The sequence below is a fragment of the Anabas testudineus genome, chromosome 7 (assembly GCF_900324465.2).
Source record: "Anabas testudineus chromosome 7, fAnaTes1.2, whole genome shotgun sequence".
Lineage (NCBI taxonomy): Eukaryota > Metazoa > Chordata > Actinopteri > Anabantiformes > Anabantidae > Anabas > Anabas testudineus.
In genome coordinates, this window is record NC_046616.1 from 11280054 (window position 1) to 11401949 (window position 121896).

Here is a 121896-nt window from a genome sequence, read left to right on the forward strand (position 1 = left end):
GGGTCTGCTTTAACAATCTCAGCTTGTGGTTTATCTGCTTATCTGTGCATATGGGTGCCAGCGTCCTCAGTTCAACAACGCAGGCTTTTGTTTGAATGGTGGGAATCAAGGTCTGTCTAATCAGGAAATCCCTGTCCAGCATCAGTCGCTGATGTGTGCTTAGTGAATGATGCTTTTCCGGCAGGATTCTATTTAAATTTTATGAATAGTGAAAGCAAAATATGCAAAGCATGCACACTGATGCTATCTGCAGCTGCAATTAAGAAATGTTAATGTTAATGAACATAATAGACAGGTAATAGTGCTGCACGCCCAACATTCTTCAAGTCACTGCAGTGCCAGTCACTCCTCTACTCTGTGGGGAATACCTGAGCCTCACCTGATTTACTGACACAAAGGGTTAGTAGGATACACAAGACAGAGGAACACTGAAAGTATTGTTCATGCAACCATTTATCCAATTTAGGTGTATCAGTGTTGAAGTCTAAGCCGTTGAGTTTTTGAAACCCAGTATTTTTTAAGGTTTGCCCTGCCTCTGTTTTTATTTGAAATACTTGAGCTAAGTTTCATGTTTGACAAAACCAGCGCCTGAATCATCACACGGCACAGCAGTTAGGATGAATTAGATTCATATGTGGTGGACTAGCAGAGTGGGCTGTACCAAGTGCAGCATGTCCAGGAGTAAAATCCTAAAGCTTTAAAGAAATCCACACAGGAAAACAAGCATAACCATTTAGTGCCAGTGGTTTCCGGTAGTCATCTTCAAAGCCTTCAGGTCAGATTGGGACAAGCTATCAACTAATATATCAGGAATCATAAACCAGATGTGATCATTAAATATCTGTAATTGATCACATGTGATCACAATATTGAGTGGGGGTCAGGTCCTGATTTTGGAGGGAAACCAGATTCACTGACAGCTGGCAGATCATCTTCACAGAAATTCAAAGAGGAGGCAAATGGTAACTGGATCATTGACACCGTTTGGCCAGACAGGCACCAGGCAGGCATGACTCCGGGACTATCCTGTATTACAATATGATCCTGACCCTGGCCTCGCAAAATTCACAACCTCTGTTTAACCCTGCTGCTCAAGTGCTGAGAAATACCAGTAATTCCTTCCAGATGAAATGTAGAGTCAAAAATAACAAACGGCAGCCAGACATGTGCTCTCTGTCACACTGGTACAGTAAGAACACCTGGATAAGTCGAATAGTTACTTACCTGTTTCTGCGAATGAAACTCTTGCTGGAGAATCTGAAGTTATGTTGGGGGACACATGACATGCTGCTCCCCATGCTGCCGAGCTCTGTGGGGCTTTGCGCTGATCTGTAGACAAACCGTAGTCCTCCTACTGTGTTGTGAGTGTAATCCAAGGGCACAGTGTGCTCACTGATGAAGTCAGACTTGTACTGAGAGAGAGGAGGGCAGGCTGAGAGCTGTTTAGTCAGACCGGTGAGAGTGTGTCTGCGTAAAAGGGGTGGAGTCTGGGGCTTTGCCAAAGGCTGTATGTGTGTGTCTGTGTGTGTGTGTGTGTGTGTGTGTGTGTGTGTGTGTGTGTGTGTGTGCTGAATGTGCTGCAGTAGGACTCACACCTTGTATGAGAGTTGTCCCTGTCTGTTAAATCAATCCCCACAACAAAGACAGGGAGGTTCAAGAAGACGTGTGCCATTTCACACCTTCCAGGAGCCAAATGGGGCTTATTGTTGGGTCACCACTGCAATGAGCGGTCACCAAACACACTGCATGGTGTGTGTGAGTCAAAAGGAGCTTCCATTGACATGCCCAGGCATGTAACGTGTTTGTAGACTGAAGTAATCTATTTATTATTGCCCCACATCAGTACAATTTTAAAACTTAAAGATCTGGAAAGTTTTATATTACATGAAAATAAATTGTTTTGGTTGAAAACACACTTAAAAATAGGTAAAACATTAATGCCTTATGTAAACCGAGGAAGGGGAAAAATAGTTGTGTCTTGTTCTCCTTCAATGTCTTTATGAGATATTTACATTTAGTCTTTCATCAGGATGTGACCTGTCAGTGTGAAGGAAAAAGATGATGCCATTGTATTCTTCTCATGAAGTGAGACGGCTATGCAAATGTCTTTTTTTTTTGAGTGGTATGTTTTCCAACTAAAAAGTGAAGCCCAAACAAAGTGACATAACCATTGTCTTCCCTGGAATTGAAGCCAACATTGCGAAATGTGAAACAAATTCTCCACAATCAAATGATCATTTGTACTTTTCCATTTAGGCCTTTTCAAGTTTATAATAATATGTTTTAGGGTGCAGTATTTATGATGATGATTTATGATTCACTCTAATTTCCCAACGTCACTCTCCTTAAATAGACATAAACAAACTGGTGACATAGTCTTATCAATCAGACAGGGGAGTCAAACACTCATGATCATCTCGTGTTTGCTCATTAATTGGTCATTGTCTGTGGTGTGCTGCTGTGGTCTGCTCCTAAATTGAAATGTGTGCTTCTCTCTGTCAGTTAGTACCAACCTGTCCGACCGGATTGTTAAAACACCTGAGGCAGCAACTGTCATCAGCTTGTTAAAAACCAACTGCAGAGCTGATGTCATTCCAGCCTGCCAGATACAGTTGTTCATCACTGTAGTTTAAAACTCTGTTTGATGAGCCCCAGACCTCATGACAGGGTCAAGTAATCACATTAAATGAGGAATAGGCTATTGAGTGGACTGCATGTGGTGTTAACTGAATTTAAAACACCTTGGTAAGTGACAGGCGAGATAGAAAACAGACAAAAGAAAATGTGTATCACACCTGTAGATGAAGTAAGAAATGTGTTTTATCTTGCCTGGATTTCACAAAATTGAATGGTAAAGTTTCTACTGTTGACTTTATTGGCTCTGAGTGAGGTTTGCAGAATTGCTATTAGTAATAGTAATAAGCAACACATGAAACGCTTACCCTCCAACAAGTAGGGGCATGTTAGATCAAAGACAGGGCCACCAACAGCACACACTGTGACATATAAAATCTGTCCTATCTGTACACCATTTGGTTTATTTTAATAAGGATGTAAACAGAAATGTCTACAATCTTAGTTATTAAAGTCCTTGAGGAAAGGTTAGCGGAGATCATGTCATCTAGATGTGTGGCCATTTTGTCCCATGTTTAAAACAGGACATTTGTACACAGAATAATAACTGGACACTAAATAATATGTTTGGCCTCTAAATAAACAATAAAACATTGATGTAATATTTAGTCTGTTGTTACTTCACAATATTTTCATGAACTAATAAGTGACTCTTAATTAATCCTCCTTAATTTGTTGTGGGCAAGCAGCTTCATTTTGGGCACCAAGGTTTCAGTGTCTTGTCCAGAGGAATCAGAGGGGAACCAGGAACTGAACCACCAACCCTGAGGTTCGCAGACAACTGTTCCACCAACTGAGCCACTGTTGCACCTAAAGTACTTGGCAGCAGTGGGATTCAAACCAACATTGAAATCTAGGTAGAGATTATTGAACCATGTTCCTTAGGAAACATAGTGCGAAATGTTCTTTGGTAAAGCAAAATAAAACTTACTGGGAAGCAGCACTCATGCTTGACCAGTAAAAATGGATCATGCTCACACTTTCTGGTAATATCCACATTTTTAGTGGGAAAAAGTAAAGCATCTAATATCAATGACTCTGGGCTTAAAAGAATCGATGATGATTCACTCACCTCTATTTATGCTCCATAGGAAAAATTACTTAAATACTCTATGGTCTATGGTCATGGGTGAAAAATGACTGGATGAAATGTTTGTGTTACTTAAAGGAGCCAAACTGATTAATTAACTGTTTTTATTTTTAATTAACTGTTTTATTTTTAATTTCCCCTCATCATTCGTTATTCTAGGTAATAATGTGAGTACAATATTAACTTTCACCTCATGGCTGAACTTTAAAACATTTTCACTATGCGTGACCCTCTGAATCACTGTTGTTCTGCTTCGTATTGTATTTGAGTTGGATCAGTTAAAAGTAATTGATTATTATCCTGAGTAGCCCATCCATTTCCCTGTGATAGGTGTAACTCATACAGTGACGTAATCAGTTACTAGTACCTTTCTAGTCATGGAAATGGAGGAAGATAAACTTGATTATACATGCAGCCAGCACAGTGACTCACCCCTCTGTCTTAGTGTCCCTTAATATGAGGAAGAGAACCGAGAGGAAAAAACAACCAGGGATTTTTTACTGTGAGGTCAAACCATTACAGTTACATGTTTCACCTAAGGTCTATTATCCAGTCTCCAGTCTAAGATTATAGGGAAATCACAGGAGTAAGTGTTTCCTGGAAATTTCTTCATTGCTGAACACAGAAACTACAACATGACAGGTAATAAACCCAGAGACAGTAAATACTGTAAATATGAGATACTACTTAAAATCAGCCAGTTTAATATGTAAACGTCAGTTTTTATTGGCATTAATGTAACACTGATGTTCTTAAAATATAAAGAAACATCAAGTGTACTTGACTTCCCACACTGAAAATATATTGTAGCCTCATCAGTTTGAAGCCACGATCAGGATGTCAGTCAAAGGCCATGCTCGAGCCAGGCTATACTTTAAGTAACTTAAGTAAATGTGTGTCCACTTGTATCATCTATTCTGTAGTTTTTAGTGTGTTACAGTCTCACGTGTGCTTCAGGTTGTAACCAGGTTGCAAATGTTTTTCTTTAGTAAACAGATTTTTTAACTGTCATGAAAACAGGAAACCTGGCTTCTACAATGGGGATAGAGGATTAGGGAAATCAGATTTTCCCAGGTAGAGTTCACCCAGCGATATCTGATTTTTACAAGGATGCAATTTTATAACAAAAGGTTGCAGACAAGGAAAGCATCAATCAAGTCGTCCAACTAACTAACTAACTAACTAACTAACTAACCTAAAGTGGCCTGTAAAAGTCTAAGTAAGTCACTTTCCACTGCTCTACAAAATAACATACATTTTTTAAAAATCTTAAATTGAAAGTAGGTGCATGATTTAGGCGAGTTACTATCAAAGGGGGTCAATAATTGTGCTTTCTTTTTAAAGGGATGACACCTTTTTTACAGGTTTTCAGATTTGTTGATCTTGTGTAATTACTGAAGAAGCAATAGTTGATGTGCTTTAATTTTAGTACACAGCATTAACTCTGGGTCTATCTCTTAATGTGACTATGTGCAGTTCAGACTCTTGCCATGTTTAAAGTAACTAGTTTCGACCTGGTAAGATTACCGTCACAACTTCTGTGGAAAAGTGACCAGGGTGCTTATTTAAACATCAAGTCTGGTAGGGCTTGTACAGTAAAACTCACTCCTACACTGTTGTGTCACATTGCTCATGAAAGGGAAATACTAGGTCTTTTGCCAAAAGCAACACTATAACTACAAATACAACCTGTTCATTTTGTTTCACAGCATTGGTGGGACTCTCAGTTCCTAATAAAGTAGTTTCCAATTTAATTTAATCACTTTATTATCTGATGTCTTTCAGTTTGTCGTGTGTCTCCTTGAGCCCTTATCTGCTGAACTCGATATATGTAATTGTATTGATAAATTATACTTCACTTGAGATAAGGTTTAACAATGCATTTTATTTTAATAGACATACCACATGTTTCAAAGAAGAGACCTAAATGCTATTTTCATAAAGTCTTAACCTCCATGTGTGGTGGGTTGAACTTTGTCTCTCCCTGAGAAGTCACTCACTTGTGTTTATCCAGACTCAGTGGGTGAGAGCAGCGGTGTTAAAGTCACACCTCAGGCCGCTAAAATGGAGTCTGGAAATGAGGCCCCCAACATCAGGTGTCCAACGGAGAATGTGAAGTGGCAAAGTTCTCACACAGGATGACTATAAAGGACTCTTAATTGGACCCCAGTCCTCCTTTGAAGACAAGATCAGTCAAAGTCAGATTAAATATTTTAGTTTCTAAATTCACTAAAAATCCTGACTTTGTCAAAAATTGTACCACAGGTTTATGTGTTAATGTATTAATGTAAACTAGTGAAATGACAAAGAGATGACTAAGAATGACTAAGGAAATTAGAAAATATTTACACTGACACAGTGTGGAAATGTATCTGTAATTTTTACTTTTGTAAAGACCAGTTATATTTATTTTATATTAATTAATGTCAAGTATGTAATGTGTCAAGCACAGTAAGCGTTGTCACTTAGTGCTGTTTATAATGCACTTATTAATACTGTTTTATTCTAACAATCTGAGCAGTTTTCCTTTTTCAATGAGTCATGATGATTTTTTTTAGACATTTAATGAACCAGATTTTATAATTTAGCTTTTATAGAGCTACATATGATAGTTGGCATTAACTATCATATGTAGCTGTGCAACTGAATAAACAAAAATTAAACCTTATAAAAAGAGCCAAGAACAAAGCTGAATAATAAATTATAATATTTGTTAAACACTTTGAGGTGTGTGAAAACAAATATTAACCTTTACAATTTTCCACAAATTGATCAATAAAAGTAAGAAAACTTTTTTTTCTGCTCATTCATTTAGTCACTTCCTTCAGAGCCTGATAAGGGCTGTGCAGAGGCTGACACTGGGGGAAACAGGAGAGGCTCTAGTGGCAGGAATGCTAAAAAGACAGGGGGAAGCAAATGACCCCATAGATCAGCTGAAGCAGCTCTTCCAGACTGAGCACATTCATCCAGACAGGTTGTAAACTCATTAGCATCTTAATAGCAGCAGAGGTGAACCACAGCTATAGCAAGGAAGGGACACGTGAACACAGCAGTCCATGCACCAATTAAATCTTTACATACAACATTTACGTAACTCTCCACCCTAAATCTTACAAGAACAAGATGAGTACTGTCAGTGCCCTATAAAATTACCTTTAGCAGGCCACTGGTGTGAATGTCTCTAACCAAACAATCTTTCATGAAAGGTCTGGAGAAGCCCTGGAGAACGTTATGCTGCCTGGCACATCTTTTAGCATGACCGGTTTGGTGGTGGGTCAGTGATGATCCGGGGAGGCATATGAATGGAGGGATGTGCAGACCTCCACAACAGCATCCTGAGTGTCATTAGGTATTGGGGTGAAATCCTTGGTCCCACTGTCAGACCCTACACTGGTGCAGTGAGTCTTGTGTTTCTCCTGGTGATAACAGTGCCCGACCTCATGTGGTAAGGGGAAGCTGGCAGTTCCTGGAGGATAAAGGACTTGATACCATTGACTGACCCCCACACTCTCCTGACCTAAATCCATTAGAACACCTCTGGGACATATACTATTATTATTATATATAATATTATTATATATTTTGGTCCATCCAACACCGAGGTTGCACCTCAGACTGTCTGGGAGTGTCTCCGTCGCCTCATTAGGAGCATGTCCTGATGTTGTCAGACATGCATCCTATGCACGTGGGGGCTATACAAAGTACTGAGTATCATTTTGAGTTGCTGGAATGAAATTTCAGTAAAATGGACTAACATGCTGCATCATTTTTCCACTTTGTTTTCCAGGGCGTCTTTGAATTCAGCCCTCTGTAGGTTGATAATTTGAATTTCCATCAAACGATGTGGCAGTTGTGGTCAGCTTGAGTTAATTGTTATGACATAAAATAAGGACCAACAATATGACCAACAATATCAGTTCTCAAACCACATACGGTACTACACACTTCTGTATGTTTAGTATGTTCCACCAACATGTGGCTGCTTTATTACTGTATTAATAGCCATCATCCATACAGTATCGCTGTCAGAGGCTGGGTATATACCTACTAAAAAAATTTAAAAACCGGCCTATCATAACCATTGTTAATTCATGCTGCTCTCGTGTACTCAGGTGCCTGAGGGTGACATTTGTAGTCAAAAGACATGGAAAAGCACTTTAACACCAAGGATAGGTAGCTTTCTTTAAATGTATATATACATACTGTATATGTATATATGTATACATTCACATTTACTGTTCCTTCACACATTCATACTGTGGACACTGGTGCCTATTTGTATCATCACAGATGCTGGCTTTTGCACCTTTTGCTTATAAAGTGTTTGTAATGGAGACTTCCGCATCCATTCTTCCCAAAACATGGGCTGAAATTTTCCCTGAAGGCCAGAGAACTCAGCATTGATGTATACGCTCCTTCTTGCACTATAGTGTTTTAGTTTGCATTTCCTGATGTACTGGCAGATTATGTTAAGTGACAACGGATTTCCAAAGTACTCCAGAGCCTGTGTGATTGTATTTATCAGGGCAGCATGACATTTCTCATGCAATGCATTTATCTCCACTTTCTTTGACTATGTTGTTAGTTTTGTGTGTTTTTGAATTGTGTTTGTATGCGATAGTGGGAGTTCATAGTTTTGAGCATGTGCAGCAGAAGCCACAGGTGTGAATGCCATGTGACTGAGGTCAGGAAGGGTAAAGTGAGAGTGTTCAGCTGTCTGCTTAGATCACTTTGAAAGGGGAGTATGTTGGGAAGCAATGGTGTGCAGTGAGCCTAGCAACTAACACTGTTCGCAACACAAACTTTAGTTTACGTGTTTGTTTGTATGTGTTTTGATTGGACATTTAGATGCTTCTCAGATCCAAAGTGAGATACTTAGTATAGTGTGACACTTTTAGCATTTGCAGATGCAGGATTAAGCTGCAGAATGTTTTCACTTTTGTACCAACCAGTATATTTGCGTGTAGTCAAACTCATCAGCACAGTTACCACATCTGGAAACATCTTTATTTTATTTTTATTTTATTTTTACAGTGTATGGTATTGCTCCATTTCGCAATAGTGCAAAATTCAATATTTTAAATTTCCTCATAAATAAACATATCATAAATAAACAAGTATTACCACATCAAACACAAACTAAAAAAGCTACAGTTGGGTTGAAATTGCACAAATGAATTCAAGATAACTTGAGAAATCCTTCTATTTACAGTTTTATCAGCAGAATGGAGAGTTATGTGGTTGTGTACACGTCTCTTAAAGCCTGTGCCTGACTCAAATTGATGTTAGAGAATAACAACAGCTCCATGACATTGTCACAGCCCCTATTCTACTGGGTCCACTCTAACACATAAATGAAAAGTAAGGTAGCTTTAGATAAACAGAACTGGATCAACAAAATCCTTCAAAATAAGGAGAAAAAAAAAGGCAACTTCTCAGAAGTTTGGAATGGTTTCACTGCGCTGCACATGAACTGAACCCGGGTACTGAGTCTTAACCGAGTCAAAAAGATCAGAGTGATTCTTTTATGTTAGACCATTCAAGTTCAGTGGTGACGTTCACAAATGACTCACCACAGGCTCTATAGCCAATATATTTATGGTTAATTCTATATTTTTCTACTTTTGAATTCACTTCAACAGCAAGGTAATATAACAAGACACCACACTTGATATAATGTGGAAGGGAATATGACAGCACCAAGTGTAAGTCAACATTAGTCATTTGTGTCATTGTGTTAGTAAACTGAATGTAAACGAGTATGTGCCGTTTTAAAACTTCATTATAAACTGGCATGTGTCCAAATATTAAATCCATCTCTAAGTCTTTTTTAAAAATTCTGGAGTACAGTTAAAGGCAAAATATATTCTGTTCATTGCCTTGTCGACACAGACATAGCTAAAAGTATTGGTACACTTGCACCTTGCAGAAACAATTCTCATCTTCAGCCATTATGCTGTTTTTTTTTACTTTGTGCACCACACAGAGCATACACAAAAGTAAAAAAGGAGAAAGTGGTCGAAGAAATAATAAGTAATTACACAGCATGGTCAAGGTTAAATAAACGACTCAGGGTGCACAATAAAACACTGGGTTATGGGTCCCAATATTTCACTTGTTATTTCAATTAAAAAGTATCTCTTCTGTTAAATATGGAACAGAGCATAGTAGATGCCAATTATTAGTTTGAACTTATTTCAGGGACGGCTGTGTTGCTGTGGTGGAAGAATACCAATACCTTTAACCTGTTTGTACAGTAGGTTTGCAAGAAACTGAAGCCTTTTGCACAAATGTAGCAGGCATAACGTACAGTATCATGTGACATGCTTGTGGCAGTGAAGGAACATTAAGAAATGCAAATTAAATTCTGTCCTCTTAACCAGGAGAAACTCCAAATGCACACAGACTGAACAACTACCTCTTACAAACTGACATTCTCTTTGTCATTTCCATTGCCGATACACACATCACACACCTGAATAAATATATTAAAAACACTCTTAAATAAGATCTGCTCTCTTTCCTTCTCTTAACTGTTTAAAACAGTATATATTAGATTTTATACATTTTTATAAATACATATAGTTCAACATAGTTATTCTCTGTTTTTATATATATATATATAAAAAAAAGGATCCAAACTCATTTACAGTTCTGGGGGCCTAGCTTCTCTATGTTGTTGGTTTCCATGCTCTGTTGCAGTGTAGGGAGGGTTTATAGCATTGCCTGTTACTGCCACCTAGTGTGACATAGCAGCACTACAGCATTTTATCCCCGCCTGGAGTTGATGCCAACATGTAGACATGCATGGTATAACCAGTGAAAAGCTACATTGCAAAAGTAAAATCATTCAGTTTCTTTTCTATACATTATTGCAATAAAAGCCTGACATCAAACAAAAATCTTGCAGAGAGACAACATCCAACCAAAAACATTTACATTACACATGACGAAATTAAGTGTCCACCACATTTATGATGAGTGTGTCAAACACTGGAGTGGTGGGGAAAAAGTGGAGTTGAGGAAAGACTGGTTAATGTTTACACGTGTTGTCCAGGAATATCTTTGTGTTCTTCCAGGGAGTGGGAGCTGGTATGAAGGAGCTGTACAGTGGAGTTTCAGTCATTCAGATCAGACATAGTGTAGTCCACAATTAATGGCAAACCTGGTAAAGAGCTGCAATCTGACAAAAATAAATAAAAAACATCAGTGGATCTTTCATATAATATAAGTATAATATATTTAAGATCAGTAACTGTCTTCTATAATTATTAGTTACTAGTAGAACATGTTTTGCAATCACAGGGCACTGCACTGCACATTAAACCTAAATTTTAAAATGAAAGGTTAAACAATGGTTGATCAGTCTTTACCAAGGGTGCCAATAATTATTGATGGTACTATAAATGAACGAAACTCTTTCTCATGTCTCCCCTACATACTTTTACCTCTCCAGTTCAGTCCATTTCCACTTTCAGCTCTCACACTGAGCAGTTGCGTCTCTTCCCAGAACCAGTCCGAGCAGTAGCAGCAGAGGCTGAGGTCAGCCAAGTGGTGACCCCGTGTCAAAGGCTGGTGGAGGAAACCGAGAGGGTGGGCGAGGAGGGTGGTGGGAAGTTGAGTAAATCCAGCACTGCCACTCCTACACTGCTGCGTCGTGTGAACATGCATGAGGCTGCGACCCATTTGTTGCTTCGTGGGTTGTATTTCTCAATGGAGTTCAGACTAGAGCTGCCATCGTTACCTCCCACCGCATAGAGCCAGCCATCCATAGCCACCAGGTCATGAGTGCTCCTGGAAAGAGATTTAGGAAAATGCTTAATTCTCGATGTATGTACAGTCGTGTTTTCTTTGTGTTATGTTACAATTCATTTTTGTAGCTAATACCAGGAATTAATAATCATCTCTACACATTCAGTTTAATATAGCTAACTCTTTAATTATTGTGGCACAAGAAGTCAGCTAATTTACTCCACATTAGATGCAGTATGAGCTCTGCAATACAAAATATGCAACCCCACTGCATTATAAATGATTACACTATGTGACAGGCCTCAATCTGCTGACTGGTATGTTTGAACTCCCTTCTGTGACACACAGTCCCAGCAACACACTTAATTATTACGCATAGCAGTAGAGCACTAGTTTGCTGGCAGGGACACATTGCAAAAATGACAAAAGAGCTTTTTTCTGTCATACATAATGTTTTAGTCCAGAAAATGCTTTTAAATTTTTATATCAGCATAAACTGTAATACAACAGTGATTATTATACACTGATGGCTGGACTGTGTGAATAGAGCCTCTCAGCAACTGGTCAAGAAAAGCACTCAACCACACAGTTGATTAGCACATGGATTATTCATGGGGCTGCACAGTCAACTGTTGTCAGGTTTCTCTGCTCCCACAGGATACTGACTCAGACACAAGACAGTGTCATTCTGAGTGTGTCTGTGATAGACTCCTCCACCACTGTGACTAGAATAGCAGGGACTAGACATGCAGTATGCTAAGGCTAGTCAGGTAATACACAATAAAATCACTAAAATCTTACATTATCTTGCAATAACTATATTATTTTACTGTTTCTATAATTAAAAATCAAAGGGTTAGATAAACGACAGCTACACTACCAGTGTGATTTAAAAGTGATAATATGTGAACATCCACATTAAGGTTAATAGTTGTTAACTCTGTATTGCAAAAATAAATGGCTAAGTGCTTCTTACCTATTGTTACTAATTATTAGTGGACACTGGCTTGTGGTGACTTTTCACTATGTGGTTTAGACAGCATTAGCCACTTTTCAGTTATTTTGAACATAACTAGCAAATTTGTTGGTCTAATATAGTTGGAGGAGACAATGTCCAACTAAAGAAGAGACTGATTCAGTAGGAAATTGTGGTACTGATGAAACTGCTGGTAAGAGTAGGTAAGTAATCAAATGTCTTGTGAACTGTGACAGTGTCTTCGTGTATGCATGTCTAGGGGCCTGGGAAACAAGCAAATCTGCTGATATGTCTCTAAATCTCCCTCTGTGATGCCAATCTTTTCAATACAATGCTGTGAGAGTGTTTGTGCACGCCTGCTTTGATAATCTCCTGCAAGACAAGTTTTGTCTTCTAAGAAATAAGACCAGACCGATGTGGAAAATAGGTCATTTGATGTTTATGCTGTAAGAAGGTTTAAGCACTGAGGAAGACATCCAAATGCCCTAAATCCAAAGCCTTGCAGAGCAAAAAATGTTCACAAAGCAAAAGAACCACAGCATAGGCATTGCAGTGCTGCTTTTTACATTTTCAAAGGAAATTTTATCCATCACCTACATTAAGGCAAAATTGGAGTTTGGACCATCCACTATTCCTCACCAAGGTGCCATATGTTTGTTATTAGGGACAAAAAGAAACATGATAGCTGGGCAGGACTTAACAATAATGCTGACTGCATTTGAGGCTAATGCATTTCAGCCAGTCATGTGAGATGAACTTGTGCGCATTGAATAGAAGAACCGGGTCGTCCTGATGATTCAGTTATCTAAGGTGTGCCTAATTTAATTAAATGGATCTATCCCATCTCTCTCAAACATACAAGGTCACATAAATAGAATAGGCATGAGGCCAATCAGTAATGTTACTGTGACTTTGCAACAGGTAGTCTTTGATACAGGTTTGATTGATATACAGTATGTGAGCCCAGAACATTTTCTTAAATACTTTAATGCCTCTCTACGCTCATGTCTTATAATGTATAGTAAGCCGAACTACATGCAGCTGTTCTGATGGCTCTCATCCCAAAAATCTAAAATTCGAGGGAGAGAGGTTTTTCAGGCCAAATATGTATCTCTGCAGAGCTGATGTTTGTTGTGAGGTTTCCCTCTCTTGTTTAAACAGAGTTTTGGCAGTTACAAATTCTGTATCTACTAACTAACCTGCGTATGTTCATGGGGGCCACTCCCTCCCAGGTGTTGGCCTTGGGGTTGAACCGCTCCACAGAGTTCAAGCAGCTTGTGCCGTCATTGCCTCCTGCGACATACAGCATGCCGTCCAGCACGGCCACGCCGGCACTACTGCGCCGGCTCAGCATGTTGGCAATGGCCGTCCATGTGTTGCTCTGCTCATTAAATCAAGAGCTTTAATTAAATGTTTATAGCTTTATGTATAGTAAATGTTTCCGATAATACTATGGTAAACTTCTTAAAAAGAAATTACTAACTTGATTATAAATTCTACAGCATATAATTTACCTGGGGGTCATATTTTTCCACTGTTGCAAGATGTGAGGAGCTGTCATAACCTCCCACTGCATACAAGCTGCCATCTGGAGGGTAAAAGGGAGTAGAAACTCAGACTGTAAATATTAGCAGTCAAATACCAAAGTAGCAACTCCCTATTGCTCTCAGACAGTGAAACATAAACATGCATAAGAACAGAAGACTCGTGATATTATATTTTCTTTCAAGTTCCTACCCAGAGTTGCTACTCTGACATATCGCCTGCGGGTGCTCATGGCAGAAATTGAGGTCCATGTACTGGTCAGAGGGTCGTAACGCTCTGCACTAAAAGAGGAGAAAAATACCTATTTGTTTTGAATGCAATTAGATTGCAAGTCTTTCCTATTTTGATAAACTTCTCTGTGACACAACAAGTTGACAAAATAAAACAAAAAAGTCACATCAAGATACACCAATTACTAAATCAAAGCTTAAAAGTATCAAAATGTTCAGTATTCATCACCATCATGTCAGCTTGCACCTACCTATTGAGGCAGGAAGCTCCATCATAACCCCCAGCAGCATACAGTAGGCCATGCAGGACCGCTACACCTAAGCAGCTCCGCCGTGTTCCCATGGAAACCTCAGGCTGCCAGGAGTTAGTGATGGGGTCATAGGACTCGACAGTTGCAAGGTCTGATGTGCCATCATACCTGAGGAGATGTGGATTTGAATGAATCAGACAATAAGGGTTTTGAATAAAGAAGGAAATACATCAGCAATTTACCAGAAGGATGATGCATCATTCTACATGTCCTCATTACATCGCACAGTGCAAATCTTATGTAAATATAGAGGGTGGATTAGCTGGTTTTATGGTCAAAGGTTGTGTTATGTTTGTCATCACTCACCCTCCGACAGCATAGAGTCTGTTACCAATGGCTGCCACCCCCACTCGTGCCCGACGAGTGGACATGGATGCCACCATGTGCCAGCGGTCAGTCCTGGTGTCATACGCCTCGCAGTCTCCATGGATGGCAAACAGGCTGCCACCACCTGGGGACACACATAAAACACAAGATGGTGGAAAAAAAAGTTTAATGTCAAGCAGTTATACAAACAGTAAAATATATTCTAGGCCTAGTGGTTTTGACCAGCATGTGCCATCATTGACTGAATTCCCATCTTAGCTATGGTTAAGGAATGTCTTTGAGCTTTATATACAGCACTAATCATGTTGGAATTAATAACATTTTTGTCTTTTACACCAAAGAACAAACAGTGACCTAATTTATATATTAACACTGAAAAAAGGTCAAAGCTTTGCAAGGCAACAGCAACAAAACACCTATCATTGATGTCCTCTTAAAGAAAAAAGGAAGTGGCACTTAATGTTTCTTTACTAATTTTAGTCCAACAGTTTTAAATTAATATTTCACTTAACAGCAATGCACACATTAAAAACTGAAACGTTAAGCTATATAACAATACTACAAAACCCCTATACGATCAAATTTAAATTTAAATTTAATTATTTTTTTTACTCACAGTTGTATAGCTACTTTGTACAGTTCATGAGTGACTTGAGAAGCTAAATTTTAACTGATGTATGGCCTTTACAGGTACACTGACCGACAGCAAAGAGCACAGGGCTTGCGCCTTCACAGCGCCGTGGGCGCGTTCGGCTGTTGCTGAGAACCCCCCTCTGTTCAGGCATCAGGTGGTATTTCAGAGCCTCGATCAGCAGGTCCTTGCACTCTGAGTGATGACGCACAAGCAGCTCTGTATCCACGTTGCTCATCAGAAAGTCACGCCTCAGCAGTGGCAAACGTACACACTTCATCAGCTGACAGGGACAGAGGGATGTTGGCTGGTGAGTTGGGGTCAGTTTATTTAGTGCTAAGAAATCATGTCAGGTGAGGGCGAATGAGGATTACCCAGGGTACATGTTGCCTGCGTCCATCGATATCATGTTTCACCCAGCTCAACACGGCCCGGTACACTTCCTCTTCAGATGGCACGTTAAGATTATCACTGGAGATCAGATCCAGGACCTGAAAAGAAAGGATGAAGCAGATACATTGTATCTAATGGTTTCCCACCATCTAAAAATAAAAAGTGTCAGCTCCCCGACCAAACATTTCAACATGCAGGAAGTAATCTGCATTTGCCACAGGCGACATTATTTCCTGCATGTCATACCTGACTCATGAAACGAATCAAAAACAACAAGAATTTTAAATAAGTTACAAAAGTAACTTTAACTTTGTCCACTTATGCATGAATGCTCATGTGTTATATTGAGGTCTCTATGTGTGCAGATATGCAGCAATATATTTAAGTTGTCACTACACATGTGTGTGTGGCACAATGAGTGCTGCAGTCTAAGTGGCTGGCTGGAACTGTTCCCAGATCAACCCAACGCTGGCCAAGCTGGGTGGGGCTAGAGCAGCCAGCTGCTGTCTTGCCCGGTCAGATCAGGGCAACAGTTAGCAGTCTCCCAGGAACAGCCTCCATTAATCCACAGTCACACAACACAAAGAAATACGGTTACTGCTGCTGCTGCTGCTGCTGCTGCTGCCCCACCCTGCAGTCCATTTTTACCTCTACATGCACATACTGCATCACATTAACTCAAACAAAAGTGAGTGTGTGTATGTGTGGAGTAGATGTAAAAGAAAAGAGTGTATTTAAGTGCATAAAATATCCTTGTAACTTTGCAGCAGAAATTAGTGTCTGAATTAAAAATTATTTCTACTATGTCCAAATGTTAAAGATGCCGTTATGCACACAGTAATTAGGATGCACCCATTCTCTGTTAGTCACACATGTAATGCTACATCAGTGAAGCATCACTAAAGCAGGCTTGTCAGAATCCTGTCATGCCCTGCCACTTCCTTCACAGAGCAACGAAAGAAATACGGGGCATATTTCACAGCTCTGTGAGCTCAGAGTCCGTTAGAGCAGCCAGAACATAAATCCAGATCTGGTGCAGATTTATGACAGACACACAGCAGCTGCAGACAGATTGGGGTGGCCAGAGTGAAGAAAGAGATGAAGAAAAGAAAATAGTCTATTTTTAATCTGACTTTATGCCACTTAACTTCCACTGCTTTTAATGGACTGTGCCCAAACACACAGTCTCAGGCCTCTAGCAGCCACAGAAAAAAAGAGCGAGAGAGGTTTTACTCTCATGAAGCACATCGCTTTGGTGCTGTGGAGATTGTTCCTTAAAGAGGGAAGGACATAATGGGAAATTGCGGCTGGCAGCGGTTTGTTAGTTTCGTTCTTTCACACTTTAATCTATTGTCACCTGAAAAAAAAGTTTGAAAAGTGAGCAAAACAATAATAATTTGTTTAAACCTTTATCTGACGTACGAAAAGGCCTGCAGCATTTTTTGCAAACCATCTTCATTGTATTGTGTAAATAAAATGACATTAAGAATTTGATGTTTGCAAGAACAATAACAACATTTAACACCATTGTGAATAATTTTAATATTAGAACAAGTTAACTGGTAATAGGTGAGGGTGTCATGCTTGTATACAAAAAGGAACCTAACCCTAACCAAAGGCTCAGTCTTTGCAAGAAAATATGGCTCATCACTTTGTGCCAAACGTCAGAAAAAAATTATTTAAATAAACATAAAATAAATATTATGTTCACTGCACATCACATCACTGCATGTGCTTGACTGGCCTGCCTGTAGTCCAGATCATCATGCCCGCTGTAAACATAACATTTTTTTTCTTAATGTCAGACTACTAAATCATTTTCGGAGTAGGCTCCAGTGTTGTGTGTTGATTCTGGGTGATGGAAGTACGCTTTTGTTTAAATCTGCATCACAACCTGTGCCTTTTAGTTTCTTTAACTGCCTTTGTTTTTAAGAATGTGCTACATTCACACTCTCAGTCAACCCACAGTTGGATCTGTTGAGTGGCTGTGCTGAGTAGTTAGTGTTGTGTGCCTTGCTCAACAATAGTTCCAAAGCCTGGGAATCCAACTAGCAGATTTATGGCCACTGCTGCTCCACTTCATGGTTAATAATATATATAGCTAATCAAAATCTATCCTAAAGTTCCCCCATAACATTAAAAGCCCAAAATGTGGCCCACAACTAAAAAAGAAACGCTCCTTAAAAAATAAGCAACGCTGTCAGTGCTATAAACAGAATAGCAGCTGCGGAAGTGTCACTGCCTTTGCCTAATTACCACTTCCAGGACAGAAACCACTGTGTTGCCACTGCTGTGCCCGCTGATGAATAAGTGATAGTTTGGCAAACTTGATGTGCCAGAAAAAGAGTCAATGTTATCGGTGGGGTAAAAAAAAAAAACACAAGAGACATTGATTGATGCAGCCAGGTGAGTAAGATGAGTTTTCTAATGAATGTGAAAAAACACAACAGTATGATGATGGCCACCTCCTTCAGGGAGTCCATGTTGTGGGGGGAAACATGACTGACAGACAGCTGTGCTAATATTAGAGGAGAAATATGTAAATTGACATAAAGGAATCATGATATGTTTATCTTTAGCTATATTTCTAAAAACAAACAGTGGCTTAACCAAACTTATTTACTGACATATGGTATGCAGGGAGTTGTTCACCCATATCTGTATGTATCATAAATTCATAATGCATGACTTTTTGACGTACCCCCATAAATTACCACAAATGTCACAAAGTAAACTGAGGCTAGGCCAGAAAATGAACAATCAACAAGAAAATGCTTTGTCTTGTAGGTGGTGACTGATATTGTTTTTTTTTACTCACATTTTTTGTGATATGTGGATATAAGAGTTTATCAATAGTGCTACATAGTAAATACATGAAGCAATTTCCAGTTGGCAGATTGACCAACAACGAATATTTTGCACTGTGTATTTGCCACTGTTTTCTTTAAAAACACAAGTTGGCAGAAGACTCCACAGGAGACAGAGAAAACAACATGCCTACCTGTTTCAGTGGCAGCAGCATGAACTCTTCTGTCTTGGACACCTCAACAAAGTGCTGCAGGACATACTTGTGTGCTGACTTAAGCAGGTCACTGCATGAATGCGTGTCAGCAAAACCTCGGATGCCCAGGCAGTTGGAGGGGTCCAGCTGGCTGAGGAGGAACTTGCAGCAGGCATCCCGCACCCCATTGAGCTGCAGCAGACTAGCAGCTGGGAGCAACGTCTGGGAGGAGAGCAATTAGAGTTGGAAATAATGAGTGAGTCCATCGTTTTGTGCCTTCTGATGATTGGTATAAATTCAAAGTAGAATTGAACTACTTTTTCTTTATTCTTCTATCCTACCTGCACATTGCCTTCCCCAACCACAATCTCAGCTGTGTAGGCATACTGCACAAGCTGCTCCAAAGCTTGAGGGTCGATGTCATGAAGGGTCACATGGGTCTGCCGACTTTCTGACATCTCATCTGCATGATGGCAAAAAATGAGAGGTGTCACATTTTTCCTCCAAATTATAACCAGCAGCTGATATAGTTGCCTCCCTATTGGATCATGCCGACGCATGGCAACTCCTTCTGTATACAGTGCAGCTGCAAAATGTCAGTACTGCTCATTTGTTGCTGTCCAGTTCCAGCTGTTGAGCTTTTTGAAATTCCTTAATCTATGCACTCTTGCCCAACGTGAATGTTCCTGTAGAAAACAGTGTCAGGAGGTTACACATTAGCCGTCAAATGTTTAATCTCCTCTTGGTTAAAATAAACTGCAAACACTGTCTGCACGGAAGCTGTGTTTTACTGTTTGGATGTTCATGAAAGCCGAGCAGATTCTGTTTAAATTGGTTAATTAGTGACTGTTAGACAAGAGGAAGCCTAGCAGCCATGCAGCTGAGTCTTGAACCAGACAACTGTTTAGACAGACTGTACCAACACTAATGTTGAAAACTGGAGGAAGTCTGAAACAAACGCACCTCAACTGACCACCTGTACTCCAGGCAGGAAGAGGTGGAAGGAAGGGATGATGCTGAAAGGATGAGGTGGTATTCACTACACATAGACATACAAGTGGCTGCAAAATAATTTGGTTTGTTGTCAGGCACGCAACATAATGGGCATCGTGGATTTCAATAATCCAAATTAAAGTGAAGCTGAAACAAACAAATCTGAAACAAATGTAAAGAAATAAATCAGACAAGTTGGATTACATGATCTGAACTTACTGGTAAACATAGCGTGGAAGTAGGGGCTGCAGGATGCCAACACCACTTTATGTGCCTTGATTTCTTTGTTGGAGACATGGAGCACAATGTCACACAGCAGGCCACGCTGTCGCATCCTGTTCATGGACACGAAGGAGTCGTGGTAGTGTCGCTTTGAGTTGTGTGAGATGCTGTGGCCATCACGGTTGAGCAGTTGCATGCCCCCCTCCATCATAGTGCCTGATGTGGCAGTCGCTGGCTATTGCCTGAGCCACACTCGGGGCAACTGAAACACACAGAAAACAATTTTCAGGCCAGTTAGTAAGTCATTTGCCAATAAAAATGCCTTTTGTCGTGAGACATGTCTTCCAATTGTGTTATACAGACATGCAGGTGTTATGACAGGTGTCCTGAGCAATTAGTTTCCCTTCTGTTAGTGTTATAGTACCGCTCCTGACAGCTATGACAGCAAGTCTGCCACCATGACAGAAATCCCAGTTCAGCTACAAAGTAGTAGTTTGACCGGCCTGATTATCTGAAACTCTGCGTCAAGACTGATTAAATCTCATTATAACAATAGAGAAAGAGTCAAATGATGGTCTTTATTAAACTGTAATCAAACTAATGCAGACTTCCTACCTATTGGATTATCTTGGTTTGTCTAATTGCAAATATTCCTGACTAGTGAGTTTAATTGCACCCCCCTCCCCCTTCCCTAGCTGCAGCCTTGGGTGCGAAGGGTGGGAAGAGAGAAGGATGTAGCCTGAGTTAGCCTTTTCCTTTGTAGTCTCATCTGCCCTGCTTTCGGATGGAGAACCCACTTCAGAACGTTGTATAACCATCGTTACGCTGCATCTTAGAAGTTGTTGTCTGATGGATATTTAGGATGCACTGAGGCAACTGCTGTGTGAGGTTAACCCAGCAAGAAACTGGAAACATCTCAAGCATAAAACAGAAAAGAATACAGGACAGTGATGCCTATAGGAATATCAGGAAAGGCTGACTGTTTTTTAGAGTGTAAAGTACTCCAAACTGCTGTGATCGAGAGCTCCCACACAGTCAAGTTTAAAATACAGTGGGATGTGGGCAAATCTTGCCAATTTTGGATTCTTTATTCTCACCATTCCTGTTTGTAAGTATAAAGAGAGACAATAAGAAAAGGTTAACACAAACATAACAAATAAACAGCCACTACTTATCTTTCAATCAGTCTGAAGTTCAAGGAATATGACGTTCAAGACTAAAACAACATTTTATCAATTCTCATAAATGTAAGTGTCATGCATCTTCCCAGTCAAATAACAATTCACTGCATATCAGTGTATTCAAATAATGTTGTCATCTGTTCAAAGACACTATTTCAACTAAATGCTCCACACTATACCACTGAGGACCATCTCAAATGTCAGCACAGCTGCCTAGCGACAAGCTTTGGGTCTCATTTTCCAAAACACAATAGACCACAAAAACACACCAGCCATGTTCCTCTATGGGGGAACAATCTGTTCTGTGACCCAAGGGAATAACGCAGGACAATGCTGCCAATTAAGTCATAGATACATAGGATGTGGAGGCAGATGTGACAACACAACTGGAACAGTTAAAAACTAACAGAGTAAAGCACTTGTCCTGTTCATCCAGAGCTTAATAGCTCCATTCCTGTCTCTGGTCCAAAACCTCATTTTACAGCCACACAAAGCCCCTGGAGCTTTTTTTTAACAAACATCCACACATCTTGTTGGGCACAAATGATGCACTGTAACCTTTTAGAGACAAAAGCATATTGCTATTCATATGTCAGCCTTTTTATGTGACCTGAAGACACCCCAGCCCCCACTCCACCTAGCATGAATAACAGTAGCCATCAGCTGCAGCAGCAATAAAAAAGGATGAAGATGTAATTTCGTACCGGTTGTGTTGCGCGTTTCCTAGGACAACGTGTCTTCCTCTAAAAGACTGGAGATGAAACAGCAGCTGTCGCAGTCAGATTGCTTTTAAACTACTACCAATGTCCAGCTAAGTGTCCATATTCTAACTCAAGCATACGAAAGATGAAGAAAGCCTCTGTTTTGTGCCGTATGCGGTTGACGTCAATGCAAAAAAAAAAAAAAAAGAAATGCAAGAAAGCTGACATCGGTTTGTTAAGGTGGAGGTGGTCGTGCAGGAAGTAACACTAGCAATGCTGCTCAAGCTGTTCAAATTTGATGCCGAAGAAAGAAAGAGGCTCTGGTGAAAACACCTAAAGTCGCGTCTTACGTGTAAATGTCAACTGTTTACAATGGATTGAATAGATTTCCGTTTATTATTTAACGTGACGCAAGCGACCTTAAGCACCGCCTCCTGTCTGCTCAGAGTCCGGAAGTGTGCTCGATAGATTCGTCTAAGCTGGCCAGAAAGGCGGGGTTATTACTTTAAAGCGCCACGAATGGTTATGACCAGGGCTCCGGTCAACCCAGAACACCAAATCAAACACACACTGGCCCAATCATAAACACAGTATTCAGTAAGACATAGATTGTATATTTCCATTTTGTGAAACAAACAATTACAAACACATTTATCATTCTGCTTACAATTAAATAAAAGTCACTGGTGTTTAAGTCATAAGGCACGACCTCTACATGGGCTGGCTAGATTACCTAACGTTAGCTAAACCAGACAGAATTAAAACCACCACTTACCACCAACCGTCGTTGGTGTCGATATGTCAACAGTGATTTCTTCCTGTTTGTAACCTTGCCCAGCTTTCTGGTTGTATACACAGACAAACAACAAATAAAGCAGGAAAACCCCTCTTTTAGCTGCCTGCGTCCCGTGAATGCAGCTGAACATTTAATTTAAACCTCACGTGTAGAATCAAAACACCGCTTGTTCTTGTACACACGGCGCTGACGGTGAAATTTCGAGTTTGTCGTGCTCGCCGACTATTTAAATAGCCTCACTTCATTGTATTTACTATGAGTAACTGTGATGTTTTGACTCATTACTCTAAACTACGGGAAAATATCTCTTCATCGTTGGATTAACAAAACTACACACATTTAATTAAATGGATCAGCCCAGTTAGCTTAGCCCCGTACCACCCGAGAAACATAAAACCAACTCTTTCGCTTTGCAGCGGTGGATTATGGGTATCTACGTTTGTCACGTTTTGGATCCAGCATGGCAGGGAAACAGAAAAGGTTTGTGAACGTTTGCGTTATTTTTTGTTGTTTGTTCAGCGTTTTAACGAAATGTTCGTGTTGTTTATAGACGTTAAAGTGTTGTCAGTGCGGTCGGTGAACTTGTGGGGGTTGCTACTTGTTTTAGTTTGTTAACACGATGTGCTACTGCGTCTTAGCCACCCATGCTGTAAACGCTAGCTTAGTGTTGGGTTATGGTTCTTGTGACCAGTTTACCATCAACATGTACATTTTTTTCTCTGATTTATAGCCACTTTCTATATCAGTGTTAATTTGCTAATTTGCTGCTGGATAGCAAACAGACTACTGTACAGATAACCACCACCAAACGTTTCAGCTAACGCGTTTCTATATGTGGTCTCATCTACATGTTGGTCAGCTTATTTCATCTATTGAACTGGTGTCTTTCTTGCAGGAAACTAGAGGACCTCAGTGTAGACGAGTTTCTGCTGTCAGGGTTTGACTCTGGTGAAGGTGAATCAGAAGAAGAGACTCCCAAACAAAATGGCTTCAAGAAAAAGAAGAAAGTTACAAACTCTGCAGCATCCAACAAGTGAGTGAATTGGGATCATTTACTTCAACATATGTGTCATTTAATAATAATATCCAATCTCTCAAGGACAGACTAGCAACAGTTGGTTTGTTGTTTTTGCTCTATAGTGATGAAAAGACGAAAGGTAAGGCGTCTCAGCATAAGGAGCAGCTGTCCAGGTTAAAAAACAAAGATCCAGAGTTCTACAAGTTCCTGCAAGAGAACGACCAAACGCTCCTAAACTTTGACGACACGGACAGCTCTGAGGACGAAGATGAGAAAAAGTACCACAGATTGCCGTCCAAACTGGAGGTAGGCCAGCCGCTGGGGTTTGTGAGTGAGAAGTTCTTGAGTTCTCTTGTTCAACACTGATTCTAAATAGCGTCATGTTTGGCATGTAGGAAGCCAGTTCTGGTGAGGATGATGAAGATGACGAGGAAGATCAGAAAGGCTCAAAGAAATCCAAGAAGGCAGTAGAGGCTATCAAAGTTACAGATAAAATGATAGAAGACTGGAAAGCTGCTATAAAGAAGGAACCCACACCTCGTCTCTTTAGAGAAGTGACACAGGCCTTTAAAGCAGCTGTTGCTACAACCAAGGGTGAAGGAGGCAGCCAGTGTCGATACAAAGTGGCCGACAGTTCAGGTATGATTCCTCTTTATGTGTAGGTGCTGATACATTTATTCAAACTGTAAATCATGATTTTAAAGTCGTGTTATATGTAAAATTTTAAGTGTAGGAATGCTGTTTAAAATGTAATGTGTATTATTTATATTGATTAACTTCTGGTACTAATGGTGGGGGATGTTTTCCTGTCATCTCTCCAGTGTTCAACGCCTTGGTCTTGTTCTGTATCAGAGACATTTATGTGGCCCTTCAGAGGATGTTAAACCTAAAACCGGACAAAGACCAGAAAAAGTATGAAGTGGACATTATACCTAATGATCTTTGATTGTTAATGTAGGTGTAGAAAGATGATTTGCTCCTCACTGAATTTCATCTTCTTTTTTTAATTCTCAGGTTGGTACTCCCATCATCTAGTCAGAAGTGGCAGAAGAATCAAATAGACATCAAGATGTATCTAGGTGGAGTAGTCCAGGTTTGTTTTGCTGATTGTTGTTTACACAGTTAATTTCTGTGTGGTAGATGTACAGTATATAACACAGATGCATTTTGCTGTCTTTCTTTCCACCTGTAGCTGTTATCCTCTCTAACAGAGTCTACAGTCATCAGCGCTGTCCTGCGGCACGCTAACCAGCTCATACCTTATTACCTCTGTCTGCCCAAACAGTGTCGTCACCTGGTTAAGGTAACATAGGAAGATGCTTATTCACTCGTAAATATGAATTTAATCTAACGCTAACCTTCCTTTAACTCTATCTTAATCCTTTTAACATTTTTGAATTTAGCAACTACTGAAGCAGTGGAGCACAGGGGAGGAAACAAGTCGGGTTCTTGCCTTCCTGGCACTCAACAAAATCTGCAGACACAAGCAAGAAACATATCTTAACCCTATTCTCAAGGTGAGCTAAATGCAGTGTAACATACGTGGTGCAGAGCTCTATTTTAAAGAGATTAAAACAGGCATCATTTGCCTTTAAAACACGATGACACAAATATAGAGTCAGACTTATACTATTGAAACCACATTAAGCCTGCATGACCAGTGCAATGAGTTATAGTCTCCACAGCAAACTCAGTGTTTTTTCTGTCTCTACAGCAAATGTACATTTCCTATGTACAAAACTGCAAGTTTACGTCTCCCAATGCGCTGCCCATGATCAACTTCATGCAGCGAACTCTAACAGAGATGTACTCCCTGGACACACAAGTCACCTACCAGCATGCCTTCATCTACATCCGACAACTTGCAATCCACCTTAGAAACGCCATGACCATGAAGAAAAAGGTTGGTGTTTCAATATGTGTATGTAGAAGACGGGCTGCTTATGTGCTCCTTAAAGCGCTGAAGAAATCAACACATAGAAAGTACACTGAATACATTTATGTCCTTTATCACAGAAACATGGAGATAACTAGTGATTTTAAATGCATTTAGTCATCTAATATATTGATTCACAAAGCTAGTTTCTGGTATGTTTGTGTACAGGACTGACTAGTCTAAGGTGTTTTACTTATATCTAAGTAAATAAATAACTTAGTTTAGTCCTAATCATTTTCAGCCATCAGTTAGATGCTGACTCTGCTTGTGTGTGTTTGGTAGGAAACGTATCAGTCGGTTTATAACTGGCAGTATATCCACTGTCTGTACCTCTGGTGCCGGCTCCTCAGCACATTGCACCCCAGTGATGTCCTTCAGCCTCTCATCTATCCACTCTGCCAGGTCATAATTGGCACCATTAAGTGAGTATATTCATATGCATTGTGAAGTTTAGTTTCTTAGACAGTTTATAGTAACACTATCCCAAAAGACCTTTTTTTTTTTTTTCTTTTTAATTTTAAAATTTTGAGTGTTTAATGTGAACCATTGTGTTTTTTGTTAAACAGTCTTGGTTTGAAACCTGAGTTTTGTATTCAATATTCTTAATTAATATAATTTTACAGTATAAAATGTAAGTGTTTTGCATTTGAGACAGCTGTTAGTTACAATACATTTTTTTTAGGTTTTAAATGTTTGGCAACCTGCAACTAAATTTAGTTATTATTGATGAGTCTATGGGTCTTGATCCTTCAGTTCATTGTTTGGTTTTTAAAAGGTAAAAAAAGTAAAAATGCACAAATGTACCTAAAGCCCAGGGCCAATGTTCACATTTTGCTTGAAAAATACACCAACAACTTATGGATTACCAGATACATTTTCTGTCAGTCATAAAATTGATTAATGTACTGGTCTTTTCAGCTTTGAGCAACATGTCAGACCCCATCAAATTAGAAAATGGATCAGTTGTCATCTTACCTGATTACTCTGGTATTTTTATGATATATTTGCATTTCTTCTTTGCAGTGTTACTAGTAAAAAAGTGCAATAGTTTTAAATCTAATAATTAATAATTTTATTAGTTGAGCTGGATGTATTTCTTGGACTTATGAGGACTCAGTGCAACACAGATACTTCACAGTATAATAATAATGGTCTACTACGGTGACAGTATTGTTTAATAAAAAAGGGAAGTACAAAGTAAGGAACTAATAAGGGTAGTGGAAAGGGAACTGCAGTGGTAACAAAAACCTCATTATTTTTTTTTTTTACATATTTACCAGGGTGTTTTGATTCACTGATTTACATGTACTGGCATCTACATCAACTTTATCAATTATTTCTTGTAATTGTGGCAAAGACGCTCTAGATTGCTGTCAGACATTACATTTAAATAAATAAAATTAATTTCATATGCAATATAAAGCATTATTGGTTAATTCTGTGATCCTTCTATGTTACTGTACATTTTACCAACAGCAGGTGGAGACATTGACCACTGTTTCCTCTTTCTCAACAGATTGGTGCCCACACCGAGATATTACCCTCTCAGGATGCACTGTTGCAGAGCCCTCACCCTGCTGTCTAGCAGCACCAACACATTTGTACCTGTTCTGCCTTTCCTCCTGGAGGTAAGACTCTGTGTGGTCTCCAGTAACCACCTCGTGTATCAGGAGTCCACCTTTTAAGTTTCTAGATATCTAAACTGAAGTCTTTCACATCAAAATACTGCTCAAAGACATCAGACAGTTAAATTGTGAAGAATAAACAACAGTCAGTTGGTTGTCTTTGTCAAATGGAAACGGTGAAAAGGTAGATGTGATGAAATGTTCCGTCAGTGGTTGGCTGTGGAAAAAACATCAGTGGCATATGAAATGCAACTTGGTCTCAACGGCCACAACTGAAGGAGCCCAGGAAACACCTCGAAGGGTAAAGCTGTGTGTTCGAGACACCTTTGTTATCAGACCAATCACAGGTCACCAACTGACAACATTTTCTCTAGGTCAGGTGCTGAACACGTGATTGTGCGGTGTGTGTCTTTTGTGTGGAGAATGTGTTTTTGCACACTGTGGGGCGGTGTTGTGGTTTCCCGGAAGAGAGCAATGTGCTGGCGGCAGTGACTAGCTCGGCCCGCTGGGAGTGGTCACTACATGCCTCAGTGTGTGCGTGTGTGTTAAGTGTGTGCATGTGTGTAAGCATGCAGCAGTTTGACCAATGCGATAAAGGCACGGTTGTGGTTTGCACTCTGCTCCTAACATGCTGTGCAGACCACATCCTCTCTGTCTATGCCCCACTCCCCATCTCTTTTTTTTTTTTTTTTTTTTTTCCTGCACACACATTCAGACCCCCCGTCCCCCCCGTCCCCCTACACCTAACCCCCAACAGCAAGCTGTGTTTATTTGTGACGCATGATATTTCCTGTGTTTTTCTCCTTTACTGTTCCTCTTGTTAAAGGCAGGTTGAGGTACATTGCTACCGTTTTAATTAGAGCAGCAGAAGCAGCCCCTTCCTCCTGTGTGTATGCCTGTGTGTGTTCTTGCATCTCCGAGGGGGGTGTATGATTTGGAGCTTCCTGTTTCTGTAGCTGTGCGTGTGTGTGCGTACATGCATCAGGGTTGGCCCATGCTTTCCCACTTCCCCCTGGCTCCCCCGCAGACCGCCACCACATCCTATGTTTGTAGAGACAGCACCGGCCAGGAGCGTTGCTCTGCTTCGCACACTGAGCATATTAACGACCACACACACACTAATGCACAGAAATACACAGCAATACGGGGAGTCAGAAATAGCTTGATACACAAATGCAAGACAGAAATTCACTTGCGCACTGTGGGCAGATGTGAAAGCTAAAGCTTGTAGACAACAAGCCCACACGTTGGCTAGAATGTATTTTTCACAGGCTAAGATAGAAATGTGTCATCTCCAAACACTGCAGTTTGTAAAATGAAGAGTGCAGAATGATAATATTCAAAATTAAGGGGCTAATATCAGTATGTAGCTAATTACATATGTGACTCAACACATATGCTGCTCATGTGTTTTGTATTTGCTTTGGTTTCTAGATCCTCTATTATGCTCTCTGAAGACGAAGTGCATAGTGCTAATAAAGCAGATCATTTCTAAGCTGTTTGGCCTGGTTTCAACTCGCTTTATGCATTTTTCTTTCTAGATCTTCGAACAAGTGGACTTCAACAAGAAACCTGGACGAATGAGCAAGAAACCAATCAACTTTGCAGTCATCCTGAAGCTTAGCAAAGTTAACCTAATGGAGAAAGCCTACAAGGTACGTGATCACCACTAGTGGGGGAAGAGTTTAGGACCGTAGGATTTTCATGTTGTTCTCTGCCTTGCTGTGTTAGTCTGTATGCGTGCGTAAAGGGATTGAGGGCAGCACTAAACGCCCCTTGTCAGGGCTTTAAAACTTGCAGTGAGTCTACACACTCAGTGCCGCAGCCAGTAGGATTGTGGCACGGCCTTCTGGGATTATCCCTCACATCCTACTCACTGCTACAAGGTGATCATAAAACTTGTGCTGGTCTGTTCATGCTGCTTTGTGGTTTATTCCCTATTTTTATAGTATTTGTTATTACAACATGGAAGACATTGAAGAGTCTTGGCCTCTTCACTTATTCTTACTTTCAAGTTGCCCCTGTATACCCTGTGGCCATCAATAAGCAAAGGTTTTACAGGCCCTCCACTTTTCTGTCACAATTTGTCATCAATGTAGCTAGCTCTGTAGGAAGACATCCCCATTGTTAATGTCGTTTACAAAATGTGATTGTTTATTTAACTGGTGGAGACAAGTCTTCATTTATTTACAGAACAATGACAAATTTAACTTTTACACCTCTGGGTTCTGCTGCATTTTAGGACGGGTTAGTGGACCAGCTGTATGACCTGATACTGGAATACTTCCACACTCAGGCCAGCTCCATCGGCTTCCCAGAGCTCGCCCTGCCCACCATCATTCAGGTACCACCTTTCAACTGATCCTGGATCAACTGAAATTTACTTTATTACATATTCAATTTTGTGTACAAGACACACTCAAATGTTAAACAAACACATGTATATTATAGAGTTAGCCACACTGAACACTATTCCCAGAGTTTAAATTCTCTCTGAATAGATGTTCAGGTCTTGTCGAGCTGAAACTGCTCCTCTCAGGGGAAATGACCAGAAACCCTCCCCTGTTCTGCCTCAGTGTAAACTGAATGGGTGGACTGGATGATCCTTTATACTGGTTTCTTCTTTCTCTTACTCCCTCTCTGTGTCGCTGCAGCTGAAAGCGTTCCTGAAGGAATGCAAAGTGGCCAATTACTGCAAGCCGGTGCGCCAGCTGCTGGAGAAGGTACAGGAGAACAGCAGTCACATTACAGGACGGAGACAGAAGGCCGCCTTCGGAGTGGCCGATGCCACCGCAGTAGTGAGTATCTGTGTGTGTGCATGTGTGAGGAAGATGGAGAGAGGGAAACACTATCTTGTTCTAAATTTACAGGCTGCTGTGCCTGAGTCCTCATTTCACCTCTTCCATTTGTTTGTGTTTCTTGGCAGCTTTGCTCTTCTGTTTCCTAATAGTATTTTTGAAATCTTTAAAAACCTAAAATGTGTTAATAAATTCAAGCAGGCAACAGAGAAAATGCTGAAAACAGAAATCTGCTTCATTTTTGGAGTTGGTACCGTTCTTTGAGTTGACTTCTGCTGCCTGTATTGATTCCTCTGCATTCAGAATTTAATATCTCATAGGTCATAGTGCAGTATATTTATTTCAGTTAGCAATAAAATACCTCTTGGTAATGATGGGTGCTAATGACCTGTCATTACCAGTCAGATACAGATACATTTTATCATTTACTCTTTTGATGTAGCACATTATCAGTTTTATTACTTTTTGTTCTTATTAAGAGCAGCAGTTCATTACATTAAAACAAGTCATTTCATGACCCCGAGCATTATCAGTTCCCTGTGTTGCCACATGCATACGGATACATTTAAAGTACTCCAACCTACGTGGTGTGTTTCAGCATGCAGCAAACATTAGCTCTGTGAAGGTGCCAGATACTAATCACACACATCAAAAGTCTAGACTGTGTTTAAATATTACTTTTATCAGCTGATCAATCACTGTGCTGTTCGTCAGGTGAGCATCATTTGCTCATTTCAGTTTGGTCCAGCAATTAAAAACAATTAACACTTTATGTTTGAATCATTTCATTTGCAACGGGTTTAGTCCGAGTAAAGTTTAAGCATTGATTCAGTCAGTTTATGCATAGAGACTGAAAAACGTCCAGGTGTAAAATCCCTGTCCTTTTATCAGAAGTCAATTTATAATTTTTTATCTTTTCACTCCAGCCTCCAGTGGGGAAGCTTGGCTGCCTACCAGCCAGCAGGTATCTCTGTCCAAAGTTTCAGTCCATACGAAGTTAAATCAAAAGACTACCAGGGTCATCATTATGCCCCTCAAGATCTAATAAAAATATAAATATAGTGTCGTCATCTACATACTTTAGCCAGACTGACAATAGCAGACCTGTATGCAGAGTGTAGATACTAATACAAAGACGGAACCAAAAACATGACTCAAATTGCAAAATCACAATTTTATAATTTTGCATTCGTTGTCATCCTGCTCCAGTAAACGCATTACAAACATAAAATGTATCAGACGTTAATGGCGATATAACAAATATAAGACAGTCAGCAACACTCTGGTTAGAAACTTATTAGGCTCTCCATTAATCCCTCTTGCTTATACATAAATCAGACTTAATCGGCGTAGTGATTTGTGACATTGCCAACTTTTGGGGAGATAGTGGTGTAGTGAGTGGGCTGGCTGTTCTCAATAATTGATGATACTGAACAGCCAGAAACTTGGGAATGTCTGATAACCACAGTCAGTGTTTCTACTAAATTTTAAGAGTCGTTTCCATTACAATACAACATGACTAGTTTTTCTTTTTCTTCAAGAGAATGTGAACAAACCAAATCTGGGCCACTTTCATATATAGTCCTAGATACTGTTCATACTTGATCTCACATTGTGTGGCTGCTGTCATGGTTGGAGCAGAACTATTCTGGACTTTTAAACATCTCGCTTATTATCTGACGCCACCTTAATTGAAATATAAAAAATGATTTGAGCATTAAGTCCTGTAACCTGCTCAAGATTCTCAGTTATCCAGGTGAAGTTATCTGGAAGTTGAGTCATGGAAACTGGACTTCCTCATTTCATGTTCAATCCAAATAGCTTTTAATTCTGTAATGTGACGTTTTTTCAAAATGTATAAAAAGTATTGAAGTGCACCTTTGAAATCTTGAATCATTGGACCCAGATTTCATTTCCAACAGAGCGGTGATGCATCGTATTGACCGTGATATCATGGCAAGGAATCATCATGATATAAGTATTTTTTGACAGTTGATGACAACATAGGTTCATGATTGCATTTGCGTTTCCATATGAACATCTCACAAATAGGACAAGCACAGTCAAAGACTGGCACATCTTGTCCTACTATTCAACTTAAATTATTTTTTTTGGTATAGCGCCAAATCACAGCTGAAGTCATCTCAAGGCACTTTACAGTGTTTAAGATTTAAGACAAATATAACTATATACAGAATTATATAAAAACCCAACAACCCCACTTGAGCAAGCACTATTAAATTGTACTGTTGTCATATCTTCATTTATATGACAACTGTGAAAATATTGCTAAATATTCTACGTATTTGTAAGTCTATATCAGCCACCCCTAATTTCCCAAATATATTCTACATTTCAAAGAGAAAAAAAGAGATATAAATAAAGAGTAGTAGGACATAGTAAAAAGTTAGAAAATAGTTATCTTTAGTTTTTTAAACTGCTTCATTCTCATAAGATTTATTGACAGACAGTAAACAATAGTTTGACTCAGATTCACAAAGTTTAAATGTACTTAGTACTGGTAAATAATAATCTAGATACAGCAAAATGTCATCAGCAAACTCAATTTATGTTCTTTTCCTCTTACTTCCTCTCTTCTTTGTTTCTGTGTTAGATTTAATATGTAATAAAGCCTTTACCCTGTAGATTTATCCTCCCTAATGTGTTATCAACCAGAATAATATGACAAGACACAGGTGCATGGTCAGAACTCTTCCCCCAGGATTTAGATGAATCAAAATTGAAAGAAGAATCTCTACTGTTATGAAGTAAAAGTTTCCATGACTCTCACATCCAGTTTCAGTCTAATTTACTGAAAACAAGGCACTGATGATGGATGTTTTCTTCGGCCCATAAATGTAAGAATCTACGCAGTTTGTGGTTCTGCTGTGAGATTAAGAAAGTCATAACATATTTCTCTGGCTCCCCTTTGTTATTTTTATCATTCAGTTTAGTCATCTCCGCTTCACTCAACACTAACTCGTAGGTGGTGTCATATCTGAATTTTCTCAAGAAGCATCAGAAAGTGTTGGCTACAGGACAGAGATGAACTCGATACTTGTCTTTCTGGCTTTAGTGCAGTAGAGTAAGAGGCTGCAGACCTCCAGACCTCACTGATAAACCCTACAGGCAACGACTGAAGAGAAACTTCCCTGTATAAACTTTAAACCTGGTTAGGAATGACCCTGTGGTTATTGGAAGCTCTTAGGGTTTTTTAACCAGAGGTGCCGCTGCCTTAATGAGCAGCCATTAGTGCGTGAACCTCATTTTCTGTTTTGACTTGCTCTCTCGTTATCTACCTGTCCACGAACACACACACACACACACACACACACACACACTTTTATGTGGCTGTGCCACCACTAAGAGTCTTGACGTGTACTACTGATTAATATTTAAGAGCATTTAAGGGTGAAATTAAAGAGGATGGTCTTGTGTAATTTAGATGATGAGGAAATGTGTGTGCGTATACACACAGAAGTGTGTGTGTGTTTGTGTGTGCGTGTGTGTTAAAGTGCAACAGACAGACAGCACGGCACCACAGCAGCGCCAGCCCCTGTCGCCAAGGCTCTCTGCTCAGCGGAGGCTGTCGCCATGGCATCCACTCCCTGGCATCGCAGCAGCAGTAGAGGTGTCACCGCAGGCGAAGGAGAGGGGACAGCCCTGCTGCTGCTGTGGAAAAGGCCACGGCCCCCCTCCGGCCACCAGCCCCCTGCTGACATGTCACCCAAACTGAGAACTAACCTAATTAATGATGCCCTGCCTCCATCCAGGTCAAACTCTGGTGTCTCTCGTCTTTTTCTCTCCCGTGGAGCCTTTTTTCAGTTTTGTTTGTCTGGGGCTGAATTTAGAATTAGCTTTGTCATTTTCTTATCTTCTCTGTTTTTTGCACATACAGGTCACAATCCTAATAGCTGCACAGCAAATTGTGGTAAATGTGCTAAGCTAACGGGCACAGGAGGCAGCGGTCTGTACGCTCTATTGGATTTGTTGGTCAGATAATGTGATTGGGTCTAATCAATATCATCCACAAAGACCTTTAGGGGAAGGCTGGAGAAGACCTGCTTGTCTCCGCTTTCAGGCATCTTCATCTGTCTGTTTTCCACATCTTCTATCATCTCTGTCTCGTGTGTCCTTGTCTTTCTCCTGGTGAATTGATGTAAAGTTGCAGTGGAAACCCACTTATGTGAGATTGTTTCAGAGCCTGAATAAACCTGCTGAAAGGCTCTTTTAACACATACGGGGAAACTACTACTGGAGTTGTTCATGTAGATCAATCATTTTCAGCATAGATCTGCTTCTTATTTAAACACTCCTGTATCTACCATTACACATCACCATTCCTGTATCTATATTCGTTGACTAAGATTTTCATTACTGTGTCGTCTGTCAGGCAGCATGGGAGAAACGGGTCCAGGAGGAAGGGACGCCTCTCAGCAGGTACTACAACCAGTGGAAGAAGCTGAGGGAAAAGGAGATCCAGCTGGAGATCTCTGGCAAAGAGAGGGTAACTATCTAACCAAACTAAATATCTCATCCCACTGAAGTCATCTTGAGTCACTTCTAGTTTTTCTTTATACATGCAAGAAATCATCAGGCTTTATAGTGGAAAATGTGTGTGGCAGGAATATTTCATGATTGTCAGCATAATCAAAACAGGCTTGTGCTTTGACCCTGCTGTTTTGTGTGTTTTGTAAAGATGGAGGATCTGGACCTCCCTGAGATCAAACGTAAGAAGATTCAGGAGAAGAAGGCAGAGGACAAGAAGGAGTTCAAGGATCTGTTTCAGTCTGACAGCGAATCAGACGCTGATGTTGATGATGCGGGTTTTAAAATCAAAAGTAAGTCAACTTTCAAACATATTCTTCTGTCTCACATTGAAGCCAGACGGCAGAGGAGGCCGTAGGATCGTGTTTGTAACATAATGATGTACTTCCCACCGTGTCCTCTAGGGGGCTGTGTTTTGTTACAGCCTGATATCCTGCTCTGCTAAAGCAAAGTTAGGAGGTGATGGCAGTTAACTGAGATTTTTCTACTGCTATCTCTGTTTCTGGGACAGTCCCTGTCTTAAAGATTTGGCTTCATCAAGCAGATGTAACCAAATCTGCCTCAGCTGTGTAACTGTGAAACAGCTACTACAAGGCTGTGAGTTATTAAAACATCCACAGAGGCGATTTCTGAAGAACTGAAACTTAAATAATATATAAATAAAATCACACTCAAGAGAAAATCTTTGCTTATCGGATAGTTTGGTTCTCTCTTTGCTGAAAGGAGCCGTTGGCTCGTTGATCCTTTAACCCCTGTGTGTCTCGTCCTCTCTCGGGGTTGTCCACAGGTCACAGGCAGCTGCTAATTCGCTTTTACAGCTTTACACTCGGACACACTCAAAGCAGAAAGAAGGTCACAGAGGAAAGGAGTAGGCGGCAGGGGGATTTTTTTTTTTTATGCATCTGGACTTCATTGTAGGGAGAGTCCCCACAAACGGATGGGCAGCTGCCGGCAAGCGGTGGGCCTCCGCCTCTCACTCTATGTCCCCCCTCCCTCTCCCTCCCCTTCGTTCGTCTTTCCTCCTCCCCTCGTGAACACACGAACTGAAACCCCCTGACAGGAAGTACAGGCTTGGATCCCAGCAGGGGTTCCTAATTCAAACCAGCCCAGTGGAACAGCCAGCGGTGGCCGCTTCCACTCCTCCCTCTCTCACTCTAGCTCCCTCGCTCTCTGTTTCTAGCTCTGTGGGCTTCAACCAGCTGCCTCCACATGTCCTCACAACACGTGAACACACACATCTCCATGATAGCACACAAATGCACACCCACCACCTTGTCGTCCAGTCTTGAAGAGCCAAAAGCTTTTGGGCAGCTCACCAAAGCTCTTTGTGGTCTCACACTCTCCCGGAAAGAGTGGGGGAGCGTGAGTGGGGGGGTGATGATTTAGATTGGTAAGTGTGTGTGTGTGTGTATATGTGTGTGTGTGGTGCTGTCGGTGTGTGGGGGTAATAATTCTTCCAGGTCATGTGGGGCCAACCTCTAAAGTACTGCTGAAGTCTGTGCACCTACATGTGAGCAACAAAAAGTGGGAGAGTGAGAGTTTGTCATTTTTAAACTATACTACTAGAGAGGAAGGGAGGTACCTAATGTTTTAATAGAAGACCGTGTGTGTGTGTGTGTGTGTGTGTTCACGGTGTAGCACAGAGGAAGCAGCTCTGTTTTGCTTCTCTCTCCTCCACGCTCCGAGCCTCTCATCACACCTCAACTTCAAAGCCCGTGGACCCCAGTTGTCCACGAGTACATGCTGTACTCTGAGGATAGCACAACACAATTTCAGACAAACTCCCAACTTCTTTCCAGCACACAGAAACTTACACACACACACACACACACACTCTCTCTCTCCCATCATCATCGTAGCTGTGGAACCTGCCTGCTATCTCCATTTGCTATATTTAGGCTGTGAGCATAAGATGTCTGAAATTGCCGGTAGTAAACTGTCATGGGTGTTTGTGCAGCAGCAGCAGCGTCTGTAATCGACTCTCACTTCTATCTCAGGAGGAAATAGACATTTCCAGCTGCCTCTGATACCTGGCCCACATATAGGTGTCTCCAAAGATGCCGGCGATGCATCAACACGCAGTTAAAAATGTCTGAATAAAGTGACGCTAAACAAAATGCAGTGCAGTTGAATGTTTGTTACTGTCCTCCTTCAGGTAAAAGAGGCAGACGCGGGTCAGACGATGAAGAGGATGATGACGACCTTGAGGACCTGTCTGACATGAGCGACGACGAGGGCATGGACGATGAAGATTCAGGTGGGTCCAACTGTTGTGGAGACCAGGAAAGAAGCAGTGTTATTTTGAACACAAAGTGTGTTTAGGACATATCGAATAAAACAAAGTTGTTTTTTACTGGCCAAAATATTAACTATGAGATTACACATCAGCCTATTATGATAAAACTTGTTCAACTAAATAAACTGACAGTAAAACAGTAGATTAAAACTCAAAACACTCAAAATTGATTCACACAGTGCATCAAATACTGACACTGTGTCAAAGCTATACATCCATGATCAAAACCTTTGTCGTCTCATAGATACACGCAAGGTAACGTTTCACATCAGTGTGTAACTCACAGGGTTTGACCTCATCTTACTGGTTAGGAACCCCCCCCCCCCTCAAAAACTTTAGAAAGGAATATCTCTGCTGTTCTGTAAGTCTGTGTCACAGGAGGCTTTGGACAGACTTTCCCACACTGAGATATGTGGGACCAAAAAGAAATTTGGAAAAATCTTAGTGTAAAACGTAGTGTAAGTCATTTCTTTAAGCAAAGAAACCTGTAGATTCAGTTACTTCATTATTTGCCGTCATTTAAGTCGTGGATATTTATGATTATAGGTTCTGGATTTTAGGACAAAACCAAGCAAATCAGCTCCATTAAACTGCACTTTAGGAAATTATAATGGACATATTTGCATAATGTAGAATATTAATCAATATAAAAAATGGTTTCTTAAATCTCTTGTGATACTTTAACAGTGTTTGAGTATTTTTAATAATTATTTGGCTACAGTTCAGTCATAAGAGTCATTAAAGGTCAGGGGTTTTCTATATTTGTGTTTCTTTTTAAACATTCTATACGGAGGCTTGTCTGCTCACTCTTACGTCATAGGAATCCAAAACGTTTAGCTTAAACTTCTGTGTCTCCACTGTTGTTCAAAACTACTACAAACACATCAGAGTCACACCCCTGCACTAGGTCATGTGTCTTCATTTTAAAGATTGTGACGTCCAGTGATCGTCATGTTTTAAAGTCTCTGATGAAACACAGAGTCTACTGTGATTTCTGCTACTACTCTACTAGCTCCTCATGTTACACATCACTTTTATAGTTCTTTAACAAACTTGCACCGTCTGGTCGCACAAGAGGAGACTCGATGAATTTATAGTAGCACACTTGCTGGAGGCAGCAGCTGATAAACTCGAGCTCTATGGCACAGAAGAATAAGCTGGATTTGCAAACATCACAACAGTCAGATAGAATTCATTGTTTTCAGTCAGAATGGATGTTTTTTTTAAAAAACTATGGAAAACCGTCGGCCTTATCCTCCAGTTTAACCACTGATAGCTGCAGGGCTCCGTGCATTCTCTATCTGCTGAATAAGAAGTATTTCCTGTCTGTGTTCCAGATGAGGTTGAAGAAGGAGATGAAAAGACGTCCAAGGCTCCTCAGCCGCTGTCCTCCTCTGCTCTGATAAAGTTGGCAGAGGGAGATGAGGATGTGGTGGAGGACCTAGAGTTGTCTGACGATGACTGAGATTCATGGATTCGTACGCAGTTCCCAAAGAGACCTTTATGCTCTCCACCTTACAGATGATCTAAAATAATATTGTACTTGATGCTATTTTCTTCTGAGTGTTTTTTATCAATAATTGTACAGTACAAACATGTTTGCTGTAATTTTATTAAGCATTGAAACAGTAAAAAAGAAGACTGTGTCCAGGAATCCAACTTGTCTTTGCTTTTTCTTTTCTTTTTTGAATGCTAATTAATTGAAGCGTGTATATGCATGTTGATGCACAAGTGCACCTGAAATAAGTCATTTGTGTCCTCCGTACATGTGCACACCTGTAGGCACCCTCAGGCTTTGAGGACGGGCTATTTGGAGCCTCGCTGAGCCTGGCCGAGCCAGACTGGGCCAGCCAAGAGGAGGGGTACAGAGAGGCGGGTGTTGAGCCCTGAGGCAGCAGTGCTGCGCCAGGATGGCAGGGTGGCGTCTGATGCTGTGCCAAGACTCTCTGCCCAGGTGGTAGAGCAGCAACACAGGCTGGTCTGTTTCTGTGCCAACTCCTCACCCACCCCCCACCCAGACCACTGTCTTTTCTGTCTGTGTATTCACATGCTCAGGCACAGCTTTCCTGCTGAACTTATCCACTTTATTCTCGACCACTAAAGTAAAGGTAACACTGGCCTTTGTTGGGTGAACAATTATTGCATGCATGCATGCATTCACTGGCACAGAGCGCACAGGAGAGTGGGATTCAAACGCCACAAATGGAGATTTGATTTGAGAAACGTCTGTGTCGTCACGTTTCCTCTGTAGCTGTTTTCAGTGAACACAGAAGCTGCTCGTGTAGAGGCCCAGCCTAAAGCGAGGGGAAGTCCCAGCTGAGTGTGTATAGCGTACCGCTTCAGTGTAAACTCTTTGAAGGAGGAAGGTAAGCGTGAGTGGGGGCTGCTCCTGGTTCAAGTCCTATATGTGTGTGGGTGTATAAGGAGGGTCAGGTTTATCCCAAAAGGCAGGGAGGCCTTGGCCTGCGGCTGAACCTCACAGTCTTGACAGCTGCTGTTGACCTGAACTGTGCCCCCCATGGGTTACCTCCCCTCCTCACACACGCACACCTTCCTGCACGAACAGGAGGGTGAAAAAGGCATTTGGGTTAACTGACACGGGCACACAAATGAGAGAGAAGACAAAGCAGAGAATTTCTTTAGGATTTATTTCACCTGTGTGGTGAATATAAAAATAGGATGAAGACAAAACTTTTGAAGGGAAATCTAGAGACCATTTTTAATTCATTGCTTGCGTAGTTAAAAAAAAAAAATCCATAAATTCAAAACATTTGCATTAAGAGCTTTGTGCCTTTCTTTTCCCTGCAACCAAGAGAAAACCAAGTAAGTATCTTTGGAATCCATCTTAAGAGCTAATTATAATACATATCATAATCTGCTTTATCTACTACATCAAAAGTCCTATAAATATTTTTCCTCATTTATATGCTTAAGTAGCATTCAAGATTGGAGCGTCTTAATATTACACTTTTTTTTTTAATGGCAGAACAAAACAAAGTGAACCAAAGTACCACCAAAGTTCAGCAAGTCACATTTTTCAGTAAAGAAAAACTTATTCGTGCAACTACATTTAACAAAAAGTAAAAGTACCACATATGTAACCAGGATATTTTCATCTTAAGCATGATTCTGTACAATTTTGCATGTTTCCCCCATCTCCCACAGTAGTCAACACAAGTGTACAATGACATAAGCCATATTTCATATTTCAGTTCTATCTCAAATAGTCAGTCTTTCCCTTGTTGGACCAGTCATTCACTGGAACCATTAATGCAAAAAGAAGCAGACACGTTGTGAAACGTTTCCAATTCCACACATCCGGTCATCTTTGGTATCGGGACAGTGGAATGCATAGTTGCAGTGATAATAGGGAGCTGGTCAGATCTGGTGCTGCTGAGTAGGAGCTTGAACTACTGCCTCAAAAAAAAAGACAGCTCCACTCAGTTGTTTGGCTTCAGGAAACAGGCGAGTAGAAGGGAGAGAAAACAGGGGGAGGTGTCTCTTTTTAATTCCTGGGTTATGTGGTGAGAGCAGTCAGAGAGAGGGAGAGACAAGAGAATGCAAGCAAGTGAGCAGAGCTTCCTCCAGCCCAGGAAGGAAGGAAGAGTTTCCGCTAGCGTCTGACTGTCTGACTTGCAAGAATGTCGCATTTGTGGCAGAGCTTCACTCCTTTTTTTGGCAGGCTGTCTGTGACCAGCTGTCTCCTTTTCCTCCTCTTTCTCTGTTCCTCTGTCGCTTCACGTGTCTCCCTTCCAACCCATTTTCTTTGGATTCTGCACAGCTACAGCCACTGCAGAGGAACTCAGAAGCTGATTGGCTTGCCGGATACCGTCCAGTTGTCTGTTATTCCAGTCCAACATATCCCTGGATATTTCTACGTAAATGTCCCAAAGTGGCAGGAGTCGATCTCCCTGGTTCAGGCTGTCCCCTCCCTCACCCCCTGCCCCTCCACTCCTACGAAGGAGATTTGGCCTCATATCGTCCCACTACCGTGGAGCCGTTACCGTTTTCCTGCTTGGGTGAGGAGCAACCTGGGGTAGGACCGCTGTAGGGAGAGGAACTGCTGCTGGAAGCAGGTCTGTGAGGCAAGGAGAGAGAGAGGGGCAGTGGGGTGTCAGATGGTGTTGTCAGGGAGTCCCGATCTCGTTCGGGGGGGCGAAGAGCAGCAGAAGGCGGAAACGGGAATGCTAGCGGGAATCCAGTCATGTAGAAAAGCCTGCCAACGCGGCGTGCCACCTGGGGAGACGAGAGGAGACCATATGACTGTCAGTACAGGCTGTTGAGTATTGTGTAACGGACAATTGTTGGATACTGATTTTATAATCAGATAATGGAGAAGAGGAGAGGCTCTGGGGCAGGCTAGTTAAAGGGAAATCCACTATGCTACACTAGCAGTTTGTCTCGCGTCTACAGAAGCACACATTCAAACACACACACATTCTTTTGATCACACACAAACACACTCGCAGGTCTGTGGTGTTTGTACCTGTGAGCGGATCTTGAGCGCAGGCCCCAGCTTTAGTCCCATGGTGTTGAGCAGGTGCTCCTCAGTGAGCAGCGGTAATGTCTCTCCATCAATGGCCTGCTCCCGAAACACCTGGCAGAAACACAGCTGCTTCAGCCACAGGCCCGGCATACACGCAACACAAACAACACACTCGACACACAAAACTACACATTCACGCACACAGCTAACAAAACAGTGGCTCTATTGCAAATAGTTACGTACCTATTTTAACAGCATTTTATATATGTTAGACTTTAGATTTTTGGTGTCATATGTAAATTGCTATAGTTAGTGGTCACTAATCATTGCTCATGTTCATGTTCCTAGCTCACAGGTAAAACGAGAGGAACAAACTCCATCTGAAGCTAATAACAGGAAATTTTGTGCTAAAACTATTTTTAGAGGAGAACCTCGTGAGTTTGCTGACTCACACAGCTAATGCTCCAGCGTTAGATGAATCTGAAATTACTTTTTGCATTGGAACATGGACTGCATTTTGTTGTCTTCTTGCCACAGCCAGAGCGATTACACTCGTAATGTAACACAAAAGAATATACATTAAAAGAAATTCTGAAAAGTAACTAATTAAAAACATAGTTCTATTTTCTCAGATAAAGGCGTCGCACTGGATGTCTCATTTTGTAATGTCAATATGGCTATACACACAAACACGCATTCACACAAGTCGCAGGTGTAGACCTACATGCACCCAAGCCCCCCTTCATTCACACAAAGCCCACACATAAGGCTGCAGTTGTCAGCGTGACCATTCACGCATCCACACATATTCACAGTAAACCTGAATAAACTGTTTTCTGCTTCCTTCCAAGTAAAATTAAATAAAAATACTACAGTAGTGTTGCAGAATAAATGATTTCTTGGTCACTACTACAAGGTTTGTAGTCAGCCTGCCCCCGGCCTCCATCCACTCCTCTCTCTTTCCCGCTCTACGTCCTCACCTGTGTGTATTCAGCACATCCGGCCAGGCTGCTTATGAAGCCACACACATCCTCCACACTCCACTTGCTGATGTCCTCCACTGGGTTTGCTGTGGCAGAGTCCTCCCCATCCATGAAAAGACCTCCCATTGTGCCTGAAAAATCAGCAGTGAAGATGTGTCAATATAAACACTGGTCAAAAAAAAGCTGCTATTAAGACAGAGGTTCTTGAACCCAAAAACTGAAAGTTTAGAGAAAATCACAGTCATTTTAAACATATTCATCAATTTTAGGATAAGAAATAGGAAAAATAGAACAATTCATTGATCAATTGGATCAGTAATGTAGTAGAGGAGTAACATTTATAGCAGTTAATTGGAGTTTTAGCTCTCTATATATTATATTTTCTATATTTTAGCTTTACAAAAAAATGATCAAAATCTCATAATGGGAATTTATAAAGATACTTTATGGCTGTTTCTTTTTTCTTGTTTTTGCAGAAAGTATGAATGTTCTGATTGCAGCTCTGTTTTAACAGATCTGTGTGTGTGTGTGTGTGTGTGTGTGAACAAACAACCCCCTCCTCTCTGCCCATGTGGCTGTGCTGCTGGTGATCATAAAGGTCACACTAGGGTCAGAGGAAGGGCCCCTAACATAGATAGATCTCCTTACTGGAGACATGCACACAAAAATTGATGGTAATGGGTTTCACATGTTGTCTTTGTCGTGTGTATTTGTGTGTCTCTTTCTCAGTCTCTCACCTGCATGAAAGTAGGGGTTGGCATAGGGGAATCCAAAGGGCAGCGACTGGGCATGAAGAGCTGGAAGTGGTGGCATAAACCCAGGCGGCAGGTGGTACTTGACATCAGCCTTGCCTAGTCCAGGGGTGAAGAGGTGGCGACTGGGTGACTCTGTATCGGCCGAGCTACACGGGGCACTCAGCCTGCCCGAGCTCTCTCCGGTCTCCTTGGCACTGTCGCACACTCCCTTGCTGCCGGTCTCTTTACCCCTGTCTCTTTCCCTGTCCCTGGGCTTACTGTTTGATTTGACAGCAACGACCTCCTGCCTGTCTTCACACATCTCTGTCTCACTGTCTGAGTCCTTCATCTCCTCATGTTGTATCTCCCTATCTTCCTCCCTTCCTCTGTCTGCTCTTCCTCTTGTGCGATCTCCAGGACAGGGCTGTGTCTGTGGGGCCCTTCGGGGGGCCTTCCTGGATTCAGTATCTGGCCCAGCAGTGGAGGTCTGTGTTTGGGTGTCTTTGGGTGTGGAGGATACTCCTGGTTGTTGCTGCTGGTGATTGAGAGTTAAAAGGGGAGTGACAGCTCCATGGCGAAGCACCAGCATTGCATTTGAGCGGCGAGCCAGTTCCTCACGGAGCGGATGGCCCTCTGGGATGTCGTGGAGGCTCCGCAGGGCCGGGTGGTCAGAGGGCAGGCCAGGAGGTAGACCTCCCAGAGGGTCGGAGCCCAGAAGACGCTGCTGATGCTGTCGCTGGTGAAGACTTTCCAACTCCTTCTGTCTCAACAGCTCTGCCGACATCTCAAGTCTGTGGAGCAACGCACAGGATTTTTAATACACAGGCCAAATGTTATAGTACTAGTACAGTATTTAGAACACTGTTTGTGTGGCAACATTAAAAAAAGACAACTGTGTCCACAAGTTCTTTGAAACATTTCTAACCATAAAGCTCTTATATACAATAAAGCCACATTCCAAAAATGTATCATATATGTCATTATTACTGTTTTACATAATGCACCACACACACCTGGCTAGATTCTGCTTCCTCAACATCTCTTGTTGCCGAGCAAATATCTCAGCTTGAGCTGGCTGAAGAAAACCATAACCTGTGATGGAAACATAAAAAGGTGACAATTTTGTGAATATGAGAAACAGAGATGGCATAAAAGTGACTAAAAGTACCAAAAGTTACTTTGCAAGAAGAAATGTCTACATACAACACCTCCTACAAATATAAAAATAAAATATATAATTTAATACTCTAATTTGTACTGAACCATGGAGTGTTACCATATTGTTTGTGAAGTTTTTCTTTTTTTGAACCCATTTTTAATGTGCACTAGGATTTTATCTATCTTTTCAGCCTTAGCATCACTCATGACTCACCAGGGGCCTGGCAAAGGGCAGAGGGCATGCCTAGGAAAGGAGGCCGCAGGTGTGGTCCTAAGGCAATGTGAGGAGCAGTTGGAGGGGACAGTAGGGGTGGAGGATGGGACATCTCTCTGTGGACACAAAAAATAGGAAAAAAGACATTAATTTCAATTTGGGCTTTTCTGAATGAATTAAAATTACGAGAATTAAAGATGGATTCCATACGAAGTTTTAACAATTTGTTACTATTTTCTGTTCTGTTGCTTTGTGCATGTGTTCATGCTGCCACACCGATGTATGCAATGTATTTTTATCAGTAGCACTCCAAAGGCCCCCATGTCGCCCCAGTGCCTCATCAGTCTTGTCACGCCGCAGCAAGCGCCGCTGGCCACTGCTGTACCCTGGACTGCAGCCTTTTCCTTCTCTTGCTGCCTCACACATACACAGAAACACACACAACCCTAGACCCACACACATAATGAGGGCCGAATGCACAATGCCAGTGTGTCATGCTCCGACAGCTGGGGCGGCCCCTGCGTCTTGACCGGGGCCACGGGCTGAAGGACCTTCTAATTAACACTCATCCCTCCCCTCTCTCTCTCTCTTTTACGCCCTTCTCCCCATTTCCCTCCCTCTCTGCCTCTCGCTCTCTAGGCTGCATTGAAACTGGTGAAAAGATGGAGTGTCCTCCAACCTCTGCTTCTGAAAAGACCTCTCCATTATTGGCTTCGTCTTTTGTCCTTGTTGAGAGGGAAAGGTGCCTCTCACCTTTCCCCCCCTCTCTCCATCTCTTGTTCCTTCTTACCCATCTCTTTTCTCTTCTTTTTCTCCATCCCTATGACCTCTGAAAGTTTGGTTCACCATTTTTCTCCACCTTTTCATTTATCTTTATGTATTTTTCTCTACTCTCACTCCATCTTATCCTGTCTCTTAACTCCTTCCTTGTTGCTTCCTTGCCTCTTTGTATTTCTTGCTACTTCTTTTTTCACTGTAATCCTGTCTCTCATTCCATCCCTCTCAGTTCTGTGCACATCTTCATAGGTACGAGGACCTGGTTTGAAAAAGTTGACACAAGAGTGAGGCATATGCACTTTGACCCTTTGAAATTGTGTGAGGCTCTTTCCGCTTGGTTTCTCAAACTACAGCTGTTTCAGAGTCCTGTACCATGCTCTCTCGCTTCCCACGACACCACTCCTCTTGCCTATCCTTCCTTTCATTTCTCTCCTCTTGAGCTGCTGCTATCACACCAATCAGAGCTCAGCTGTGTGTGACTTCTGCAGCACAAAAGCATACATGAGAAACAAGCTGAGGAAAACAACAAAATCAAAACCAACACTGGGACGCATGCAACCGCAAATATTGTTTTGCAACCGTGTTCAAATTAGCTAGCGCCTGCATGTCTCCCGCCTCACTAAATGTTGAGGGAAAAGGAGACAGAGCAACTGCAAGAAGGGGAGGGCAAGCATACAAGAGCATAGAGACAAGATGGGGGGGCAGTACTGAGGCAGCGCTGCTTGTGTGTGTGGGGTGGGTGGGGGGTGAAAACCATTCATCGATTGCCTCCGCCGTTGAAATGTTAATGCTAATCGTATAACCGCTCTCTCCGGCGGTGCCTTGCACTCCAGTGGCAGTTCCAATTAATCTTGGGTGAGGGCTGTGGCGCGTGACCCCGGAGCCGCGAGCCGGGGCCCCGCTAGCCACTGCTTATGTAATTACACCGCCCAGTGTGTAATCACCTGGCCTAATCCCTTGAGGCTAGCAATTAGCCGTGCGACGCACAGTTCCACTAGGCTACGCTGAGACGCCTGAAAAAATCCCATCCACCCCCACCCTGGCTCCTGTATGCCAAACTCTCATCACTCCCCCCACCCCCCTTTCTGATATTCCCTCTCTTTCTTCCCTCCCTATCCACTGCCTACCCTTGCCTTGCGTTAGACCGCAGATGAATAACGGTCAATTAAAGCTGCATGACTGGGGCTGCCAGGCGTCTGCGCCACCATAATTAGGCCTAATCACGGGGAGTGAGAGAGAGACAGAGAGAGAAGCAGAGAAAAGAGTGTGCGTCTGACACTCCCTTCCTCCATCTCTCCTTCTCTTCCTCCTTTTATAGGAGGCAATTTTGAGGGAGGAGTGGCAGACATTAGTCGTTTTGCTCTGGGGCTGGTTGTGAGTGTGAGTGTGTATACATGATGTGTGTGTATCTGTGCATTTTGTTGGCAAACCACTAACATACTATAAAAAGACGGCACAAAAACACCTAGTTTTTGCATGACACTGAAAATAGACAGATTCACAAATGCAACATGGGCTCATAATCGTACCAAACTATATCACTGGATGCTCTCACTCTCTCTCTCTCTCTCACTCTCTCTCTCTCTCTCCCTCTCTTACTCTTTCTCACTGTGTGTTATTGCCGGCAGTGAGGCCAGGGGCTTCTCGGAATTCACTGGTGTGCAACGACCTGTCAGAGTGGCGACAGCAGTCCCGTCCCACAGAAGCCCAGGCAGTGTGTGTGTATGTGCCTCTGTAAGTGTGTGTGTATGCGAGAGGGAGACAGGGCTGCCCTTAATGACGGGAGCGTGGGGGGGATTAGGAGCGCCGCGCGGCCGCCTTCGGCTCCTTCTCCGCAGGAACACATTTACACAGGAAGCTCATTAAAATGGATGAGGCTCCCTCCGCGCCTCCCCTCCTTCCCCTTATCTCACACTCTCTCGATCTCCTCACTCCCTATTTTGGTTTATATCTCTCTGCTAGTCACCAAGTCCCCTCACCACCTCCTCCGTTCTTCTCTTTTTCTTCCCTCTCTTCACCATTTTAAACTCCCATGTTTCCACTGTCTTTCTCCCTTTCTCTTTTCCTGTTCTTCATTCCTCCTGTATTTGCCTTGCAGATGCTTGGTGAGCTTAGTGCCTTTTAAGGCCAGACAAATGGACCGCCAGGTTCTAAGCCCATCGAGCGGCCCTAATGATTTGTTTTTAACAATGGGCCCTAATGGGCCCCAGATAATCAATGATGAGGGGTCGATGGAAAGGTGAGCCATGGAGAGTTAGAAAGGGGGAGAGCTTCCGTCTCTAACTCACTTCTTCAGTCTTGGCTCATTTTGTTCTACTGTATCTCTGTTTTTTGCCGCTACTAACCAATTATCTTGTCTATTCACTTTGCACTCTTTCCACTCTTCTCAGTTTTAAAATTCTACATGTCTTATGGAGAGTGGATACTAATCCCGGGCTTTAGAGACATGTACACTACATGGCCAAAAATACATGCACTCTACGCCCTCGTGGCACTGTTGAACATCTCCTTCAAAACCCATTTTGGTACAACATCCTCTGCTCTTCTGAGAAGGCTTTCCACAGGATTTTGGAACCTGGTTGCAAGGATTTGCTCCCATTCAGCCGCAAGAGCATTACTGAGGTCCAACACTGATGTTTGGCAATGGAGCCTGGCATACAGTCTGACATTCAGTTTATCCCAAAGGTGTTGGATGAGGTTGGGGGTCTATCCAGGTCAGTCAGGTTTTTCCAGACCAAAATGGCAACTCCAACTCTTCATGTTAAAAAATTAAGGGACTTTCCCTCAACTGCCGGTATGAAGTTGAAAGCTATTGTCTTAAACAAAATATTTTCATTATTTTTCCCTTAATGGGAAATAAAGAGCCTAGCCCAAATTACAAAAAGCCACATACAAAATGTCCACATACTTTGGTCCACAAGTGAAACATACAGATGTTGCATCCTTTTTGCCTGTTTCCCCTCTCTTTTTACATTCTCTCATTTGGACATATTTCCCTTATTAACCTGTTTTCAGTTACTCAAAAAAATGTATTGACAGTGAAAGGGTTAAAGAGGAGACTGGGGAGGTAGAGATGGATGGAGCGATGGATGGAGGGAGGGGTGAGGCCTAGTTAACTCTCCCCAGTCCTGTGTGGCTAATTACACTGTGTGCTGTCGGAGAACAGCCACGGCTCACTGACTACACACACACTGCACCACTGGCCTCTGTCTCGCTCTCTTTCTCTCCCTCACACACACAAATTAGCAGACATATTCACACAAACAAACCCAAATTCAATCCACATAGATGAGCACACATGCACACTGCCAGCTTGAAAAATGGAACAAACAAACACACGCAAACAATAAGCCCCCCATCCTCACCGCAATAGACACTCTCTCACACACACACACAGTATACACCCCCACAGCCTCCCAGAGCTGCACCACACAGCGCCTGGCCGCTCTGCTTCCTGCTTATATCCCCATCCCTACCCCTCACCATTCCCTCTCCCCCCTATGTCTCACATATACACACTCTGAAACACGCAAATACACACCCTCCCTCCACCCCCCGCTGCTGCACCGCCGGCCCATTATCGATCCCCCGCCTCTCCCCGCGCCACATAAATAATCGACAAGCAATTACCCGCCCACTCCCGCTGCCCCTGGCTTTGTTTGGGAGGCGCAGGGGCCAGCGCTGGGGGGAGAAGAGGGAGGAAGAGCCGGGGATGCAGGCGTGCAGCTCCACAGTGGTAGCCAAGAGGTTATTGGATCCTCAGTTTAACCGTGTATGTGGAGATGCACATAATTCACACACAAACACAAAAAGGGAATCAGATTTTGCTGATTATTGTAGGAATGGGTGGAAGAATGCAAAAGAAAGAGCAGTGATGTAGTGATGCAAACTGGAAAGTGATATTATTTTTTGACAAACGTGAACATTTCCTCATAGTATTTGCTGCATTTACATGTTCCCATCAACTGAGGCCTCCTCTGCAGTAGATGTATGTGTGGTAGCTAGCTATGGCAAAGCTGACACTGAGGTATGGGTATCAAATGAGTGTATGTCTGCATCTGTTTCTTACCTGTCAGTGTAATGTGCATCCCGGTGCTGTGGCAGACCCTGTTTGCGTCTCTGGCTGGATGAAGAGGAGCTGCCTGCTGAGGGCAGGTGCGCTTCTAGGGTCGCTGGATTCCTCACTGCTGCAGCCAATGCCTCCTGGCGAGCACGCAGCATGTCTGAATACAGAGAAAAGGGACAAAACAGGGAAAACATAGTGGAGAACGTTGAGTGGATAGAGTTGACATGACAAACACGATGAAGGATTAAGCAATGAAGAAAAACAAGACAGAGGAGATGCAGGAGAGAGGGAGAATAGAGACAAATTTAACATCCTGCTCCTCATGTCTATGCTAACATATTAAAGAAACATTTTTAGTCTGAATATCTCAACAGAACAACGCGTTTCAATTTCGAAATAGTTGGTTTGTATTGTGTGTGTCAACATTAACCGTCTTTGAGACAGCTCATAAAATACCCAATAACTAATTTTTAAGCTCAGCTTATTCTATTCATTATTACTGACCATGACTGTCATGTATTTTCAAATTCCCATCTTCTAATTGTATACATGTGTACAGACACATGAGCCTGTAACACACACAGATATTTTGGCAGAGGTGTATGAAATTAGCAAATAGTGTTCAAATCCATCTATGACGCTTTCGAACTGAGCTCTCCAGTTTCCAGCAAATGTGAGTAAATAAAGAGGTGAAAACATAGAAATAAAAAGGCTAGAAGAATGGCATGAAAAATTATGGTGTGTGCGTTAATGTTTTCAAAACAAATAATGGTTAGTATGTTGTTGTTGTTTTTTTTGTATGAACGAGCAAAAAGCAACTTAACACATCAGGTGCAGACCAATTTTACCCCTCACCACCTCCTCCACTGCCATCATCACACCTTCTCCCTCCATCTCTGCCTGCCCTCTTCTTTCCACCTTCCGCCCTCTACCACTCGCCTCATTCCATCTCTTTCTAAGCTCATCCCCTCTCTCCCTCTCCCAGCAACCCTGGTTCTCTCTCACCCTCATAGGAGAAGAGGCCTCATCATTATCAGCCAGGCCAGGCCACACCAGGAGACATGGCTTCTAATGAGAGAAAAATCCATCCTGCTCTCGCTCCTCTCCCTCTTTGTCTCCTCCCTCTCTCTCCCTGCCTCAATCTATCCTCTCTCTCTGCTCTTATCCGCCTCCTCCCTCCTCTTCCTCCCCTCTTTTTTAATTAGACAGATCCCTCGGGAGCTAGGGGCCATTTCCGCCGCTGGTACGGGTGTGATGTGTGTTTGTGTGTATCTGTGTGATTTAGGTGCTTGCGGGTATGTGCCTGACTGTGTGTTTCTGTGTGTGCTGTGTGTAAATGTGTGTGCTGAAGCAGTTGAGCGGGCGCCGGGGTGGGGAGGATGAAGCGACAGATATTAATGCGGCCTAGCTCCGGTGTATCGATCTGTTTGCTGCGCCAGGCCACAGGGGACTTGGCTGGCGGCAGACAAGGGTGTGTGTGTATGTGTGTGTGTCTCTGTGTGGGTAAGGGCGGTGGAGAGATAAGGAGGGATCAGAGGGAACTGGAACCCCAAAGCAAGCACACAAACACACACAGTCTGTTGTGCACTTGTATACATGGTGCAGGGGTGACAGGTTGGAAGAGTTGACCTCTTTGAGTTTACTGTGGTCACAATCCCACCTCACCAATTATTTTGTATGACTGGTTCAGCAAAAGGGTCACTCCAGCGATTTATTGTTGCACTTCCATAAAGACTTCCCCAAGACAGATTTTATAAAGACTCGTCAAATTCAATGCAGCAGAGCCTGAGATATACCGACTATACTGAACCAAAATCTGACAAAAGGTAAAGACTGACTTTCAGTTTCAGACTTTAATTGAGTCAAGCTCCAGATCCACTTTGTAATGCAGTTACTTTGCATTACCAAATACTGAATGGTTTAGTCACAGAGAGCAGTGGTATGTCTGGAGGAGTAAAGGTGATGCATTCAACCCCAGGAAAACTGTACCAGCTGTTAAGCTTGGTGGTGGTAGCATCATCCTCTGAGGCTGTTTTGCTGCTAGAAGAAGATTACCTCAGCATTTTTCAGCCTAGCCTTAAACCATCATCAAATTAAGATATTTTAACCAAACCTACAAACCCGTAAAATGTGTAAATGGTAGTTATGACCCTGATTAGCTCCATGATACAAGCTGTATAATTGTAAATTTATGTTGATTTTTTTCAGTTTCTCCACTTTTTCCACTCTTTTTATTCTTTATGTTTGTTAAGTTTCACTCCGACTCTGGGTTCACACTGCTCTCTCTCTCCCCCTCTCTCTAATTCTCTTTCATGTGAATTGAGAGGAGCAAGGTCACCTGGGGCTCTCCCACTGTGTTTGTGTGTGTACTGAGTAGGTACTCAGATTCAGAATTTTATCCTCTAAAACTCTTCATTTTGCAGCTGCTGTAACACAAGGGGAGAGACCATCTGACTGCAAATTAGACTCCTAATTGAGGACACACAAACACACAGACTGACACACATCTCTTCCTTTGCTGAGTTATTTTGGGAGGTCCCAGTTTACCACTTGGACCCATCCAGCTTATCCCTCTTTTGTGCAATCCCATTTTTCTCCCTGCCATCATTCCTGGAGTTGGGCCTAAATCCCCTCGGTTAAGCTGGGTTTTCCTCGTCGTGAGAATGCAGACGAGCGCTGTGCTGATACAGCTTGGACGGCCTCATGATGGATTTGGTAGACTGGCAGGTCCACAAAAGCCGACATCCATCCACTGAAGTGCACCATACACCAGAAAATTAAGAATCTTTTCAGAAAGAGGTATTCAACCAGTATCATGGGTTTAGCCAGCAGTAAATTTGAGGCATGTTTGTTGCACTAAATGTATTTGACGGTCTGTACTTTAGGTAATCATGTGCTAGAGTTTTCTAGCATTTTGGGATGATGATAAAGAGATGATGTGGTTGTGCCGAGCTCCATGTTTCAAATCAGACTAAACTGCAGGAGACAAAACAGAACGCCCTTTCCATTCCACCCCTCTCTTTACTTTCATCTGGATGTCTACCCCCACCTCTTTTTCTTTTCTCTCCCTCTCCTTTCATCATATGAAGAGGGAAGGAAAGCCCTCCTGGCCATTTCTACAACCCTGCCATCCCTCCACCTCCAATTTCAGCCCCTCCTTTTCCAACTCTTCTTTTGCCCATCAGGTCCAGTGAGAGCCTCTCAACAACACCTTGCACCTACACATTCACACACATGCACATAGAGTTCCTCCTCACCCCCATCTATTTCACGCACACACACACTTTTATTTTCTGTGCCCTACACTTCAAACACATGAAAGGATGCTCTGTGGGGACCAAGGCTAAAGGGAGAGTTGGAAGAGGGGTAAGAAGAAGAAATAGGAGGGAGAGAGGAAGGGGTATAAAAGCAGTGCTTCAGAGTAAGATGTATAGGAAGGATGGTGGTGGTGGTGACCCAGGGGGAGAGAGGAGAGGGTCACATAGGCCCCATTGGAGCAGGTCAATGTCAAGGGTCTCTTGCTCAAGTGATTTGTATTAGGCTCTCAAAAGACCAAACAGCCATTCCTCATCATCCCTCCTCTTAAACTGTTTGTTCACAGTGTCAGTTACTTAGTAAGCTCTAACTGTTTACTAGAAAAAGGCAAGATGTGTAGAAGTAGTGTTATAAAATTTTATGCATAAACTTGTAAACAGAATTTGCCCAGTGTAACGGAAAAGAAATTCGCAACACCAAAGGCTTGGCTGTCGGGGACCGTCCAAGTCTGTGATGCTCATGGCTCATCACCTGCTTAGAGGACCAAGCATATGTTGTTATAATAAAATCTAACTACAACATTTTAAAAGGTAGTTGTAATTAAGTGTGTGACATGAGCATCACTGATAAAATGTAAACTTATATATGCATTTTTTTTTATTTCCTTTTCCAGGAGAAGTTTATTCACTCTTCCCTCGTCTCTGTACTTTCCTCATTTCCTTTGACCATTTCTCGCCTCAGATTATATTTTTACACCTATTGCAGGTGTCTCTTTACATCTGCCTCTGCTTCTTCTGCAAATAGAAAGCTTTTAAGTGCAGCTTGGAAGAAGAATCCATGTGTGAAGAATAAAAGATAGTGTGGAAACTATCAAACGATTTGGAATGAGGAAGTGAAGAAAGGGAGTAAGTATGTCTGTATTGCGCCAGAACGTCTGCATCATACCAGCATGGCTTCTGGGAAAGGAAGCCAGCAATCAGACTGCACCCTGGGCAATAAAATCCCCACAATACCCTGCATTTTGCTTTTAACTCCTCTAAGACACAAGGAAAAGGCAATTAAAGCATTTATAAGCTTCGCCCCCTAGATTTGCAGCAAGCAATTAAAAATCATTACTAATCAAATAAAAATAAGGGTAGCTCAAGCCACATTTCGGCCAGGGCATTGATTGGATTTATGCTACTGTGAAAGAGCTCATAAAGACTGGTACGACCTAATGTTACATTCTATACAAATGTGAGAAAATTGTTAAAATTTAATGGCAGGCGCATGGAAATGATTATAAAGCCAACTGATAAAATCCAAATGAGGCAACATTTCTCATTTTCTTTTTTTCCTATCAAACCACAATTGTATGGTTTTAGCTCTCAAGCTAAAACCATTAAATTCTATGTGCCTGTAGAAAAACTGGGACACACTGGTGATTTTGTGGGTGTAGGTAGATTTAGTGGGTTGGCAGGCAGCCAATGAGAGCTCCTGGATCAATCGTGGCATTGATGCATGTGAAGACTTTTGGGTGTTGTTAACAACAGAGAGCCCTACTGATCAGAAATCACCCAGAGTGACACTTTGAGACCAGGTGGGCAAGCACAGCAAATAGAAATGTCAGCCATCTCCATGGCTGGGGTTTTACAATGGCAGCACTGAGCCACACACCTTAACATGGTACTCCGAACACAGTGCTACACTCTGGGGTTACAAAGTAGCACTGAATTTCAGTGACTTGGTGACAGGTGATGGAAGAGGTCTTTTTTTTTAAGAAGCTGGTGAAGTGCTTCCAAAGGAAACTTCTAGTTTGAAGTAAATCTCAAGTTACTTCAAACTCACTCTAAGGTTCCTTACTCTTTACTTCAAAATAAGGAAAAATTAAAGAAAAAGTATTTTCTATTTCTTTCATGAGTCAGTTTTTCCTGGTAGTGTAGAAAATGCTAAGCAGAATTCAAAAATCAACTGTGCAGTCAGGTAGATACGGAGCAACAAGGCAAATCGGAGCATACTGCAGAAATGTGAAAACCAGCATAATCGCAGTAGGAATGATGATGTCCACACGCACATACACATTCAAATACAGAGCCTGCGGACTCACCATGGCCTGGTAGACCCATGCTGCTTGCCAGTTGGTAGAGGCGTTGCTGCTGCTCCTCAAACGATCCTTGCTCGCTGAGCGCTGACATCATGCGCCTGTAGTGCTCCTCAGGGCTCATGTGGCCGTGGCTGCCGCCTGCCTCCACCACTGGGCTCTGTGAGTTTTCTGAAGAGAAGGGTGAGAAACCTCACAGTCAGTGACTGTCAGTATTCAACTCATTAGAAGATAAATACCAAGTTAAGACAGTATGCCCTAATACTCTCTTAGGCTATAAATCTAATGTTGTACACCAAACTGTCTTTTTAACATATGAATAAATAAATCAACTTATGTATTCATCCAAGTCCACAGTCTCCCTGTCATGTCATGGTTGTGAGGAATTTGCCTCAAGCACATGCTCAAGTTTAAACCACTAGGGGCTTCAAATGGCAGCCAGAGGTCACAGATTTTCAACACCCAAATTTCATAGTTCAGGGAATCACTAAAATGTTCAATCTTGAGCAGTGGGAGTGTACAGTACATCAAGACCCACTGGCAATGAAAATGCAGTAAACCCAAAACAAATAATTAATTTCATACACCTTCCAAGATGCATATTGCTGATTACTTCTCTCTCTGACATACAGCCTTCAAATGTCAGCCGGAAGAAATGCTTGTACACAGATTATTAATTAATAAGAGAGCACTTCTTGAATGACAGACTGGAAGCCTCTTCAGATTAAACTATACACATACTCCAATGCATTCTTAATGGTGTGAGACTGACCCTAGCATGAACTCACTGTATCTTTGACAGAATGCACAGTAGCATTCACATACAGTGGCATAGGGTGAAAGGTTACGCTGTAAGTAGGGTTATTTTCAAATGCTATATTTTTCCCAATGCCTAATGCTGACTACAAAACGAAAAAGAAAAATCATCAGCTTCTATCAGTGTGTGTGTGGATACATGCATGCAGCACTGCTGTGCTGTGTTTAAGGTGTTGTGAAGACAATGTGGTCTATGAGGTCTATCGAGCTGTCAGTCCCCACACTTAATCTCTTTCTCTGACCTCCCTCCTCCCTCTATCTGTCAATGGTAACATGATCTAAGGTAAGGGTGGTGGGGGGGATCGGGGAGGTGGTTAGGGAGTTTGAAGAGGGAGAAAGAGATAAGGAGGAGGAGGGAGCAGGAGAGGAGAGCAGGGGTTATTTTTACCACCCTCCTTCTTATTGAAACCTGAGCCTGGCCCCGGGCAGGCGAACAGGAGTTGTGCTGAGGAGCGGAGGTGGTGTGACGGGGGGCACGCAAACATCTCTGTCTCCACCGCCAAGCTTCAACTAATCCACCAAGGTGTGTGTTTTTCTGTGCGCACAACTAGTCTATGCCTGTCTAAAGTTTTCTCACTCTCTAAACACAGCAGGGGGTGCCGACTTTGCAACTAAAAAAAAAAAAAAAAAAACAGACATCATTTACACAGCAGCATCCAATCACTCTAGCTCCATCCATACACTACCCTCTCAGTCTTGCTCTGAATCTATTTCTCCACCTGCCTTAGTCATTAATTGATAGTTTGTTGCCAAACCCGGGGGCAAGACGATGTAACATGCATAGATAACAAACTACACATAGGTGTAGATTCAGGATTTGGGTGTGGACAGAGCCCAAGGTTAAGACACAGGATTAGCAGTGTTCTGATATAGCTTAAATACACTTCTCTGGACAGCAGGCTGCACACACCAACACTTTGTTTCCCTTGTGCAAAAACACAGCAAACAAAGAGTATATATAAGGCCTCTGCAGGGGTCAAACATTGCCAAACATACTCTCTCTCTGAAAATCACAAGAACACAAAGTCAAAATAAAAATACACAAGCCCCATTTGCCTTAAAAGAAGCCAAACCTGAGTACACAAACTATGTGCAAATAGTTACACACAGACGCAAACAGCCATGTATCTTTCAGAAGCTGGAATTTGTCTAAGTAAGACAGTCATGGCCAGGAACGAGTGCTTCTCTAAACAGACAACAAGTAGGAGGCTCCAGGCAGGGCTGCTGTCGATCAAAGGTCACCCAGAGGGCAAAAGTCAACTCAGAGTTCACGCTGTGCTCTACACAATTCAATCTGACCTCCAAATGCTCTTACACAAACACGCTTCTGCATCTAATTTTATTTTACAAACCATTAGAAAACAAGATTTTATTAATGTGTGAGATAATTAGAGCTATTGTCATACGTGTGTGTGCTGTGGATGTTGTTTAGCTTGCATGTGGTCCTGAACTGTGTGTCTGCAGAGACAAGGCTAGGTGTGTAGTGAGCTGCCTTTGGTTTTTTCTGCTGTATAATGCATCAGTCAGTAAGTCTTCTTCAGGAGCTCAGAGAGACAGGCCCCATGGACATGCCGGCTCCATGCCGGGTGCCTGGTTACACACCACATGAGGGAGATATGAATAATACAGGTTAGTGACCTGATAGCAGTGTTACAGGCGGGCATCATTGACTTCCCAATGTGTGCACCTTGTCAAGACTCATTTATATGATTTTATATCAAATAAAGAGCTAATTAAAATGTAGCAATGAAGTGTGCATGCTATAAGTCAACCAATAAACTAAAGGGGATAACATCTGACATATTATTTAGATTCTATACTGTAAATGTTGCGTGTCTGTAAACCTGATATATCAGCCATCCATATCCTGTTCAACGGTCAGTTCACTCAAATCTGTTTTCATTGGTGCTACCTCTGCTAAAAATTTACATGAATAATTAAGACACTGCCTAGCGAGTGTTTTCTACATCTCACTATAACCAATATCCCAATTTCTACAAAAATCATTATTATTGGGGTGGTAGCAGAATTTTAAAGACAAAGCTCATCAGATAATACTAAAACCATCTTAGTGGCTCCATATCATTAGTGGTTGGAGAGAAAATACTATGCTTTGGTAATTTAGGTTTACTGACCTTTTACTCACTTCCTCTAACTCTATGAATGTCTATATCCAACTGTGAAGGCACAAGAGGGAGGAATGAGTTAATAGAGAGATGGCCTGGAAGTGTGTCTTCAATTATGTGAGAAAAGGAGTCTGTTTTTGCACGTGTATGGCAATGTGTTTCTGTGTGTGTGTGTGTGGTTGTGTGTCTGTGTTTGTGTTTATTCCCATCACTAACCCTAACATGCTGACCACCAGCAGCTAAATCAATACGCCTCATTTCTTCCTCTTCTTCACTCTGCAGCTTTGATCCTTCCTCATCCACTTAAACAATCAGCCATCCTGTCTTCTTTCATAGAATCTTCACTCATTTCCTTTCAGATAATGCAAGCCCAAACAACATGTGTAATGTCCCAGCATGCAAATGCACTGCCTGTCTTACCTTTGGGGGATACGCTACGGGACTTCTTGCTGTCAGAGGGGCAATCACTGATGTTGTTGGGTGAGAAACTTCTTTTCTTGCTTAGAAGATCATCTGTAAATACACACACACACACACACACAAAGACATCAACAGTAGTCAATAAATAAAGACCAAAGTAAAGGTTGCGATTTCTACTCTGCGTCTACCTGCATACATGCTGGCTGCTTTGGAAATAGAGTTAAAAGAGAGCGAGTGAAAAGGAGCCAAAAAGGAATAAAAGAGGATAGGTAGAGAAAGAGAGAGAAACGGAGTGATGCAAGTGATGAGCTTCTGGAGATGTGCCTGTTCTGTCAGAGATGAGGGGGGGCTGCACCTCCATGAATGACAGATCTGCCCAGCTCATTCACATGTGCGCATCTTTGTCTATTTGAGGGAGGGAGGATGGCTCTGTCTCTCTGTGCCTCCTCCAACATCTCTTTCCGCCAATCTGTCCGCAAGTGTTATCACTGTCCTTCCTCTCTCTCTTTCTCTCTATTCTCTTCTCTGTTTCCAGATGTTGCCACAAAAGTCTCTGAACTAACGGGAGCCTGCTCTCAGTCTACATTATGTCCATGTCATGTGTATATTTTTAGTGTTTGTACCTCCACGACAGCTACTTCCCTCTCTTATTTCTCCCTTCATAAATACACTTCTGATCTTTCTGTCTCCTTTGTCCATCTGTTGGCTTCTCTCTCTTTTCCTCTAGGTGTGTTTGAACCCTCCTCCCATCAGGACTTCTCTCTCCTCCCATTAACACTCTCCATGCCTCCTCATCCTCATCCTCTTTCTCCCTGTTCTCCCCTACCTTCTCCCCTGCCACCAAAGTGGAGCATCTAGTGTACAATTACAGCACCCCCTACTGCCTCCTCCTCTTCCTTTCCTTCCCTCTCATCCTGCTCTTCCTTCCCACCCTATCCTCCCACCTCCACCCCCCACTAACACACCTCAAATCAATACGGCCCTAATCAGAGAAGGAGGGGATGCAGAGCACATCGCACACAGCACCCACAGGAAGGGAAAAGTCGTTTGTCATTGCTCTCTCTCTCCCTCTGTCTTTCTTTCTCTCTCTATTTCTATCGCATGCACCGCTGCCTTTTCTCTAACTCAGTTTCTTCCTCATCACAGACAGCCAAGCCACAGCAGCAACTGCTTCCTTTCTTTCTCTTTTTTTTTCTTGCTTTCTCTCTCACTTCTCTGTGAGTATTTTTAGGGATGGGGGGACTGCTTTTTTCTCCCTCAAGGAGAATGGTTCCTTTTTCAACAAAGCAATTTTTCATCATTTGCACAGCATGTGTAAACAGTATGGAGAAACAATGAACAGAGGGTAAAAATAAAAAAAATGTGGTCATTTCCATCTTCAACAAAGTGGAATCTGACCTTTAATTCTTAACCTATTATCAAACATATGTGCTCTCTTGTCTATTACAAGACACAGATACACAGGGAGGGAAATGATTTAGATGGGAGGATTTTGTTGGTCTGCTCAAGGAGCCCTGGTGTTGATGAGAGGGCAAGTCAGCAAACAAGAAAGGGAGAGAGAGGGAGTGGGAGGAGGTTCACTAATGATCCACTGTTTGATGTTGCCTCTCAGGTCCTGAGGAGATCCACTCCCTGTACCACCCTAAAGAGACAGTGGGGAAAGGGGAACACTAATGGACAAGTGCACGCACACACACACACAAGCACACACATTTATAGTCTTTCACAATTTCTACTTTTTCTCTCATCTCCTTTATGATCACTCATTCTGTTTTTCTTCTCATTTTTAAATCATGCTCAGTACACTTCTTTCACCGGTCCTTTCAAAAAGCAAAACTAAAGGTCTCCATCTATCCTATTAGTGGAATATTAACAAAGCGAGAAAGAAACCCCATTAGCTAAACCCCATCTTCTACCAAACACACACACACACACACACACACACACATGCTTAAACCCACACCCAGAGCCACTCATGATCAAACGCACACACTTGAGTCGTCTCTTGAGCCGACCTAACTCAAGACACTGCGTCTCCCGAGCAAGTGCCTGAGGGCCAGAGATTTGAGGGTGGAAAGCTTTTAAAGCCAATTAAATGGGGCTTCTTAGAGCACCGGCGCTCCCTTTTAATGCCAAACCCTGAGCTCAACTAGCATCTATGCTAACCCTTTTACTCCTACTAACACTGATTACAGTCAAGTTTGCTAACCAGGCTTTTCCCTATCACCTGTTTGTTAATATTGCTGAGGAATTAGCAGTTATGGGACCAGAAGTTCATTTTTAGCTTAAGGCTGTTATTATAACTGCCAAAAGAGTGCAAGAATGAAGTGCAAACAGCATCAACAGCTATAATATTTCCTTTCTTTTGTCATATCTGGAAAACTCCGTCCACACTAACTTTTTTAAGTCGTCAAACTAAACACACCATATTCAAGCTCGGCTCCTTGTTGCTAGTTAACCTCTTCACTATGTGCCCTTCCTCCCAGAGAGAAAAGAGGGATAAGAACAGAGGAACAGACAGAGAAAAAGAAAACAGCAGGACCTAAACCACTTCTCCTTCATGTGATACCATCAGAGTGAACCATCAGGCAGAGGGAGCATTCCTCTTTCTCTCCGATTTCCTCTCTTCCACCTCTCTCCATCCCATGGAGTGTGGTGACAGCCCAGACAGCCAGACTCCTTAATTCCTCTCTTACTCTGTTAATCTGTCATCTTTATCAGGCTGGGGGGGGGGGGGAGATTGGGCGGAGAGAGGGGGGTAGTGACAGACGGGGACATGGGGTGGGCCGCCAGCCGCAGCCTCCCGATCAATCTCCACATTACAGCTGACAGAATGGTGCTAATAACTTATTGATCCCCCCTCCGTGCACCGGGGCCTCCGCCGGCCCTGAAAGCCCTGCCATTGATTGGCTTACGGGCCGATGCAGCTAGGAGAGAGAGAGGAGGATGGGGGTGGAATGAGGGTGGGTGATGGAGATGGGGAGAGGGGTGCTTCTGTTTAAGCTGAGGAAAGGATGCACCACTGCTAACACGTACAAATGTACACAGAGGGTAACACTGCTCCATAGTTTGTCTTGTTCTTTCTTCCTAGCAGGGAGGGACAAATTAAGAAAGATGACGAGAAAAACACAGTTAAAGAAGAAGTAAAGCCATGGGAAGAGTAGGTTGGAGGGTACAATATATGACTAAAATATTGCATATGTGAGCTTAAAGTGAAAATATGAGACATGTCCCAAGTCCCTTTTGCAATGCAGTATACTTATGTAACACTGAAAATAAAACCTGCATGCTGCTCATGCAAGCTTTTGTTTTTGTTGTTCTAAATGCTTCTGTTAGGTACAGCTGGGTGCACAGGTGGTGACAAGTTTCCATTAGTAGTAACAGTAGGATAGTCGATATTATGATACTTACTAGACAAAAAGAAAAAATACTTTTTACTTTATTTTAATGGTAATGGGATGAATATCTTATAAAACATAAAACAATTTAGTTGAAGTGTTTATAAAAAAATATTATAAGAAAATAAGTAGATAGAAACCTCTCAGAGCAGACAGGTATTTCTAGCCTGAACAAGATTTGCATCACACAAAGAAATCTTTAATTTCCAATAAGGAAATTCCGAATAACCAAACTTCTTTCTTTAATCATCTAGTGTCTTCTGCCATTCCTTAATGAAATCTTTTCTCGTCATATCTTTCAGTCTGTCAAGTCTGCGTTCAGCGGGCTACACTGGCTGTTGCTAGGCAACTGTTCATGCCAGAGTATGCACATTAATATTCCTATCAAAACAAGTAATTAAAGGCAATTAAAGTTTTAAAAGCATAATCAAATTTTAGTGAAATGGACACCAGTAATATGCTAGACAGCCTTAGAAATTGTCCTGAAATTCTATGTATACACTGTATAATCAAAGTGTACAAGTAACACAAAGTGTACACAGTAATACAAGTAACACAATTTTTATCAGATCACTAATGTCAGAGCTGAAAATGTAACAGTGCTGAGGGACATGTGATTCTATTTGAGTCTCGTATTTCATCAGAAATAAAAGACATAACTAGTTTAACCAATCAGTAAAAAAAATAAATTAAAACGTGAGGAGACAAAAAAGAGCTGGCAGTTGTTAATATTAAGTGACCTTTGTGAAATTAAATGCAAAAAAACAGCCAACACACAAAATCTCTAGTGGAAAAAAAAGCCACTAAAGCTGTCACATATAACACACGAGCAAGAACTTTCTGGGTTGAAACTTTTGTTTAGTTTCTTTTAATTGCCTTGAATGGCAGAAAATTTTTATTTTCTTTTTGTCATCTGTGAATTTCATCTATTGACAGACAAAGCGTAAGCATGTTTTTATACACTAAAACCCCAAGAACTCATTCTGACAATACAATTAAATCCCTTTTGAGCAGTGGGATGTTTTTTAAATATTTGCAATCTACATTTCCCTTTTTGCTTCAGTATAACAGAGCTAATATCAAAATCCTGAAGTGTTTACTTTTGTTTAGAATTTCCTTTCTATGCTAATCATGTAATAACTAGGTGGTAATACTTTTGAAGTAATCCTCACAATCAGTTTGAAAAACAAAATCTTACACAAACTCTCTGGGCTGCAGATTCACACGCAAGCAAACATCTAAAACCAGGCATTTAAAACCACACACGCAAAGGTGCACAAACACACACACACACACGAATGCGCTCAAGCCCCAAACCACTGCTACAACCCCCAACCACACACAGCGACAGGCTGTAACTGCCTCTGGGAGTCTGAGTGCAGAGAGCAGAGGAGAGAGAGATTGGCGGTCCAAAAACACCTTATCTGCCTGTTTGAGGCTCCAGTCTGACCGCAGAGCCACGGTTTACAGTCTCCACAGGCAGCCAGACTCTCAGCGTCGGCGCCCCTGCTCCCCCCACCCTTCTTCTCCACCTCTCACAGAGCCTCCGAATAGCCAGTGGCAGGAGAGTGAGAGAGCGAATGAGGGACGGAAGGAGGAATGAAGAAGACAGAAGGAGGGAGGCAGCCCTCCTGTCTGTCCCTCAGATTTAATTAACGGCCCACTCCGGCGCAGAGACGACCCAGCAAGCCTGCTCCCCTTTCCTCATGTCCCACACACACACACACTCACATACACACACAAACACATTTAGCTGTACGCCGCCATAGCTGCCGCCTGTCCTCCCCCGATACCAACACCACACTCATTCATCTCTCTTTCCTGTATTTCCAAATGTTTCTCTCATCTCTGCATCTCTGTGTCTCTCAGTTGCAAATTTTTCCTTTTTCTTAATTTCCTTCCTGTCTTACTCCCCGTCTCTCTAATTTTCTCCCTCCACAGTTCATTGGGAGATTCAACTGGCAGAACAGAGTAAACACAATACCATAGACAGCAAGCTACATTTACCATCTCATCCATCTCTGCTGTAAGTCAAATAATCCCCTGCTCTAAAACTTAATAGACATTACACCCACCTATGTATTTGGATGCAAATCTGAACTTGTATTGAGTTTGTGTGGGCACACATCTGTATAGCTACTTGTAATTTTTTGTGTAATTGTGTATTTGTGAATGTGTGTGCATCTAATTTCACTAGCAGACCGAATTAGAGCCAGTGGCTGATCGGATTGGACTTGTTTACAGACACGGAGTGAGCCGCTTAGGCAGCCTGTTAAATCTCCCTTTAACGCTCAAACGGACAGATTTTAGGGTCTTGGACCCCTCTGGCGTAGCCCACACTGTGTTCACCCCCCATCCCCCCAATCATCATCCCCCAAACACCACCATTCCCTCTTGTCTTCTTCCATTAAGACAACTACTTAGGGCTCTCATGTCTCCATTATGTTTAGCAGATGATTAGGCTGGTATTTGGGTGGAAATCTGTCCCAAACTACAGTCTAAGACACCGACTGGGGTGGCTGTTGAGCAGTCTAATCCCCTGCACCTTCCTCCCACCCTGCCTGATATCACAGGCACCGTATGGACAATTAATCTGGCAGACAGAGGAGATGTGCACACAGAGAGCGGGTATAGAGGTGTTGGTCTGGGATGATTGTGCCACTTACTGTGTTAATGGGATAAGAAGGGATAGGGTCGAATACCGGGCAATGGTGGGCAAAAGGTATGGTCTTCACTGATAAAAAGCAACAAATTCTTTATTTAGGGTTAAATGTATTTGTTTTAGACTGTGAGGATCAGTACCTAAGTTTCTTGTATGCCAAAGTCAGCACAGATATTACAAAAAACGTCTAGTGTGGAGTGCATTTACAAAGAAGCACTTTGTTTTAACCTGAAACAATACTGAAAGATACTGTAAATTCACAGTTTAATAAAATTATAACATGAAATGTCTGTCTTGGGTTGATTGTAAAGCTTTGCTAGTGTAGTCTTGTTTCTGTCAGTCTTACTTTGTTGGGATATAGTAAACTGCACAAATGTATTAAAAATGGGTAAAACTAGCCCAGTGTGGCATAAACGTCCTCTAAAGTAAGTTGATCGCTGAATGCTGATATGCACAGAGACTGTTTACCATATGTTAAACCATATGTCTTTGATGGCTGTAGAATATCCTCATATAGGCTACTTGACAAATAGTTGTGATTAAATGCTGTCTGTGTTCTGTCTGTAAGATGTAAGAAAGCTCTTAGCTTAGCGCACAAACACCATGGTTCCTCTGCTCACATGAAACTGGATTAATGGCAAACAAAGCTATTTATTCAGAGGTAATTTAAAACAGGGGGTTTAACAAAAATCCTGGAGTGCAGCAGAGAATGTGGGAAGACCATTAAGTAATCAACTTGAGAGCGACCTTCAGGAACGAGTAATAAGCTTATGGTAAATTCCCCCAATCACACAAATTAGAGTAAATTAAATGGGTAATGGAACATTTACATACGTTACAGGAGATGTAAAGGCAGATTTATTATCAGCGTTGGTGTAAAGAAGGAGCATAAGAAAGAAGAAAGAAAAGACAAAGAAAGAAGACATTGTATACTTTGCCACTACTGTAAACACAAAAATTGTCAAACTTTTGAGACGATCTCACACACATCTGACTGAGGGTCTTACCTGTGTGTCCAGTACTGGTGTTGCGGTCAGAGGCTGGCTGGCCCTCAGGCATGCCGTGCTGTCTGGTGTGGTGAAGGTTGGAGATGATTGTAGAAAGGTCACTGTCACGACTGTAACACACACACAGATGATAAACACATTTAAAACCTGTCCCAAACACAAAACACAAGCCAATGTGACAAAGCTACGATACCTAAATCCGTACTATTTCACACACTACTTACCAAATCCTCTATGAAGACAGACCTGCCCTCTCTGAAATGCATACCTCCACAAAGACTCAGCAGCTACAAGTGGCTGTCCTGTCAACTAGCTTTTAGCTCTGAGGTGTGTAATACACTCTGACAGACTACTGCATCCAGCACTTTTCAGTCTCATCCCTGCTCATCTTCCACCCTAAGATGTATTAACAACCATATTCGCAACTCGTAAGTAGTTTAGCTGCTTATAACTCGATTATGGCTTTTCTAAATTGCAGCCAATTACAGCTGTTTTTGAGGAACATGCTAATTAAATAATGTTAAAAGACAGATGATGAATATTTAAGATAAAACAACATATCAATCAAATCTTGAACGGGTTGTGGAATATAATATTTATAAAACAACATCATCTGCAGTACATGACACTAGCAATAAGAAAATAAAAACATTCAAATTTTCTTGTCTTGTCTGTCATATCTATACTTCAACAGGTGGTCCTTTAACACAGAGCTGCCCACAAGGGTCTCCCTGTCCTGCCCTTCAGCATCCCAAGGAGGAGCAGGAGGAGGGTTTAAAGATTATGCCTAGATCTGGATGTAGCTCCTCCGCCCTTCCAAATGCTCTACCAGCCGCCTTTCTAACCTCCCCACAACAGTGGACCAAGACAACTGTGTCATAGAGGTATTTCATTGGCAATCTGATTACCATCCTGATCGCATTAAATGCCATAATGATGGGAAATAGGTGCTTAGTGTTTGAGGGGAGCACAACAGCCATGCAGTACGAGTATAGTCACAGTGTAATGGCAAGCACATTGTGTGGTAAGAGAGACACAGGGTTGAATATTTTATAGTTTATGCTCTAAATATCATTAACTGTTAAATGACTATGACATGGAGTGTTCCAAAGCAAAGAAGAGTAAAGACCATGTACACCATCAGTTTGCCCAGAAAAACAAAAACATTAAACATGCAGTATTTAGACATGCCAGTTTGATGATATCAGCATCTACTTGTGTCAGCAGGAATTTTATTTATATGTTTAACTGGCAACTTTATTGAAAGCAGAATCATCCATGAAGGGGGTCTGGTATGACACGGCAAGCACAGTTTAGGGGACAGAAGCGGTGAATGGTTCTTAGCTGCCACCACTATGACGAGGCCACACTGTTTGTGGCTGCTGGATTTGGGTTTTTACAGTCCCATGATTACAGGCTCCTGCTGTAATGTCAGGCTGTCAGTCGCCAAGCTGTTTTCCACACGCTAACAGAAAAGATGAAGGGGAGCACAGGCCAGCCTAATGCTGGCCGTGCTGGCTTCACCAGTCACCTTTCAGTCACAGAGAACCAATGACTCAAACAACAGTTTCAGACAAAACAGTCACCACCAGTTGCTAAGCAAGTAGACGCTTGATTGGACTGTGACTGCAAACTTTTTAGACTAATGATAGACTTCTTTTTTAGAGTTTAACTTGCTAAAATTAGTAGCTATCTGAATCTGAGAGCCCAATAGTTTGCTTCAAACAGAAAATGAGATCCAGGAAAGGTTTTTGAATTGTGCCTGAAGTCATATAATAATGTATCTGCATCAACCAGTGACTCCAACAAACCACACATCAGACACACTGCAGTACACTTACTGTGAGAAACTGCTGCCAAATCCATCAATCACCTAGCTCGATTAGAACACCACACTCTGCCCATTATTTAAAGTGATCATAATAATGCCATCCTGAACTTCTCAGAGAGGTGATGGGGTTATTATCCCATGGCAATGCAGCCACTCTAAGCCACGAATGGCAAGGACATTGTTAGCGGGGTAATTAGTGCACTTTTCCTGATCTGTCCTGCCCCAGCTTGGGCTAATGAGGGCCTAGCCCTATCCTCACCCACCTCTGCCCTCCCTCAACCCCCTCCTCCTCCCCCTCTCTTTATGTTGGTGGAGGCAAGGTCATACTCAAGCTCTGGAAGATGGAGAGGGGGGTGGGGACGGTGTTTAAAACCCAGTCACCTGAGTCAGCGCTCCCTAAGGAGCTCCTAAGGCCAGGGTGATGTGGGAAGGACGGAGCCTACGAAAGGATGGAGGGGGGTTATATTGTAGCTGTTGAGCCTGACAGCTCAGAAGGACATGAGCCGCCTTCTTATCACCCAGGTGCATGCCGGAGACAATCATCTCATCCACAGCTCATCCCTAAACTGGTCAATACCACCCCTTCATCCCCGGCCACAGGACAGACATACTGACCCAGACATTGGGATAATATTTGTTAATACTTAAAGACTGTCATGGATACTACTAGTGTCCAGCATTACTGAGATGATATCACAATCTCTAATAAAATAATTAAATTCCTGCTAAGGATGGGTATCAATTGGAAATTTCTGAGTTGGTGCCTATACAATTCCCGAGTTCCTGTACTGATCATGTCAAGACTTTTTTTTACCATTAAATGTCAAAATATGCTAAATTTATCAGTGGCTCTGTGGTAAATTAAGATATTTACCGAAAGCGCAAGTATTGTCTAAAGAATATTTTACTGGGTGAAGAAATATTTGATAAATTAAGAAAACAAAAATGTTTTGATACTGAAACCTTCTCATACCTCCTGACAGATTTCAGGTGACAACTAGTCATAATTTATACAGCTTGTGTCTTTTTCCACTTAGTCCCCTACTACTTTATTACTACTAATAAGCTTCGAATCAATTTAAAAAACTACAGTAATTGAAAGGTTTACTAATTGTTCAATACAAAATTAAATGAAATTGATATTAATTGGCCAGTATTCCTGTAAAAGATTATGAATTTTTTATGCCAGATCATTTGCTTGAGCCATTTCTGTTGTGATGAAAAGGCTGTGCTCATTTTTAATTTTATAGTAAAGCCTATTACAATAGGCTTTAGCATTCAAAATTGTTCAAACAACATGAAAAGATTATTCTCCTGGCACAGCGAGTCAACTCAGTATAAATGCCCAGTAGTGGCCTGCTGTGGCATTGGCACGTGGAGCTGAGGTGGCAGGGCTGGAGGTCACAGTGTGAGCTGGCACAAGCTGGCAGCCCAGGCACCCTGACGCCATGTCTCACACCACCACTGGGAAAGTGCTGACAGACAGTCAGCAGGGATGTGAAGGTGGAGGCATGGAACAGGAGAGTGGGAGAGAGAGAGAGAAAGAGAGGGAAGAAAAGAGAGCGAGGTCGCTGTGTAACATCTGGTGCTTGCAGGCTTACTGTGTAGCTTACACAGCTCTGCTCTCAAGGCAACCTGAATACACATCACACTCCAATCTGCACAGGTGGCCCACAGCAACATTCAAATACTACCAGGCAATATGTAATATTCAACAACCCCATCATAGCAAGGTATGGACTTAGGCAAAATGCTAAGAAAAAGAGGGAATGGGTAAAGTTTGTCAGATATTGCCAAAGAAAAATATACAGTATGATGCAAGTATTTTTACCTATAGAATACAAAGCAGGAATATGAGTCTGTTCCATATACTGTAAATTTCTTATGTTTTATCTGATTCCTGTGAGTAACGGAAACGCAATTATCATCCTGCTCACAGCTGGATCGAAGGGCAACCCACAAATGGGAATCCTGCAAGCACAGGGGGTAATGAATAAATCTAGAAATAGATACATAAATAAGTAAGAGCAGCCTGGCTTCACTTGGGCTTCACTTCTCCTTGTTGTTCCTCTGCAGTACAGGCTGACATGAGGTCGATAAGGGAGCCAAGGGAGGAAAGAAAAGTACAATGAAAAAAAGAATATATGTTAAGTCCACCACCATGTTTCATTTAGATTCTCCTGCACTGAGTCTTGCACATGCTGCTGGATTTACTGATCATTTTTCCTCAGGCTTAAACTTTATGAGCTACTATCTTTAATTTCTCTGTTCTCTCTTTAATTCAGAAATAAATTCTTTATCAGTTACAGAGAATATTTAGACTGAAAAAGAAACTTATCTGTTATATTGAGTGTCTGATGTAATCCTTTTGAACTTTTAAACAGTACACCGTTGTAGTATAGATACAGCGTGAAAGGCCAAAGCTGTTATTATCTCCAGCTGATTTGAACAAACTGTACGACAGCACAAACTAGATAGAAAACATTGGTTTCTTTACATGTGAAAATGATGAATCTAATGCTACAAGTCAACGCCAAATCTCAGACTAAATAGCTGGAACACTGTTGACCATCTTGTCTTTTGAGAGGAAGTTAAAAGACTAAAAAAGACAAAATACTGTTCTTTGCGAAAACAATGAAGGTCTTGATGTTAGCCAACGCCCAATCAACTACTAAATTGCTGTGACTCTGTTGCCATGGTAAACGCATGTAAACAAGCCAAAAATTCTTGAAGCGGAAAGCTCCTCTAGAAAGCTATAAAACCTCGAAGCTCACTAATTAGTGCTTTAGGGGAGAGCCATTTCCAGTAATTTCACACTGTCCGTGACCCCTTACTGGCATACGGCAATGACACAGTTGTTCAATAAAGCTAGAGGACATAATGTCAAATGCAATAGACATACAGTAGCTAATTCAGCACGAGAATATTTCTCTATGGTTGGTGTATAGAAGTACAGCATCCCCATTAACAAACACTTCTCCGTGATAAGATGCTTTGAAACAGAGGGAGAGAAACTTAAAAAAACAAACAAAAAAAAAAAGCGTGCAAGTCCATGAATGTTGACTTTGCATCCAACTTTAATAAACATCTTTTATTAGCATCAACCCACAACAGGACATTATCACAGAATCACAACATTCAGTGGAGTAAAAAAAAAAAAAAATCACAAGCAGACACCAGTTCAAGACTAGAATGTGGCCTATAAAAAAATATACACACAACACCTGTACAATCTAATGCAATCCAATACAGCAGCTCTCCTGTGAATTCTACTTGAATTCTACTTCTACAAGGTTATAATTTCTCAGTTTCTGCTCAAACTGCCACAGAGGTGCTAATTCTACTATAGGTTTTATATTAGGGTCTTTCTAATGTTTTGGCCCCCTCATTTATGAAAACAGGTGGGTTCTAGCAGACTGCCTCTTTCTACTTAATCTACTTAGTCTGCAATAAATGTATTTGTATATGCAAGTAGTGAAGAATAAAATGGCCTGCATGGTTAAATCTGTCAGAGAAACAGTCTTTGTTTTGGTAAAGGCTAATAATGGGTATGGTGGATTTTTTTTCTCTCTACAGGGCACAGGCTGTAAGGCAAATGTCAGTGGGTGTAACTTAAAATCCACAGTGGTTGCTGGGTAATTACACAGAGTCTCAGTCAGCACTTTTCAATCAAAGCCTTGTTATCTACAGCCAACTAAAACAAACACTAAGGTGAGCTTTGTTTTGCCCTTCAATAAGACACTACAATCCCAAGTTACTGCCATCAAATATCTAGTCCATAAAATGAAATCCATGTATCAGTGTTAATTAATCAAAGTCTGATACATTATCTGCAGCACTATTATCAAGGTAACACCAAGACAAGCACAGATATATGAAGCACCAAGTAAACTAGTTGTCTGTAAAGCCGGAGACTTCAACACTAAACAATCTACTCTGAAATGTTACACAAAGTGGAATTCAACATTTTCAATTATGTGCTGAGTGGAGCATAAATTCTAAAGTACTTCTTCATGTAACACTGACAAAGGCTGCTTCAATGTGCCTATGCAGATTAAAGGGCAGTTACAGTAGGCAGGTTGGGTGTGACATGGTGCTGCCGCCAGCCCTGATGATGTGTGGATGAGACAGCACAGATACACTCATACATGTACACGGAGGCCCTGTATTTTTCACAGCCATTGGCCAAATCCAATTTGTCAAGACCCTTCTACGACTCACTTATGAAGCTGCGGTCAATGGAAATCACATTTCCGTGATTGGACATCCCATTATCCCGTTCGTCCAGACCCACAATGGGGAATAAAGCAGGGCTGAGATGGATGCCCAGGACAGACCGGAGCTGTGGCTCCAGCGAGTCCGTCGCCTTTCAAAGGGTAAAAGCCTGAAATATTAGTCATAAGTGTTCTTTAAATTCATTATCATCTTAACACGCCAGCGGCACAAGTGTCAGGGGGAGGGGAAGCCCTCTTAAATGAGGTTAGTGGATCCATTTAAAGCTTCACGGTTGCTGTGCTGTCCGCCATGTCACACGCAAGTCTCAAGACATGAAAAACATCCCCTCCGGTAATGAGGTTGCACAAGCTGCTTATAATGCAGCTGGGGACTTTCTGAGGTTAATCAATGAACAGCTTCTGCTTTATATCTTTCCACAGCCTGTCTGATTTCTGAATAAGACAAATCTGTGTATGTATATATCAAATATTCACAGACTGATGTAATGTTTGTTTCAGATTAAAAATCTCTTTATTTCTCTCAATTCACATGGTCCTCCGTGTACAAACTGTGAAGCAACAGATAAAGAATTAAATTTTCTGAATTTAGTTTAGTTTTGTTCTTAAGTAGAGAGCTTGTATGACTCAATGAATCAGTGTTCTGAGTCGATTTGATTTATCGTAATGAGGTGAACTTACTGTAACATTGAATATTTGTGTTTGCATGTATAAATATGTAAACAAGACTATTCACTTGAATCGAAACAGGCTTTTAGTGCATGTAGCTCATATTTATGGCAACTTCCGAGCACTCTTCTCCATCTATTATTGTGGAAAATGTCACTTTTAACAATTAGTAAGCCATTTACTGATTAATTTTATGAATAAAACAATAAAATTTCCTAAAATGTTGAAATTCTTGATACTTGTGATATTATTTTGTTTTATAATAATAGTTCTTAAATAATAACAGACAAGACGAGACAATATTGAAACAAAACATTTATGTTTATGTTTGCCTTTACTGTTGATGAAGGGATGAAAATACTGTATGTTCATTAGGTGAGAATCAAAAGACCATGTATATTTACTACTGCTGAAATGTTTTTAGCATTTGCTGCTACTTAAAGTGTGTTTTTCACTTATGTCATTCCAACATTCTTTCAAAGTGATAACTGAGAAGAAAGAACAGATGCAAAATGAAAGTGATTAGTTATAGAATAGTTAATTCATAATTTCAAAGGTTCTTAAACTGAAAAAGTGCAATAATGTTACATGAAGACATAGTGCATGTCTTCATCTCCATAAAACACACTAGGATCAAACTGTTCCCAAGCACAGCACAGGATGGTAAAAAGCAGACAGTGGTGACTCAGGTGACTCAGTCTTTCAAAATCAAGTCAAGACAGATACACTGAAACTTGGCAGCAGCAACAAAATGCAAAGCAACAAACCAATTAACACTTTCAGAGCTAAGCGCACATCCTTCCATTAGTCCTTCAAAAGCAAAAGCCATAAGTATTTTTGAAATACAGCTCTTTGTCTAATAGTCTCAAAATTAGCCTTTAGCAACTCTAAATTATCCTAAAAATCACTTTTGATGAAAATACTACAGTACATACACATTTGAGGTGTCATTAAAAAATGCATCTGCTTTTAGACAGAATATGAAGAGAAGCAAACAAGGAACAAACTAAAAAAAGTGAGTTATCACTGTTAATTATTTAACAAAAGTGACACGTTAGAGTTTAGCATGACATGTTGTTAATTTCACTTCCAAACTTAATGCATTTTTTTCAGGCACAATAAGGATACAACACATATATGTCATTCACACAAAAAGAAAATGTAAGTTAATAAAAGTATATATATTTATAAGAAGGACATGGAATCAAAATTCCACTGGTTTTACACAGTGGGAGCCTCACCTCTTTCTCATGATACTATAATGCAGCTCGTCCTCCTGCTTGATGTGGGCATTGTCCCCACTGGCCCGCTCGCTGCCTTCACTGTCGTCACTACTGAAGATGGAGGCCAGCTCCTTCTTGGGAACCCGATTGGGGGGGAGGGGGATAGTGCGTTTCTCAGCCAAGCGGCCCCGGTTCTGCACAACAAGGCACAAAAAAAGACACTTAAAGAACAGGATTTACTAATCCTAGACATAAACATGGTGCAATCAGGGTACTGTCCCCTGAAAAAAACTGTCTTGTTTATCTTTTTTTGAGCTAAATGATTTATTGGATAAATCAACAATCATGGTTAAACACCAAAAAAAATTATTAACATCTAACATCTGGTGTCAGATCATCTGACTCATAAAAATAGTTAGAAGCCACTGCATGAAATTATTTTATTAATCAAATGCTAAAATAATTCACAATCTTTCAGCAAAAACTAGTTTAGTAGCAACAATAACAAACTAAGACCAAGACTAATGTGTAGGACTGGCACTCAGGCTCCAGCCACATACCAAGTTGCATCTACTCTTGAATAAATTATGATGCAAGAGTGACATGAAAATCACTGAATACTCTCTGACAGCATATATCTGCAGTACTGAAAGAACTTCTTTTTCGCACAAGTTGTTTCAGCACCAATCAGCAACACTTTTATAATATTTTCTACTTTAAAACCAAACTGATGGGGTACAACTAAAGTGGTACATTATTGGTTTCATTTTCCAAAGATACCAGGAATAAGCAGAGAAAAGAAGGGATAAAAAGTTGATTGTGGCCCTTGGGGCAATAGGAAGTGAAGCTTGGCGACCTTTAATGTGACCTGAAGAGGTCACTGCAGATTAACACGGTCCTATCACAGAGAAGACGGAAGGAGGGGGGAGAGAGGAGTAGAGACAGGAGCAGCGAGAGATGGAAAGAGTAGAAGAGACTGAGCTTGGGGAGGAAACTGGAGAAGAGCAAGGGAACAGCAAGTTAAGGGGAAAAGTTAACAGCAAACAGAAGGAGAGCGGATGTGGGTTTGTACAGGAGAGAGCAGAGAAAAAGTATGAGAAAATACAGAAATAAAAGAGAATGTGGTGAGTCAAAACATGAAAGAAAACTCCACAGAAGCAGGGTCTGTCCAGTGTGGGAGAACGGATTTGGATTTGAAACTATACTTCTCTCTCTCTCTCTCTCTCTGTGCCTACATCTCTACTCTTACTCCCGGACGCCTTTAAGCCCTCCAGCTATCCCTTCCACCACACGCAATCCTGTTCTCCACCACTCCTCTCTGCTCCCTCCTTCCCTCGCTCCTACTATCCCAGGAGGTGCGGCAACATGAGTGGCAGGCGGGGGCAGGAGGAGGGATTTGGGGGCTGCTAGCCAAAAGGCAAACAGGTGCAGACCCTCTGGAGTTTCTCAAATGGCAGACATTAAAAAGAGTTGGGGGGGGACAGAGAAAGATGAAAAACCTCCCCCAGGATGAGCAGGCCACAGAGTTCTGCACATTTCTCTTCCTTCTCTCTTTTTTCGTGCCTTGCCAACAAAGAGGTTCTTCCTTCTTTCTTCTTTCCCATGGAAGCTTTCTACAAGTTCTGCTCAAACGTTTGAGGACAGTTGATTACTTTCTGATACTGCTGATACTTAGACGCAAGGCCTGGATGTTAATGCTGAAGCTCTAACAAAGCATTAGAGGAGGCAAACAGAACATCAAACAGAACAACACCCGCCCATGGATGTAACCCTTAGTTACATCTGTCAGACACACATCTGTAAAATACAAATCCTCCATTGCCAAGTATCCTTATTGCTCTCGCCACATCATTAGAAAAAGCATACTGTACACATTCACATGCGCAACTCCCTCACCACCTACACCTCCCTACACATAGATAGATACATGTGAACCACTCACACACACACCTGTTCCTGTCCTTAGAATTCCCCTGCAAAGCGGGGGATTCTACTTGGAGCATGCCAGCAATACAGTGTATACAAGAATAGTTTGTCTACGAGCAATCGTGACTGTGGCTGTGTGTGTGTAGACAACCACCCACATGGCCGTGACATACCCAGGCTGACAGCCCCCCTTCCTTTCCCCCTCCCTGCCTCCCTCTTCTCTCCTCCCGGAAAGCCCCGATCCTTTCTTTAGTGGCACTGACGCAGAACTGGGGGTGAGCTCCCACTTCTTCCGGCAACACTTCCGCAGCACGGGGGAGGGCTCTCCAAAACAAAACATGAAGCAAAACACACCCCTGGCAGCCCACATAGGGGCGCTCAAAGGAAGGGCGCATGAACGCTCAGGCTTGTATGTGCACGTACAAACACACAAGCCAGTGCACAGAGCTGAGGCAACCTTACTGTGTGTGGTCAACCTCCTTTCAGCCATGGAAAAAAGTATCTCATAAAAGTCCCACTAAAAGCACCTCTATGAATATCGCCTCCCACACTTTGTCTGAAAGTGAGGCAGCCAAGAAATATATCTGTGCTTCACATTAACACACACACAAAAGAAGAAAAAAAAAACACATGAACATACATGTATGCATTTGGGAACACTGACCAACTTATTAAACAATGTAGACAGAAAGTTGAAATGGTTTTAGGAATGCACAACATCCAGAAACCCTCCCCATAAAGACACATCTTGATTCACGTTCACGTATTAATATAAGACATGAATTCTGCATTAGACACAATATGCTGTTAGGCCAATAATAGAAATAGAACTTAAACTAAAAATAATGAATGACTTCTAATACTAAAAGGAAATAGCAGGACAGATATGAGATGTAAATAATCTACCTTCTTGAACAGTGAAATCAAGCTAAGCCCATGCAGTCTGTTTACATCACCCACAGTGATACAATCAGAATGACTTATGAATTAACTAAAGTGACCTCTTCATCACAAATCTAGTTAGAGTCAGCAACAGTTGTTCAGGCTAGTGGGCCAGTTCATTACCTGTACAGAGAAATATCTTGCCTCTCACAACAAATGTCTGCATTACTAATTTTCTGTCAATAAATGTATACCTTACTTAAAATTACTGTATTCTTTTTGCCTCCGTTTTTTCTCAAGTTCGCAAGTTTCCTTATTATTGGAAGATGTTGTTACGAAATAATGACAATGAACTGAATTGATTGGTATATTCATTTCCAAATATTAACCTGCACATCCACACAGTTGTCAATCCACACCATTTTAGTGTGGTCATTGTGAGCTAAAAATGCATACATTTAGCCTATATATTGCTATAAGTCATTTGGGTGGTGTCCTGAATTTATAAATCTATGAGCAATGGTTTGGTTTAAAAGCAACAAAATGCTGTTGTAGTGGAAAACATTACAGGTTAATTTCACAGCTACAGGACACGCTGGCCAGTAAAGGAGTTTCAATTCAAGCAAAAATTATAAACCCTGATTATTTCTGTCCAAATTTATTCTAGACTTTTAAATGAGCTCTTGTTGGCAAAGTGGACTAATAAGTGTGTTTTTTCTTTCTCCCTGTGTTATTTCCTGAAAGGTGCAGTGCCCTGCCGCTGGCTCCAACCAGCATTAGTGAGCCCACACCCACACACACAAACACGCACACACAGCGGTAGCCGCCCGTGACATTCCTGCAGCTGCGGTGCTCTCTCTCCCTTGCACGCGCCCCCCCAGCGATCCCCCTGGGGGACGAATGCCTAATGAGTCACGCGCCTGTCTGCCGTTACCTCGCAGCATGTGTGTATATATGTGTGTGTGTGAGGAGGCAGGATGGCAGGCCGTCTTGGCGCGGGCACTAGGAGAAAGGGGGAGGGGGAATGAGGAGACGACAGAGAAGGAGAGGGGGAAAAAAATGAGCGAGCGTACACCGGGGGGTTGAAGTGGTCATTACCACGCTCACATAAAAGCTCTGAAACAAGGCCAAAACAAACAATTTGTCTGCTGTGTTTGCATGAGCTTGAGATCTAGTTCATCACAAAATACAAATGACACATTCTTAACTTTTAGTCTCACCTCCTTATCTCTGACTCACCCACAGAGAAAGCCTCTTGACATTTTCACAGGTGCAAATACGACAGGTGATTAGCTATATATTTAGATTGCTTATCATGCGAACATTAAAAGCTATAACTTGATTACTGTGAATAATCAGATTTAAGTAATAGTTTGATTAAAATATATTGAATATATTGAGTGTTCAAATGGTTCTGACTAACCTGATTTTCCCAGAAACCCAATAATAAAGTTTGAATGATGTGTTTCATGATAGTTAGCATAATATTTATCCTAATTTGTAGGTGCCAGCTGCACGAAACAAGATTTTTATTGCTTTGATGAATTCACAGAACACCTTAATACAATTGCCTTTACTTCTGATGTAAGTTATGCAAGCTGTTTTTTTGCCTTCATCCTAAAATTATTTTTATGTTTTTTCTTTTTCTTCATCACCAGCCATAACAAGCTTTGTTTATAGAAACACTAGTTTGCTTCCACTGTACCCTATGACCTTTCTGGTGCATGTTCAGGACCAAAACAGTGCCAAATGTGCACTATATGTGCAGGCTACGGAAAGAAATGACAGGCCTTATATTTGCCTAATGTGATTATAATTAAATTATTAGCACATAAGTAGACATACACAATATTGGCAAGAACAGATGTTACCACCAGATCAGCCATTAACATTATCAAGTGAAAATCTTTATGTACAAATGTACAGGGCAAAATAACCTGATCCAACTCTAGATGTGTGTGCATACTTTATGTGAAGACTTTAGCACTTAGTTGTTCAAGGCCGTGTGAAAGAAAGAAAGAAAAAAAAAAAAGTGAGAAAGCACTGTAGGGCGGACAGGCATGCGACCAAGTCCCCCACCTCCCCACAAACACACAGACATACACGCTCATTCTCTCCTGCACTCTCGGCCCCCACGCGCTGAGCCGAGCGGGCAGTTGCAGCCCAGTGGAGCGGCACAGGGCAAGGGGGGGGGATTGGCGGAGCAGTGGGGGGAAGGGGGTGAAGCGCACAGAGGGCGAGAGTCGGTGAGGTGGAGGGGATGAGCGGAGGCTGGGGGTGGGGGGGTGGTCTGAAGCGGCGCTGGGAGGTCAGTGGCGGTGCAGTCAAGCGTTTCAGTGCACCTCTTGCTCTCCTCTTTCCCTCTTGTCTCTCTCTCTCCTTCCTCCTCCCCTATTCTCTCTCTCTGTGTTTGGATAGGCCCACCAAGGGCGCCACAGGGGTGCTTTATGGACAGGTAACAACTGCACCACCACCGCCCCCCCCCCTCAGAGAGCGGAGGTCGGGGGGTGGGTTTAGTGAGGGAAATAGGGGAAGTGGAAGCACGTTGTGGTTGGTAAATTAAACTTATGTTTTCTGTTGTTTTAGTGTCTACAAGAGTAAAATTAGATTCAGACAATCAGTAGAACCTAATTTAAAGTTCGACACAGTTCAGACCTCCTCCTTCAAATGCACTACAAAAATTGCATGTGCAATAGTGGCAGCTGCTATCTAATTTGCAATACATATTTTAACTGAATGATTAATAAAACGATGGCATGAGGTTGCTTTCATATGTGTGCTTGTATCCCACTCTTAACTGTATTTCTCTATGTCTGACACACTTTCACACTGATAGTGATCAGTAGGATAAAGACCCATGGTAAACAAACAGGTCATTAGAGGCCGACTTCATTTGTAATTTGTCCAACAGAGAGAGAGAGACACAAAAAGTGCACAAAGACGATCAACATGATCACAGTTCTGCATACTTCTGGGCCAATGGCCGATTCCAGTGTTACCATAGCAACATAGCCTCAGCAACATGCACGCAAGCACGGGCACAAACACACATGACAACAACAGAAGTAGCATACAGTAGGTAGCTGATCTACGAAGCCAACTCCAGCATAGAACAGCTCAGATTTTAATACTCCACTCAATATGGCGCATTTTAATTTAATTTTTATTTTTATTATCTTTCCCTATTAGCCCTATTGGAAATGAAATTATGAAACTGTAATGAGATACACTATAAGTTACATGCAAAGTGTGCATGCCTGTATTTGTGCATAGATGAGAGAGTGTGTGTGCGTTTAATTCTACTTTGTAAGAAGAGCCCTTGATTGGAGGAGGTCTTTACGAGCCGAAGGAGGGGAGTGCAATTTCCTCCCAGCCTCCGCCAGTTCCGCTGAAATAACAGAGCAGAGGAAGCTGAGCTCTCCCGGGAGGAGACACATGCACGCACAAACACATACATGCACACACAGCAAGTCAACCAGTCATCCCATTGTACAAATAATCACAGATATGCACGCATAAAGGTCCAAACTAAAACAAGTGTGTTCAGACAGTAACACAAACATACAGAGCTAAGAATAAACTTCAATGTGCAGCCAGAGTCACAAGTATTATATGTATGAAAAATAAAGTCTACAAAAGGCACCTTTAAGAACAACTAAAGGCTGTCAAAAAATAGGAGCAAATGTAAAGGTAATATACGTTAACAGCTCATAGTCAACAGTGTATAAATCATAAACTAATTTAATTTCAGAGTGTAAAAAAACATCCTTATCAACATATTGTTGCATGTCACAACACTACAGTTTTTGTTATGTTGGCATAAACAGCTTGTGCCCGAGCCGATGCAGCAAATTAACTTCCAAGAGTTCTGAGCAGGCAGGTGAAACGTCTTCCCACCAGCTGCTGCACTGTTTTATGATCACTTGCCTCATGCCTATAGCAAAACAAGATCACTCAAAGTTCAGCCGTCAAACTTTCAAAATAAATGTCTGCATGAGGTCATTTGTGTCAGTAGGCAGTCATACAGTGTGTGTGTGTGTGTGTGTGTGTCTGTAAGAGTGAGTGTGAGAGAGCGAGCTCATCAGTGAGTGCTGGCTGCCATGCCCTGAGGGAAGTCAGTAGAGGGAGAGAGAGACGCCAGTACAGGCCATACAAGTCCTGCTGCCTTGCCTCCTCTGTCGAACCCTCACCGCCTCGCATGGAACTGCCAACATACTTTGCCTATATGTGTGGATGTGTGTCACAGTGGTATTCACTTGGTGGCTTAGACTTCAGGCTTCACCATCAGACAAGGGAGAGAGCGAGACAGGGAAAAAGAATACAACAACAATCTTAAGGCTCTCTTATGCCTGCTTACGTCAATGAAAAAAAGTTTTACTCCGTCACTGCTTTAATTGAAGTGGAACTGTACAAGCCCTAGCAAGCCAGAATCCAATCATTCTGATATCTGTAATGAGCTCAAGCGTAAGCAAACATGCTCATATACTCAAATCCTTCTCTAAAAAATAAGACATGAGCATTTCTACTATCTCTTTTCTCTGCCCTCTACCTCCCTCAGGTAATTCGTTTTGGCTGAACCCTATGTGTTAGGGTACAGGTCTTCATTCATGGATGTGAAAAATGTCACCAGTTTACCTGTATCACTCAAACACCTCCGGCTTATCAAAACCGCCTTTGCCTTGCGTGCCTCGCACACAATAATCAGCAGTAGCCACGCTCAGTAGCTCGCTAAGCCTCTTACACCCTTCCCTCAAGATTAGTGCTTGGGAGCGACGACAGATGCGCTCTGTGGTGATAAAAAACACACACACACACTCACAACCCGCAGCACCTGTGTGAACAGATTTGGCGACGGTGAGCCGGCAGTGTGCCCGCTCAAAGCTCACACACAGGCACACACGCACATAGACAGAGAGTGGTGATGCCGTAATCGTGACACACCTGCAAGGCCTCAAAGTTTGGCATCGTGCCACTGGCCGAGCCCTGAGGGAAGCACTAGGCAAACAAAAGTTCAACAGCCAGGTGAGGAAACTGATTCAATGGTACAGAAGAGCCCAACCAATGACACCAGACGTCAAGCAGCCATACTGAACAGCTCAATGCCTCTGAATAAAAAGCTGTTTGATACTGAGCCCGTGAAAGGCTGAAAGTGGATTTGATATTCATGCTGCGAAAAATTACCATCAAAGTTGACATGTGTGCCTGTAGGGGCTTCACTATCAAGGTTACAAAGAAAGACAATGCTCCAATATACACTCACACAGTCACCCACAGCTTCATGCATGTAGAGCTGGGTGACTGCACTAATACCACATTAAAAATATCAGTATGCTTAGTCCTGCTAAACAAATGCTAAACTTCAAGCCGGTGATATGGTTTAGAAATTAGAAATGAAACAGTAAGGAAGGTCTGTACAGACAACTTTATGGTTTTGTGCCATAGAAATCAAATTCACTTGTGTTGGTGGAACCACGTAGGTAGAGAATCTGCATTGTTTAAAAATCTAAATTTTTGAGTTTACAATAACAATATCTGACCATATCTACTGGTTCAACACAAATATTTGTATCATATCGATTCATCTACCAACTTGGTTTGCATCCGTTGTGTAAGTTATAACCTTCACTGAAGATTATTCTTAACCACCAGTTATTAACCCTTAATTGTTTAACCTTACATGTCCAGTGCAAAAAAGTTGTCCTCAAGCCAAATAGAAACTCCTAATTAGCTTCTTCTAATTATCATACTGACACTACATGCAGAGAAGGAAGTAGCAGCAGTATAAGTCCAGAATGACAGAAGATTAAATATTCTTACCACTGGAGATGAAATTCGACAACCAGGACAATCACAGATTGGAGGATGCACCTGTAAGATTCCTTTGGACATAAGAGTCTTGAGACTTTTCCCTGAAAAATAAAACAAGAGACTTGAGTGAATATGTACTGTACCCACCACACTCTCCAGCCAGTTCACTGTCACAACTGCTTCACAATGAGCCATTTTCTCCTGCGCTGCATCTCGAGACTCAGAATTTTCAAACCAACCGATAAACACAGTATTTAATTAAAGGAGTTATTCAGTTACCTGCAGACCAACTTGGCTCATCTCTCTACATTTCTCAGTTTCAAGTTTAAATTCTACCCATTGTCCACGGTGGTGATTCAGAGAGACATGAGCCTCCTGTCATCTGTCTATAGGAACTGGTATATTAAACTATTAGGCTATCATTTTTGACCTGGGGGCAACACCCACCCCCCCCACACACATCCTAACTCCTGTCAATTCTGCCTGAGTAACCTAATATGTGTGTGTGCGTGAGTGTGAGTGTGTGTGTGTGTGTGTGTGTGTGTGTGTGTGGCGAGAGCGTGCGCGCGCCGCGATAATTACTACATTAAAATATTGTCCTATAAATGTAAACATAAAATACCGGAACAATATCAGTGTGGTGACGCTGCCGAGGTTGTTCTCCTGCAAATGCTCCAAAACACGTCGATAAAAGCGGGTATTCGGCTTAAAATGTGAACTGGTTGCAGAATGATCCGATTAGCTCTGATTCTGATGATGAACTGGGAAAACAAAACGCAATTTCTCTAAAAGTCTCCTCCAAACCTAACATGCGATGCGTTGAAGTGTCAACACCCATGCACAAGTGCACCCACACTTAACGGAACGACACATCGCATAATGAAGAAAAATACAGCAAAGGGCACAAACTCAATATCTATGTCTAACTTTTTCACCTCAGTCCCGGTGCAGTCTACTCCAAATGCCCCGGTCTGGTGTACGATCGCAGCCCAAACTCTCTGTCAAAGCCTCGGAGGGTACGTGGAGTATATGCGCCTTTTCTCATCCGTCTCCTTACGCACTGACTGATGTAACCCTTTCACTCCAAAACTCAGCAACGGACCGTAGGATCCAAGTTTGTACCCGGAATAAACGTTATCTAAAAAGTGTTTAATTCATGTTAAGGTGTCCCTTTCTACACACGAACCGTGAGGACAGTGGCGTTTGTTCTTACCTTTGTGTCTAATACTCCGTTTCCAATCTTTGGCAGTCTCTCGTCCACTGACAAACTGGAACTCATTAGGGGTGAGCCACTCACCCCTGTATTTAATTGAGGGTCCCTTACTACCTTGACACAGTTTATTGATATAAAGCAAAGCCTTGTTTTCGCCGCACTCCACCTCGATGCACGGCTCCCCGTTGTCGAAGAAGGGCTGAAAGTCGGGGATAGAGGAGAACCTCTCCAGCATTAAATCGTCTGTGTGATGGTGGAGATGTTGGTGATGCAGCGCCGAGTCGTGGAGCCCCAAGTACGCGCGGTGATGGGCGAAAATGTGGTCGTAGGGCGGCGGGTGCGGGGTCACCACGGGGATAGCGGTGGCATTTAAAGGGGCCAAGTATTCGGACTGGTTGAACGCGGTCAATGCCATGTCGTCTCCATCCAGCCTCTCCTTTTTGATGGCAGGCATGTTAGTGAGAGCCGAGCGCCGGTACCAAGTGAAAAACTGCTCGCCCGATCCAACTTGAGCGTCCTCTCCGTCTGCGAGTTGGGCTGACCCAGACTTGGAGACGCGCCGCTTGGTTTTACGCAGAGCCCCCGTGTCGCCGAGAGACAGCGGTCTGGTGAAGTTGCCGGATAGATTCCCATTCAGTAGTTTCCAGCTCGCAGCGGCAGCAGCGCTCTCCGCCAGCCTCACAGGTCCTACCTCCCACATTTAATCACACTCGCTCTGTTAATACCTGACATGCTGGGTAGATCTGAGCCCGGACATTATGTTAGCTACAGAGATCATTATCAGTCGCAGTCTATGCGTCGTCTCTTTTTTTTTTTGCTTTCGGGCAAATGGAAAATAAGAGATTTTTTTTCAATATTCACCAAGTGGAGGCGAAATTTCGCAAAACTATATTTTAAAGTTAAATCAAATCGATACAGCTGTGGGGGGGTTTACGTGACCACATTACAATTTCCCAGCCAATAACGGCAGTGATAAGACAATGATAATAGTAACTCAATTTCTCTTGTTACTTAAACAAATGTGGCATATGGCAATAATCAGAAACACTGCCTGCAAGTAAATCTGACTTGATGTTCCTCAGTCGTATTTGCGCAACATTAATACAGTTAAAACTTTTGGAAAGAGTTGTTTTTAACCCCTGTGTATGTCGTTGAAGTCACGCTGAAGTTCACAGACCCAGACCAAACAAGATTTGCACTCTCCGACGCTTCTTAACTTGGCCCATTTAAACAGCGGAGCCTCGGCGAGAGCCACTGAGAATAGGGGGGACTGCGAGGGACGGCGCTGCAGAGCTTCAATGAAGTAACAGTCGTTGGTTTGCATGAGGAAGTGAATAGTCATTTCACTTCACCCATGCAACTGAATCTGCAAGGCGAGAAGACAGCTCTTATATTCATGTATTTGAGGTGTACAAAGATATTCTGATATTATAAAACTGCAAAGCTTCTTCCTGAACCAGGCTTTTGGCATTTATCCGTTTCTTCTTGTGTAAGTTCCCCATTGAAAGAGGCAAATTTCTAATTAGCCCCAAATCAGGCATTCACCTTTAGGCCAACAGTTTCTATGTACAATGTCCAAAAAAATGATGATCATTTCAAATCAGCAACCATAAATCAGACCTTCAGTATTGAACGCAAAGAGATGGCTTGGATCACAGACATCAGGCCAATAGATTCATCTGACAGCCCACAGCGTGTGTGTGTGTGTTTCATATTCCCCTCATGTCAAAATTCAACCATTTAATAGTTACACTTCACCTACAGTGACACCATCTACTCCAACCAAGCAAAACTACTCACCTGCTGCAGCTGTAAATATGCATGTCACGATGAGTTCAACTCCTCCCCATGTTTAACCTTGATATAGCAAAATAGAAAAATATGAATAGGTTGGTGGAAACGACTCTTTATCTATTAATACCCGAGTACTAAATGATGGCAGTTTCCAATAAAAAGCAAAACAAAACCTTAGAATCAATTTCATCTTAACCAATGATTTCTTGGTTTTAGCCTAAATCTAAATATAATCTTTAATAAAGTTGTACTTTTTTACCATATTTTAAGTTTTACACTGACCAAAACTTAATCTTTATTCCTGCTCTTTGAGTTGTATCTTGATTTAATTTTGGATTACTAACTCATCAAGTGGAACTACTGCTGTAAGCTTGTTGCTTTAAGTGAAAACTGGCTTCACTCCACATTTTTCGAGAGCAGTTTCTCTCCACACTGTCTGCAGGGCATGTTCCCCTGAGCTCCTGAGCAGGACCACATCTGACCCCCATCAGTGGAGAACCACCCAGGTGGATCCACCACCAACACATGGAATAGCCATTCCAGCAGCAGAGGTGGGGTCCAAAGCGCTGTGTGTCAGGGGCCTATAAATCAGGCCAAACTGCCTCTGACACACACAGGAAGGAGGCACGCCACACCGCAGGCGGAAGCGGTGCACGGGAAGGCCAGAGACCACAGCCTGGCCAGAACTGGTTTTATGCCTACAGCCAGGAGCAGACAGGCAAATGCACGGCAGACATTTACAAAAACACTTGCCTGTTACCTCGCCTGACATGATGACGGACCGTAACACTTACATTTCTCTTTTTGGCGAGGAGCTGCCCTGTCAGAAGGGAATGTAATGGAATTAGTGGGTTTGTGAATCAGAAGGAATCCAAAACATATTTTACATTCACAGTTTGAAAAACAAACTGATCTGACGTCACCAAAAGCTACCGTTACCTTTACAGCAAATACGGCTGCAAAAATGAAATCGAAAGGTAAAGTTTTTCAACTAAACAACAATGTCACTTCCCACATGTTGGCGATTACACCGAACAGCAGCACTGACATAAATCATGATCTGTTGACATTTATGGCGTATGTTTACACAGCCGCTTCTAGGAAGTGGAACACTACATTTTAGATGAGAAGTTCTTTCATTGTCTCCTTATCAAACCAGCTCTCACCGCATCGAAATGTCTCGATGGAAACCTCGCTAATGCGTGCGTGGGCACTGGAGGTTGCACCACCGGGAGAGCCCTGATGAAACCAGTCATAAAGGGGACACCCATGCCCACTCGTACGCCCACTCACCATCCTTGATCATGACTCATTTCGGTGTCTCATCACGGAGGGGTTCCCCAAACTTGTGCAGTGACGACACTTCAGCTTTCACATCTTCAAAAACGGATTCGTGTTAACTGAGCAGATTTTTCCATCAGCCTTTTTTTTCTTTTTAAACAAATGTTTGATGTGATGTGGAAACCTTGCATAACCTTTCTACATAACCTTTTCTTGCATATTACTTTTACTATGTGAATGTGAAAGGGCCCACAGAAAAATACCCACCCCTACATTTAGAGCTCATAAATTTACAGTGAAATAGAAAATACAACAATATTACTGTAAACAGATATACAGCTTTTACAAATATCCAGTTACTTCTAACTATTGCTACTATGTTCTTAAAGACTTTTAGACCAAGCAAACACATTTTGAAAATGCAGGTGTGATATTAAATGTGATTTGTAGTATTTAAAATAACTTAATGTTTTTTTAATAGACATGTTTTATTTTCCACAGCAACATGTAAGACTATGATGAAAAAGACCACCTCATACTGTGATAATCTGAAATTCGAATTCCTTTTTATTTTATGATGAAGTGATAGTGAAGTGTTGTCGTTTGTGGACTGCTTCAGTCAGTAATTATCATTAAAGACTTTCTAAGAAACAAACAACTTCCACAGAAGTTAATTCTCTGCTTTCAGCTAGTGGTTTCAAATATACAGGTGAAGAGCTGCAGAAGTAGCAGAATGACTTATCTCAGTCAAGTGACATTATGGGAAGTGTCTCAGTCAAAATGCAATGACAAAAGTCACTCTTGATGGAGACCCTGGTGTCTCCCCCTCTTACAGTTTCTCTGTGTGATTCATCTGGTGAGTGTACGATACAAAAGCTCATCTCTTGGATTGTGAGCATGTGACACCAAAACCATCAACATTTTACAGGGAGGAACTGGCTTATTTCATAGCCGTAATATCCACAACAAAAAAGTAACATACTAACAAGGAACAAAACATAATTCAATCATGATGGATTTGTTTCTACAAGTGGGACAATATACTGAGACAAGTGATGACCTGGTCTCTTCTAATTTGTTGTTAATGTTAGATCATACAGAGACACATTTACACTGATGAAGGTAAGAAATGTAATAAATAATATAATATCACTGATAGAAAATCCTGAAATGAATTTTTGCACTGTAATATGTGTCTTCATTTGTCTGTTAATGTTATATGCGCGCGCACACACACACACACACACACACACACACACACACACACACACGGTAAAAACTGTCCACAACTGTTCATAAACCTCAGTGACACTGATAATGATTAATCGTATGCAGCACACTTAATGAATGAATTAATTGATTATCAATTCTATTAATTGTAAAAAAAATCATAATAATTCAGATTCCAAGGTCACAGTCTCGAATTAAAATCAAAGGTATTTGTTTTACACAAATATTAGATGGAGCAAAGCTTTCCATTTGAAAAGCTAGTACTTGCTTGTTTGGCAGTTTCATTGATAAATAAATAAATCTTTTATTAAAACAGTTGGCAATTATTTTCCCGTACACTCACCAGTTTAATCTAATGGTTCAATGACATTGACCTATGTTTACTAGTTAAAAACACACAGAATTTAAATCCTAGCATTACTGAGATCAGTCCAGTCTGCCAGCCACCTGAGATGCTGAGTACGTCTAAAACAGTTTCTTGCATGTAATGAGGGACAATATCTGTCCATCCTCAACATGCATAACACGTCCTTTCAGTCCTCTCATCGTCCCACTGGAACCCCCCTTATGCGGCCCCCGCCTCTGCACCGTTGTTGGCAGCGGCCCCAGAGCCGCAGCGCTGCCGGCGGGGGAGAGAGGTAATAAATAACCCGGGGAGAGGAGCGGAGACCGCCGGGCGGTGCACAGTCTGACCTGACAAATACTCACTGGAAAACCATCAGAGAGCGAGAGCCCACCCCTAGCGCTTGGAGCCAGCCTTTCAGACATGATCTGCAAAATATATAGGTCTGCCCCTACTGGAAAAAAGACAGGAAGACAGAAAGAAGCGTCTCCGTCTCTCCCCTCATCCACATCCAGACACCGCCAGAGTAATTAACTATTTAAAGGAGAGTATGAATTTCTTTGGAAATCCTTTTCAAATCTCGTCCTGTCCAATTTCTCCATAGAAGTATAAGAAATGACCAGCACAGCAATGGGAGTTAAAGTTGCTTTAGGTGTTTCACTAAACAACTGGAAACGGAACCCAGTCAGTAACAAATGAAAATAAATAAAAATAAATAAAAGTCTGTGGACTTAAAAGCCAAAAAGTCCAGACACGTTTTCTGTAGGTGGACTTTTGTGTTTCTGATTCACCATTTAAAAAGGATCCTAACACCAAGGGCCAGTCAACGTATATTTTATCATCTACCTCCAGCAGTGGAGCGACGCAAACTAGAAAATGAGGATGAGTGGGATTTAATTTTGTACATTAAATAAGCTAAAGATCTTCTTCCATAAATAGTGTCACGTAATCCATAAATCTCAGAGTCAACAGGTGTAAACGATTCAAGGCAAAGTCTAATTATAAAGGCACAGCTTCTTCACTCAGACTACTGATGCTAGGTTTAGGCGCCTAAACATTTTTTATGGTTGTGTAGGACACAAACTCCACCTCTACATTTCTACTTCTGCCTTCTACTTGTGCCTCTCACGGCTTCCAACGTAGACAAAATTAATGTAATGCCAGTACATAGTGGCCTTTTGACAGAAATGACTCAATTGGTATCAAATATCCGGTCCATGATCTAAATATCACATCGCTAACTGCCGCTGGAAACCATCTTGATTTTAATTCTATATTATCTTTCTCTGCTCTTTATACCCCATTTCTGTGCTATTTGATAAAAGTGGAGTAGTAAAAGCAAAACACCTTTTGCTTCAGGTCATTCTTCTGTGTAGCAAGTAACACTCATTAAGTCTATTTGTTCCTATAAAATGGTGCTACCTTTACTGACTCGTTCTCATTTTATCTAGACATGAAACTTCTGAGGGATCCTGGAGGGAGTTTAGCTCTCCAAAGCTGGAATTTGTGGAATTTAATATCAGAAATTGTTTCAGGGGCTTTGAGTGTGCTGTGTTATCAGACATGGAGAAACATCCCACATTAGAGGGGAAAAATGTGGATCAGAGTGCTGAATCTTTGGAAAGCACTAATTTTGGCAATTCAACACCCTCCATCTGGTGGTAGTCCTAAATACCACATCGTATTTCAAAACTTTTTATTCCCAATATGTGTCTCTAATTGCTTAGCAGGCGGTGTTCTTATGTAGTATCTGAACATCAGCAACTGCACAAGTGCCTGTTCAATACGGTTAAAGTTAAATTTCTCCTTGGTTTTATGTTTCAAAACAGTTTTAACAGTGAAAGGCCTTGTAAGGTCGGAGAGACCTCTGTGCTATTTCTGTGGTATAACCTAAGCCTTAAGCTAAACCTTCACCCAAACACAAAAGCTAACCAGAAAACTGGTTTAAAACTGAATAAGTATGGGACCAACACAGTCCTGTAGCTCCAGAATTTCAGAGTTGGCAAGCAGGCAGAGTAACATTAGACCCTGGAGGGGGCTGAGGGGGGTTTATGCTGTCGTGCCGGCGCCCTTGGCCTCCCCTGGCGGATCTGGGGGGTCAGGCGGCTGTCTGTGATCCCACACAGCGGCTCTTCCACATGGGATTTATTTTCTTGCTGGATGGGCAGGCAGGCGGCCCAAGAGGATTCTCATTTTAGACCAGCGTCTGTAGCTGTCAACGCCAGCCGACAGAGGCGAGCGGACACCCGACCCCGAGTATCCTCCTTCAACACTCCCCTTTGGACTCCCTCCCCTCTTTATTCTATTCCCTGTTCACACACAAACACATGCGCACACACACACACACACACTTCACTGTCTAAATAAATGTTCCCGTCATACTATGGTGATGATGGAAATTAGTTAAAATAGTTTTCATATTTAAACACATTTTCTATTTTCAGAGTTCTTATCTTTTATTATAAAGCGCTGTGGTGAACTCAAAGCTTCAACAAGCAATGAGCCAGGTCTATCTAGAAAAAAAGAGCACAGTGTCTCCCCCTTCCTCCCCAGCGCCGTTAATAATTTGTGCAGTAAAAGATAGCGTGCCTTTCTGAGTTTGTGGGAGTTATTGGCACAGTATTCCCCACCATATTTGTGCGAGGCAGTGATAGGAACATAAATTATTTCTTATCTCTTCCGCAATCCATTTTTCAAAGGGCTCACTCTGTGTTTGAAGGGTAGCAGCACCAACAGCCAAAGCCCAGATAGTAGGCTACATTAGCCTTCAAGAGATCAAACTTAGTGATTTCAAACAATACAATAAGAACAGAACTTACTGATATGGGCAGTGCCGTATATGACCATAACTTAATACCAAATTAGACTGCTGAAATCCAACAAGAGATCAAAACAATGGCCATTACTGCAATCACAGCAATCAAAGACAGACTTTGTTGTGGAGAACTTAAGTTAAATGTGTAACAGTATAACAGAGGATCTAAGTGGTAAGAGCCAAACTTAACATTTTAAGGAATTTCATGGTATTAAAAAGTAGTAGCCACCAAACTACAGTGGAACAAATCATCTATAGGCACAGTGATGCCTTTAAAAATGGTGAAAGTTTTAGCCCACTGAACTGTACAGTGCTGAAAGCACAAGCAAAGTTCTAGTAAATCACATCAGCCATTTTTCCATAATGAGACCCCTATTGTGCTTAGTGGAGTATATAAAAACATGCAAATAAAAAAGAAAAGGAAAGGAGGAAAATTGAAGAAAGTCAAATAGCCATTTGGCCCGGATACCCCATGAACAGCTCTGGACACTGAAACTGAAATTTTTTTGGAAACTCACAAGCGATATTACCCATCACTCTCAGGAATTTAGATAATCTACAGTTCAGGTTGATCTGCAGACAGAAAGTGACAAATGATAACTATCAATCCATCCTCTGCAAAGCATTAATGTCTACTTGCAAAGCATAAACCCTAGCTCTCACAGCTATTATTGATTTTCTCCCTGTGTGATGTGAAACCAGCAATCAGCACTGTGGTTCGAAATAGCCCTGAAACTGGAGTCGAGACGTCGATGAGTCGCCAACACATTTCAATTAGCAAGCCGCCCTGGCCGATCTCTCCCCTGGGGCACAAAGCTCAGAGGGTCGGGCACACCCAGCCTTGTCAGTCCACATAAGGTCCTGTGTTGGTTCAAATTAATCTGGTGATGATGATGATATTTATACGTGCCACAGCTTTATATTTGTCTCTTTCTAGATCTTTTCCATTAAGTGTCAAACACAAACTTAAGTGTACAAAGCTAAAACTGACCTCGGGCTCTAAAGGCTCCCAAACCGTGTGGTTTGTTTGACACATGTTGTTTCCGGTAGGACAAGAGTTAACCGTAGTAGTATAAGGGAGTATCTGCTCACATAACAATTTTGAGATGTAAATAATGGCCTGTCACCTAATAAACTTTAATTTCTTTGAACAGTCATCCAGAAAATGGTTTATTTACAGTGTGTCCATGGTAACACTATCTAATGCGTAGAGGAAGAGTGACTCTTCATTCTACATTCATCAGGGATTTTTTTTTTATTTGTTTGTTTTTTGTCTTACGTAGTTTCATTAGTGTACCTGTAGGTTTGATGTTCGGGAAAGAGAAAATTGGAAATGACAAACAAGTTTACTATTTTTTGCTGAAAATGAGAAAATAGAGTAATTTTATAAAAAAAATTCTTTTACTTAAACGCCATACCACAAGTCAAAATGTTTCTAGTCTTATCCTCTATTTTATACATAACGCAATAAATAAATGTTGATTAATCTGACACATTAGAGATCTGGATCAATATACTGGAGGCACTGGTTAAAAAATATTATCATGTTCTGAGAATGCCATTTCTGAAACTGACACAACATGATCCTCAAATGACTCCAGTGGATTTTTTGGTCAAGATTAGGATTATGTTAAGGTAGCTAGGGGGAAAACACATCTTGATAGAACAGACATTTGACAAAACACAAAAACTACAGAATCAATCAGATCAGAAAATGCAATGCCTAAAAAAAAAAAAAAAAGAAGGTGGATTCTTCCATTGGATAATTACTATGAACACAGTGAGGTCAGCTGACTACCTAAATATACTGAAAGATCAGGTTTTTCCAGGCATATTCCAAGAGGACAATCTAATTGTGAGAAGTTGTGAAAAAGCTGTTCACAGAGCACAAGACATCACTTTTAAGAATGGATTGGCCACAATAACCTCACTGAAAAAGAGGATAAGCTGGAAAAAACTACACAGTGGTCAAATCCCATGAACAAAACAAAATCTTGGAAAGAATATTAAAGCAGCTCTAGACAGAATTGGTGTAAAACGTTTGTTCTTTTAACCAGTAAGTGCAACTTTAGCACTAGCTAAAAGTTTGACACTGTTAACTTAATGTTTTGTATATTTGCCAATGATAAATAGAATCAGAGTTTGCCAACCTCCGTGTCTGAGTCACTCGCCAGTGTGTTCAAATTATTTATGACATTCACACTGAGAAGGAAAGTAGCACTGCAACATGAGCAGGCTGAGATGGACAAAACAAAGAGTTCAGCAGAGAAAGGATGGGATATGAATTGGCGTCATTTTAGCTGATGCCAAACCTTTAAAACATGCCAAGATCTGTGCCAATACTGGCCTCCAGATTGTCTTAGGACAGCTCTACTTAAAACAAATCCTTAGACCATTTAAAAGTAACTAGGACTAGGTGTTTAACCTCAGGGGTTTGTTGGTACAGGTAAGAAGGTGTTCACTGCACAGAGCGTTCTGAACTGTCAAGTTAAAACGGAAAGTGTAGACAGATTCATAATCTAGTTTATCGTACATAGCTCTGATTTAAAATCCTAATTTTGTAAAGTATTCTGTTCAAGCTACAGTAAGCTGTTGTACAGACTCTTGCATTGAGATAAAATTAGATAACGTTTTATAAATTTAGTTGTAAAAAATATTTATGAAATTAGGCAATATATTATATCTGAAGCAGTACTGAAATTGATAGCTGTAATGATAGATGTAACTGATTACAAATGTTTCGTATACTACTTCGTATATGTTTGTCAGCTCTCTCTCTCTCTTACTTGTAGCAATGTTGTTTCATTCTCTGACAGCTCTCATCAACAACAGCAGACTGGTGCTGGTCTTGTGTGCATGTTTGTGTGTATGTGATGTACATTTCCACAGGGGTCAGAGGGTTACGGTGGAGCCACAGGGCCACAGCGACAACTCACTGCCCTCCTCTCTCATCCCACCCCCTACCAATACCCTCTGGCCTTTTGCTCCTCGCCTGGCTGGCAGCCCTGCATCAGGCAGACACACCACAGGCTCTGCCCCCCCACCAACCCCTACCAGTACACACACACACACACACACACACACACACACACACACACACACACACACACACACACACACACACACACACACACACACACACACACGAGCACACAAACAGCACTCGCTCCACCACCCCCTGCTCTGTGCCGATCGATACAGCTCTACGCCTTTCATCTGACCAGAGCTTTGGAGGAGCCACACTTCCTGAAGAAAACCCAATACTCCCTCTCTGGATATCTGGATAGCTTTTTCTGTGCGTGTGTGTGTGTGTGTGTCTGTACACTAGTGCCTGTCTACATGTTTACATGTTTGTGAATGAGAATGTGTGGCTGAAAGAAGCAGAAAGGAAAAGGTTTTATAGAACTCGGATTGGACGGATAAATGTATGAAGACATATGAACATATGACCAGCTGATAAAATATGTAGAAAAGTTAAAAGGTGGACAATAACAATGAATTTTACTCTATCATATCTTATACTGCGAGGAGCATTGCTGTTTCAATATAAGAGTTATTCTGACAATTTTGGCAAGACACCCTGAATGAGAGAAAAACCCCACACTCATTTCATGGGTCAATTTTTCGCTACTCTTCTCTTATCTTATCAAAATATGAATACCCTAAAGCTTTAGTCAGTAAGGTAAATTCTACTTTGACTGGTATTCAAGTGTGTGAGAGGGAAGTTCAGAGTTAGTGGAAGATCCTCATAAATACTTCAAAAGCAGGAGAGGCAACATCCATTTTTCTCACTCAATTTCTCCTCTACTTATCCGACAGCTTCCTCTGTTGTTTGAGGATTGGGAGACTTAACTCTGTCTCCCTCTTTTCTCTGCTTACCCTACAGATTCCTATGTTGTTTGTAGACAGGGAATCCTAACTTCCTGTGTGGAAGAGGGAGAGACTGAACCTCCTCACTCAGCAACCAGGTGTTAAATAAGAGGTCGTGTTGAGGTCAGTTGAATAAACACCTCCCAGGATGAAAACGTACCGCATGAAGAAAGCAGTTGAAAAAGCTTGGTACTGCTTAACAAGAAGACACACATGTAAGAAGTTCTTCCTGTGAAAAGAAATGTCAACAGCACCTGAAACGTCAAGAAACTGAAACTGAAAAATAAAGTAAAATCTGAACAACCTGATGCATCTGGCAACCAAATCCAAAAGAACTAGGTGGCTCAGGCTTTGTGTCCAAGAGGAAGAGGATCATAAATACTTACACCTTGCTGAGACACTGTCTCACATGTGTTGTAACCAGTAGTTGGAGCAACCTCTGCATAAAAACAAATACTGTATATCTAGTAATATGTATCCATACAATGTTTACATTTGTATCCATCACACAATAGCATGAACAAGGCATCTGATCAGCTCAATACAGTGACCCAAATCAGAGTCAAAAAGAAGCATCTTCAGCCACAAGAATAAAATGTCCAACAGATGTTGAGGTTTCTACAGATCTCAGGAAGGAACTGGTGTAGCCTAAATCCACAGAATAACTGTGGCAAGTTCTCCTAACTTCTTGGAACAGCTTCACCGACATGTAATGTAACTTTAATAATGATGCACAAGTCTGCTTTGTAGAACTGGTGCTGTTTTAAAGACAAGGCATGGTAACAACGTTGATGTGATTTGGCTTGTTCTGTGTACCGCTTACACATGAGGTTAGGTGATACATAAAACTATTCATGGAATTATTTTTGAGAGCTTCCTTGCTTTACCTTTATTGCCTAAAAGTTCTGTATAGTCTTACATGTCCTAAGGGTTAAGTGGAAAATAATAAAAAGTTTCCAAATAAGACTTTCACACTCAGTCTGCACTTCTTGTCACAGCAAACTGTCAGTCAGGGGTTTCTCCATTTACTGCTTTTGGCCATAAAACATAAGCTGGATGGAGTTTTATCTTGGAGGGATCAGTCAGAAACTCTGTTTGGCTGCCAATGGCAGTGCAATCCATTTTCAGCTCCATCATACTTGATCATGGAGCTTATATACAACATGATATACAATATGATATAAAACTAGACTTGTATATCCACTGTAATAAGCGTTTTACAGACCAAAAATAAACCATAAAGGAAAACTTTTTTTAGCATAAGAGGAATTTTTGTGAATTTTTAGTGAGTTTTAACCAGACAGCTTATTTTGTTTTGTTTTTTTTAGATATTTTTGCTTTTTGTTTTTCTTTTTAATAAAAAGACCTTTGTGGATCAGTATGGGTGAGGAAACCATTAACATCAGCTTTACTGATCATTTCAGGGAAACAGTATCAAAAGCTAGAATCTGCCATCTCTTCCACTATGCAAATATTGGATGTTACATCCCAACTGAATGTGATATTAGATGGACATTATTACAGTTAGGTCAATTAAAAATAAACTTTGCACTGTTCACTTGAAACTTTTCTTTAACTATGAACTACTACAAGTGACTACAAATCTTTTTTTTTATTTATTACATTAGTATGAAAGTATGAAAGTTCCTACATTGGAATAATGGTAGTTTTTCCCATTCTCACATGGTGTGAATGCAATGAAGATAAAACTGCCTGAAATGTTACAGTCAACCTGAGCGTGCGGGATAGTCTGGGTCTACGAACACAATCAAAGAAAAAAAAAAAACATTTCCTTCCATTTAACTGGACATAGTGGAATCCGCTTTTATGCAGGTACGTGTAGATGGACATGCTTGCACACCACCCAATCATCAGAGAAGCTCCAGTCAGGATGTTGTCTGAATAGATGTTTAGTCTGCCCAGAGCAGCACACTGCTGTCTGTTTTTATTGGCCCACTGAGTCCACAGAGTCACCACTGCATTGGTCACTACTCCCCCCCCCTCCCAGTCAAAGGTTGAAGGAGCAGGGAAGGGGACAGATGCTGGAAGCAAGCAAGCCGCTTCCAGATCCAGAAGGCCGCGGACAGGGTGATATAAACAAGACTGTGTGGCCACCAGAGATTGGTACGTTGCCCGAGTGGAAATGTCTAGCCCTGGATGAGTCAACCTCAGACGCAGCACAGGAGTGGAAAGACACTGCACTATCCCAAACAGTTTCCAGACTATCCAAAACAGGCCTGTTAATCCCAGCCTGATGGTAACCAAATGTCAACTCAAGGATGAGTGTTTGTCGACTGACATAATTTCCTAGTCAAGACAGACGACTTCCAAGACTGCATTCTGGGCTGAAGAACATGACCAGAGGCCATAAATATGTAATGGCATGTTCAACCTGATGTTATTTACCAAGTCAGGTGACAGCATGGGATTTTATTTATGTATTTATGTAGGTGTGTGTCCTGCATGTGTGTTTGCAAGGACTGGGAACATTTTAAATTCTGCATTCATCTGTATCAAATTCAAGAAAATCAAATTATACTGTACCAAGCTCATTATGGTGTTGTTATGATAAATATATATATATATGTGAAGGAAACTACAATCTTTCATGCATTTTCCCTAGGATCATCTGCTCATTCAATAGAATAAATGAGTACCAATCAGACGCCCAAACACTGAGTTAAGTGCAGTCCTGCTCCCTGGTCTGTGTCAGGTGTGAGTTAAGGACACCCACTCTTCCCTGTGGTCAAAGGGAATGAGGACAGGAGTTGGGGAGGAAAAGAGTAGGGAAAGGGATCCAGGAATGCACGGCAAGGCGGCTGCCTGGAGGATCACACAGGCCAGTGATTAATGCACGGGGGAACACACTGGAAGGAAAACAAGGCAATAAATCAGCCACTGGGCCTCTATGCTAATTGTAATTGAAATGAATTTGTCTGGCCCATAGTGCAGGGAATTGCAATTGCTATTGACCAATAGGGCCCCGGTGGTCAAAGAGAAATGAAATGGGAGCCCAGTGTGTTCATGCCAAGATCAATGCATAACCTAGAAGTAGTATTTGTGTCCCGTAAATAAAGGTGGTTTGGAATGAAAACATGTAACAAGTGAGTTATTGTGTTGGCTCCTGTGGTAACTTTGGTCAATATGATGTTGGAGCTGTTACTCAGGGTATACAGTTTTCTGACTTTTGGCCACAATTTAGATGCGAGTTTCAATTGTTGAAAAAATAATGTGAAATACACAGGTGGGGCTACAAAGGGGAATGACTTTTAAGATTGATTTAGTCCAGCCCATTGTTTTTCTGACTGCCTCAAAACAAAAAGTGTGCAACATGCCCTATGAGTATGAGAGAACGTCATGAGATTGTTGCTACAACATACGTAACCTACTACATTCTAAGACCATATAGCTGCAGAAACCCATGCAATCCCCAAGTCCACCTACCTCAGTCAAGCAGGTAGCTCTCTATTCATTGACCCAAACGCTCACTAGCTAATTGGGACATGCATAGAACTGTGTGTACATGTGTGTGCGAGTGTGTAATGAATTTAAGGACAGCATGATTAGCCAGACAACAAGACATACACAAGTTGCATAAACATTTTTATGCAATACACTCTGCGCTGTTGAATCTAGCGCTGTTAAACTGATGCATTACATTAGTTAGTGAGGTTATGCAAAATGAGACATTCAGACATATTCACTGCCACTGAACTAAGACAGGACAGCTGAGCGCGGACATTTGCTTATAAAAATAGAAACATTTATTTTGTAATTGAAAAATAGAAAAAAAGATCAGATTACTGTTTTGGAATTAAATTCTAAATGAACAGCATTGCTCAAAGCCAGTGAGTAATAAAAAGTAATGTTGAATAATGAAGAGAGATCCATGTTGTGTTGAGCACCCACAGAGTATTCCCCACTCTTCGCTTTCTGGGATTTGGTCTCCATGTTGTGAACCAATAATACTCCCCCATGAGACTGCACACAGCATCCTGGACTTGCTACAGGAAAATAACATCCTCTTTCATTCATACACACAGGGATACTGAATTTCATAATAGCATACCTTCATCAGGGTGTGCTTAAATGACACCATAACCACAAAAATGCAGAATTTGCAATAAATATGCAAAAACTCTCAGTAAGACACCGTGAGCTGGAACTATAGAGCAGTGAATATTGTGTTACATATAGGGTGATTCTCCTCTACATGTTTGAAATTGCTTAGATTTCTCATGCTCTGTGACAAACTACACAAAAGCATTCACCCACGCAATTTATAGCTCTTTGAACCCTGTGGGTGCAACGAACAATTGGAGCAAAGCATTGTTTTTCAATTGTCTATGACAGTGTGAGCTGCTCAGCACAGAGGCCTTCACCCTAACTATTGGGGCTGTGTTTGCTAAACGAGCCAGAGCAACACTGCAGAGCCCACAAGGCTCCACGCTCTCTGATACGACCAGGGGCTTTTCTCTGCTTGCACACTCCCTCCACCACCTTACCTCCTTCCCCCCATCCATCCCCTCCGTCAGGAATCTATATTTCATAAGCGAGCTGTGGAGCTCCAGTGCCCAATTATCAGCAGATAAGGCGCAGGAAGCCCTGGAGCGCCGGCACGGCTATTTAGACGGGGAGGGGGGAAGGAGCTGGAGAGCGAAAGACAGGCAGGCAGGCAGGGACCCAACCCCCCAGGGGCACTTCGCCCTCACCATGCTATTTTTTTCTTCCTTTTTTTCCCCCTTTTCTTTCCCTTGCTGACAGCCTCCTCCTCCCTCCCTTACCTTAGCGGCAGGGTTCAATTAGTGCCGGCGGCAGCAAGCACCCGCAGCCCCGCTCAGCCCGGGAGCTGGAGCCTCTATCAGCACACACCAACAACACGCAAGGCTGAGCCCAACTAGCACACTAACGTCAAGGCAAGTTCTCTGCTGGTCTCACACATACAGGCACATGCACACGTATGCACATCCGCGCGCGCATACACACACACTATCCGAAAGGCTTTTAGAATATCTGCCACGTGCACAACAGGGTCATCCATAAAAAGTGTAATGTGAAAACTGAGGTAAACTTTTTTCTACAATTTCCTGAAAATACAATAGAGATAACAATGATTCTACTGTTAGCTTTAAAACCACAATTTCTCCATGGAGATACGTTGCTGCTATTTTATAATCATGTTGGACTAATCTCTGGGGTAATACTTTGAACTATACTTGGACCAACTGTAAAATCATCGGAAACTACGCCAAGTATTTCCTGTTATTTCACCATTTCTCAGATATACTGTTGCTGCCTCCTCAGACTGGCACATTTAAGTCAGGACTTTTCACACTCCTCCGTGGCCCGAGACCTCTATTAGCGAGGGGGTAAAACTCGATGTGCCTCTCACGTTTTCAAACCCCAACAAAAAACGAACTCCAACCGCCAATGCTGAGCAAGGTCGACCAGGGGTCAGGCACAGCTCACGGATACGAGACGGATATCGATTTGCTGGGACAGGCCGCAAGCACACATACACGCACACCACACATACACTCACTCTCCTCCTCTTTTTCTCTCTTTCTCTACAGTCACAGGGCAGGCATCACCCAATAGATCAGCCAGGGGCAGGAAACGGCCTGGGTCAGAGGGGACAGTGTGCGTGTGTGCGTGTGTGTGTGGTGATGATAAGACTTACAGCCTGCTGAAAGCCGCTCTCACCCAGAACTATCCAGAACCTTCAGGCTGTGCCAATTCAACTCCAAGCATGAAGGAAAAGAAAACAGCTCCAACCAAACATTGATGGGAGTATTTATCTTAGTGCCACTGATAGACATGCATCTTCGCATACAAGCGCACTCTTAACACATTGTAGTCAATGTTTATAATCTTCTGTAAACATCCTGTTACACAGTGCCACACAAGTCGTTGTTGTTTGTTCGTTTCTTTTTTTTTCTTTTTTAATATCAGTTGGAAGTTGATATTATGGAACACTTGTCACCTCAGGAGGCTGTCTGTTGTTGCTGTCACACAGTGGCCTGTGTTAGAGGATCTGCCAATGGCAAAGAGACTGTAGTAAGATTGAGGCATGGCTTCAGCAGCCCTGGGTAGACTAGAGGCTCAGCTGGAGTCATACACTTGGAGCATCCGCAGTGTATGGGTCATCGTGTGTGCACGTGCCATGCAGGATTGTTGTGCATGAGTGAATAAGTTAAGTGTATGTCTGTGTGTGTGTGTGTGTGTGTGTGTGTGTGTGTGTGTGTGTGTGTGTGTGTGCGTGTGTGCATGTGTGCTTACATGCACATGTGTGTGTCTGTACGGTATATGTGAGAGAAAGTCAGGGGGCAGTGAAGCGGAGGAGGGCAGGCAATGCTCCCAGGCATAGAAAGCAGGCCAACTCCATCTCCCACTATAGAGAGCTTCAAAGAGATGGGGCAGTGAAAGGAGAGATAGTAGAGTAGGCTCGGTTGTATCAGTAAAGCTGTGTGAGATTAGTTATTTTCTAGTCAAACTACACCAACACACACACAGCGACTCTTAAATTGCTTATTTTATTTGTTTTGTATATCATAGTTTATCATCTTTGAATCTTATCTGGTTTCCACATAAGATACTTTATGTATGACTACGCAGGACGTGCAGAAGGACAAAAATAAATAAAATATAAATTTCCCTTCCTTGTGGCTGTTTTATTAATACCCTGCTGTGTTGTCTTTAAGCTGCCTTAACTTCAAACTACTGATACGTCAGGTAGTTTTCACACAGAGAAAGAAGGAAACAACCAAAGACAAAGAATTCAGAGATACAAAGAAGAACAGCAATAGTCAAGAGGAAGCAAACTTCCCCTTTCTGACGCTCTTGTTCCACGGTGAGAATCCCCCAGCCAGTAGCCTCAAACATCTGGTTCTAGTTAGATCTCAGCACTTTGACGCGTTTCCTGTGCTGCTAATCCACGCAGCCACAGCCACGACACAGCCCTCCCAGCGCCACGACAGCCAAAATCTCTGGCGATAATATAGTATAACTCACACACACCCAAAGCACACAATCAACCACTTGTGTAATAAATGCTAAAACAGTAGGTTGAGGTTGTGTTTTTATATTTATTCATACCACAGTGCAGTTTAGGATTAGCTTCTCAGAGGCCCCACACAGTTTGTAAGAGATTTTAAAAGAACAAGACAAGTGGGTAGTGCCATACTAACCACAGTTGCACTAATGATCTGACATTTCAAAATATCTAAATGTCTGTTATGATCCCATCACATATCTATTTAACAGATAAGTGACTGAAACTCAATTCATGAACACCAATTTGTTTGATAAGCAAAACAGCAACCATTTCCATGTATCAATGCTCTAGCAAAGAGGAAGTGTACTTCAGCAGCTTCAACAGGTTATACTAGGTAGTAAAAAAGAAATGGAAGATCAGTAGCCTTAATGAATGACCATATCTATCTAATCACAGTATGTACTGAGATGTGAATAAACAGACCATTCAAGAAGACTGAGGGAAAAAAAAAAGAAAACAAAACATACATTTAATAAAACTAGATGAAAATCACTCAAAGATGTTATTTTGATGTGCCTGAGAAGTGATTTTACATGTTTTGATTTTATTATCAGCTTATAGGTCTCTTACCTATGGAAGGCACGTTGAGGTCAGACAGTAGAGAAAATAAGAATCTACCAAATTTACTGGAGACCGCGGATCAGTTAGTAGCACAGTCGTGTACAAACCCCAGGGTTGGTGGTTTGAATTCTGGATCCCCCCCAATTTCTGGCCACATGTTGAAGTGTCCCTTGGCACTTTAAGGGGAATGCCTTTCTACACGAGTTTCCCCAAAGGGCTTATTAAAATATCGGTTGTTCTTCTCACTTTAACAATACAGTTGGTTACTGACATATTATATATTAGTTTTATAAGTTATTTTTGTAGCACTTTATATTTTCCACTCTTTTGTGAAAAAATACAGCAAGTGTTTTAAAGAATTTGAAAAATGTAGATATTTATTAGGCCTTTTCCTCCACTGTCTGCTGTGTTTGGTTAGGTTTTTATTTAAGAAGTTTGATCAAATAAATAATAATAATAAAAGTAGTTTTAAAGTAACACATTGCTTTTCAAAAATAGTAGTAATAGTAATTTTCTCCACTAAATGTGCAATACAGGTAACTATGGAGGCTACTCTTATGTGCTTATTTATTACACTTTTTCATCTCATACTTAGACTACATTAAAAAATAGTGAACTGCTCTTACTCAACCAGGCATAAAAACTAAGGTCAGAGTGTGTCCAATAATTTATCTTTACATTAAGTTTTGTACTTTTTGACAAATTGCACATTGTAAAAATGGTATTTTGTACAGGATACAAACATTTGTTTTTATCATACGACTAATCCAGTAAGAGAATGTGCTGAACTGGCCTCAGTGCTGACAGTAGCTATGTACAGCATTGAGCTGACAATGTCTGCTGTTTACCCACATTTCACACCTGAATTGTACTAAGGCATATTCCTGACATCTATTTCGAAATAGAAATAAAGAACTGAAAACTGAGCATAATACATGGTAATAAAGACGCTCTGAGGGACACACTGTATTTTGACCTGCCAGTTTTGGGAACTAACAGCACAGCATGTAATGTCATTCTTACTGTGGAAGTCTTTAAAATTTCAGTGCAACTACCTACTAAATCAACCCCAATGCTTTTTAGTGAGGTGATTCCCTGTGCGGGGGAGTGGAAAAGGGTGAACCCAGAATGGAGAAATGTATACGAAAGGTACCCAAGAAAAAAAAAGACAACAAAAAACATGAGCCCACACATCCCTGCTGTTCTGCAGAGGAGTAACCTTGTAGGCTTCACCGGGGATTACAGATAGTGAAAGTGAGAATGAGGGGGTGAGAGGAGAGAAAGAAACAAAAGTGCAATGAAGAGGAGGTGAAGAGACAGGAAGGAGCTTCTCAAAGGGTTTCCTGCGTCGGAGGGACTCCCTGCACCACGTAGATTCTCTATAAACACAATACCAAGAGTATTCTCTGAAATCATGGTGTGACTGGAAATTTACCAACTTCATATACATTAACTTTAATACAAAGGCCAGGCTAGATAACATCAAACTTTACTTGTGGTATGCTGGAAACACAAAATATCTACAATAATAATATATATGATATAATATCTACAAATCTCTTCTTAAAGTTAAAATTTAAAAAAAATTACTTAGCATTTCGCTAAACCAGTAAATAATAATAATCCATCCCTCTATCCAAATTCAATTTAGGCTAAAAACTGTGGGGGTTTTTAAGACTCAAAAATCCCCACATTAATTGCTCCCAACTGGGGGTTGAGCGTGAGCAAACGAGGACAAATGAAAGTTTAAGGAGGCTGTATTGATTTGTGTGGAGGTCAGGGGTAGGTCACCCCTATCAGAGAATCAACAAACAGCCGCCAGCGCCCTCCTCAGCTAAGCCAATCACCTCCTGACCTCGTCCACCGTTACCATGGAAAATGACCCTGAACTCACAAACTATATACTTGGATCCTTACTGGGTGAAAGCAGCAAGGTGGAGCTCGGCAGAAATGATAGAACTACAACGAATCCCAAACTTAAAACTATTAATTATGCTGCTATACATAAAAATAGACCCTGTTTTACACTATTTTGCATTGCTTTCACTGTCTTAACTCAAAACTGTTGTTATTGACTTTATGGTGATATGATCCAGTTGTGTTTTTGTGGTACAAATTTCATTCAAAACTAATCACTTATGTCATGACCTTCTCATGAGCCACTTTTTCTATTTATATTATTGTGGAGAAAGAAATCTCACAGTCTTGCCTTTCCCTCCTACTCCTCCCTTCATCCCACTCTCCTTCTTACACCCCTCCCTTCCTCCAAGACAGGCAGGCGGTGGTGGTAACCAAGCCTCTGGCAGTGTGTTCCTATCCTGCAGGAGCCCTCAGGTTCCAACCTGTCAATATCCCAGGCAGCGTCTTGGCTCTGCTGTGGCTCAGTTAACCTCCTCACCCACTGCAACCACACAAGGGGCTCCTGTCCCTCTGCCAGCCCAGAGACAAGCTCGATCAACCCCTGCCCCACCCATCCTCCTCCTCCTCCAATCCCACTCCCAAACCACACAAATGCTGCTCTCACATCCGTAAAGGGCAGCGCCCTGGCAACAGCAGCAAGCAGTATGGCAGCTGACGGCAGTTTTCTGCACACTGACGTCTTAGATGTTTTGGATGACGGTCACGTTGGAAGCTGACAGACAGTGAAGAGGGAGGAGATATTGGAGAAAAGTGTGAAGCCTGACGGAAGGAAAAGCTCAATGACTTAGTGACAAAGGTCCCATCATCTTATCACCTGCATCAATTTCAGGGAAAGCATAGTAGTAAAAAAAAGCAATCAATGTATTAACACTTCATGGAAATTATTTTTATTTGTATTATTTTATTGTACTTTAAGAGATTCATGGTTAAAGTTAGGGGAATGACAGAAAGTCAAGTTGTGTTGTGTTGGTGTGTGTGTGTGTGTGTGTGTCTTAAATATACACAAGAAAAGAAGCCCGATCCCAAGCGCGGTAACAAGCATGTGGCAGCATGTCACCCATCTCATCTCAAAACACACTCACACATACACACATACTCCTCCGTGCTTGACTGCGGCACCACGGCTGTCTGCTGGGAGCTCAGGTTACGGCCGACCGGCGGGACAGACTTTATGGAAGCCTCTCTCCCACACCCACTCTCCCCCTCCACTGGGCTCCGGAGGAGATATCAAGTTGCCGGTTCAGCGCCGGCCAGGCTTGGCGCTGGGGGCGGCTTGTGATCTTGTGTGCTTGTGTGTATGTGTGTGTTTTATCTCCCAGTCTTTGAGGATATCGGCACACAACATTGCTGTCTACTCCAGGTATGTAGGTGTGATTTACTGTGTAGATGCATTCGTGAGCACACACACAGAAAATCTGACCTCATCTTCAGATCTAAAGCACCCAGAATATTCCAAACTACAGTACACAACCCTGTGCGCAGGATAAAATATTTTAACTTTTAATTCTAATTTATAGAAGAACCAGTATTCTCACCTAGGTGTGTTCAGCCAAGAAGATAGCTTGTGTTTTATTTGACCAAAATAATTAAAATTCCATTCATCTCTAATATACTAGTTAGCAGCAGAAATCTCACTGAAAGATACCTTAAAAACTAAAAAAGGTTTCCTAACTTTTGTCCCTAGCATAGAAAGTGTGCTCAGATTGACAAAGCCACAGAAGACATTAAACAACTAAACTAGTGAGTTAAAATGTAAAAACAGTCCCTTTAAAAAAAGGTTTTCTATGAGAAATTATTAAAACTGTTGAAAAACGGTATTAAAACTGCTGAACTGACCAGAAGACCATCACCATGGCATGTATGATGCTATCTGTTCTCTTAGACTGCAACTCTCAATCTCTGAAAAGCTTACTGTAACCCATTTGCTGGAAGGAGTTGCAGGAAAGGTGCACTTGCAGGTCAACATGGAAGAGACCTCTACATGCGAGCACCTTGTGATGGTTCTGCCGCTGGCTCGCTTGCTAGCCCGGCATGGAACGGCACTCATGAATAATGCACAGGGACATCTGCCACTCTTGAATTATAGATCTGTGGAGGCCCAGCATATGGGAACAGCCCAGCAAGTGCTAATGGCTAACCCCCCATGACAAAATATGGGTTAGAGACATGTGAATGATAGTCAGGTCATGCAACCTTGCAGTCATGTGAGTGTGGTGGACTGTAATTGTGATAATTTACATGGCAGCACAAGTGTGTGCATGTGTGTTTGTGTTTCTGGAATGAGGGAATGCTACAGTGAATAAACTAAAATGATTTTGATGATACAGCCACAAACAAGCACCTAGAGCGGATATCCACCCTGCTGAAGTGTGTTTGATCAAGGCACTAAATCCCAACATGTTGTGGTGATAAATCTATAAAGCTGAACCTGTACTCAAGGCTTTCTCACAGAGGGAAAAAGCAGAGAATTCCCATGCAGGGATAAAAAAAAAGAATCAGTGTTATGTTACAACACACCATCAACTTCAACTGAACCTGTGGATGCAGCTTTAAAAAAAGGCCTCAAAAACCCTCTGCCTAACAAGCAATGCCTAATGTCTTCGAGTCTTTTATGTAGGCTTCCTGCTGCTGAAGTGCAGTCTGCTTGAATATTCTATACTCTCTGGATGCTAGTCCCTCTCTTTAAAGAAGCAAAGACAAGACGGAGGGTTGGAAGGTGGGGGTGCATTTTCTTCTGGCCCAGTAAAGCAGGAGGCCTGGTCTACCAGGGACCACTTCGATCTCCGCCTTTCTCTCTAGGATTATCCTCTTATCAGTGCCACAAAAGCCAGACTAAGAAGCGCCAGTAATTAGGCTATCTTTAATTAACGATTGCCTTGCTCCAAAACCACCCACGGTCCATGTAGGCTCCTGCTTGGAAGGCAGTCAGCGCGGCACACAGATGATCTTGTTAAAGTTAATCTTGTTTTCGTCTGAGTAAGAGAGAGCAAATGTGTAGAAAAGGGCAAAGTTCATCTTCAAGTAGCTGGGGAGTCACACTATGCAGAACGCCCCTTATGCACGGTTGCCTGCAAACAAGTCTTTCTACACCGCAGGTTTCAAAGGGAATCCTGCCACCCACCTCTGTTCCACTGTGCATGTGTGTTTGTGGTGTGTGTTCATTTGAGTGTATACTTTAGTGTGGATGGTTTACTGCACTCAAATTATGCTACCACTCACCATTGCTCTCTGACTTAAATTTCCAGGCTTACTGAAGCCTCCTTCAAATCTTCAATGGAAACTTATGTGGGAGATGTTGAGGGACAGAAGTCACCCCATCAGCTGCAATGAACTTTAAGTTGACAACCCCGGCCCTGGGACCTTGTAGAGATGTTTCCAGATTAAGGAGAGTGAAATATACAGTTATACATGTTTGAAATTTTGCAATAAAGTGAAGAATAACACAACCAGCACTGGTCAACTAATTATTGTGCTCATAAAATCAGGGAAGATTAGGCCATCTGAAGGGGAGTGAGAGAAAGATGACAGCTCCAGATGAAAAGAGAAAGTGGAAACAGAGAGATTTCTCCAAAGGTGCTCAGGCCGAGCCAGGCCCTGGCACCACCAAGCAGGAGGGGCGGCGGCAGTGGCCCCGGCATGCATACATTAGCAGTGCTTAGGCGCACTAATTGCTTCTCACTTAGACAAATCTCCTGCAAATCACGGCTGCGCCGCCAGCACTGCCCAAACCCCCCGGGAAGGAGAGACGGCAGGCAGGCGGACGGAGCAAGAGGCAGAGGAGGAGGGGGGGCGGGGGGGTGCAAGTGGAGCGTGTGTACCAGAGGCGCCTTGGAGCAGGATGGAGGAGGAAGGAGAAAAGGAGGAGGGGGGGATGGAGGCGATCCCATGAGAATGGAGAGAAATGGTGAGAGAGAAAAAAGCTCCAACACTTCAAGAGTGCCCCTCTCTCTCTCTGCTCATCCATAGCCCGGGCTGAGTGCCCCCCAACCTCTTACACCCCTACCCTCAGAAGCCCCACTGCTGCTCCGCTCCTCCAACGCTCCAACCCTCATCCCCCCCTCTTCTACTAGCTCTCAGATCTCTACTCTGCCCCCATGCCTGCCCCTCCTTTCTCTCTCGCACTCCCTCCCTCTCCATCGCTCTACAGAAAAGTGGAGGAAAGATGAAACTCTACAAAGAGGGAAAAAAATCAATAACACAGATGGATAGCTGGATAACAGGGTCCGGCATGCTTCGGCGGTGAGGCAATCCAGAGGGTGCCCACACAACTTCCACACAGGCGGAGAGACGGGCAAAAACAAGACACTGGGAAGAGGGTGGTGATCAGCCTCAGGAAGCCAACATCACCCACAACACAAAGTACAGGCTTGTTTACACACTGCAATATATGGCTGCATGTATACGCTAACATAAAAAAGAGCTAAGCTAAGCTAAGCTAGAATTACATTAGAACACGTATACAAAAGTATAGACATCTTTATTAGCGACACCCACACCTACAGATGTCCCATTCTCAGTCATACATACCTAGTTGGGGAAATACTGGAAAACACTGATAGTCATTGTCCTCAGTTTTATGTAATATGTATTTAGGCAAAAGACAAGTCTTCCTGTAACAATACCATTATTAATCACATGACAGATCATTATTGCAGGCCTGGTTAGCACTAGTGGTGTTATTTTAGATATAAGGTGGTTGAATGTCCCTTGTAGTGGTGGTTTACCGTGTCACAGTGCCACATGAAAAGCAACGTATACAATATACTGAAGTAGTTGAAGTTATTTCACTTCATTATATTATATTATATGATATTTTTTTTACTTTATTTTGTTAGTTTTACTTCTTAAACATTTACTGGGAGCACAGGACTTTGTAGATATTAATACTTGGTCTGTCATTTGGTTCTGATCCTGTATGGGGAGCCAAGTGTAATTAAATTCCTGCTCAAAGTGCTTTTGGAAAAGACAGAGTTGCAGTGAGCTGCTGTCACACCTTAATCCAATAAAATTACACACCGTTTAAAAATTAAAACTAGATGAAAAATTAAAACTAGAGCAAAGACCACAATTTCCAGGACCTTCCAGACGCAAATACAACAAAATGAATGACCACTTCACAATGTCCAGACATTTAGCCACACAAAATAAAGTCAACTATGATGAATATGAAAAATAGATAAAGAAAAAGGAGGATAAGGATAAGGATAACGCAACTTTAAGCATGCCAAGCATCAAATAGGTTCATAAAGATTTCTTCTTCTTTAACAACTTCAACTGGATCATCACAAGCATAATTAAGTGAATTAAGCCATGCTAACTGATAATAAGCCTGGTAACTAAGGGTACATCCCAATTCCCTCAACCAATCGTTCCTCAATTCTCGCTCGCCCCGGAAGTTATTCCACTCTACCATCTTGAAGGACACCCCAAAGCCTCCTATTTCATTTTAAGGAGCGAGGAGCGAGGAGCAAGGAACGATGTTTAAGGAGAGATAAGCGAGGATACACCGGACCATCCTACATCCAAGTCTTTTACCAGGCAGTCACGCCCTATTATTGGAAACCTATTGGTGACTGACTGCAGGAGATCGCGCTAATCTGAAACCGCATCACAACACCAGTACGGTTTTATAGTGAAATACAGTTATAACATTACAACAGAACCAATGTAAAACAGTGCTTATAATACATTTCTTTAAATTTATATAATTTGGATTAAGGATGAATTAAAAAAACATAAAACAAATGAATGTAAGGCAAATAATAACTAAATGTGTCATTAAAATCGTGAGTATTCAAGTTTAAATTAATGAGACACTGTGGACAGTAAAAATAAAGAAGCAATTTTTAATAAATAAGCAAATGTTTCCATTTAATTCTATTGTATTTTGGTGACTGTGCTTTTTCTATTATAATTTGGACAAATATAATTTCCAATCCAACAAAAGTAAGCACATAGTCAGACTGACAGCTGATCCACAGCTAAGCCACCATCATCAGAAACAGACGTTGCGGCAGATGACGGTTCAGAGGAAAAGACAAAAAACAACAAACTATTTCCTTGGTTCCTCTCTTCTTGTATCTTTCCCTTACAAAACTATACTCTTCACAACAGTCAGGTAAATAAACAGGTTAAACAGGCTGAACTTGTATGTGATAAAAAAAAAGACAAAGTGTCTATACAATAAATAACAATAACAAAATCTAGCGCACTGTACCTTATGACAGCCATCTAGATTCTGATGTACACCTGCCTGGTGTTTCCTCCCACTGGAACCAGTGCAAACTGGGAGTGATGCCTGAAGCAGCTTTGTGAGAGGTGAAAGGGCAAATACGTCATTATAGTGTACATATAGTGTCACATATAAACATGCACAAGCACACATACACACTCATTCCACCTCATCCTCCTCCTACAGTCCAGTGTTTGTGGAAATTACTGTAGTCCTCACTAAGCACAGTAAAGATACTTTCTGATTTGGCAGAGTCATGACTATGGTGTAACCATATTAAAATTCACAGCTGAACATCAATGGAAGCCTGCTACACTTTGACTGAAACAAGTACAGTATACTTGTTTAGTTGTGACCACATGTAATTGTATGAAAATAACATATTCACTTATAATAAGATTCAATTCAAACAATAGGTTTAAAAAAAGGGGGTCAAGATGAAGTGCAGGATTGATTGAAATGAACTATGCTGTGTTTGGATTGAATTGATAATAGGTGGATAACTGAAACCAACTGTTGATCAGAGCACAAGTTTGAATTTTGGTCCTTGATAATCTCACTTAATAATGCAGCTTCAATATATTATGAAGCACACTGATAATGGAGGTGATGACAAAACACACAATAACAACAATCACACAAACAAAACAGGAACATTTCAAGTATCTAAGATTTGCTTGCTTATTTTTTTCTGAGATGTTTAATGATGCTGTTAGGATTTTTTCCAACCTGAAAATCGCTAGCACCACCTACTGTCTACTACAACCCTGACTTGACTGCTTCCTGGTTCTTTCCACTGAGATGTAATAAACTCTAACACAACACTAACATAAATGAGATTACAGCTCCATCTTGTGGTGAGAAACAGATTTGTCACTTTCTAGCTGACGCAGCTGATGCAGCTTTAATTCCACTCATAATTCCATCAATTCTCAATGATAAATGCAGCGAGAATACTGTTAGAACTATTCATAAAGCCCTTACTTCAAATACAGAAAAATATATATTGACTATAATATGAATCCATAGGATGCTTGGGACAAACAAGAAGTTATTTCTTGCCCTTATTTGTAAGATGTAGACATAGTATGTCAAAACTGTCTCCCAAAACATGGGAGAATAGAACAGCAACAAGTTCAGATGGTTTGCTCATCTCTTGCTGAGCCTCTGGATAAGTTGACTTTTTTAAACAATACTAAAATAATTTTGAAAAGCTGAAAAAAATCATTATTAGAAATATAATTTTGTGCAGTCACCAAGCACAACCTCATGTTTCTGTGTCTATGAGGTAGGTGAAGAAAATTCATATGAGCACTGACAAAATGTGAGATAGAAATGGTATTACCTGTGAACAGGATCATTTTCAGAGCATTGTCCTGTTTAATTCCAGTGACTACAGACAACCAGAATGAATGATAGGAAAACACTGGAACCGTCTGATGGGGCGTGCTATGCGTCCTGATCTCCATTTTCCATTAAGGGTGGAAGTGAGAAGGGTTCACCTGCGAGAACAGGAGCAGTTTAATCAACAAGAGAGCGCCTATGAGTCTCATTGAGAGCTACAAAAATAAATTGACTGCAGCAATCACCTCAAAATTGTATACTACAAAGTGTGGCGTGGTAAAGTGTTGATGCAATAAGCAAGGCCTTGAAAAAGGCGTCACCTGTTGAAACATGTTGAAACCTAAATACATTGTTCAACCATGCTTTCGCAGTCAGGCGAGTTATTTATGCCGCACTAATCACCATACCATCACGGGTGATCAAAACCTAATAAACCACTTATATAAACGTGGATGGTCCCCCTAGTCTTTAAGCTGGAGGATGCAGTGTCATGATTTCCAAAAATAATTTAATATTTTGTATCATTTGTTCTATTCATTATAAAAATGTTACATAAAAAAATAAAAGCAACATGTCTGTTCTGTTAAATATGAACAGGGGATGATGGAAATAACCATCTCTAGGTTTCTGTACTTCTGTGAGCTTCAACTTTTCCTCTGACATCAGGGCACATCAGCAGTCAGCAATCACAACAGCTGTCCAGCAGTCATAAATGTCTGTAAAAACAATTCTGAGAAGTATTTGTTTAGGAAATTGTACTTTATTCCTGGGGTTGAAGTGTATTCTGTTATGTTTTTAATATTTAGTCTACCCTTACTGGACTAAATATTAAATATTAGAACCCCTGGAGGGGATGTTTCTTGCAAGGCTGACATTAATTTTAATGTAGCTAAACATGAGGTAGTAAATAGTTGTTGTTGTTTTTTATTTTAAAAAAAAAACATCCTAGGTCTGTTGTAATATTTTCATGTAGCTAACCTAAATATTATATATAATGGCATCAAGACGTTTTTTAATTGGGTTGTTTGTTTTGAAGGACGCTGCTAAGTGCTAATGTTAGCGTTAGCTAAAATAACACAGTTAATGCCTAATATGTTGATGACGATCATACTATAACTTTATGTGGTTGCTTTACTTTTTTTTACTTTAAGTATATGGTGAAAACGCTGTAGTTCAGTTTTGATATATTTCTATAATTCAGTCCAAAGTAGTTAACGGTAGGTGGAAACCAGTTAGCTGTAGCTACTGTAGCTAACATGGAGTTGACTGAACGGTAATTTCCCTTATTGCCGTTGTATCTAACTGAACGGTTATTTATGATTATTAATTTATTCTACTAATTTCTCAGTGAAAAGTCTTGGTTAGCTTACTTGCTTCCTTACTCGAGTCCTTGAAACGGGAGCTGTCTTTTTACCTGTTGTAATTGACTGTGCAGGTGATAATTTAACTAACTCAGTTTAATTAGTGAAAGGATATCTACCCGGTTACCTTTCAATGTAAAATACACCATGTCAAATGTCGTTATCATGGGATTCAAGTCTGCTATTCAGACAAATTATATGGACATACAAAAGGGCGAGGGTGTGATACAGGTGTAATTTATTTGCTCAAAATATGTTATAGCTCAAGGATCTTGTAGTTTCCCTTAGACAAATGAGGAAATTGCTTTTAATGTGAAGGTAAAGTTATCCGTTTCCGGTTTGAGTCTCAAGCAGGAAACTACTTTAATGCTACATTGAAAGTGGTGAATGGTCCAATAAAAGTTCATTAAAGTCTATTCAGTTTAAATATTAAAAGGAAAAATGCTCATTCTGTGCACAGGTCCCTTTTCCAATTGTATTACTCTTTTTGTCCAGATTCAGCTACAGCTGTAGGTACCAGTCTACAAACTCTTGTCCACTCCACAGGGTATTATTGGATGCATGGTGGTGAGAGTTATTGGAGGACTATTTTGCCTATTTATTGGAGGACTGTGAAATAAAACATGAGAAAAAAATCCAACATGAAATAGGGGACAGAAAATAATTCTTGGAATACATGGCCTATAAAAGTTTAGGAGGATTTTCCTCTATTGTCCCTGCTTTGTTAAAGTAATTTGCACACTTTTGCACAGTTTATCCCCCATTCGAAAAACATAATTTCTCAGACGCCAGATAGAGTACAGTCACACACAGACATGGCTGCCAAAGCTGCACAAACAACACTCAAACAGCAGAGAAATACAAAATTGGCTGAAGCCTGACAGCCTTTCCTACAGAGCTCAGTGCTGGATGTTCTCAGTTGATTTGACTGGTGCTCTAGTACTTCCAGTAAAGGCCTCAATACTATACTTGTTTAGAGCTGAAAACTAAAATAAAATGCATGTTAATCCTGTTGATGTGCAGTAATCAGCATACACTTCAACAGCAGAAGTGCTAGTGTTGTTTGTCTGCTGTGTCACTGGTGTTGAAACGACTGTTAGCTGCCTTGTTAAATGACATGGTGCACCATCTGCTGGCCACCAACCACTGACACCAGGTCAGAATACATACTATATTTATATATATATATATATATACATATATAAATACAACAGCTGGCTGCAGAATGATTAGCGAGCCTGTGGCACCTGCAAAATCTATTCACTCACTGATATCTTATTATTTAAGCTATAAAATGTAAATGCTGAATTTATTCCACCATGAAGCCAGATGTCAGTAGCCTGAGTGAGTTTAAAGTAGGCTCTCATTAGAGGACTAAAACTTGTGTTTAGAAACACACATACAGTATTTTTTCTAATAAAACACCAGAGGATTTCATATTAATAATTTAATTTCTCTCATTTTGTCAGTATGTTTTCACTCGTCATCAGAACTCTGTCGATGGTGTTTGAGTGTTTTACTGTAGGCCCATTGATCTGTCTTCTCCTTTCATGTCTTGTAGGAATGCAGTAAAAGGATAAATCTGGTGATATTTCATATTTTAATCAATAACCCACACCCCCCCCGCGCTGGGTGAAATGTTCCTTCATTACCATGAACACAATGACGTTTAGTCTATTTTGGGTCAACCTCACATATCTTTTTGTGTGTTCTTGCTATTCATGCTATTTGTCTCTAGTCTCTCCTCAAATGCTACACTTCCAGTCGTTGCACAACAATAGGAAAATTATAGACTATTGCTGACCTTAGCTTTTAAACTATTGGCTAAATCATACTATTAATATTTTTGTTTTGTCTGTAGTTTAGTTATTTAGCCTACAAAAACAAATTGCTTCTTTGTTATTCAATCATTTCTTAACATTTAACCACAGTTACTTTAGTGGTAATCACCAAATACTGCACGTCTGTGTCATACAACACTGGAGCACAATAAATGAGCAACGTAGAATGACTGCGTCTTCTCTTCTTCTGAGACACTGTTTTTCGATGTAACCTATTTCTCTTTAGCTGCTCTTCATGTTGTTACACTGTGAAGTAAGTGAGGCGTACACAAAGCCGGTGTTGCTGGTTGGCTGGTGTGGGGGCGAGAGGCTCACAGACAAACAGAGTGTGACGGCTCCACTCAGCTCAGCCAAGTCGGGACAGAGGGTCACGCTTATAGCACCGCTCGAGACAAGGTCATCTATGATGAGACTGACAAGCAACACTGGTGGAGATTACACTTGATAAGCCTTCGTTCATTCCCGTGACCTCTCACTCGGTCTCGTTTTCCTTCCTTCCCTTTCACAGACTGCCTTCTCTTATCGCTCTTTCGCAATGTCAAGTGTTGTTTACCATTTGAGTTTGTTCCACTGAAACCCATTTAGTTTGTTTAAAGACGCCTGCCTCCCTGCAGCACAGCTAGTGCAATGACATCTTTTGCTTTAATGAAGGCAAGTCGATAGTGCCACAGACTGCTTCTACTACCTACTTTTATTTATACACACCTACACACACAAACACACGAAGAGCAGCTTCTTGATTTAGAGACATTAGACGGTAGCTGCTGTTATGAGCAAAGACAGTTAGAAAACCTGCCACACTTCACTCCCACACAGTCACCGAGTTGTTTCTGTCAGCAGTGAGTGGGAGAACATGGCACCACAGCGTGTTTGCTAACAGTTAGGAAACCCAGCAAAACACACACAGGCACACTCACACTGCACAAACACCACCTTATCACTGTTTACACATGCAGCCTGTTGAAGCTCGTGTACTGTATGCACAGAGCAACTGCGCAAACTGCAGAAAAACTTACACGAGCACGTGTGTATCCCTAAAAGCTGGTAATTGTAGGAGTAACCACGCTGTGCAGGGCTATACCGTATGATCAGATTGCTATATGCACAGAAAATACTATATTATACACTGTCAAGAAACAGTACGTGAACCTATTGGAATTTCAAGGTTTTCTGCATTAATTTGTCATAAAATGTGATCTGATAACAAATATGATGTGAGAACAACCGTAAAAACCTCAAAGTCATAGTGGAAAAAGTATGTGAACCCTTGGAATGACTGGTTGACCTCCCCTTGGCAACAATAACATCAACCAGGCACTTCCTAGCTGTGGATCAGGCCTGCACTTTTTTCAGGAGGAATTTTAGACCGTTCTTCTTGCAGAACTGCTTTAGCTCTGTCATATTGTTTGGTTGTGTGGCTCTCTTAAAGTTATTTCATTGCGCCGCTATTGGGTTTGAGGTCTGGGCTCTGACTTGGCCACTCTGGATTTTGTTTTTCTGAAGTCATTTAGTTGTAAACTTGTTTTGTTGTTTTGGTCCATTGTACTGTTGCATCACTCGACTTGTAAAGAGTTTCAGCTGACATACTGACATTCTCACATTATCCGAAAGAATTGTTTGACACACTTAGGAATTTATTTCCCCCTCCAATCCATTCCAGCTGGGCAGGTCCTGATGCAGAAAAGCAGGCCCAAATCATGATGTTTCCTCTACTGTACTTTGGTGGACCTGGTTGAGGTTATTGTTGCCAAAATTAACTAGTCATCACATACTTTTTCCACTAGCACTATGAGGTTTTTATAGTTGTTCTCAACAAAGACAGCTTCACATCCTTTTTCTTGTCACTGTATGCAGAACCAACAGCAGAGTAATAATGAAAGGGAACCTACTGGTAATTAGTTTTCAGCTAATAATCTGACCACACTTGGAGGCAGCAGTGTGCCCGATCAAATGAAAATGCTCCAGGTGCCTAACAGCAGTTCATTTGTCACCAGCTTGTAAAAAATAAATTCAGCTTTCTTGTTTTTGAATAGAAATTTTATAATGTCATGTTTGTACGCATCTCTATTCATTTACATGTTGTATTAAATAACACATCAACTTTTCCACATTGAGCCATTTATTAGTATCTCCACTAGAGGACTCTCTGCACCACCTTCTATCCAAAAAGCTCCATGAAACCCATTGAAAGCAGATGTGTTGGATGGGTTACAATACTCCCTGAAGAGGGCAGCCTTGTCAAGTGCCTTTTAAAGAACCTTTGAAAACCCCATCCTCTGCTGTCATTTCATGAATTAGCAGCGTAAACGGCTGGTGTAAAACCTCATAATGGAAAGATAAAGTAAACGCTGTCTTGAAACATTAAGATAAACACCTGAATGTAAACACTTCTTAAAGCTTGTCCATAGATCTGTGGGAAATGATCAAAAACCACTCATAACGCTGCACAAATCCCAGAACAGTGCATTAACAAAAAGTCAATCAAATAAACTGAATGAAAACAGGCTGTAAAAGTGTTTAATGGTTCACTGCAGCGCCTGTGGCAGCGCTGCATTCGGCTCAGGCACTCGTAGCTCATGTGGTGTGTTTGCTGCTCTTTGTTCTAACCAGAGCATATGCCACAAGCCCTCACTGCTTTTCCTCAACAGCTGCTAAGCCCATTAAATCTGCAGCCAGCCACCGGAGTAGAGGGCTTACAGGGAGGGAGGAGGATTCGACTAAACCATGCACTGCTCCACCATAACCCCAGGGGCTGCTCCAGAAAAATGTTCAACATGAACACAGATAATGGTGAAGAGAGCGCTCGTGTGCGGGACCTGTTTGCAGTAGTGAACGGTTTTATTCAGAGTCTGGTCATCAAATAAAATTTCAGATTCTTGCCGATTACTCTAATTTCTGTTTGTTGTTTAGATCCTATGATGAGATGGTTGTCTGGAAAGTAAAGTCTCGTAGTGTAGACTAAAGAATATGCAGTTAGTCTATTCCACAAGGTGCCTTTAATGGAGAGTTTACGAGCAGCGTGCTGATTATCCAGCATCCATCCTGCATCATTTAGTGAACTAATACTCTGCCTGTTTGCTCTCCAGTCCTGCACCTCAGGCTCTAGAGCTCAATGGCTCCCAGTGCTTCTATTTTCAGTGCTGCAGGATATATCATAACACTATTCATTTCCAGCCTTCACATCATCTCATTAAACTGACCTCTCCCTCTGCACCGTGTAAAAGCACAGCTTTATAAAAGCTTTCGCGTCTTTATAAACAGCCGATACCTCTTGTATTTGGTCTCTGTTTGACTCATTTCAAGGCTCAGTGATTTGTTTGGATTTGCTTCACACCTCCCTCTCGACGAGACATCGGTTTGTCCATAACATCACTGCTCTCAGCTGGTGAAAAGCTTCACAACCAGGAGCTTAACTACAGCCTCTGATTAGCAGCCCACTACTGCACCCGAAGGAGGATTTTATACTCGAGTCACAAACACTGCCAACAAACCTCCGGATGTTCAAATGTTGCCACATTTTTTGTATCGTTATAGAGACGTCAACCATTTACTGCTTCTTCTTGTCTTTCTATTTACACACAAGCAGTTTTATAGTACAGCTAAGCAGACAGCTACACTGAACACTGCAAGTGAGACAGGCTACCTACATAGGAAATAATTCATTCAGATAGTTTTTATAAGAACTAACAAGTCATAAAAATATAACTGAGTATATGCAACCGTTACATGCAGTAATTGAAATACTGTGAAACTAGACTTCAGTGGTTTGAGATCTGTTAAACACAAATGAAAAATAGAAACACAGATATGTTCATTTGCTTTAAGCTGTTTTAGCCCAGAGCCTTATTATCCTGTGAAATGGAGCAGAAAACGTGCTAAAGCACTGGGTGGAGAGAAATCAGGCCTTGTTGTAAAATATGTGATGGCCGTGGTGCTGGAGAGGGTCTATTACAGCTGAATTTTCCCAGAGATGCTATTTTCATCTAAGATAAATTGGACTCTGGAGCAGGGACAAATATTGTGCTCACTACCTCTTCTTTTGATAATCAAGGTGAGAGAGTGGGCCTGCAGCAGCATGCATTCAAACATCTCCCTTTGTCATCTCCTAGGTGGTGCTTGTCCGTGGAAGCTACCTCCACCCGCCCGCTAGTGAGTTTATCGGGCAGCAGCCCACAGTCGCAGAGCACTCTGCTGCATGGACCAGCACTGAAGATTAATTACACAGCGGAGGTGAGGGTAAAAACAAAGGGCAATCCATCTGTGTCAGGGCAAGTGGACAGTCGCACAGCACAGCGGGTGAACACTCCGGCAATGCCATCTATCACCATCTATTACACAAACACAAGGTCAGGGTGTCCCTGTCTCTGCTGCCCCCAAGCCACTGCATGGCAGCCTCCGTTGCACCTCGAAGTCTCTGGTTGCCCTACAGTCCACCTCCTCCTTTGCTGTCCCAGTCCTCAGAACAACAGGGGGCAAGGCTGACCCGTCCCAACACTGGAGAGAAAACCAGTGCTGGGTTACTCCAAGGTAGCAGGGGACTGACAGCATACTATCAGTCCTGGCCCACAGACTGATGATAGCTGAGGAAATTGCTGAGGAGTCGAAGCCATTTACTGGCTGTGATTTATTTAGCTTTACTGCAGTTGCTACCATGAGACAGGCAGGCTTTATAAAGCAACCCCAGAAAGTGTGACAGGCCAGGGTCGAAGCTGGGTTATCTGCATGATGGGAAACTGTGTGAAGCTGCTGACCCACACCACACCATGCCACACTGTCAATGACACTGTCGACCTCAACATAGACTGTCGTCATTATTGTGAATTATTGTTGAAACGGCTTGATCAACCAATAGATTTAAATTAAATTACGTTTTTTTCTAGCTCAGTTGCTCTTTTGCTCTTTTTTTCACTAGGATCTGAGAAACTATAGTGACCTGAATTTTTCCTTATCCTCTATTGGGAGTGAATGTTTAATCAATAATGAAATAATAAAAACCCACTGATGTTGTAAGAACAAGTACCAGATGCAACAAATGAGCGGTACAGTCACATGCTATTGATGGAATAAAGTTCAAATATCAGAGACCCTCCCGAAGTTTAGTCTGTTTAAGTTGGTTTGGGATTTATTATATACTTTCTGATTTAAGTGCTTACAGAATTTGTTTGCTAAAACAAATCTGTTTTTGAGTTATGAAAAGTTATGAAATCCACATGACTTCACATTAAAAGGGTTAGGGGTTAGCCACATGGCAGTATGCAGACTGTTTCCTAAATGTGTTCTGGGTTTCTCCTCTCTGTAAGCAGAGGAGAAGTAAACAGATGACAGCCTGAAGACTTATTTTCATCTGAAAAATAAATCTGGAGGAGTGCACTGCCAAAAGAACCAGAGTCCGTCCACTGTACCAGTAGTTTGAGGTGACAGTAGAGGACATTTCTGCAGAGTGTAGGCCCAGCAGTCTACTTATTCTTTCAGCTTTTCCACTGGGTGAAGTGAAACGCGTTGCTGTGAAGGAGTTGAAATGTCAGGTCTATGTGACTCTGACAATGCACAGACGCTGCAGCAAGAAACATGTCCGAGGACGGTTAGAAGGGCAATACCCAGGGCTCAGTGTGCTGCAGCAGCACAGAGTCCCAGCGAACGTTAAGTCGCTGCCAGCTGCATGTTTTATGACAACACATTAAAGAGGAGCCTGGAAGTCTAGCATGTGAGCCTTGCATTGTCTGTCCTCTGCCAGCGAGGAACCAAACCTGGCACGCTTTATTGAACACAGAGTTCCTCCAACTTTGGCTACAGCCTGCTCCCTTGAAATCTAACTCAAGACAATAGAGACAGAAGGGAGAAGGAGTGTGTGTGTGTGTGTGTGTGTACGTGTGTGTGTGTGTACGTGTGTGTGTGTGAGGTTTGCGGCAGGCGTCAGCGAGGCCTTCTGTGGGCGTTTGTCTGTGTAGGGAGCGGGTGAGGAATGCTCGGGCCGGGCCAGTGGCTGCACCGAGTCGATCTGCTGGTGCGGACAAGGGGGAATCCACATCGGCTATGACAGGAATGTGAGAGCAGGATATCATTAGAAGCATGAGAGCTGCAGCTCAGGCCTCAAACACAGCAGGCAGCAATGCAAACAGAAAGATAAAGTGATATAGGCACACACACACTGGGGAAGTCATTACAGTACACATGCAGGAACTGAACACTGGGGTTGTTCAAAATGGCAGCCGACTCCTGGACATGAAATGTTAGGCTGTGGTATTTAGCTCTGCTGTGAAATCCCCCTTCTCCACTTATTTCCTCTTCCAAAATGCTTGTACTGGAGTTTATATTGAGAACTCCACCTTAATCCACAAATGCTGCCCAAACCAAATACTAATGTGGGGAAAGTATTTAGACCTTTACCTTGTGCTAAAGTTAAATAAAAATGTCTTAGTTTAAAAAAAAGCATTTGGATGTTTTCATAGATTGAACTAATATAATATTGTATCATAAGCATTTAATGAGATGATCGTATGTTTTGCATGTAATTGGAATTTGACAAGTAACTAGTAACTAGACCTTAACAAATAATGTAACTAAAGGAATTCCCTTAATACTTTTGAAATGTGGTAGAAGTGTTTTTATATTTTAGAATATGATAGTTTAATGTTATAGATAAAAGTACAACATTTCTAGAGTATAAAAGAGAAATACTCAAGATAAATACCTTAAACTGTGAAGTGAAGCGATTAGTTTCCTTTCATCATCACTGTCACATAAAGAACAGGTGTAATGTGTTTTCTCATTCTGTAGGAAAACTCTGACATGTTTGACAAAGGGGATCTCCTGACCAGAGGAAATTTCCTGGCAGGTCTCTTCATCTGTTGTCAACGTGCCAAAGCAAAAAGACCCTTCGTCTTTAAAATCAGATTAGACTTCACATACCCCCACGCCGCAAGCAGATGAAGCCAATCGTGATGTTTGATGGGGAGGAAAGGTGAAGTAGTAAAAAGACAGAGGTCAATAATCTGCAGGTTTGAAGAAACCGTCTTTCAGGATGCAACAGGTTCGTTTCCACAGCTGACAAAGACAAAGAGATGACAATTTAAGCACTTTACCATAAAGCACACTCTGAATGTTTACTCTCCCAGGTGCAGTTAATGCTTCAGCGCTTTACACAAAACCCTGCTTTAACCTCTCCTTGTGAAATGAAGGTGGCTTCATTGATATAAATATTTAGTTGCTGCAACGCAGGGACGGAACTCGGTTTAAATAAAATGCATGTGCGCACATTTGAGGCTGGTTTATTTAGTTTA

The 121896-nt window shown here is 41.7% G+C and overlaps 4 protein-coding genes across 10 annotated transcripts in view; 1 reads left to right on the top strand and 3 right to left on the bottom strand.

The window, feature by feature from the left end:
- plekhn1 (pleckstrin homology domain containing, family N member 1) overlaps positions 1-1421 on the bottom strand; it is a 12688-nt gene extending 11267 nt beyond the window's left edge. The window contains exon 1 of the mRNA XM_026367919.1: positions 1225-1421. Within this exon, the coding sequence (XP_026223704.1) occupies positions 1225-1298 (74 nt within the window). The 5' untranslated portion in view covers positions 1299-1421. The remainder of the gene's footprint in view (positions 1-1224) is intronic.
- A 7303-nt stretch (positions 1422-8724) lies between these two features.
- Positions 8725-23145, bottom strand: klhl17 (kelch-like family member 17). 3 transcript variants are annotated; one of them, XR_003299278.1, is made up of 13 exons: positions 22763-23145; positions 20103-20367; positions 19232-19353; positions 18891-19112; positions 15871-15987; positions 15566-15779; positions 14845-14989; positions 14479-14646; positions 14190-14278; positions 13967-14040; positions 13652-13833; positions 11173-11518; positions 8725-10907 (listed from the first exon to the last, which is right to left on the bottom strand). XR_003299278.1 is itself a non-coding variant. In XM_026367921.1 (12 exons), exons 2-12 carry the CDS (start codon positions 20314-20316, stop codon positions 11290-11292), a joined length of 1776 nt encoding a protein of 591 aa, XP_026223706.1. In that variant the 5' UTR covers positions 20317-20367; positions 21991-22629; the 3' UTR covers positions 10914-11289. The 3 variants fall into 3 exon arrangements, 1 of the variants encoding a protein (XP_026223706.1); XR_003299277.1 differs by lacking the exon at positions 22763-23145 and adding an exon at positions 21991-22629; XM_026367921.1 differs by lacking the exons at positions 8725-10907; positions 22763-23145 and adding an exon at positions 21991-22629 and having other exon boundaries at positions 10914-11518.
- Positions 23146-23195: 50 nt separating this feature from the next.
- On the top strand, positions 23196-38658 carry noc2l (NOC2-like nucleolar associated transcriptional repressor). Its single transcript, XM_026367918.1, has 18 exons — positions 23196-23263; positions 23679-23816; positions 23924-24107; positions 24197-24440; positions 24623-24713; positions 24816-24894; positions 24994-25104; positions 25205-25318; positions 25516-25704; positions 26020-26159; positions 27254-27365; positions 28904-29017; positions 29605-29706; positions 30017-30160; positions 34554-34667; positions 34860-35001; positions 36864-36965; positions 38342-38658. Exons 1-18 carry the CDS (start codon positions 23244-23246, stop codon positions 38467-38469), a joined length of 2268 nt encoding a protein of 755 aa, XP_026223703.1. The 5' UTR covers positions 23196-23243; the 3' UTR covers positions 38470-38658.
- A 977-nt stretch (positions 38659-39635) lies between these two features.
- On the bottom strand, positions 39636-110075 carry samd11 (sterile alpha motif domain containing 11). 5 transcript variants are annotated; one of them, XM_026367917.1, is made up of 13 exons: positions 110056-110075; positions 81767-81858; positions 73160-73335; positions 65187-65296; positions 58120-58212; positions 54764-54928; positions 49426-49579; positions 44580-44695; positions 44221-44299; positions 43211-43998; positions 42471-42604; positions 41491-41601; positions 39636-41240 (listed from the first exon to the last, which is right to left on the bottom strand). In XM_026367917.1, exons 2-13 carry the CDS (start codon positions 81836-81838, stop codon positions 40959-40961), a joined length of 2280 nt encoding a protein of 759 aa, XP_026223702.1. In that variant the 5' UTR covers positions 81839-81858; positions 110056-110075; the 3' UTR covers positions 39636-40958. The 5 variants fall into 5 exon arrangements, with proteins under 5 accessions (XP_026223702.1, XP_026223698.1, XP_026223700.1 ...); XM_026367913.1 differs by lacking the exon at positions 110056-110075 and adding an exon at positions 82971-84152; XM_026367915.1 differs by lacking the exon at positions 110056-110075 and adding an exon at positions 82693-82815.
- Between the last annotated feature and the right edge of the window lie 11821 nt (positions 110076-121896).

Coding starts and splice junctions, on each gene's coding strand:
- klhl17 (XM_026367921.1), bottom strand. CDS start 20,316: ATGATGGAGGGGGGCATGCAACTGCTCAACCGTGATGGCCACAGCATC. Junction 15,780..15,870: donor GCAGGCAACATGTACCCTGG/GTAATCCTCATT, acceptor TGTCCCTGTCAG/CTGATGAAGTGTGTACGTTT. Junction 14,279..14,478: donor GGAGCTTCCTGCCTCAATAG/GTAGGTGCAAGC, acceptor CTCCTCTTTTAG/TGCAGAGCGTTACGACCCTC.
- noc2l (XM_026367918.1), top strand. CDS start 23,244: ATGGCAGGGAAACAGAAAAG. Junction 25,105..25,204: donor AGTGTCGTCACCTGGTTAAG/GTAACATAGGAA, acceptor TTTTGAATTTAG/CAACTACTGAAGCAGTGGAG. Junction 26,160..27,253: donor GTCATAATTGGCACCATTAA/GTGAGTATATTC, acceptor CTTTCTCAACAG/ATTGGTGCCCACACCGAGAT.
- samd11 (XM_026367913.1), bottom strand. CDS start 83,670: ATGTGGGAGGTAGGACCTGTGAGGCTGGCGGAGAGCGCTGCTGCCGCT. Junction 43,999..44,220: donor AGGAAGCAGAATCTAGCCAG/GTGTGTGTGGTG, acceptor GTTGCTCCACAG/ACTTGAGATGTCGGCAGAGC. Junction 42,605..43,210: donor CAACCCCTACTTTCATGCAG/GTGAGAGACTGA, acceptor CTGATTTTTCAG/GCACAATGGGAGGTCTTTTC.